Raw genomic sequence first — 133325 nt, 5'->3', positions numbered from 1 at the left:
TCGTCTTATTTTAATTTGAGCACTCATCCTAGTAATGGCATTATTGTTGGTAACGGTCATACTATTCTGATTGTTGGCTATGGTAAATCAAGTTTACCCTCTCCTAATCCTCCCCTTTCCCTAAACAATGTCCTACATGCACCCAAACTAATAAAAAATCTCATATTTGTTTGTAAGTTCACTGCTGATAATTCTGTGTCTGTCGAATTTGATCCATTTGGGTTTTTTTGTGAAGGATTTTCGGACGGGATGCCAATAATGAGGTGTAATAGTCAAGGAGATCTCTACCCTATCACCACCACTATCAAAAATCAAGCTAACTCAACCTTTGCCGCCATCTCTCCTAAGCTTTGGCATGATTGTTTGGGTCATCTAGGGGCTCCTATCCTAGATGCTCTTAGGAAAAATAATTGCATTTATTGTACTAGTTTTTCTAGTTCCAGTATTTGTGAATTGCCATTTGTTTCTTCAATGTCAAGTACAACTATGCCTTTTGACATTATTCATAGTGATCTTTGGTCCTCTCCTATTTTGAGTTCTTTGGGACATAAATATTATGTGTTGCTTTTGGATGATTTTTCGAATTATTTATGAATTTTTCCCCTATCACGAAAATCGGATGTGTTTGATACTTTCATGGCCTTTAAAACACATATTCTCACCCAATTTGAGGCGTAATATTAAGAATGTCCAATGTGATAATGGTAGGGAGTTTGATAATAGTTCTTTTTGGGAATTTTGTAAGAATCATGGCATGTCTTTTCGATTATATTGCCCTCATACCTCTTCTCAAAATGGGAAAGCTCAACGAAAAATACGATCAATCAATAATGTCACTCGCACTTTACTTGCACATGCCTCTCTTCCCCCTTCTTTTTGGCATCGTGCATTACAAATGACAACTTATCTTCTTAACATTCTTCCTAGCAAACTATAGGGGCATAAATCTCCTCTAGAGGTTCTTTACAAAGGGTTCCGTCTTATTCTCACTTTACGGATTTTTGGTTGTTTATGCTATCCTCTTATCCCATCTACTACCATTAATAAGCTACAACTTAGATCCACTCCTTGTGTGTTTTTGGGGTATCCTATAAACCACCGTGGCTATAAGTGTTTTGATTTATCAACTAATAAAATCATCATTTGTCACCATGTTTTATTTGATGAGACCGTTTTTCCTTTTGCTAAGCTTTACGTCCCACATGCTAATGCTTATGATTTTCTTGATGATGGAGTCCACCCATACATTTTACATCACCTCTTGAATCTGCAGGTCCAACAGGATTCACCACCTCCATCTTCCTTGCCCACTACAAGAAAACGGCTGGATTCTGACGGAATTTTTCCGTCGGAAACATCGGAAATTCCGTTGAAAAACGGCCTTCCGAGGAAATTTCGTCGGAATCAGTCTGTTGCAATACCCTTTGTAGGAAATTCGACGTTTTTCGAGGGAAATTTCCGTCGAAAAAAAAAACAAGCACCAACCCAACCACCCTACCCCACCCTGTCCAGCCACCACTTCCCCACCTAGCCAACCCCCTAACCCACCCACACCCACCACGCCTAACCACCTCCAACCCACCCACACCCACACCCACACCACGCCTAACCCCACACCACCCCGCACCACCCAACCACCTCCACCTAACCCAGACCCACCAAACCCAGACCCAGACCTAAACCCACCAAACCAAACCCAGACCCACCTAATAACCCACACCCCACCCAGACCCCCCCATCCAAACCTCCCCCACCACCCTGACCGGACCCCCACCCTACCCCACCCTGTCTAGCCACCACCAACAGCCCAACCCAAATCGAAAAATATCAAAAACCAATTCGTAAAATAACAAATCGAAAAAAACAAAAAAAGTTCATGACACCCAAATCGTACAATAGAGATCCGAAAAAAAAATGAAATCAAACAAAAGAAATATATATACATTTATCTTCTGAAATTAATAGAGATCCGAAAAAAATTAAACAAAAAAAAGACCCTAGATCTACAATGTGTTGCCGTTAGGTTGGTGTCGTTGTTGGTTGTTGTGGTTGTCGTTGCTGCTGGTGTCGTTGTTGTGGTGGTCGAAGAAGACGAAGGGGACGAAGAAGAACAGAGAGGACAAAGAATGATAAGGAAGGAGAAAGAGAAGGAAGGAGAAGAGAGAGAAAGAGAGGGCGGAATGGAGGAGTACAGAGATCAAAAGAGAAGAGAAGAGGAAAGAAGAGAGGAGAGAGAGAGAGAGGAGAGAGAAAGAGAAGAGAGGCGGAGAGGAGAGGAGAGGAGAAAGAAAGAGAAATGATAAGGGGAGGGGGGAACCGGGTTTTTTAGGGTTTGTTTTTTTTTATTATTTAATTATATTCCCACGGAATATTCCGTCGAAACATTAATTTTCCGACAAAATATTCCGTCGGAAATTTCCGACGGATTTTATTTCCATCGGAAATTTAATGTTTCGACGGAATAATCCGTCGGAAATTTCCGACAAATTTTATTTCCGTCGAAACATTAAATTATTCCGTCATAAATTCCGACAGATTTTTATTCCGTAGGAAATTCGTTGTAAATTTTCGACGGAATAAAATCCGTCGGAATTTATGGGATTTCCGACGGAAAAACATGTCCGTCGGAAATGGTCCGTCGGAATTCGACCTATTTCTAGTAGTGGCCTAAATCACCCACGGCCCAGCCTAATCAGGCCTAGCCTACCCAGGTCGCGTCACCTACAGCCCATTAGCCAGATTCTGACCGTGGGCCTTCTCCTCCATCCAGCCCAACTCTCATTACTTCTCCCTCCAATTCAACACCCCATACTCCTCCCTTACCCATTAGCCAACAGGCCCAAACACAATCAGGCCCGATTGCACATCCCCCTCCTATTACTCTCCAACAACCCAGAATAGTGACAAGGAGTCAAAATGGGATTGTTTAGCCCAATCCCAAATACATGCATACTTCAGTGTTGAGGTCCCCTTTACCTCGTAATCGAGTTGAGACACTTCATGACCCTAATTAAAAAATGGCCATGGATGAGCAATTTGATGCTCTGATTAAAAATAAGACGTGGGAGTTGGTGCCCCGTCCGCCTGATGTTAATCTTATTCGGTCTATGTGGATTTTTGCTCATAAAGTTAAATCTAATGGTGTGTTTGAGAGGCATAAAGCCCGTCTTGTAGGTGATGGAAAAACTCAGCAGATGGGCATTGATTGTGGGGAGACTTTTAGTCCGGTTGTGAAACCGGCTACTATCCGCATTGTTCTCAGTCTTTCTCTCTCGAAGGCATGCTCTATTCATCAATTAGATGTCAAAAATTCCTTTTTGCATGGTGAGCTTCAAGAAACAGTGTATATGCATCAACCTTTGGGTTACAGGGATCGAACTCATCTTGATTATGTTTGTCTTCTGCGTAAGTCTTTATATGGGCTTAAGCAGGCTCCCTGCGCTTGGTATAAGTGTTTTGCAAATTTTGTCTTGTCTATTGGCTTCACCAATAGTAGAACGAACAACTCTTTGTTCATTTTCAGGAAAGGTTTTGATATGGCTTACATCTTATTGTATGTTGATGATATTATACTCATAGCTTCTTCAGATGTTCTCCGGCGATCCATTATGAATCTTCTCAGTTCAGAGTTTGCTATGAAAGATCTGGGCTCTCTTAATTATTTTCTTGGTATTGCTGTCACTAGGCATAAGGATGGTATGTTCCTTTCACAACGCAAATATGCAGAAGAAATAATTGAGCGTGCTGGTATGTCTTCATGTAAGCCGTCTCCCACTCTAGTTGACACCAACTCAAAGGTTAGTGCTACCTCTAGTACTACTTTTGATGATCCCACTCTGTATCGGAGTCTTGCAGGGGCTCTGCAGTATTTGACTTTCACACGGCCGGATATATTATATGCCGTCTAACAGGTGTGTCTTCATATGCATGATCCGCGGGTTGATCACATGTTAGCTCTTAAGCTGGTTATTCGGTATGTTAAGGGTACATTAGACCATATCCCTCTTCTTTTTCTACTCTGGTCTCGTACACTGATGCAGATTGGGGTGGATGCCCTGATACTAGGCTTTCGACGTCTGGTTATTGTGTATTTTTGGGTGATAACTTGGTTCTTGGTCGTCTAAGAGACAACCGACCTTTTTTAAATCCAATGCAGAGGCGGAGTATCGAGGTGTCGCTAATGTAGTTTCTGAGCCGTGTTGGCTCTGAAACCTTCTTCTAGAGTTGCATTGTCCGATTACTAAGGCTGCTCTTGTGTATTGTGACAATGTAAGTGCTATTTATTTGTCCAACAACCCAGTTCAACATCAATGTACGAAACACATTGAAATGGATATTCATTTTGTTCGAGAGAAGGTTGCCCGTGGTGAAGTCCGTATTCTTTATGCGCCATCTAGATATCAGATTGTGGACATCTTTACAAAGGATCCCCCGCGAGTTCTCTTTAATGATTTTGGGACAATCTCAGCGTCCGACAACCTCCCGCTTCGACTGTGAGGGTGTGTTAAGATATATGTAAATATTTTGTGTATAATTCTGTTTCCTAGAGTTTAGCCTTTAGGATATTTATTTACCTTGTTTATAGCTAAATTAGGGGCTTTCCCTTATTATTGTACAATGGATATATTGCTAGCAAAGCAATCATATTATTCACAGAATATGATTCTTTCAATCCCAAATTATTACAGTATAATACATGTCCTTTTTCACTTTACCAAATATTTAAGGTCCCACACAGTACCTTAAATTCAATAAAATTATACTCCGTACAAAAATACATCCCATTATAATCTACTCCGTATTAGGACTATCATATCTACTTTTACAATGAAATACGAGTAAAACCAAATTATCTCCTCCCACATTCAATATTCCAATAGAATATAAACTAATAATAAACAAAAATTTGTCACTTAAATTATGTCATGATAAATCTTAAATTAATGCAAGGCAAAGGGATCGGAGTACATAAATGATCCACTATTCAATTGACTTAGCTTCTTGTCATGTGTAGTATACGTACTACACTACTACAATACTACTCCGTATTACTTTTGTCCCGAGAAGATTGATGTTGTTTGAAATTTGTGGTGTTCGAAACGAAACTTTGACTAGCTAATAGTAGTATCCAATTATTACTTTGTAGAATTTTCATAAAACATGAAACTCTACTAATATATTATATGATGATTTGTACTACTACTAAAAATCAATATATAGAGATGGAGTACTTCAATACGAGTATATAAATTGTGACATGCAAAAACTATTGTGGAATGGAGGACATATTTAGTACGTATAGGAGAAGAAAAAGAGGCTAAGCCACCTCAGTATACCTCAAAGTACAATTGCATGTCGAATTACTATTAGCTAGCGTACAGTGGCCTTCACATATATAATTTTCCTAATATCAAAGAATTGAATTTTATAAAATTATTAAAATCATTCATTTATATATAATGTCTAATGGTCTACGGTATTAGATATTGAACTATTTGATTACTGATTTAATATTTTAAATTAACAAATTAAAAGTTAAGATGATACTTATACATTCAAAACGTAATTTTCTAGCTTAATCTTATTACATAAGTTGGTAATTATAATGGTATTCTATACTCCCTTCGTTGTCTAAGCCTTGAAGATCTTCCTATTTGCAATTTTGCACGGCTTCCAACATAAATAAACGTAACCAATAATAATTGCATTCGAATCACAATCTACCATTGTAAGTTGGTGACCTTTAAAGCAAATTTCATTACTATACATATATAATAGGGTTTTTTGCATTGGTTGTTCAATAGCTATGGGAGAAATCTTAATGAGTCAATTAGCAAAATTAATAAGTGTGAATACGCGCATTGTCTACATCATCGGCTGTATTATAGTATAATGAATACACATGAAAGAAATAATAAATCTCAAGATCGAAAAAAAAAAGTGATTTAAGCTCATGTAAAAAAAAAAAAAAAAAAAAAAAAAAAAAAAAAAGAAAAGAAAAAAAAATAACTTCATGAATTAACGGCTTTGAAAATTCTTTGTCACTTACAAAAATTTGTACTTCATTTACTCTGATGTCATGATGTATACATGAATTTCCATGCTAAATGCTCCCTCAAGTGAAATTCTTATTAAAAGCACGTATCTGATGTCATGTGTTTAATTTTGGATTAGAATGTGAACATGGATGTTAAGACGACGCGGCCATATATAATTGAATACTTTGTCTCTTATTTTCCATCATGCAAGTCTAAATGTTGTATTGTGAATTGGAAACAACATTTTTTACAAGATACTCAATATTCGAGATAAATTGATTTTATAATAGAGCATACTATTTTGGTTCCAAATTAATCCGATCTTATAGTTTGTGGGGTTCAAAACAAAACTTTGACCGTAACTTAATTACATATAACTCTGTACTTTATAAATTTTTCATAAAACATGAAATTATACTTACATAAATATGTATTGAAATTGTCTAACTACATGTTAATTTGTATTAAAAATTCAATTTTTTTGACATAATTTTTTTGTGAAACGAGAAAAAGTAATTAATCAATCTAGGATAAAAGAACAAAGGGAATATAAATTTTCGACAAGAGAAAAGAGGCTAAGCCACCTAAGTAGTCCTCAAAACACAACTGCATGTCGAATTGTCCGAGTGACTACGTTGACAAGTCTAACACAATTAGCTAGAGTTGTTGAAGATCCTACGCTTTTGGCTTTTATATTGAACGCTCAAAATTCAAAAATTCAAAGTCAAAGATCAGGAAAAAAAGGGGATTTTCAGGTAAGATTAAAATATACCTGGTCACAAATTAATTGAATAAGTAAAATCTTAAGTGACCTTTTTTGCCCATATTTTATTCATCAATATGAACAAGAAAATACATCATTGTTAAACCAAAAATGGTAAAAATCATACCATACTATATAGTCTATATTATGTAAAATTCATTCACTTTTACTAGTATTTTTTCACACCCTGAAAACAAATCTGTAATAACATTGTGTATAATTATTGTATCAATGAATATAAGTATAATTTTTATCTCAAAAAGATGATAAAATTTTTGTACATTTCATGTTGTATAAGCTATATTAAAGAAAAAAAAAACACAAACAAACCAAAAATAATAAAAGGAGATGGGAAATTGAAGAAGTCAGCTGTACATGATCTGAAATTCTCGAGTTTAAAAATTGATAAAAATGGATCAAAAACAAGAAAAGAATAAACTTTATGATAGTATATATGACTAAAACCTACTAAAAATCAGCAAGATGATGATGACTTGATCTTCTTAGTCTTCAATTATGAACAGAATCAACCATAGAATTGTGCCGTTTAGATGGACCGGAAGGTGGTACACGACGTCCTCTAGGAAGAAAATTGAACACGAGCCCTCGAGTCGTGGTTTCGTGCTTCCTCCTTGGATGCTTCAATTGGAAAGAATTCGTCGTTGTTGTTGTTGTTGCTGTTGTAGGCGGGCGTGCCATCATAATTCTTCCTGCTCGAGCCGTGGCACAAGAGTTAATGATGATGAGAATGAATACCGTTATGAGAAGGTAGAGTTGCTTGTGTTTATAAGTCGCCATAATAATGGAAGCAAATTTTTGACAAATGAAATTCTTAACGAAAGATAGAGTTGGTGGTATATTTATATGAGAAAAAGAGAGATGTGGTTGAGTGTAAAAGATGGAATTTGGTGTGTCAATTATATACAAGTATGCCATGCAAAAAAGAAAAAACTATGAGGACAAAATTGGAAAATGCTACATGACACGGCAACTAATTTCGAGGAATTGTTGTATGAATGTCAACGAAAATAATGGAAAATATTGGTGTAATATATGTATTTATTAATGAAAAATTAAGAAAAGAAAAGGAAAATAAAAGGAAAGATATGAATTGGTAAGTATAGTTTTCTTGTGAAATTGATAATTTAATTGTGTAAAGTGGGTAGGTGCCGGCTTAGATATGGTGTTCCCTATAGGGGAAAAACAAGTAATTGTATTATTGGTCAAATAATATGACTAAGCCAACTTATTTGGATGGAGTTAAATTTAATTTTTTGTGTGTTGTATTGGAATGTTTTTTAGTTCATTAATTACACTTGCTTAAAATATGATTATATAAAGTTAGATATGTGATTATGGTGAGCTTAAGCTATGGCATGAGATCACCTCTTCCCACCACACCCAAAGTGAATTCAACAATATCCTTTTTGGAAAAATATAGCCACTATTTTTATAGTATCATCATACTTTTATAAAGTTTAGTCATCCCTCGGTTTTATTCTAGCTTGCTTACATACATATTAGTGAAATATATATGTTTTAAGGCTATAAAATAATTACTCTTGATCTTAATAATTTTGTTATTATTACTCTTAATTATAATTCTTTGATTACAATATATTATGAATTGGCGAATTGCGCGTGTATCAATTGTGAGTTAGAAGATGACTAAAATGAGTAATCTTACTTGTGTATCTAAAGATGTTTAACATAATTTATACATAGCCCTGAGTCATCCACCTTGTTTGTTCGCACGCATATATAGATTTGTTTTTGTATCTTGCCTAAAAAGTCCCATACTAGTGAAGTGTGCATCCATTTATAAGGAAATCTTCTCCTCCTTATTCTTTTCACGTGGGACTTGAATTGTCTACCCCATCAGAGTCCTATTAACATCGAATCCCCGATTAATAAATATTGATCAATTTAATTATGATCAAATTAAGAGCAAATATAGTCAATCTTTGATTTGGTGTTGGTGATTTAATTTAAAAAGCGTCTTTCTTTATCAAAGATAAAATGATTCATTCTAAACATTATAGTTACTTATATTTCCAAAAGGTGATACAAAGTACAATACCATTTTTGTCCCAAAACAAATGATATACTAATGTTTTTCATTTTTTTTTATTTGCACTTCTTAAAAGAAAATTCATTTCTCCAACTCCTTACAACTTTTGCATGTACTACTATTTGGATTAAACTATTCGCACTGTATTTTGGATTTTTGGACATGTTCACACCGCAGCTACCATAAATTTATCATTCACACTATTTCAAATCCCAATTTTTATTACTAACTAGTTAGTGTGTGATCCAGGCATTATTCTAAGTGTTATTTTGAGTATTTTTTTCATTTTTAATGAAAGAGCTTGAAAGACTTATTGATTTTTTAATGCTCAGGACATTATAATGATACAATGACAACAATAAATTATTTGATTTATTTTTTTGCTAAGATGGTAACAAGTGTGGTCTTTATTCAACAAGATTTAGTGAAACCTCATTGTATGCAGTTTTACTTAACCATGACATGAAATGAAAATGTTGAATGATGATGTATATTTTCTCTCTCATCTTTTTTGTAAATGATTATCAATTTGGTTTTTCCATATACTTTTATTACTTATTCCTCCTCCCATTTCTTATATTTCATGTTATTTTTTAAACGGGAACTATATTTAAAGACGAATGGAGTAATTAATTAAGTAATTCACTCTTTTCATATAAGGATGATCACTTTACCTTTTCTTATAACTTGCATAACTTGAAGAAGTAGTCCAAGATATCTTACCAAATCAATAAAGCTTAGGGCCCCATAAATCAAGCTTTAGACCATTGACAAAACAAACATCTCTTCTATAATCTAGGAGCTAAAGGAACTTTATTATATAATCATTTATATTTATAATTAGAGACGCAGACATTATGGAATTTAGGTTGGTCCACGATATTTTATTATATCAAAGATTAAGGATAATTAATAATTTAATAATACCTTTTTAATTAGCTTTAAACACTCTCATACAGTTACACCTTGTGATTCCATTCGTTCTCTAATTAATTTGCAGAAATTATGAGCTGACTCATCCTACATCCGTTCAATGCTTACGAATTTTTCTTAATTTTGTGGAGATTATGTAGTACAATCTTACGTATGATACTCTTATTTTAAGTTGTATGATTATTAAATATCACTTGTTGAATGTTTCTTGGGATGTTATTAGTAAAAAGTGTACATGGTTCGTATTATATTGGTGTTCAAATAAAATAATTGACCAATGTAAACACATTAAACAACATATAAGCCATAACGTTGACATAAGATATTATTGGTGTAACACCTCATATGAATATGAATAAAATTAGTTTAGTTTTTATTGTGTGGTAATGCACCAATGTGTATAAACGGATTAACCAAAGGACTTGTTCGACAAAATTAGTTGTTTTGACAACTATTCTACTCTTAGTTGATACAATATATATACTTATAGTAGTTGTTACACTATTAGCTATCTTTGCTAGTTATTAATTACTCCTTTCGTCCCATAATATTTGAGACGTTGGGGTGGACATGTAGTTTAAGAAAATTATAAGTGAGTCCATTTAAAATATTTGTTTATTATACAAAGGATTCTTTTTTGTATTTTTATATTATAAGAAAACAAAAGGTAAGGGAGATGGGGGTAGTGAGGAGAGAGAAAATGTAGGATTTAATTGAATTTTGGATATTGTGTCCCAAAGAAAGCATAGATTTTTTTATTTTTTTATTTTTTTTAATACTTTTATTCCATATTTAGTAACGTGCCAAGTATTTTGGAACAGACGAAAATAAAAAATATGTCAAATATTGTGGGACGAAAGGAGTATTAATTACTTCCTCAATCACTCCTTCAAGTAAGCTAGTCTCATACCCTTATTTACTTTGTTCTAAGAATTGTATTGTATGTAGTGATTACTATGCATTATTTTTTAGTATTTGTTAGTATTTTTTAGTATGTGGGGTATCAATAAAGTGTAGAAACGACCAAAAAAGGAATGGGGCAATGTTTAAGTGGGCAATTGGATGGAGTAATAAAGGTTACTATGAGAGACTATTGGAAAGAGTAATAAAGTTTAGTATGTAGTTATGTATTCGACACATAATAAATAATTATTAAATCGAATATTGGTCAGATAAATAATACTTTGTATCTAGACATAATATGTACATCCTAAAACCTAATTTTTGTACAGTAACTACATATGTATCATTATCCTAGCTTTAATTTGTACCTAATCGACTAGTTTTTGCTTGTAACTTCAATATTAAAAAAACTAGATTAGTCTCGTGCGATGTATGGTTAAACAAATAAAATTTCCTAATTTGTTGATTTTTTCATATCAAAATTATAAACAAAAAAAATTCTCAAAAAAATATAAATTAAATTATGGAAAAAGATATATACAACCCTAGCTAAAAGTGGAAAGAATTGACAATAAATAACATTTATTACACCAATTTACTCGTGAATTGTCAATAAATTCCCAATTTAATACTAAAAAAAGGATAATATGACATGTGTCTAATTTTAAGATAGGATGATTTCAACTGCTTGCTATTTTAGTATTGGTTATAGGTACGAAAAACAAAATAGATTACCCTAAAGGTTAATATAGTCAACTCCTCAATATAACTACAACACTATTTACAAAAACTAATATTTCCTTCATCTCTTATCAACATGCCTACTTTTCTTTTTAGGGGTTTCAAAACTACATGTCTATTTTTATTTAAAGAATATACTTTTGACAATATTCCCTCTTTTTGATGAGTTGTCATCAATTTTTTTTTATTTTTTTTGTACTTTTGACATAATTTTTCAACACTTTCACTCTCTATTTCTTCAATAACTACCAACTACCTTTTCTTTCTCTCTATCTCTCTCTAACCCCAAATGCACATTTATACTTCCAATCATGGGTTTTAAGGATCTTTAAGTTCCTTAATTTCCATGAAAAACCGGAAATAGACATGTAGATAAGGGAGGAAAGGAGTATAATAAACAACATATTATTCCGGCCTATGTTTTGACTTGTAGTTGAAGTAACGTCTAATACATTCTTGACCTAATTATATTTGATAATAGAGATGTGCAGCTTAAGAGGCAGTGAAAGTGATAGAAATGCATGATATGATGTAACGATCTTTTGCGTGCTAAGCTCGATTTAAGAAGAAAATCGATCGGCCAGTATGCAATTCTAGTGGAACAATTCAGCTAATGACAAAGATAGATATCTATAATTGGTAATAATTAATCTAAGTGCCAATCGAAAACCATTATGATTTAAATATAATTAAAAGAATATATGTACCATATTTTGATGGAGATTATGTATATGATTATGTGTAACGATTTTTCATTGAAAAGTGGGGGAAAGCAAGATTTTTCTATAATTGTATGGCCCATGTAGATGACACGAGTTTTGAGTTTTGACATTTGTAATTAATTAATTTTTAATTAAGCCTTTGACAAATCTTGTATAGACTAAGCAAGAAGTTAAATACGTAGATTATGTATACAAGTATTATATGCTGATTTGAAGTTAATAATAAGTAAGCTTGGCCAACAAGCTAATTGTCAAACAAGTGGCAAATTTGTGACAAATAAATTATTTGTGGTTATACTATGATTTTAAATGCAAAGAGGTCATATAAGGAGTAGTTTATAACGAAATTCAAGTCATCTCCTTCAATTTTTTATTTTATTTTATTTTTTGACATTGCCTTCAATTGTTTTTAATGAATTGAAGTTTTTGGAACTTTGTGATATTTGACTAGGGACATCTTAATAAAACCATCCCAAATTTTCCAGTCAAATAAATTTTTTTTTTTTTGTTTTTTTAATAAAACCATAGGAGAAACTCCAGCATCACTACCACGCGCTGCATATGGTGCATCCAAATGAGCCGATATAGTTGGTCCATTTTCCTAACACAAATTATTGGGTGTGGGCACCCGCACCGAAGTGTTTGTACGGCTACCTCAATCCTCTCTTCCCTTTTCTTTCACTCTCCTTTTTATTGTACTCCTTCGATTTTTTTTCCCATTCATAATTTTCATTAACACCCACAAAATCAATCAATCATCAACCCTAATTGAATGATTTTCAAAGCATCACCGTTGTGCTCAGGGGCGGACCCACCTTTAGTCATAGTGGGTCCGGTGACACAGTATTTTTTTTAAAAAATAAAATATCAAAGAGACCCCTTATTATAGATAGGTGGTCTCTTTGATGCTGCTAGTGGTAACAACAAACAATATCAAAGAGACCGCTTATTAAGATAGGAGATCTCTTTGATGCTGCTATTGCTACAAAAGACTTGGTGTGTTTTTTTTATATATTAAAGAGACCTGTTATTTATATAAGAGGTCTCTTTGATGCTGCTATTGCATTTCACAATTTTTTTGCGTTACTTTCTTTTTCATTAAAGAGACCAGTTATATTTAATAACTGGTCTTTTAAGTTATCTCACTTTTTTTTTATAATTTTTTAATAATTTTTTTTTCCTTTTTATATCTTATATTTGTACAACCAATTTTAATATTTCCCCATAAAGCTTATCAATTAACTAAAAAATCATAAAGTTAATTCAATATAATAATTTTATTGTACCATTGATTTATAACATGTTATTTGTAGTATTTTCGACTTGTAAAATTGAATTCTTAAGTATTGTATTTGGTTGTGATATGAATTTTTGTGTCCTATTTTTGGATTGAAATCAATTTGGTATATGTATATATACGTATATATGTATGTATATATACATATATATATATTTTATATATATAAGTTTTGGATTGAAATTAATTATGAATAAGACATGGAAAAAAAAAATTGTACTTTCACAAATGATCAATAATTGATGGTGACACACTATCTCGGAAATCCTGGATCCGCCACTGGTTGTGCTTCAACAAGGAGCATTGTTTCCCCGAAGAAGCGGTCGGAATTCGTTGGTTGTGACTGATTGATGGACACTTTGAACCGAAATTGGGACTACGAATTCAGTGGTGGCTCAATTGAGGAGGCTTGGTGGGAGCTGGGGTTGTTTTCGGGGAGTAGGCTGTTGTTTTCGCTGCTGGTGGCGGGGGTGGCTGGGGCTGCTTTGGTGGATTCGGTGGTTGGTGATTTGCGGTGGGTTCTGCTTAAGGTAGAGGTGGTGGTGGGTGGGTTCGGTGAACGGCGGTTGGTGATAGGGGAGAGCATGGGACGGGTACCCGTACCGATAATGTTATCGGTTCGAGTACTCCATAACCCAATAACCGAAACCGATCCGATAAGGAACGGGTACCCATAAATTCGGATAGCCGAACCAAATATCTGAACCGAACCAATAAGCTGTTTGTTTTTTTTAATTTTATTTTATTTTTTTGCATCAATTTACCGATTTCTTTTTGAATTGTATGTGCCATAGAAGATTGCTTGGTTTTGTTTATTGTATCAATTTTACAATTTCTCCAGATTTGTTGTGCTTTGTATATGAAGTGGTAATTTACTTCTATCGAAGTGAAGTTATTGTATGAGCCTGGGAACTCGTTTTGATTGCTTTGATTTTTTTTTTTTCTCACTATGAATTGTAAGCAAATAATGATCGTTTTCTTCCTGAAAAAATTAGATTAATTATTTGAGATTTCAAAATAAACCCAGAAAAATTAGAATTAGGAAATGAAGAAGAGGGATTATATTAAGATTACCTTTGAATTCATGAAGCTCTCTTGATTTAATATCATGAAGGATTGAGTAGGAATTGTAGATCTCCATTGTTTGTTGAGGTTTAGAGAGAAGAGAGAGAAAAGTTGGAGAATTGAGATTTTTGCAGTATTTTAAGTGGTTTTGACTAGAACTGTGTCTGTTTTTTCTGATGGGTTATTTATACTTTGGAATCCTTTTTGGTAGTCAAGTGCTTTGTTTATTCTCTGTTATCAGTGTAGTGCTTTCATATTCAGAATTAACTAATAGGCTTTTTTTTTTTTTTTTTGTATTGTAGCTCATATCATGAGGAGGTACATCATTTTCAAATTCTCTGTTAGCATTTTTAAATTTTCGAGTAATTCGGGTACCCGAAACTGTCTTAACGGGTACTCAATATCCGACCCGTTAATTTCTTATCAGTTTGGTTACCCGTCCCGAATTCTTTAAACGGTTCAGGTACCCAATTATTCGGAACGGTTACGGTTCGGGTTTTCAGATTTTTTTGCTTAGCCCTAGTTGGTGATGCTGAGTTTGGTGGTGCGGTGCTTGGTGGTTGCGGTGGGTTCGCTGAACGGCGGCTGGTGATGTTGTGGTTGGTGGGTGCGGTGGAGGAAGAAATTAGGGGGAACTGAGGAACGAAGGAGGAATGAGGGTGGCATGAGGATTTGTGGATTTGTTGGCTGATATGTATGAGGATTATTTGTTCCCATTCTCATGTGAAAGAGAGAGGAGATAGAAGGATATAAAAAATAGTTAATCATATTAGATAACAAATTATGCATATAAGCCAATAAAAGTAATAAATTAGCCAATTGATGTCTGATATCAGTCAACATTAGGGACATATTAGACATCAATAAAAACATATCAGATAACAAAAGGAATATATCAGCCAACAAAAGGTACATACCATCCAACAAAAAGAATATATCAGCCAACAAAAGGTACTTATCAGCCAACAAAAGGAACATATCAGCCAACAAAAGGATGACATCAACAAATAAAAGCAACAGGTAAGCCAACAAAATAAACATATCAGCCAACAAAATAAAACATATAAGCCAACAATTAAAATATACATATCAGCCAACAAAATAAATATTTCATCCAACTAAAGAACACATATAAGCCAAATGAAGTCTGATATCAGCCAACAAAAGGATCTTATCAAAAATCGAAAAAAATATATTAGCCAACAAAAGGAATATATTAGTCAACACAAAAATTATATCAGCTAACAAATGAAACATATCAGCTAACACATGAAACATATAAGCCAACAAGTAAAACATATTAGCCAAGCCAGCCGCACGAAAATTTGTGTGCGGATACCCGCACGCAATAGCTTCTCTTTTCCTAATATTGCAACATAGGAGTATTGCACGGATTTTAAGATGAGGAGAAAGATAGAGATATATATAATTAGACACCCATGTGACGAGAGAAATATATAAAGAAAGTATGTACAAATAAGAAAAATGTTACAATATATGTGAAATTTTCTAAAATGGTAATTGTTACAATATTTGTAGAACGGAGCGATATATATTTGAAAATAACTTGCTTTCGTTTTGCTTCTTGAACAAAAAATAGAATGCATGATGGTATACTCCCTCTGTGTTTTAATAAGTGTTACACTTTGACTGACACATAGTTTTAGGCAATTTAATTGACTTGAATAAAATAAGAGGTAAGTGGAGTAGTTGGAGCATTAAAAAAATTATAAAAAAAAATAGTGAGTTTAATAGTTTATTGAAAAGTAATGAATGTGAGAGAAGAGAAATAATAAAAATAAAAAATTAAAAAAGTTGTGGTGGGTTTAGGTAAGGTAAGGACCACGAGAGGAGAGAGATATAATATTAAAATGTAGCTTTTGCCAAAAAAAGAAGTGTAACACTTATTTAAAGATGACTGCATTTGATAAGTGTGACACTTATTAAAACACAGAGTGAGTAATAAACTTCAAAGTGGTACTATAATTTATAAAAGCCTAACCACTGTATGCATGTGAACTGTGTACTACAAGTATTTTTTTTTTTTTCATAAAAAATCCTTTAAATATTTACCTTGGTATGGGAACATATTTTCCTTCCCGGGAAATTAAACAGCATAGCATACCTTGTAGTTTTTAGAAAATTAGTTTTATACCCAGGCGATATTCTAGACATCTGGTTGTTTATCAACACACATCATTGATAAATTTTGTGACCCAATTGTTAAATCTTAACACATGCTTGTATCATTGATACAAATCATTGGAGATTGCCTCCAAAATCTTAACTTATAATCATACTACGTATAACACATAGAATTATCATTTTCATGTCCCGTGCAATTGTTAAATCATAACGCAAGCATGACCCCTCTGTGCGCAGGGCCTGCACTCGATCCCTCGCTTGTTCCTGCTTCATTCTTTTTCTACGTCTAGGCTGCATGCGTGCATCTTCTTTTGCGTACGCAGCACCTGTATACCCCATGTCCATAGCTTCATTGTCTTGAACCGTTCTCCACACATTTTTAAACCTAACAATCCCAATCTCAACCCATTTCCACCCTTAATTTCCAAACCCAAAAAACAAACATGGGATTTTCCTTCCATTGGGATTAAAAGTTTTTTTCCCAACCAAACCTCCCAAACACTGAATGCCCTCTGTTTTGGCAAAAAATTGACTTCCAAGGCCTTGATGGGCTGTTCGTGGGCCTCAAATCTGTTCCTCGTGTGGAATTGCAAAATGAACTCCAATCTTAGGAGGTGGACCCCGAGGGAGAGCGTTCGACGCTCAAGTTAGATACCAAACCATGAATATTTGAGAGTGTTTAGACGAGAGAGAGTGTGTGTAGGAGTGTGGTCCTCTTGGGAGTAAGAGTAAGACCTCCTTTTACCTTTGCCTAAAAAGGGTATTTATATATAGTGGTGCATGAATGAGAGCAATAATGGGCCCTAGTTGTGTATTTGACTTTTATGAACCTTTTAAGATATTTGGGCTTTTAAGGGTAAGATTAGCTTAAGCTAAAATGAGTAAAGCCCATTTTTGTCAGAGTTCGGCAATTGGGCTGTGTAAGCAGCCCAACACAGGACCTCAAAATTTTTGGGGCCTCATCAAAATTTTTGGGACCCCAATACCTAGAAATAGATCGAAAAGTGTAAGATGTAATTATTGAATGTGTTTATTACTTTATTATATGTTGTGATTTAATGTAACTTCAAAGGAAAACTACATTGAATTTATTTGGTTGTGTGTTCAAATGCCCGCCCTTTCATTCCTGTTTTTAAGTTAAAGGTTCAAGATGGCCCTGTTTTTTTGTACCCAAACATATTATTTAATTTTAAGCAAATCTCATTAACTATTATGCATTTATACCCTTTATCTCATGATATTTACAATTTTTCAATCACTGTGTTTTAAATTTACCCTTTTACTCGAATTATTCTTGGTGGATTATTATACCCATTCATATTATTAATCTCTTTCTCCATCGATACATCAACATTCTCTCGAATTGACCTTGAGAATAGTAAATATCAGGAACAAATAAAAATAGAGGCACTATTTTTCAATCGTATACTCCAATATAAATAAATTTGCAGCATTGACAAAAGAACGAGTGATTAACAAAAGCAAGTATAAAAAATCTACGAATTATATAATATATATGATCATTCTACAATCATCTGTGATCTGCCAAAATATACTTGTTTATCATTTTATCAACGACAACTTGCTAAACTGAATAATTGCAAAAACGATATTCCTATACATGATTAAAGATCAAATACGCATTTTCACTTGAAAAATAAATATTTAGCTTCATGATTCAGGAAGAGGATATATAACATGAAGAAAGCTAGCTAGAATTCAGCCTGTATACTTCATTCCAAATTGAACTCTCTTGGTTGGGTGACAGATTCCGAGCCTCGGTTCAAACTCTACTCACCTTGAGCAAGTAACGGAACCTGCTCATCCCTTGAGATGTACCCCTGCAATCCAAACATTGTATTTCAATCTCAAATTGAATAAGAGTTCTATTCAAAGGGATAACGATGTATAGATGTTCATGCCATCATTCAATAAGTTTCATTCCATGTTATATATATGTTATACTATCTTATATACCAATTGTTTGGGGTCCAAATAACTTATATTTGGGTCTGATCCATAAATAAAAATAAACAAAGCCCAAAGGCAAGGTCCAACCCTCCTACATGTGCCAGGTCAGTCCAGTAAGCAAAGGTAAATGGTCAGCCCATTTACCCCTCAAAGCCCACTCCATCCAATTGGGACAAGGTATAAAAGCTCTTATTTTGTCAACTTTACATTCATTCACTCATATTCCCTCAAGCAACAAACACTCTTACATAGCAATTCACTCATATTGCCTCAACCAAGCTGACGATGGCAGCGGGGCGAATATACTTTTCCGAAAGGCATTTGACCAGCTGAAGTTGGAGAGCAGACACTTAACTCCAGTTCCCTACCCGGTGACTGGATTCAACGGCTTTTTTTCATATCTAGATGGGAAAATTCTTCTTCCCGTTAGCCTCGGCCAAGACCCAGCAAGGCGGAGCATCATGGCCGAATTCTTGGTCATTGATGCCCCATCAGTATACAACGTCATTATGGGGAGACCCCTCATCCATGACGTTCAAGGAGTTGTCTCAACGTACCATCAAGCAATGATCTACGTTTCAGACGAAGGACGCTCCGAAAGAATATAGGGCAGCCAAAGGGAGGCCCGAGAATGCAATTTCCTCAAACCATCCAAGAGTCGCCGCAATGACAAGGATGACGAGGAAGAAAAAGAGAAGGAAAAGGAGCGGAGTACCAAAAGGCCAAAGGGCCTAAGTGCTTCGACTCAGGGATCCCCATCCAAAAGAACATCTTTGGGGACTGGAAAGGCTAGTTCTTCGGCTGGGCCGAAAAACTCAGAAGAAGATCAGCCGAAGTCAGGGAGGTCTGCTGATATTGACAGTAGACCCGAATCTGAGGAATTTGGCCCCAAATCTATGGAGCTGGATGAGCAAACTGAATCAGTATCGTTGACCGAGGGAGATACCAAAAAATGTGTCAGCATCGGGCAAGGGCTCGATCCGAGCTTCCGGGTCGAGTTAACCCAACTCCTTCGGGACAACCGAGATGTGTTCACATTCTCAGCAGTTGACATGTCGGGAATTGATCCGAACCTCATCTCTCATAAGCTTAATGTCGATCCCACATGTCGGCCGGTTAAGCAAAAGAAGCGGAATTACTCTGCTCAAAAGAACCAAGACATTGCAGCCGAGGTCAAAAAACTCCTAGATTTAGGGTTCATTGAACCTTGTCAGTATCCGGAATGGTTGGCTAATGTGGTGATGGTTCAGAAGGCCAATGGCACCTGGAGAATGTGCGTTGACTTCACGGACCTAAATAGGGCATGTCCGAAGGACTTCTATTGCTTTCTCCCACTCATCCCTGGCCTAAAGCCCTATCCCTTGTCGAGAATCGATCAGCTGGTCTGGCCATGCTCCGCTTAGTTTCATGGACGCATTTTCTGGGTACCATCAGATCTTCATGCACCCCGATGACAGGGCAAAAAGGGCATTCGTTACAAGTGCCCGGGTGTACAACTACAAGATGATGCCCTTCGGCTTGAAAAACGTCGGAGCGACATATTAGAGGTTGGTGGACCAAGTGTTCGCCGAACAAAAGGGCCGTAACATGGAAGTCTATGTTGACGATTCCATCGTCAAGAGCAAAGAGGCAAAAGACCATGTTGCGGACCTAGCCGAAACATTCGCCACTCTGAGAAAACATCAAATGAAGCTGAATCCGAAGAAGTGTGTCTTCGGCGTGCAGTCAGGAAAATTCCTCGGCTTCATGGTCAGCAAAAGAGGGATTGATGCCAATCCCGCCAAAGTTCAAGCAGCTCTTGACCTTCCTGAGCCGAAGACAAAGAGGGATGTTCAGCTTCTTACTGGAAGGATGGCTGCCCTGTCCAGGTTCATCTCAAAAGCCTCGGACAAAGGGTTGCCCTTCTTCAAGGCGCTCAAACTACCAAAATCTAAGGAGCTCATATGGGAAGAAGAGCAGAAGATAGCCTTTCAGCAGCTCCGGGAGCACTTGTCTAATCTCCCAACGCTGGCAAGACCAACCGAAGGGGAAATCCTGTACTTGTACGTGGCAGTTAGCCCCGCCACAGTAAGTGCGGTGCTGCTGAGGGAAGAAGAAAGGGTTCAGCAACCGATCTACTTCGTCAGTCACACTTTGACCGACGCCGAAACGCGTTACCCCTTGCTCGAAAAAGTTGCATATGCAGTGGTGGTAGCAGCTCGGAGGTTAAGACCCTACTTCGACTCTCATCAAATAGCGGTCTTGACAGATCAACCGCTGAAAAAAGTCCTCGGCAAGGTCGAAAAATCAGGTAGACTAGCAAAGTGGGCTTTCGAGCTCACTGAGTTCAGCATCAGCTACCAGCCGAAGACATCTATTAAGGCCCAAGCCTTAGCAGATTTCCTAGCCGAATGTTCCTATCAGGAAAAACTCGACGAGGGAAAGAAGATCTGGACAATTTTCACGGATGGCTCAACCACCGTGAGTGGATCGGGGGCAGGGGTAGTGGTCACATCTCTCGAAGGCAAAAACTTCGAGTATGCACTCAAATTTTCATTCAAGGCCTCCAACAACGAAGCCGAATATGAAGCAGCAATTGCTGGCTTAGAGTTGTGCATAGCCCTTGAAGCCGAACGTGTCTGTTTAAAGACAGGCTCTCAGCTAGTCGCCAATCAGATCCGAGGCGAATATGAGGCTAAGGAACCCTCCATGATCTCCTATCTTGCCAAAATAAAAAAAAAGTCATGGCGAAGCTGAGAACTTTTGAAATTGAGCTAATCCCGAGGGGTCAAAATGCTCAAGCCGATGCACTCTCCAAACTTGCAAGTTCATCTCTCACTGAGCTGAACCGATCCGTCTATGTGGAAGTGCGTCGAGAAAGAAATATAGACCAAAGAGCTGAGATTCTTAGTGTCACAAGCGAGCCGAGCTGGATGGACCCCATCCTTGCTTACAAGCTCCAAGGAGAAATCCCCGAGGACAGAATCCTTACTTTAAAGTTGAAAAGAATCAGTTCAAGGTTCATCGTCTACGACGGGGAACTCATGAAAAAGTCATTTTCTGCCCCACTGCTGAAGTGTGTGGGTCCAACAGATGCAGATTACATCCTTCGTGAAATTCACCTCGGCATTTGCGGGAACCACATAGGGGGTAGGACCCTAGCCCATAAAGCATTAAGGGAGGGGTACTATTGGCCAACCATGATTACTGACGCGAAAGAGTTGGTGAGAAAGTGTGAGAAATGTCAAAAGTTCGCACCAGTCATCCATCGGCCGTCACGAGACCTTCACCCAATCCTAAATCCTCTTCCCTTTGCTCAATGGGGATTGGATATTTTGGGACCTTTTCCTAAAGCTCCTTACCAGAAAAAGTGGCTGGTAGTCGGCATTGACTATTTCAGCAAATGGATTGAGGCCAAAGCAACTTCAAACATAATTAAGAAAACTGTTAGGAAATTTATCTGGCAGAATATCATCACTCGCTTCGGCATCCCGAAAGTATTTGTCTTTGATCATGGAAGGAAGTTTGATAATCTGCCACTGAAGCAATACACTGATCAGTTCGGAATAAAATTGGCATATTCGGCAGTTTGTCATCCTCAAAGCAATGGTCAAGCCGAAGCCGCAAACAAGCAAATACTCAATGCTCTCAAAAAGAGAGTCGAGGATCAAAAGTCCAAGTGGATAGAGGAACTTCCCGGAACTCTATGGTCACTTCGGACAATCGAGAAAGAGGCAACGGGGCATTCACCTTTTGAATTGGTGTATGGATCTGAGGTTGTTTTACCAGTGGAAATTGGTTCCGAAAGTCTTCAAGTCAACCAGTTCTCAGCCGAAGAAAATGAGCATCTCATGAAAGAGTCCCTTGATTTCCTAGACGAAATCCGAGATTCGGCCAGAGATAGAATGTGTAATACCCCGTATTTTTTGAAAGGTATTTTCTAAATTAAAGAGTATTTAGTCTCGTATTCTCGACGTAGTTTCTAACTTAGAGTATTTTAGTTTTGGAGCCAAAATGATATTTGAATTTTGGCGCCTAAATCATTTATTTTAATTAAATGGATAAACTAAACATTTTATAAATAGTATTTTGATTAAAAAAATAATAAACCAAAACTATATTAATTAATAAAATTAGAGGTATTTTCGTATTTAAAAATTTGATTTTTGTAAATAGTATTTTCAGATTTTTCCAATAAAATCCAATTTTACTTAATATCTCGCTAAACCAATTATTTTCATGAAATAAAATTAATTTCCTAAAACTAAATAAATATCATTTTCGAATTTTACAATTAAAAATCTGATTTTTCTCTAAGTAAAAGTATCTTCATAAAATAAAATTAATTCCTAAGCTAATGAAGCATATTTTCGGATTTTATACATTAAAAATCCGATTTTTCTTAATTATTTGATAAATTAATTATTTTTATGAAATAAAATGATTTCCTAAATCAATCAAATAATATTTTAAATTTTATATAATAAAAATCTGATTTTATACTTTATTATAAACCAAATTTTCGGCCACCCTAATAATTTAGCAAGAAAATTGATTTTATTCTTCCAAATATTTATAAACTTATTCAATCTTTAATTTTAGACAAATAAATTATTTTACAAAATCCCTAAACTAACATAATAGGTCCGAAAATGTTGAGTAATATTTTGCTCAATATTTTCAGCCATTCATGATTTTTCTGCAAAGATTTTTAAATTATTTTATTAAAAATAAAATCCTTTAAATTTCCTTACTTCTATTCTTAAACCTAAAATTATTTGATTCTATGTCATACTTGCACTCCAAGCTTAAAACCTACCAAATAGAATTTCATGATCAAATAAATATTATAGCCTTCTATATATTTAAAACCTTAATTTCTATTTCTTAAGAACTTCCATAAATTAAAAACCCTAAAATGCCATAAACCCATCACCTTAACACCTATAAATACCCCTTTCAAACACCCCAAAAATCACACCAAAAACCTCAAGAAAATTCTCTTCTTCTTCCTCCCTTTTCTCACGGTTTTTCTCCCCTTTCCTCCTTCCCATTTTTCCGGCCACCGCCACCACTGGCGGCCACCACCACCGGCGACCACCTGCTGTCGGCGACCACCAACAGCCGCCCCCTGCCGATTACTCTTGCTTCCCCTTGCCTTGGTTCCTCCACCATCCTTCAATCCCTCCTTTCTCTTAATCTTGTTTTATATTATCAATCATTTTCCTAAATATTATTTCTTACACAAATTAATTTTATAAAAACAGAAAAATTCTATAAATTATAAACAGAAATTTTTTTATATAATGATAATTAATTCATGCACATATAGGGTAATTCAATTAAGTTGTTGTGTTTATTTGATAGCCGTATATTAATTAAGGTTATAATTATGTGTAGGGTGTTCGTGATTTAGAGAAGTAGTTGTGAATTGCTCGTGGTTGATCAAGGTACGTTATGTGGTTTGATAATTTCAAACTATATTTTATGTTCCATACGAAATTATAATTCATTTCGTATAAAATTATGAATATTTGCATTTCGTGTGAATTTATATCTTACTACGTTCCATGTGAAATTATGATTTAATTATGTCCGTATGAAATCATACTTTATTAAACTCCGTATGAAATTACATTTTTACAACATCATATTTATTTGATAAAATCATATCTTATCAAGTCCCGTATGAAATTACATTTATTCCGTATGAAATTATGTTTTATGTTCCGTATTAAATTATGAAATTATGTCGTATTGAATTTAATGTTTTGGATTTAAAATTAAAAGAGGCTTTGAATTGTGATTGGAAATTATTGGAAAAGAATTACAAGTTTATTGTGATGCAAGTATGACGGATTTTTAAAAAAGAGTTTTTATGCAAATCAATCGATGTATTATGAATCCCACTTAGGGAATAGATTAGAGAAGACTATGGACTTTGCATGACCTAGTCTTTCCTCAAGTTTGGCATTTGATTATAAAGTAAACCACTTGGGGGGTGTGCACACTTAGTGAGGAATTGGTTTGGAATGAATCGATTGAGTTTTAACTTGTATTAAGAGAATTGGATTGGAATAGTTCTTATTTGAATACGGCATTGGTATTTTTTTATAAATTAAACATAAACGATTTAAATTACGTTTTACTTATCTTACACATGACTTACTTAGCATATTTTGCTAATACGTGCTTTTGTTTTGGCTTTGCCCTGTGGAAATTGATTGATGCATACGGGAGTCCACGGGAATTTCACCTAGTTAGGAAAAGTTTGAGTCATTTTGTGTCACGAATTATGAACGAATTTTACTATGGTTTATTTAATAAAGAATAAAGTTTTCCGCTACAAAAGTATTTTTGTATAAGCCTTGCGTTATTATGTGGCGGTAATACGCCCAAGTCTATCTCTACGGTATTTATACGTATTTTTCTACAATCTACGTAGAGAGAGATTTGGGGGTGTTACAGAATGGCAGCATACAAACAAAGAATCAGCAAGTTCTATAACCGAAGAGTCCAAGCAAGGCTTCTCAAAGTTAGGAACCTTGTTCTTCGGAATGCTGCTACTGTCCAGAAAGGCCGCATCCATGGAAAGCTTTTGGCAAACTGGGAAGGGCCTTATGAGATATACGACGAGCTCCAACCAGGAACTTATTGACTTCGGCAATTAGATGGAACTGAGCTGAAAAACCACCGGAATGCTGATGTACTTAAGAGATATCATGTGTAAAACCCGTTGTGGGAGAACAATCTATGTAAGTACATTTTCTTCAATCAATGAAAGGCCTTTGAGCCACCATTAGTCACAATTTCATTATGTCTTCATTATTTCTATATTCATCGTTTTTGAAAAATTCAAGGTTTGCACCCGGCGCTGTCCGAAGTATTGCATAGTGATGCATTGTACTTCGGCAAGCCGAAGAACCTGCCGAAATGGGGGTGACGAATAGAACCCCGAGGTATTGCACAATGATGCACTGTACCTCGGACGGATTTGTTACTCTCGGCAAAGAGGTCATAGGCTCATCTAAGACATAGCCGAAAATAGGAATTGATAAAAGGCCCGAAGCATTTCATAATGATGCCCTGTGCTTCGGCAAGTCAATTCCGGGTGATGATTACACCTCCGAAGTATTGCATATTGATGCCTTGTACTTAGGATGATCATTTCCCTGGCACTGTGTCCCAGATAGTCGTTCCCTCGGATGAATTAAAACCAGGCAGAACATAAGAAACAAACATAAGTGTTCAAACTGTTATGTGGCAATAAACCTTCGACTGTGCCGAAAGAACGAAAGTAATAAACTCAGAACTCTGAAGACCTCGTCTCCAGAATTCTAGGGGGGGCAAGAGGTACTCTCCCATCAAGCTCCAAGCCAAAGCTCAATACTTGGGGAATTTCAAGCAAAACCCGAGCAAAATGGGCAAGGCAAAAAGGGAATGAGGAAGTAAGGCATCCGAATAAAGAAGACTTTCAGCCAAATATTTTCCATCCGAAGCTTTATACTTAGCCAAATTTTGAAGAAATTCAGAAAAACAACTAAGTTCAAAGCTACTCAAACAGGAAAAATGAGAAGAAAGAACTGAAATTCTACTTCATCATGCAGAAAAGTTAGAACTACAAATATCAAGTTCGGAACGTTAAGCAATTTAAAGTCGGCAACCGCCCACAAAACGGAAAACACAGCAGCCGAAAGTACATAAAAAAAAAGTTTAAAGTTTGTACAGAGGCAGGCTGAAGCAAAAACAAAGGCAAAAGCTAATGCGACGTTCACAAGTTAAGCGCATGTTGATCCGCAGGATTCAGAAGACGGCTTCCCGAGTTCCTATGCTTCAGCTTCAGTATCAGCATCAGCAAGGGGAACTTCTGAGGGCGCAATCCCAGCCGAAGATGAGGCAGGGAGGACAGGCTCCTGTTCAGGCTTCTCAGTCTCTTTTTCTTCCTTCTTAGTCTCTTCCTCCTTCTCGGCTTGAGCCTCAGCCTCGGCTTGACGGACCAGGAAAGCCACTTCAACCGGATTGGCCTTGGTCATGTGAGAATCTTCGGGGTTTGTAGACCAGTCCTCGGCTTGATCCCAGTTGATTTCAGGCTCAAGATGAAAGGCCATCCGCCGAGCAGTCTTCCAGCCATTTTCAAAACCTTCGGCATATTGCTCCTCGGTATAAATCCGAGTTTCCAACAATTTCTACGCGGCTTCAAGCTCTGTTCTGGCCTGAGCGGAACAATCTTTTTTAGCCTTCAGCTCGTCTTTCAGCTTCTGAACCTCAGCTTCGAGCTCAGATTGTTTGTCCTTAGCTGCGCTTTTGATGTGAACAATCTGGCTCTCGTAATCTGAAGCCTGGAGACGCCGAGTCTCAACCTCTCTCTTTACCCTGTCTTCGATGCGGGCTTTGAAGTCAGCAATACTTTCAGCCCCGTATTCCTGGATTAGAGTGTGGCCTTCGTCTAGCCAAGCAAAAACATTCTGCTCCAGGCCTCAGCAAAAGGAGAGGAAATTGTCGTTCATATTCTGCATCTTAAGCTTGAGAGCCGAGGCTTCATATTCGGCGTTCATCTACTTCAGCTCAGTGAGCTGAGCCCGGCATTCAGCCTCTTCAACCTTGTCAGCTTTTGACTTCAGCTCGTCGTTCATTTCCACAGCAAGGAAATGGTTGTGAACGATCTGCAAAAGTTGAAGTAAAAAGTTAGCCGAAATTCTATACTTAGAAATTTTTTTGCAAAATTCAGAAAAAAGCAAAAAATCATAAGTTACAGCAAAAGCAAAGTCCGAAAACTCACTTGCATCAGCAGTTTTTGGTTCTCAAGAAAGGGGTTGGGCACTTTTGCAAACGGCTCAGACACCCCAGAAGCTGCACCAACCATCCAGGCTCTAGCCCTGTCCAACGCTGACAAATTAGCCAGATCGCCGAAGTACTTGTTTACTAAGTCTCTCTTAGACTCAAACAGAGTTCGGGCGTATTCTGGAACAGGGACTAAGGGCGTAGAGCCGAAACCCATTTCAGAGGACTCAAATGTCCTAAAGGAACCAGCAGCCGAGGTGGACGGCACATCGTTTTTGGGTTCTTCGATCTTCTCCTCTACCTCGGCCTCCTTCGGCCCGTCCTCATTAGCAGTAGGCGCTTCGTCTTCAGCATTGGCGATTAGCGCATCGGCCTCTCTCCGAGCCTCTTCAGAGGTGGCTTCGGCCGTATGAACTGGAGAGGGGGGAGTTTGCAGAAGGATTACTCCCTCAACAACAGCTTCGGGAGGTGGAGAAGTGACCTCCTTGGCCTCCTCCTACCTGTCTTCTTCAAGACGAGGCCTCATCTCTGGAATTTGAGGAGCCACGAACTCCCCCGGCCTGACGAGCCTTCTTTTCACCCTTCCACCAGCCATCAATTCTTCAAGAGCAGGCTCTGGGACAGGGAAGGCTTCAGCTAGATCTTTCTCTCTACTTCTTCTTCGTCGGACTGAAGCAGAAGAGACAAAAAGGGGAAGATACGTGTGTGAGGTAAAAAAAACAACAACAAAACACATAAAGTATACACACATGTCTCACAATCGAAGCCTTATACTTAGCAAATTTGCACAAGTCAGGCAAATCACAACAAAAGATTGATAAAATTTCTACAATCGTTCAAGTCCTAACATGCTGAACAAATAGAATGAGACATGCATCCGAAGATTTATACTCGGCAAAAATTCTTACAAGTTAAGAAATTTGGGTATAACATGCATACTTAAGCTGAAGCTACACACTTTGAAAAATTGTAGAATTTCTTATGAAATAAAGTAGCCGAAGATCTATACTTAAAGCAATTTCTTGCAAATTGAAAGAGCAGTAGAAAACTCACCAAAGTATCTAGCAAATACTCGTCGTTATGGGCTTCTTCCTTATTAGCTTCCTCTCTTCCTGGCTCAACAGCTGAGACAGAGGGCTCTGCTTCAGTTTGCGGAGCTTCAGCAGCTTCAGCAGCATCAACTTCTTCAGCCAAGTGAAGGAAGAAGGGGTCAATCTTCTGATGCCAGGCCTTTTGCCTCTAATACTCCAAGGCATTGACAATTTGAAGTTTCCTCGGCTGGAGGGTAAGGGGCCGATCTTTAACCTTGGTGATCTTCGGCGTATTGGTGAGTGGTTCCCTTTCCTCACTAATCCCGAGCACTTCGTAATCAATGCCCGAGTTCGCTTCGTACAACTCTGAAAAGTTAAAGAAAACGAAGATGAGTTCAGCGGAAAAAAGTTAAGTTCACAAGTCGGCAAGCAACAGAAAGAATAAAAGCATAAAAGACTTCGGCCCCAGCCGAATCCCCTTATCGCCTTGGTATCTTCGGCTGAGGCCGACGACAGCGAGCATCTTCTCCTGGAAGATGTAATGGAAATAGGGCAACCAGGTGCTCGGCACGTTGGCCATTCGACCAATAACAGTCATCTTATTTCGGCCAAACAACTCCATTTGGCGATGATCAAGGTAATTGAATTCATCGGAGCCGATGCTTGACATTTCAGGGTCTGGTTTTCTCAGATACCGGGGAGCCCTGAAATAGTTCGGATGAGCTTCATCAGAGGGTGCTCGGACCCAGATCCATTGCCCTCTCCAATTTTTATCCGAAGTGTCATTCGGATAAGACGTGAGAAATCCCTTCTCATCCTCTATCTGCCACCAGCCTGGCCCGTGCCATTTAGCAGATTGAGTGTTCGGCGCAGGCCTGTGAATACACCTGAAACAGTGCATGCTCAGCTTGAATCCACAAAATAAACAGACCCAAAGATAGGTCATGATCTTTCGGAAACTCAAGGGGTCAACTGAGATAAGGATATGTTGTATCCGTTCAGCAATTTGATGACGAAAGAGTGAACAGGAAATTGAAGCCCATTTTGCAATTGGCGAGTGTAGACCCCGATATACCCAGACGGGGGTCGATGAATCCTGTCATCAGCACCAGGTATTCGGCACCAGTACCCATCTTCTTCCATGATGCCGTAGTATATCTCGAGTTGTTCGGCAAAATGATACTGGGCATCATTCTCAATCCACCAAGAATAGGGCGCAACATTCATTATGCCCTCGTTATCCTTGATTGAGGTCCACTCCCGTTCTTTGGGAGTCAACGGCCTGGATGCCGAAGCCACGCTTCGGCCAGAGGTACTGGCCTCAGCTGAATCTCTAAGTGGACAGCTGGACAGAGGCACTACCCTCAAGCCAGCGCCACTCGAAGTAGCGGTCGGCGCGACCCCAGCGTTAGGGTTTTGGCCGCTAAAAGGTGGCATCATCGCCAAAAGGGCGATTCCGCCTCAAAATTAGTTGCGGCACCTCTTCCTCTTCCTCCTCAGCACTCGACTCGAGCCTGACAGGCTCTTTTCCACGGACGCCGGCCATTCTCAGTTGGGCGGAAGTTCGAAAAGTGCGGAAAAAGAGGAAAAGGAAAGATATTTCAAAAAGAAAATAAAATCGAAGCAAATTGCTAGAAAATTACCTTCTTCAGACTCGGAATTCGCCGATCTACAAGCTCGGAGAATCGGATTTTGAGTTTAGGGCTTCGGATTGCAAGAAAACAGTGAAAGAAAACTAAGGCGTTGCACGTGTTTGGGAGATAATTGGATTTTGAGTGGCGAAGTGAAGATTAAGGGAAGTCAAAACACTCTTAAATATGTTCTAGGATTCAGTTTCCGGAATTAAAGAGTAGTAACCACCCACTTAACGCTATTTCAATTCGTGGCTACTCGAATTCTTCCCACTTAATTGCCAAGTCCTTTCCGCTTCCCCATTATTCTAAATTAACTACCATTAAGGTTAATTGAAGTCTCTAATCATTACTAACGGTTACTAAACCATACAACTTCCTCAAACAAATTTCAAAATTATTTTCATATACTTCCCTCCAAATTTCTCGGCAGCCGAAAAACCCGACTCGTTATCCTCAAGAATCGGGTCTGGGGGGAAGTTGTTTGGGGTCCAAATAACTTATATTTGGGCCCGGTCCATAAATAAAAATAAACAAAGCCCAAAGGTAAGGTCCAACCCTCCTACATGTGCCAGGTCAGTCCAGTAAGCAAAGGTAAATGGTCAGCCCATTTACCCCTCAAAGCCCATTCCATCCAATTGGGACAAGGTATAAAAGCTCTAATTTTTTAAACTTTACATTCATTCACTCATATTGCCTCAAGCAACAAACACTCTTGCATAGAAATTCTCTCTCCTTTTGACACTCGTACTGACTTCGGCATCGGAGGGGCCTTCCTCGGCTCAACCCCCGAGGCCAGTTTACGTTTGTTTAGCTGTGCAGGAAATCCTCAATTCGGTCATCACTTGAATTGGGCTTCGTCTCCACTCCTCCGAAGGACCTGCTGAAGGTCCCATTGTTTTTATCAAAACACCAATTTTCTTACAAACATGGCACCCTTAAACCTGAAACACTGGACCTCAAACAAGTCTCATCCCATGTCATACATATCTATTTATATAGCTATATGTAGAAATGTTTGAACTAAAATATATATAAATTACTTATTGGCCTCAAAGCATATATTGAAGTTTAAGTGATGACTATTTCGAACAGAAAAGAAAACTACTTACCAATTCGACAAGTCGCAAAGGATCTCTACACTCCGTATATGTAGCAGGAAACTTGTCCATGACTTTAAACAAGGAGGTCTTATGGACTGAAATTCCAATGAGAGAGCTTATGATGATGATGATAAGGATGGCTACCCACAAGGTCTTAGGGGCTATAACGATGTATACTTCGGTCATAAATGCTAATAAGGTGCAGGTTAGTGCTACCCTAAGTAACACCATGCTTCGATCAATCAATATTAGTGACTTACTAGAATCATAAACCATGGACCACGTGAGACAAATCAACACCAACATTGAAAAAAACAAGGTTAGTGTATTAAATATCAAAAACACCAGAAAAAGTGCTTTCTTGCCCAAAAGTGCTTCTCCAGTGTCTTGATTAAACCCACTCGGGATAGTGAATCCAGCAGTGAACGAAATGGTGGCTAGTAGAGCTGCTACCACAAAAAATGAAGCTCGTACATCTAACAAATTTGTCTTATGTTGAAAGTATGCAGTTTTATCCTTGGATCAAGCCCATTTCTTTTACACATGTGGCCCTGTAATATACTAATATTTCACAATCGATGGGATTTCTCTCTATAACAAAAGTTTAATAAATAACTATATAAACATATATATACATGCCTTTCCATAGCAATTGCCACCATATATAAGAACATGCATTCATGTTCATTTAAGTTCTTACATACGCATTGTACATTATTACGTATTTCCCTTTGTAGCTTAAATAAACCTTATCATCTGATCAAGATCTTGCATTGAAAAAGATAACTACCAATGTGTTGACCCTTAAGAGGTTTTGATGATGATTGAGCAAACTTCTATCTAATAAGGGTTTTCTAGTGTTTTGATGTTTGCTGAATGAGTAAACTCTGGGAGTTGAAGTGAAGTCTGGAACATAGGAACTTAAGAAGACTAAGGATGATAAGTAAGGACAGAGGAAGAGTTCCAAAAAGAAGTTGGCTAAACAAAGCTGGATGGAACTACAAGGTGTTTCCTGATAGGAACATATCAAGAGCTTCCTAACAGAAGCATGACAACAAGTTCCAACAGGGCTTGGTCTGTGAGTTCTGGTGTAATGCTCGAGAAGAATGACAGCAGGTTGTTATGACCTGGACTACGGTTCCAATTGGAACGTGACCTCAAGAATCAAGAACCAATGCAAAGCTCGAGATATCAACCGAAAGATGAACTTCATAACTTAGGTTGTATTAAAGATAAGTTTGTTATTTAGGATTGATGTAAATATTTAATTGGTTGATATGCATGGGACTTATTAGAAATCAAATAAATCTTGACAAGCTAATTAATTCGTAAAAGATAATCTTGAGTTTATGAAAAAGAATCTATTTGATTTATCCTTTAAAATTTGTTTTACTTGGTTTTATCTTTTTCACCTAAAACTCTATCTTTTATAAAAACAAATTTTACTGGAAAAAAGTTTTCTTAAAAATGAAATTAAGTTTACTTGATTTCTGTTTTAAGATGATAAGATTGAAATTCTGATTTAGCTTTATCTTTTCATTTTATCAAAACCCTACTTTGTTTAATGACATCTTCTATAAATAAGGAAGAATGTTTTCTAAGAAAAGTGAGAGTTTTAGCGTGAAAACCACTAAGTGCTTAAGAGTAAGTTTGCCAAAGGTTTAAGCTTTATCATCTTGATTTCGGGTTTTATGTGTAGCTTTCCAATTATATATTAGAGTGAGTAATTGGTTTTGGGTTGTGAGTGTGAATTCTCTAAAATTCGATTGTAGCCATGAGAGCACAGTGAGTGAGTCCTTGTTAATTCACAGAAGTTAAGGATAGAAATCATACCCAATCATTATTTTCCTCGTATACATGTGCCAGTAGATCCATGGCTGTGACATTTTGGTTATCATTAATGTTGTGCATAATTTTATCCATGTTGAGTAACATTTCTGTCAAGAATATGTCTTGTTTTCGTATTGATTTGTGTAGTGATGTTTCGCCTTGGGAATTTTGAACATTGATTAGATCCTTCATACGTTGAATCTTGAAAAACTCTTCATACCCTGTTAAATTTCGGAGTTGTATGTGATGTAAAGGGGAATCCTTATGTTCAATACAAAGATCTCGAAATGCTCCAGGATCATGGTCGATGAAGGCACGAAGAGCTAAGACATGACCATTCTCACATGCTTTGATCCAAGCCAAGGGTTCTCTATAAAACAATGATGGGTCCCTTTTTAGTGCTGCCTTAATAAACCATGCAAGACCAACTTCGAACGCTTTACCCCCAAGGCGATTGTCTATCATTATCTAGTTCGGTGATGAATTCTGGTGCTTCATCAACTAGCCATGCCCCAAATTCTACATCTGTTATCATGTTATACAATATATAAAAGGGGAACATTACACTAATTTTAAGTTGTGCAAAAATTATAACATTATAAAAAGCAGATTATTATAGTTTTACTGCCAACACTGTAATTTCTAAATTCATATGCGTTAAGTTTCAGAAAAACCAGCTTAAATATGTACTTTATTTGGTTCACAGCAAATAAGTTCAAATATCACATCGAATCTGTGTACCACTTTCTTTTATCGGTTGATGTTAATGGGATATCTAATCTGAAACTTAAAGATTGTGGACAAAGTATGAATATCAATCAATAGAATGAAACTGACACATAGATTATACACATATTTTGGAACGAAAAAATCCAGACTCAAAGTAGATCAAATGCTACATACCTGTCAAACTTGGAGCCAAATGCAATATATTCTGGCCATTTGAAGAATCCTTAAGATAGCTGGCCTGGCTTTCATTATAAAACATTTTTCGAACTTTGAATAACTGTATTTTCATCCACTGACAAGATATACATTGCAAAGTTTTCATAATGACGATCTATGGCCAAAGACAAAGGTGTATTTCCACTGTTGTCCTGCACTAACCAGGGATGTTGTTTTTTGTGAGTTGTTCGGTGCTCGAGTTGCCATTTCCTCTTCGTATATATCAATAAGCAATTTTGCAATTTCAATAGCAACTTCTTCACTAGCTTTAGAGGTAAACAAAACCAATAAATGTAAAGGGTTGTAACCATCTTCGCCCGTTGAAGAAACTAAGTCGGCAAAAACCCTTTTTATATCTGGGATAATATCATTGCATTCTAGAACAAATTTTAATGGCCACAATTTACTATCATATGCCCACACATGGAGTGCTGACAAATTACAGATATTTTTTTTTTTTCAACCAGTTGTGGTTCTCTTAGAAGCAATTGTCGACAAATTTCTTCTGCTCCCTCTGTAATCACAAAATTTTTTCCATGAGCTATGTCCGGTTGTATAAGTAGCCAAGTACACTCAAGATATGCAAAAAAAAAAAAAAAAAAAAAAAAAAAAAAAAAAAAAAAAAAAAAAAAACCTCTAGTAATCCCTAATCCTCTTATAAAATGTGTTATAAGAAAATTCTTAAAAATAGTGTGAAAATCATTTTAACCCTAAAAATGTTTATTTATATTTTTGCCTCTATCTTATATTTTATCCCTATCTTATAAAAACTGTAAGAACACTCTTATGTACAGTGTGAAGACCATTTTAACCCTAAAAATGTTAAAATATATTTTTGTCCCCGTTTTATATTTTATGCCTTATAAAAAGTTAAGGAAAAAAAAAATCTTATTATGAACAATCTGAAGACCATTATAACCTTAAAATTGTTTATTTTTATAAAACGTGTAATAAGAAAACTCTTGTGAACAATGTGAAAAATCATTTTAACTCTTAAAATTATATTTTTGCCCTCATTCTATATTTTCTCCCTACCTTATAAAAAGTGTAAGAAATTTTTTATGAACAGCGTTAAGGCCATTTTAACCATAAAAATTTTTATTTATATTTTTTCCCCCATTTTAGAATTTGATACCTTTGACCTTTCCTTTCTTTCTCCTCCACTGGCGGAGCTAGCAATGATAAGGAGGAACAGCTGTCCCCCCACTTTCCCCCACGTTCTATAAAAAAATTGTTTAAAATCCATACATTTTGCAATATAATTTATAACAAATGAGATAGAGCATCGGTCAAAGTCTCCAATCAGAGATTTGTGGTCTCGAGGTCAATCCCTTGCTATGTTATGAATTTTTTTCTTCATCGTTTTAATGTACTACCTGGTAGTTTTCCTTCCTTGTTTTAATGTACTACATGGTACAGTAGCATATAAGATAGAACTAGTTTAAATCCCGTACCATACACGGTTATTGTGAAAGTTATTATTAATCAGTTTGACAATATTTAACAAAACATCTTACACGTATCACTAATTAAAGTTTTATGAAAATTATTTTTTTCACAAAGGAGCAAAATACACCCAAAAGTGTTTCCTACTCAATTGATAATTAAATGAACAATATTTATCAAAATGAGTAAAAAGTAATTTCGGTATACATTGTACCCAAGTAAATATAAGAATCTCTGTCATTTTTCTCAAATTAACTTTTGCATAAATTACATACACCACATTGACTAATGTTTATGATATATACATGAATTTAAATATAGTCATATAGATACTACCGTCTCAATGCATGTGTGGTTTTTAGCACTGTCAAAACGGTTTGACAGTTCGGTTTCGGTTCGGTTTGAAATCGGTTCGGTTTGAAATCGGGTCGGTTTGAAATCGGTTCAAATGTCTTACGGGTCGGTTTCGGTTCGGTTTAAATAATTATCGGTTCGGTTCGGTTTCGGTTTATTCTTGAACGGTTTAAATTCGGTTCGGGTTATAAACGGTTCGGTTAGTAAACGATTCGGTGCAAACGGGTTGCGGTTTGTTAACGGTTCGGTGTAAACGGTTTTTAACCCGGTTTAAATTCGGTTCGGGTTGTAAACGGTCCGGGTTGTAAACGGTCCGGGTAGTAAACGGTTCGGTGCAAACGGGTTGCGGTTTGTTAACGGTTCGGTGTAAACGGTTTTTAACCCGGTTTAAATTTGGTTCGGGTTGTAAACGGTTCGGTGCAGACGGGTTGCGGTTTGTTAACGGTTCGGTGTAAATGGTTTTTAACCCGGTTTAAATTCGGTTCGGTTTGTAAACGGTGCGGGTTGTAAAAATTCCAGGTAGTAAACGGTTCGGTGCAGACGGGTTGCGGTTTGTTAACGGTTCGGTGTAAATGGTTATTATCCCGGTTCAAACAGTTTCAGGTTGGAAACGGTTCGGTTGTTTTTTGGTTTAGTTTTATTTTAGTTCGGTTATAACTGGTCCGGTTCGTTCACGGGTTTGGTTCTTCTACGATTTAACATTATTTAGATCGGTTTTATTTCAGATTTACTAAATTACGGTTCGAGTCTGTTTTTGATTTCAAAAAATTTTGTACTACTTTCTAACTTTTTGCTAGTTAACAAGTTTTATATCAAGCCGAGACTTCATCACTTCATATTGAGGCATCATATTATATGCAAATTCTCATTAATTTTATAAATACATATCATGTTATGATTTAAGTTTAGCTATACTGATCTTACTAGTTTATTATGAAGTAGATTATAAAAGTTTAGTGCATTAATGTATTATTGTTTTACTATCAGATTATTATCTGCTTCTGATTTGATCATTTAGTTAATAGTGTCATAATCATGATTTGATGAGTTGTTGTGACATCGAAATTTGCAATTTGGTATTCGATACTTAATTAGTCAACAAGACTGATAATTAAGACTCGTTTATCATTATATATTTGCATAAAGTTATACATGAAGATATTACAGAGTAGTTTGATTTGTATAATGAAAGAAAACATTAATGAAGAAGAAGGTAATGTTGATTCCTTCAATCGATTATACAGATACATAACATATAACCATCTCATATTCTCATAGTTAGATATTATTAGTATAAAGGGATGAGAAACATAAGATTATTATATTTTTGTATATCCTTTACTGGTTTACCCTTAAGGCTTAAGTCACTAATTAGTAATTAGTAATTACTTAATTAGACTAACAAGTTAATCAGAAAGAGTAACTTTTAACTTGAGTCTAGTAGATCAAATACTGAAATGGTATTAGTATATTACCGAGTATGATAGTCTAGTACGCTGCTAATCTGTTATGCAGCTATGCTAAATTGACAATTGCTCATATAGTCATATTAGTCAATCACTCATGTAGACATAACTCATATCTAATTAAGTAATTTGTATTTATGTACTAATCTACTAGTCAACTATATCATTTATAAGTTTACACGATTACAAGTGTATTGCTTATAGGTACAGCTAAACTGATATAAATATAACCATATAACAAATCCGTAGTACTTCTAACTCTCTAAGATATGACATCATTATTTATTGAACAATTTTCGATTTTTTATTAATCGCAACGCCTAGAAATTACACGCTAACCGATTCACATTTTATAATTTAAAGAACTTAATATTTTAATGTGTGTGTTAAAAAAAAATTATAAAAGCTGATATTATGAAGGTGAATATCGTTTTATCGGGATCCGAGAAATGTAATTAGTTTTTTTTTTAAGTCATGTAATTAATTAATTGTATAAAAGTTTGTTTAATGTTATTAAAATAAAATTAAAAATTTTGATTTTTACAAAGTGGAAAATTAATTTCATTTTTTTGGTTGACAATTTCAACAAAATATGGTGGGAAATTTCCCTCCAAAAACCAAAAGGAAAAACACATTTTAGATTTAGAATTTAGATATTTTGATTCTTTAATAATTAAATAAACATGTGGTTCATATATTATGCAAAAGAGAAAAAAAAAAAAAAAAAGTGAAACGTGAAACTGTGAAAGACTGAAAGGCAATTAGGTTCTTCATTCATCCTCTTCATTCCACAGCATTCACCGTTATTCTTCTTCATCCTCAAATCGAAGCGTTGAATCCTCACTCACTCTCAAGTTCTCAACTCTCAAGCTCTGAACTCTTAGCCTTCAATAGCTCAAAGGTAAATTTTAGTTAATTGTTTTTGTTTTCGTTTCGTTTTTTTCGATTTTTTTTTCGATCTCTCCATTCTCGTTTTTTTTTTTCATTCTCCAGTTCTCCATCTTCAAATCTTCCTCTCCTTCAAGCCGTCACTGCTCAAAGGTAATTTTATGTTAATTTTTTTGTTTTCATTTCGGTTTTATGTTGCTGATTCGTTGTTTGCAGGATTTGCATGTCTTTTTTTTTTGATTTTTACTTCTGATTTGTTCATATAATTTCATATAATTTCTGATTTGTTCATATAATTTCTGATTTTTTGATGTTGTTCATGTAATTTTTAATTTTATTGTTCTTGTTGTTCATTTAATTTCTGATTTTTTAATTTTATTGTTCTTGTTGTTCATTTTTTGTTATATCTATTTGTGAGGTGTTCTGGCCTTACCAGCTTTGGCTATGCTCAGTTCTGATCAGGGTTGTGGTTGTAGTACCATGAGCAACAATTGAGTTGATTTGGTTACCTTATTCATGCTCGTGGTTTCTTTTCGTGTTATTAATTGTGCTTGGTTTTTTTCAGGCTGCTGTGTTGTTGCTGGTCTGCCTTTGTGACTGTTTGCTGTTTGTTGAGCATTTAAAATGTATGGCTTTGTCTATAATGCTCTATTAGTCTTCAAATATACTGAATGCTATCCTTTGTTCTATCAGCTGCATTGTTCTCTCATTAGTGTTTCTGTTTATGTGGGTTAATGCTGAATGCTAGCAGGATTTTTTTATTTAAGTTTGGGTTTTGTTTTGTTGCAAAAGTGCAAGTGCATTCAGATAGGAGTTGTCTAATAGTGTTTAGTATATTTTAGGACTGAATTGTAGATGGACTACCTCAGCTTAGAGCATGTAGTACTAGCTAGGGTATGTCCTGTGCTGCTGCTGTTCTAATGTCTGGCCAGATCTGCTAGATGTACAAGGCTAGATTGTAGGATCTGCTGGGTGTTTTCTGCCCTGTTCAGAGCAGAGTCTTTCTGGCCATGGTTTGTGCTGTCCTAGTTGATGTCTCTGCTGCAGGCTGGGTGCTGGGGTTGGTTGCTGCTGGTTTTCTAGGGTATTGCAGCTGTGGTTTTGCTGTCGTCTTGTGTTAGCTGGGCTGTGTTGTCTGTCTGTTGCTGGGCTAGGTTGCTGGTGTGCTTTGCTTGAAGCAAGCAGGTCCGGAGCTGCTGTGTTAATTTGCCTATTTTTTTTATTTGCCCTTAATTTGCCTTTTTTTCACTTGATTTATACTGTTGTGTTTTTGTTTTTTCAGCAATGGAGCAAGAGTTTATTGGTTTTGATGAGGATTCTACTGTAAAGAATCAAGATTCTACTGTTCAGAATCAAGATTCTACTCAACGTACCACTAGTGGTAGTAAGCGTGGACGAACATCAGATGTTTGGAGGTATTACACCTTTTTTGATAAGATGGTTGGTCTTGCTCCGATAAAATATGCTCGATGCAATGTTTGCGGTAATGAATATAAAACTCCAGGTAATGCTGGTACTTCAACTTGTAAAGCTCATACTAAGACATGCATGAATAAAAATCCACACCATCCTGGAAATCATGAAAGTGGTGTTGAGCTCCTGTTTAATCAAACACGTCATTTACAATTGCTTGCTAGAGCTATAATTTTGCATTCCTAGCCTTTAAGTATTGTGGAGCATCATGGCCTTAGGGAAGTTTTTACGAATTTGAACCCCAACGTGAATCATGTGTGTAGAAACACTATTTTGAAACATTGTATTGATGAGCATGATAAGTTTAAGTCTTTGTTGTTGCAATCTTTTTCGGGAATTGAAGGTAGAGTTAGCTTCACTTGTGACTTGTGGACAACATGTACTAATCGAGGTTATCTTACTTTAACGGCACATTATGTTGATAAAAATTGGTGTCTTAGGTCTAAAATTCTGAATTTTAGATATTGTGGTCCTCCTCATACTGGTGTTGAGGTAGAAAAATTTGTGTTAAAACTTATTGGGGAGTGGAACCTTCAGGGTAAAGCTTTTGCAATGACTGTTGATAATGCTCGATCCATGGATGTTATGGTTAACCTTTTGAAGAAAGATTTAATGTTGACTTCTCCTCTTCCTTGTAATGGTAAATTTTTTCATATTCGATGTTCAGCTCATGTCTTGAACATTATTGTTCAAAGAGGTTTAAAAGAAGTTGATAGTAGTGTTCAAAAATTGCGTGAGGTTTGTAAATATATTGATTCTTCAGATTCTAGACTCACTCAATTTGAGCATGCTCTTCATGAGGTTAATTGTGTGTTTAATGGAAAGTTACGTCTTGATGTTGTGACTCGTTGGAATGCCACATATACGATGATTCGAAAAGCTTTGGAAGCAAAGGAAGCCTTGAAATTGGTTATTGATAGGTTTATAGGTTATGAATTCAAACTTTCGAATGATGAATGGGATACCCTTACTAAAATATGTAATTTCCTAAAGCCATTTCATGAAATCACTGTGTTATTTTCTGGTTCAGAATATCCTACTGCAAATTTGTATTTTGCTAGTGTTTTAAAAATTGAGCACACAATAAGTAAAGCCCATATAGATCCTAAACTTGCACCCATGGCAAAAGTTATGCTTGAAAAGTTTGAGGGCTATTGGGATGAATATAGTTTGATCCTATCAATTGCTATTGTTCTTGATCCTCGTTATAAGCTTGTTCGAGTGATGAAGATGTTAAAAGTGCTTTATGTTGATGAGGCATGTGTTGAAAAGGCGAAGGTGATTAAAGATGCTCTTTTGGAGTTGTATAACTTTTATTCTTCTTTGTCTTCCGGTTTTACATCAAGTACAAATGCTCCACCCTCCATCCCAGCTGTTATCGAAAATTCAAATAGTCACTTGGATGATGATATATTCAAGGTAATCAATTTCTGATTATTGTGGTTAACAAAATTAATAATTTTATGTTTTAATAAAAGCATTTTGTTTGAACTTTTCTAGTATGTTGATAATGATGATGAGGAGGAGGATGACACATCAAATCGGCCATCGATGGAGATTGATTCTTATTTGTGTACTCCTCGACAACCAATTTATGAAGGGCAGAAGTACGATGTTCTTAAGTATTGGGAATCTCAAAGTAGTGTGTACCCCATATTAGCTGTTATGGCTAGGGATGTTTTGGCCATTCCTATTACATCGGTAGCCTCAGAGTCTTCTTTTAGCATGGGTGGTCGTATTTTAAACAAGTATAGGAGTGCGCTTTTGCCTAAGAATGTTGAGGCGTTGGTGACCACACAAAATTGGTTACGTGGTTATGATTGTGATATTGAAGAAGACGTCCTTGAAATTGGTAAAGAAGTGATAGATGAAAGTTTTGCATCTAATTAAGAAGACATGGATGTTGTATTGTAGTGAACTAGTGATGCTTAATATATATTGTGTTGCTTCATTGCTAAAATGTTTTAATCTCATAGAACAAGTATTAATAGTTTTAGTCACATTACATATTGATATGTTGTTCCTTTTTTTATCTCGAGTTATTGGTTATTATTTATGTCCCGCTAAATATTCATCTTGACCTGCAACCGACTCACTTCGTAAATGATCTGCATCGACCCACACTGACCCACCCAATAACCACTCCTAGTAGTAAGTAGTTTGTAAACGGTTCGATTTATAAGGATTCGGTTCATAAACAGTTCGGTTTATAAATGGTTCGGTTTATAAACGGTCCGGTTTGTAAACGGTTCGGTTTGTAAACGGTTCGGTTTGTAAACGGTTCGGTTTATAACGGTTCGGTTTATAACGGTTTTTATGCCAGTTTAAACGGTTTCGGGTTAGAAACGGTTCGGTTTATTTTCGGTTCGGTTTCCTTTCCAGTTCGGTTTAGATTTGGTTCGGTTCTAAAACGGTTTAACATTACTCGGATCGGTTCGGTTTCGGGTTTACTAAAATGCGGTTCGGGTCGGTTTTCGATTTCAAAAAATCGGTTTTTAATCGGTTCGGTTCTCATTCGGATCGGTTTGAATCGGTTCGGTTCGGTTCGGTTTTTGACAGTGCTATATGTTGTAATAAGTAATGGACATGAGATTGGGGTTCTAACCCTAACACATACATGCGCTTAATAATTTTTAATACAGCATGATAAATGTTTTTCTGAAAATTCAGTACATAATAGTTTTGCCACGCGTCTACTTTCGTAATTAAGCTTAGTTTGGAGAATCATCCGACAATTTATTCATTTATCAAGTAATGTAATGGGGTGAAAGAGCTAATTTTGGTACACCTATCTTGAGAGCACAAATTTTTGTACTCGTCCCACTGAAAGTTTTCCCCAAATCAATTTTAGGTGAGTAAATCATTTTCTGTATAGGTCGTAAATTCTTCTAAGGGTTAACCCAACTTTTAGCTGGCTAACAGAGTAACAGTTGTAGGCTTCCTATAACTTAAGTACCTCATATTCACGGTCAGCTACACAAATGGTTGGCAATATTACCTAACTCGTCTGTTTGAAACTATGAAAACATTAGTCTTGTTTTTGGTAACTAAATGAAAGCATTAGTCATACTGAAACAAGTCGCATAAATCAAGTCCAACACATGAATACCAACAAATTTAAACACTTTAGCTATTTTTTTTTTTTTTCCAAAAATCAACATTTTGTTTTTTATTGTATCATACAATCAGCGTTCTTGTCAATGCAAGCATAAACCCTATCTTACTATCTACCCACCCCAAAAACTCACTTTAACACCAAAATATGAGATCGAAACAGTGGTATGATCACATTCACAGCCAAGCAAAATGATAAAAGAAAAGGGAACCAGTTAACCGGAAATGGACTAAGTGAACAAAAAGAACCTGCTTCATAATAGTGTAATCATCTCTGGTGACATTTACATTATTTTAAGAAATTCGGCAAAGCTTGGGTATTTTGGTTCCCAACCGATTTCAGCACGAGTTTTGGAGTTGTTCAATCTTTTACCAAGTGAATCATTTGCACCTGCGACAAGAAATTCCAGATACTAGTTAAACAAGGTTTTCCAGAGTGCATAATGCTAAGAGGCATTTGAAAGCTGCCACCTTAATCGATATGAGTAGTTAAGAACAAAAAGAAAAAGTCAAGTAACAACCAAATCCAATTTTCACAAATCTCAAGATGCAAAGAAGAAATAAGTTCTGAATACGAGATATGATACAATCTTATTAAATTGGTGAGACGAAGATATCTACATGTATAAACCTTAATTGGGGAAGTATGCTCTTTTTGCAATCTACTGTACTTCATTAGATTTAGACAACAAGCATTCAAACTTCTTGTCCTAAGTCCAATACCTGTAAAACCCTCAAACCTCCCACTGAATTTTCCACTCTGAATAACCAGGTCCATAATTTCTTGCCTGCACAGAATAGAAGGGTAAATTCACAAGATTAGGAAAAGTAACTAACTGAATTATTAATCAGTACAGCAGTATGCTAGGAGATCCAATATACGAAAAATACCTTGATAAAGGATGATTGTCACAACCTAGGAAGACCCTCGAACGTAAATTCTTTTTCAAGATTGCTATTGCTAGTGATGCAGCATCCTGACAGGAAATTACCACAAAAAAAGTGTGAAGTGCACAAGGAGTACCAATATGATCAACTGGATATATCACATGATATACTGAAGAAACAAGCTAAACATTCAAAACAAAATACAGCATAATGTTGCACTTGTACCTATAATTGTTTAAAATACATCTCATGCTGCATACAAAATATCAGAATGCCAAACAGCATGGACCTTCAATTGATAGCCAATGACCAATATAACTTAAACTAAGAATCCTATGAAATTCAAATTTAATGTAACCGTGCTCCAAAAAGGTAATCACTGAACTATGATGATAGCATGATAGGAAAAAGTAGTAGTTATCATGAGTTAAAGGTTTTACTTCATAGTGAATAAGGTTGACAAAGTGACCTGGGCGAAGATCACTCTTTCCTTGCTTCAACCAATAAGTGTGAGCACCTCTATCAGCTTTGTATTAAGAGTTGAGGTTATTAACAACTTAAATTTCTATTAAATACTTGGAATTAGAAATGCAAATCAGCAGATCTATAAAAGAAAATTGATAAAGGATATATAGAGTCCTGCCAGTCGAAGAACACAACCGCCATTATCTAGAACAACGTTCTCCGCTTTTAGAAGGACGTCTGTTCTAGGGCTCTTTCCCATTCGTACAGTAGGGGTTTCCTGTAAAACCATCAAGAAAAAGAGACTCTGTTAATGTCAGAAATATGCAAACCTGGTACTTAAATGCAAGAAATTTGAAATGTTCAAAAATCTGACAGCTTAATCAAAATCTGTTGACACATAAAAACTGCAAGAAGTGGACAAATATATTCCAGCCACTAAGGCTAGTTGAGGCCTGGACCAACAATCTCTTATGAATTGGGACTATATTAAATAATTTGAACAACTCTTGTTGCATTTTAGGCAATTAACACAAGTCTGCAGGGCTGTGTTCTTCCATCAATAATCCAAGATGAGGAATTTGCTTCATTCATGAAATATACTGCAATGATGTAAACGGGAAAAGAATAATCCACGGGGACATCTGGGAAAGCATTGCTGAAGAAAATATGATATGAAAAACATGGCTATCTTGATGTATATGAATTTATGAATACATAGTTCTGGATCAATATGCAAATGGTATATAGAGGTATCTTCCTTCAATAAAAGAGATCAGATAAAAAGTCATATATGTAAGCAACAAATGTTGACATAGAAAAATATAAGCCCATATGATGATAATAACAATGTAGTACAAGAGATATAACACCTCATCACAATTTCCATTGTCAGTACAGTCAACTAGTCCAGAGCTTGAAGTGAAAACAAATGATCCTTTACCATTCCAGCTTGATGCTGCTTCCCTGCTTGCAATGCCATGGAAATAATTGGCACGACAATCAAATAAGGTTCAGGTAGTTATAAAATTCATTTACTTCAGCAAATCAACAAGTATATATAAACAAAGAAAGTATTGTCAAGTTGGCCCATGATTACATGAACATAAAATTTGCTAATCAAAACACAGTAACATTAATGCTTAGATCCTACTCATCCTAGGGGATCATTTAAAGAGAGCACATTGAGTCAAATGATTACCTGTGCAGAGTGTGGGTCAAGACTCAAGATGTTCAATACATCAACATACACAAGCTGGAAACTTAATAGGAATGATTTTATTCGGTTAGGTCTGGATTGAAGGTAAAAATGTTCAATACATGTTCAATAGTGACATATGGGACCTGATTATTCACAGGCATTCACTTGATGAGTTGATGCAACTGATTGTGCATCTATTATGTGTGTGCTGGAAGTCCGGCATGACAAATATTTGATTTTAGGATGGTTGTGTTTTACTGCTGCAAGGCCGTAGTAGACAAGTAAATTATGTTAAATATTCGTAACATATGATCTTAAATAATTAGATTTGTCCAATTCTATCTCACCTCAAGTAGATTAAGCTTAGCATTAAAGCCAGATCCAAAAGCTTGAGCTATTGAAAATTTCGGTCGGTTTATCTTCGTTCTTTCTAGTCTTTGCCATTAATATCCTTTGCTGAATGTCCTTGAATTTAGGTTTGATGTAGATTTCATAATAAAATGATCACTTCATCATAGAATAGGATGTGACATTCAAGGCGTATTCACTCACCTAACATCGCCTGCATAATCTGGACTCTTTGATGGAGGAGCACAAAAAATAACATATGGAAACTGACAAGGTAGCATAGCTTCCTTCACTGAAGGAGTTATTCCAATATTTATCAATTCATCATGATTATCTGTGGTCGCAGTCTTCCCATAGATTTGACATCCTGGAAAATTCTAGACAGCAAAAAGACGTATCAGAATTTTCTTCTTCAACAATAGGATATCGAAACAAAAAATACTCTGTTACATAAAAAGCACACTAACTTTGGAGTTTGGATTGTCATTCACCATTCCTATGAACAATTATCTTAAAACAATATCTTGCCAAATTCAAAAACCAAACAATTAACTTCAGTACCAAAAAAGAAGAGTCAAACTCTCACAAGCACATGCAAGGATTTGACATAAAGTAACCAAAATATTGTTATTTAAGGGAAATTAACCTGGACTACCAAAGTTTACCCTCTTAAACAACAATAAGTCTAAGTTTGCAATTTAATGCCAATAATCCAAAGTCTGAAACTAGTGTACAAGAATACACCAATCCATTTACTATTTCTCTAATGTGGGCAAGTATCTCACTCCTCTCCTTTCTCATCTCTTTCTCCTTTCACTGCATTCTAGAAAACCATATCACATGCTACAATTCTGCTAAAATCTCCTGCAGTGGCTATCTGTGATAAGCCTCAGAAATATTAAATCTACTCTTCTCAAAGCAGTAGCTTTTTTCTTGATCTTGAAAAAACCTAGGGTAGCTTAATCTCCATAGCTACCTAACTTTACTATGCCTCAATTTTATCAGGTCCTTTATTTTTGTCTTCGATTGGTATACAATTGTGATTTGTTTTTGTAACAGAAGCAATAGCTTCTCTGGTTTTGGTAGCAGGTTACAGAAATTGGTTACGGGAATGGATTTAAGTGTATTTGACATGATAATTAACATCCTAATATCCATGGAAATGCAGTACCATCCCCAAACTTGTGTTTTCGTACATAAACGCCCAAAACTACCCAATATCACCCCAAACGGTAATGGAAATATGTGGAGACAATTTGAGGCGAAAATTCGTTACCATGGGAATCATTACCAACGTTTACTACCACTTACCAAACGGGCGTTAAGGGTTATGGCCATAAATTCTCAGTAACTATTGTACCTTTACAATTTACAATCCAGCAAGATCAACATCTATTATCCAGGAACCATATGTGATTAAATAAACATAGTTACTAAAACTGTCATCAAATATGCCAGTACTCAGTAGCCCACTACAAGTTTGGGTACGGTACACAATTTGGTACCAAAGTATTGCTAATCAAGCCAAAATGTACCAAATTCACATACAAAGTATTAATTTTTCTTTATCAGTTCTCGAGGAATTAAACTGTTTTACAAACGAAAGAAATAGAGGTAGAAATGCAATAGAAATAGCGATTATACCTGACTCCATTGTTGAGCTACCAAGCGACCAAGAACACCAGGTCCAACAATTAGCAAATCACTCTCACCAACTACCACAGACGATGATGATGTTCCTGATTAACATTAAAGTGTCAATTGATTGAAACTTCTTAAGTGTATAATTGTCGAAATCGGAACAATAATTGAAAGGGGAGAGAAAGTAGCTAACCAACAGAGGCGGAGGAAGAGGTTGCTCGAACAGTGGAAGCCATTGATGACGACGACAATGACAATGACAATTGTAGAAAATTGGAATTAGGGTTTGAATTAGGAAATTGGGGATGAGAATAGTACGAGGTCCAAAAATTTGAAGAAAGAGGAAATTTGGGGGAGTTAGAGTTTGAGTGTCTAAATGTTTTGAGAGATGGAATGCCGCTGATAGCGTGGGTGCTTGCCATTATCATTGGAGAGGATTTGAGTTTTAGTTGAGCTCTTTTGAGTGAGTAAAGGGAAGAGGGATGTGACAGGGGTTGTTTGACAGTTGGTGCGTAGGAATAGAGTTGTCAAAATCTGATCAGACAAAATTCAACTGGTGTGAATATTTCATGTTGCATAAATACTCCGTAGAGAATGAGGGATATTTCAAGTGGTTAAAACTTTCCTTTCGATTTCACCAATGTCACATGTCATCTCATTTAACCTTTCTTTTTTTAATCCCCTCATATTAAAAAAAGAAAAAAAAAAAGGAAAAAAAAAAGACTCACTAGCTTTAATTAAATACATGTATGAATGTTGTTTGGTTCACTTTCCTCCAACTTAATATCTTCTACAATGACATTTAATTTTCACCCCTTCTTCTCCTTTATAAACTACTAGATGAATCCCGTGCGATACACGATTTATTTGTATTTTTTAAAACAAATATATTTTGTATTTATGTGATAAAATTTGTTATTTTATTCGATGTACATGGTATAATATTTAACATTTTTATTTTAAAATATTTTGTGAATTTTCTCTCGTTCGCTATATAATTAGATCAAATTCCTTATCTCAAAAGATAATATTTTATATATAATTAATTTAAGCTTTAAAATTTCATTCGCCAATTTTACTTATATGGCATATAAATAATCCATCATTATTAATTTCGCCAATTTGTATAATTTAAGTTCAATAAATATAATTGTAAACAGATATCTATGTTATTATTAATTTGAAATTATATTTGTTGAACTTAAATTATTTTCACTTAACTGAAAGTATTTTCACCAAACTAATATTTTTATTAAAACTTATTTTTATTGTTTCTCTAATATTTTCTTAAATAAGTTAAATAACAACGCATTTTGTATGCGGCTAGCCACACCATCTGGTCGGACAAAGTAATACCTAGTTTGAAAATTGCCCGAGTAGCCCTTGTAATCGTAACCTCGAACATTAACTAAGTAACCCCTATCTATAGCATTGATTGAGTAACCACTATAACACTAACCAAGTAACCTTTATAGAACTAACGAATTAACTTTTGTAATAGTTGGTGACACAGTTTGGCCAGCTACGTATGAAAGTTTGTGATTAAATATAATATAAATGGATCTTATTTTAAAGAACTTTTTAAAACGAATTTGATGATGGAAATAGAACAGAGTTATAGGATGTTTATTAAAAGTTATGATTAATTTTGTACATATGAAATATTAGAATTCTATCGATAATAAAACTCTATACAACAATTTTATCTTAAAAATCTATCCAAAAATTGCTAACTTAGTGATATGATGTGTCACAATAATACTTTTTTTTTTGCCTACGTGGCACAACACTTGGCGAAAAACTGGAATGCCAAGTGTCGTTGTCTCGTGACCTGGCTGCGAGACCAGCTTTATATATTAGTGATATGATATGATATTAATTTATTTTTCAATAAAAATATATTATAAAATAAAAATTTATATTGTATACCTATAATTGCATGGGCTAGGCTAGTTATGCATTAAAAATACAAGCAGTTTTTAAAAAATATTGAGTGGAAAAAACTTGCATGGATGGTCCACAATAATATTTGTGAACGTGAGATTTATACGCATATAACTAATGTAATTATATAGTTAATTAATTGAATTTTAGGAAGATAATTAATTGAATAGAGTAAAATTTTAGGATGGTAATTAATTGCATAGAGTAAAATTTTGCTAGTCTTTAAGCCCGTTCGATCCACGGGTTATTACTTAGGTTATTTTATAAAACCTCCATTTCATATTATTTGCAACTTTAGAATATTTTATATCTTACAAATAATACCTCAAAGTTGCAAATAATATGAAACAAAGGTGGTATATAGGTATATTTTTCAATAGTTGAAAGTTTTGATATAAAATATGAAGTAATTGTTTCATGACCATTAAGGTGAAACTTAAAAGGAGAAAAAGAGTGAGGGTGGAATTGTGGAAAAAGATGAAGGAATTTAGTTAGGTATATATACATAAATATTGTAGGATATGAAATGACATATTAGTTTAAGTTATTTCAACAAAAAAAAAAAAAAAAAAGAGATGAAAAGACAATTTTTTTTTTTATTTTTTTTTATTTTATATTATACTTCATATGTTTATGTAATGTTAACTATCAACTTTATTTTATTATGGTGGAAATGAAACACTTCATTTTCTTACTTAAATTAAAAAGGGGATACAATATATATATAAAGACTTTAACATTATATAATATATTAATTTTTTTTTATATTAAAAAGAGAAAATATTAAAAAGAAAAAAAATAAAGGAAAGATCAAGGGAGGTGACATGTGGCATATGAGTGATTTGTTATGACATGTGGCATAAGAATGATTTATGGTTTGTGTTTTTAAATACTCCGTATTAGATTTTAGGATGGTAATTAATTGAATAGAGTAAATTTTGTTTTAGGTAGAGTTTATTTGGAGATTAAATTTTTTAGATTGAAGACAATAGGGTAATGGCTAGTCAAAAAAATTAATAATAACAATAATACTAATACTAATAATAATAATAATAATTAAAAAAAATTGAAGGAGACGGAACCATATGAGGATATTGATATAATACAAAAAAGCTAGATGCCGATCGAAAAAAAAAAAAAAAGTAAGTGACACATTTTTAATAAAAACGGCCACTTAGAAGTGACGCACTTAAAAAATGGAGGGAGTGTATATAGAATTTTCACTACAAGAATTAGGTCGATTTTTTACGGACTGGTTCTGACAATTTTGTCGGAAAATATGTATTTTCTGACGGATTTTTCCGTCGGAAAGTACCTTTTCCGATGGATTTTTATTCCGTCGGAAATTACCATTTCCAACGCATTTTTATTCAGTTGGAGAATTTCCGTCGGAATATAATAATAAAAAAAATTAGAAACCCTAAATCCCTTTCTCCTTCTCTCTGATTTTACGCTCTGTCCTTCTCCTTCTCTCTCCTCTTCTTCTTCTCTTTCTCACTTCTTCTTCTTCTTCTTCTTCTTCTTCTTCTTCTTCTTCTTCTTCTTCTTCTTCTTCTTCTTCTCTTTCTCACTTCTCTTTCTCGTCTTTTTCTCCTCTCCTCTTCCTTCTCTCCTCTTCTTTCCGTTCTTTCCTCTTCTCTTTATTCTCTTCTCTTTCTCGGCGGTTTGTGGGGTGGTGTTGATGCGAAATAGTCGCCGGAAATTTTGGTTGGTGGTTGGTTTGGCTTTAAGGATGGTGTTTCGGGGGTTTTTATGTGTCCTGCGGGAGAGTTACGTCACTAAGTCCGGATCCTTGTCGCCTATACATGCACACAAACGGAAGCTCCAGATGCTCGGAGTTTCGCCTCCAACGATCAAGTTAGAACGTGTCGAAGTAAGGTAAAATGCGAAAAGTAAAAGAATCTTCTCGGATCCCGAGATCAGGTGTTCTCTGATTTAAGAGAATAATTAATGCTGTAATAATTGTACATGTCCCCTAAAATGGGGTAAATGTCCTTATATATAGGACATAGGGGAGTGTGCCCTTGCATAGGTCAATCTGACCAACCCAATTTGGGCTGTGCCGTTTTGCGGCGCCTAGGGAAATGAGCCTGACAAGGCTGCTGATACCCATTTCTCTGCCTGCCATGTGTCATGTCCTGGTTGGTCCTTTGTGGACAATTTCTAGGGTGACACGTGTGACATTCTTACTAGTCCACGCGGCTGGGGTAAAAATACCCAAATCTTTTGCCCCTCACAAGGGTGACGTGGCGTGCCACATGGCGCCTATGACAAGTGTCACACATGCAATGGTGTACAGTACTTTTACTGTTCACCTTTTGGAGTAAATCTCGGAATTGCCCCTGGGATTTTATCCCTCTATAAATAGTTTTTTTTACCCCCCCTCATTTTCACACGTTTACAAAAAATCTTTGAGAGAGACTTTGACATCTGAGAGAAAAACTTCTGCCACCTGTTCTTTGTCCGCCTGCATTGCAGCCGTCTCAAGCTCCGAACAGATCAACAGTACCTTCATTTCAAAGGCACCACCTGTTTTTCTTTCTCTTTTCTCTTTATTTACCGCCTGTGCTTGTTTTTTTCTTCGCTTTTGAAAATGGTTTCACAAACACACACGACACGGCTTAGGATAACGATCAGCCAGTCACCTATGACGGTTGAATCTAGAACTAGGAGTGCTGGTTGCCCCTTCTTGTACTCCCCCTTGCGAACATCCCCGAATGCGACCGTCTCTATGTATGTATAGGACACTATGGCCAGAACGAAGAGAACGGCCAGAGAGAAAAATGAGGGCGGCTCTTTTAGGGCGCCGGTTAGTGAGGTCTTTGACCATCCGCCCAGCTCTTCAAGTACACCAGGGACTCAATTCTGAGGGAGTCTGGAGATGAGGGTACACCTGGTGACTCTATTTTGCGAGAGTTAGGGGATGAGCTAAAGAGTGATAGATGCTTTTGGCTCGGTTCACCGGTCGTCCCATTCGGACGCTAGACCAGGCGACTTTGAGGCTGGATCAGGGTCGTCTTCTTCAGATAAGGAGTTTGAGAGCTCCGAAGCGGAATCTTTGCTGCTTGCTTAGGCGAGAGCGGCTCCCTCCATGGAGAGGGGTGAGGGAGAGGCCACCACCTCTCACCGGGAGGAATTTGCCGCCTATTATCATCATATTACGGCCAGCAGATGGAAGTCCATGCTTAAGAAGCTGGCGAATTTCAAGCTACCCATGTCATGGAGTATGGATATGAAGTCCATATTCTTGATTTTGAAGACACATTCATATGGCCGGCTAGGTCAAGCTACGAGGACCAGTGTTTTGGCTGCTATGAGGCGGCCATTCAAGCTGGCTGAAGATTGTGCGTTGGAGATACTAAAGATGGATGTGGAGTTGCTTTGCAATATCAATTCTTATCGTGACTCCTCTTTAGTTTATGAAGCAGTTCATCAAAAGTTAAGCAAATTGTCTTTGGAAATCGTAAGGTCTCCCTATTCTATTAGTTGTATTGGATTTAATGGCAACACTCCGTTACATTGAATGAATCATCTAAATTGCTCAGGTACTCTGTCCTCCATTTTCTTTTATTCTATATCTAATTTATTGCTTATCTGAATATTTTTACTCTTTGCTAAGACCGTGATCAAACTTCCATTTGAGTGAAAGTGTTGTCCCATATTAATAGTGTAAAAGTAAGAGGGACTATTGTGATGTTTAACCCACATTGAAAAAAGAGAAAATTACCCCTTCATAAGGCTAAAGGCTACTCCGCAATTGTCACATGGTTTTTAGGTGAAACCTTCTTGAACTTATATAGACATCCAGGCCAAGACCCCTTTATCATACATAGTATATATTTCCTCCGTTTTTTATTAAATGCATTACTTCTCAACTTTCGGACTTCTGAGCAATTTTTATAGTAAAGAGAAAGAGGAGTCATGTGATATGAAAGAGAGAGATATAATTTGTTGACAATAAAAGAGAGTGATGCACTAAATTAAAACTTCTATATATAGAAAGTGATGCGTCTATAAAAACGGAGTAAGTATATTAAAATGATGAAGTAGTTGAATGCATAACAAAGTACATAACAACACATCATGGTGAGGGAGGGGTGGTTGGGGGTTTTCAGGGGTAGGGGAAGGGTTTTCATGGAGGTTGCAGTGGTGATTAGGAAGGGGTTTTAGGGAAGAGGGGGTGGTGATTTAAAGAGAAGGGGAAGGAGCTACAGCTAGAGTGAGGAGGGGCAGCGGATCGGCGAGACTGGCTGGGTCATGGTGGAGGTTCCTCGGGGGAGGGGGAAGGGCTAGGGGTTTCGGATTTTCTTTTTTTAAAAATTAATTTTTTAAAATTCTCTTTTTACTTTTTTTATATTTTTTAATTTTTGGACCAATCACAATTTGATATGGGTTAAGTAATTTGTTATGACAAGTCATTGACTATTTTTTTACTTGTTTAGGATTGAAGAAAGTAAACAACTACCAAAATTAATAATCCAGAGATTATTATAAAACAATCCAAAAAAATTTGAAAATCCAATGGATGAACTTTGACATCGATAGTAACTTGTACAATCAGAACACTCTCAATCATCAAACTATTCGTTCACCTCTATAATCAAATAACATCAATCAACAAAACTTGCGTTCATATTTCTTCTCAAATTCACCAAAAAGATGCCTTGTAACAAATGTAGTCTTTCCTAGCATATCCAATTATATATATATATATATAATCAACCCTTCCTCCAACTTTTATTTTTATAATCACAAACAATTAAAACAATAATCAACCCAATATCAATTACAATTACAAAAAACTTAGATAACATACCCACATAGATCAAAACCCTAATCACATCCAAAAAATTCGAAAACAAATTTACCAAATCATGTGTTTTTGTATAAAAAAATTATAATTTCCCCAGAAATTTAGATACGAAATACTTCGTATGTTATTGATTTAAATAAATTATAAACCAAAACGAAATAGGAAAATTACCTAAGCCACCATCACCAATATGAACAAGCTTGAATCTTTGGTAATCAACAACAAGAATACAAATCGACTTTAATCTTGATTTACACAATCTGTACCTAACGATCAGCTACTAAAACAGAGAGAAGGAGACCGAAGAGAAGGTGAAGATGATGAAAAATGAGATGATGTTCCATGGAGAAGTTGGATATTAAAGAATATAGAGAAGAAATGGAACAAAGAAATATTATTGAGGCTTGAATGAGAAGAAGAATCAGTCGGATACTTACAGGAGAACAGTGGCGGAGCCAAAAATTTTAAAAGGGACAAATAAATATCGCTTAGTTTGACAAACATGTCGGAACACACTTATACTTAAATAGTTCAAGTATTACAACTCAAAATTTCTTAAATATAGAGTACTTAGTAAAAAAAAAAAAGCCAACATCATGTACCAATTCTTCCTCTAGATATATACTTATGGGATTAGAATTTTTGAACAATTTAAACATTAATAATGTAGCTAATTAGATGCACGGTTTATAATTCCCTATTGTACTACAATTAGCACTGTCAAAAACCGAACCGAACCGGTGAAACCGAACCATTTCAACCGATCCGAATGAGAATCGAACCGATTAAAAACCGAAAACCGACCCGAACCGCATGTTAGTAAAACCGAAACCGAACCGATCCGAGTAAACGTTAAACTGTTTAAGAACCGAACCAAATCTAAACCGAACTGAAAGGAAACCGAACCGAAAATGAACTGAACCGTTTCTAACCCGAAACCGTTTGAACTGGCATAAAAACCGTTTACACCGAACCGTTAACAAACTACAACCCGTTTGCACCGAACCGTTTATAAACCGGACTTATTATAAACCGAACCGCTTATAAACCGAACCGTTTATAACCTGAATCGCTTATAATTCGAACCGTTTACAAACCACTTTCTACTAGGGGTGGTTATTGGGCGGGTCAGTGTAGGTCAATAACGTTATTAAAGAATAAATGTCCAAGATTCTTAAAAAAAAAAATCAAAAAATTATACAATAGATGTCAATATTTGGGATTAGAGCTACTGAAGTACAAAAATTTTGTAATTTTGATTTTATACTCAAGTTTGTTTATCATTCTCATTTTATAGCTTATGGAAAGATTAGTCTCCTTAACTAGAATAATTGATGAGTTGATGTTCGATTAACTATTCTTATATTTTTAATCAATTATTAGGTACGTAGCTCATATATTTTATTCACTTATTAGGTATGTAGCTCCGCTTCACAGAATTCTCATATAGTCATATGGTAATTAATTATAGGAGATTGAAATTTGCAAGAAGGCTTGTATCAGGGACAATATCACAATAGTATATTTTACACATTAATCCATAGGTGCAGAAGTCAAGTTTTTGTTCAAGGACAATTTTACTACAGACCACGGTAGGGGAAAGCAAAATGATGGTCTTATATAGACTTTCGTTTCTTGATCTTGCATCCTTGTCTAAGGTATCACCAGCTCAATTTCTAGATCTCCAAGTCCCTGCAATTTATTTAGTAAGGAGGTTAGTCTGTTGTTTGCACCGCAATCTGAATTTTGTAAGAGTTGATGAATGCAGCAGACCACATGCATTTTAAACCTCTGAGAGCATAAATAAATACATGCATTTTTAAAAAACAATTCACAAAACACACACTTTTCTCAAAAAAAAATAAAATGAAGTAACACAATATAATTTAAACATCACTACAATACAACATCCATACCTTCTTAATTAGATGCAAAACTTTCATCTATCACTTCTTTACCAATTTCAAGGACGTCTTCCTCAATATCACAATCATAACCACGTAACCAATTTTGTGTGGTCACCAACGCCTCAACATTCTTAGGCAAAAGCGCACTCCTATACTTGTTTAAAATACAACCACCCATGCTAAAAGAAGACTCAGAGGCTACCGATGTAATAGGAATGGCCAAAACATCCCTAGCCATAACAGCTAATATGGGGTACACACTAATCTGAGATTCCCAATACTTGAGAACATCATAATTCTGCCCTTCATAAATTGGTTGCCGAGGAGTATTCAAATAAGAATCAATCTCCATCGATGGCCGATTTGATGGGCCATCCTCGTCATCATCATCATCAACATACTAGAAAATTTCAAAAAAAATGCTTTTATTAAATAATAAAAATTAAAACATACAATTATTAATTTTGTAAGCCACAATAAATAGAAATTGATTACCTTGAATATATATCATCATCGAAGTGACTATTTGAAGTATCGATAACACTTGGGTTGGAAGGTGGAACAATTGTACTTGATTTAAAACCGGAAACCATAGAAGAATAAAAGTTATACAACTCCAAAAGAGTATCTTTAATCACCTTCGCCTTTTCAACACATGCCTCATCAACATAAAGCGCTTTTAACATCTTCGTCAATCGAACAAGCTTATAGCGAGGATCAAGTACAATAGCAATTGAAAGGATCAAACTATATTCATCCCAATAGCCCTCAAACTTTTCAAGCATAACTTTGTCCATGGGTGCAAGTTTAGGGTCTATATGGGCTCTACTTATTGTGTGCTCAATTTTCAAAACACTAGCAAAATACAAATTTGCAGTAGGATATTCTGAACCAGAAAATAACACGGTGATTTCATGAAATGGCTTTAGGAAATGTCATATTTTAGCAAGGGTATCCCATTAGTCATCTGAAAGTTTGAATTCATAAATCATAAACCTATCAATAACCAATTTCAAGGCTTACTTTGCTTCTAAAGCTTTTCGGAGCATCGTATAGGTGGCATTCCAACGAGTCACAACATCAAGACGTAACTTTCCATTAAACACACAGTTAACCTCATGAAGAGCATGCTCAAATTGAGTGAGTCTAGAGTCTGAAGAATCAATATATTTACAAACCTCACGCAATTTTTGAACACTACTATCAACTTCTTTTAAACCTCTTTGAACAATAATGTTCAAGACATGAGCAGAACATCGAATATGAAAAAATTTGCCATTACAAGGAAGAGGAGAAGTCAACATTAAATCTTTCTTCAAAAGGTTAACCATAACATCCATGGATCGAGCATTATCAACACTCATTGCAAAAGCTTTACCCTGAAGGTTCCACTCCCCAATAAGTTTTAACAAAAAAATTTCTACCTCAACACCAGTATGAGGAGGACCACAATATCTAACATTCAGTATTTTAGATCTAAGACACCAATTTTTATCAACATAATGTGCAGTTAAGGTGAAATAACCTTGATTAGTGCATGTTGTCCACAAGTCACAAGTGAAGCTAACTCTACCTTCAATTCCAGAAAAAGATTGCAACAATAAAGACTTAAACTTATCATGCTCAGCAATGCAATATTTCAAAATAGTGTTTCTACACACATGCTGCACGTTGGGATTCAGGTTCGTAAAAACTTCCCTAAGGCCATGATGCTCTACAATACTTAAAAGATAGGAATGCAAAATTATAGCTCTAGCAAGCAATTGTAAATGACGAGTCTGATTAAACAGGGACTAAAGACCACTTTCATGATTTCCAGGATGGTGTGGATTTTTACTCATGCATGTCTTAGTATGAGCTTTACAAGTTGAAGTACCTGCCTTGCCTGGTGTTTTATATTCATTACCACAAACATTGCATCGAGCATATTTTACCGGAGCAAGACCAACCATCTTATCAAAAAAGGTGTAATGCCTCCAAACATCTGATGTTCGTCCACGCTTACTACCACTAGTGGTATGTTCAGTAGAATCTTGATTCTGAACAGTAGAATCCTCATCAAAACCACTAAACTCTTGCTCCATTGCTGAAAAAAACAGAAACATAACAGTATAAATCAAGTCACAATATGATACTATATGATAAGGTAGAGCTAACCCTAAATACATCCAATCGAACTTACTTAGTTTGCACCCTAAATACAAATATCCTTTACCAATTAGGCAATTAAGTAGTTTATTATCTTCTTAAATGTTCAAACTATCCTTTACCAATGTGTACAAGCTAAAAAATTATTAAAAAATACTTAGTAACGCATAATCGACAAGAATTACCATAATAGCATAAAGAGCCACAAAAGAATACTTCCTTTGAGCTGCGACAACAATGAAGTTCTAAGTAACTACAGTACAAATACAAATACAACAGCTTGGACACCACCAAAAAGTAGCACTTCCAATAAAAAGTTCATATAGAAAATTTCCCTTGGATCATAAACAAGTGCAGCTCAAGGACTATGAAGCTGGTTTCCCCTCATGGAAAGGTTGAGTACGCCAAAAAAAAAGAAGCAACACAGAATGCTGTGTGCAGAACTGAACCCAAAATATCTCAGTTGTCACCATGACATACACAAATACACTCAAACCTTAACCACCATCACCATTCCTACAGATTTCTAGTATTCATTCTTTATTTCCTTTGATTATCACCCCCCCCCAAAACAGAATTTACTAAAAACCAGAACTACTTAACCAAAACAGAAACTATAAATCAGAACATAAAATCAAAAAATTGACAGAAATTATATAGACCCTAAATACAAATCACAACATAAAATCAAAAAATTAACACAAATTATATGAACAACAATAAGAATCAGAACTAAAAATCAAAAAATTAAGACATGCAAATCCCGTCAAACAACAAAAAACCGAAATGAAAACAAAAAAAAAAAAACAGAAAATTACCTTTAAGCTGTGACAGCTTGAAGGAGAGGAAGATTTGAAGATGGAGAACTGGAGATCGAAAAAAAAAACGAGAATGGAGAACTTGAAATCGAAAAAAAAAAACGAAACAAAAACAAAAATAATTAACTAAAATTTACCTCAAATTGAGCTTGAAGAGTTGAGAACTAAAGAGTGAGTGAGGATTCGGCGCTTGATTTGAGGATGATGAAGAAGAACCGATTTGAGGATGATGAAGAAGAACCGATTTGAGGATGATGAAGAAGAACAGAAGAATGAAGAAGAAGAAGAACCAAAAACGGCTGAAAGGGTGAATGAAGAGGAGATGACCTAATTAGCTAAAACTCACGTTTCACCTTTTTTCTGTTTTTTTTTTTCCATAATATATGAACCATGTTATTTTTCTTAATTATTTACCAATTAAAATATCTAAATTTAAAATTTGTTTTTCCTTTTGGTTTTTGGAGGGAAATTTCCCACCATTTATATTTTGAAGAAATTGTCAACCAAAAGAAATGAAATCAATTTTCCACTTTATAAAAATAAAAAAAATTTATTTTATTTTAATAACATTAAACAAATTTTTATACAATTAATTAATTACATGGCTTAAAAAAAAAACTAATTTCATTTCTCGCCCATAAAACGTTATATACCTTCATAATATCAGCTTTTATATTTTTATTAACACACACATTAAAATATTAAGTTTCTCAAATTATAAAATGTGAATCGGTTAGCGTGTAAATGTCTAGCGTTGCGATTAATAAAAAATCAAAGACCGTTTAATAATATAATGACGTCATATCTTAGATAGTTAGAAGTACTACAAATTTGTTATATGGTTATAATTATATCAGTTTAGCTGTACTTATAAGCAATACACTTGTAATCGTGTAAACTTATAACTGATAGAATTCACTAGTAGATTAGTACATAAATACAAATGACTTAATTAGATATGAGTTATGACTACATGAGTAATTGACTAATATGACTATATCAGCAACTGTCAATTTAGCATAGCTGCATAACAGATTAGCAATGTACTAGACTATCAAACTCGGTAATATACTAATGGCATTTCAGTATTTGATCTATTAGACTCAAGTTTAAAGTTATTCTTTCTTATTAACTTGTTAGTCTAATTAAGTAATTAGTAATTACTAATCTGTGACTTAAGCCTTAGGGGTAAACCAGTAAAGGATATACAAATCTAATAATCTTATGATTTTCATCCCTTTATACTAATAATATTTAACTATGAGAATATGATATGGTTAAATGTTATGTATATGTATAATCGATTGAAAGAATCAATATTAACTTCTTATTCATTAATGTTTTATTTCATTATACAAATCAAACTACTTTGTAATTAATATGTTCATATATAACTTTATGCAAATATATGATGATAAACGAGTCTTAATTATCAGTTTTGTTGACTAATTAAGTATCGAATACCAAATTGCAATTTTCGATGTCACAACAACTCATCAAATCATGATTATAACACCATTAATTAAATGATCAAATAAGAAGCAGATTATAATCTGATAGTAAAACAATATTACATTAATGCAATAAACTTTTATATTCTAATTCGTAATAAACTAGTAAGATCAGTATGGCTAAACTGGAAAACATAACATGATATGTATTTATAAAATTAATGAGAATTTGCATATAATATGATGCCTCAATATGAAGTGATGAAGTCTCGGCTTGATATAAAACTTGTTAACCAGCAAAAAGTTAGAAAGTAGTATAAAATTTCAAACCAAAATTCGTTTAATTGCCCGAATCCAAACGACTCGATAAAAAACCGATTTTTTAAAATAAGAAACAGACCCGAACCGTAATTTAGTAAACCTGAAATAAAATCGATCCAAATAATGTTAAATCATAGAAGAACCAAACCCGTTAACGAACCGAACAATTTATAAACCTGAACCAAAAAAGAACCGAACCGTTTCTAACCCGAAACTGTTTGAACCGGGATAAAAACCGTTTACACCGAACCGTTAACAAACCACAACCCGTCTGCACCGAACCGTTTACAAACCGAACCGAATTTAAACCGGGATAAAAACTGTTTACACCGAACCGTTAACAAACCGCAACCCGTCTGCACCGAACCGTTTACAACCCGAACCGAATTCAAACCGTTCAAGAATAAACCGAAACCGAATCGAACCGATAATTATTTAAACCGAACTGAAACCGACCCGTAAGACATTTGACCCGATTTCAAACCGAACCGAAACCGAACTGTCAAACCGTTTTGACAGTGCTAACAACATACCAACAAGCCATTTTGTATTTTGTTGTTAATGATGGGTAGGTAATATATCTATCAACTACTAATTGTTAATTAAGTTAGGTATAGTATTGTATAATGTACATTTAGTTTGTAGCTAGTAATGTAGGATGATGATAAGTAATATTAAGAATATGATCAATTATATTAGGAAATAGTTGAATTTACCTTTATAAGGGATATTGGTAAATTTCCAATTTCTCTTTTAGAGGCGTTTTTTTGGCATTTTAGGACTTTTTTTTAGCCACGACCTAGATCTCCAAAAAACAAACCGTTTTAAAAAAAAATTGCCCCAATCAGACGCTCAGAACCCGAGTTATGGGCCCCCGAAGTTCGGACGCAATATCTCTCTATCCGGGAATTAGGCGGCCGATCCGATTGGATTTCTGATTTGTGCCCTTCAATATAAGGTGTTTAAAAAAAAAAATCGCCCCGATCGGACCCCCGAGGCCGTACTTATGACCTCTCGAGTTTCCCGTACCCTCGAAATTCGCCTAAATCATCTCAAACCCGACGGAATTGGACGACGTGGACCGCGTATTCTCGTAGATCTTGATTTTCCGTGTGAAAACGAGTACTCACACTAATTGAGGGCATTCGTATTTTTTATTCTATGATCATTTACAACTTTTGTTTTCCTATAAAGTTGCATACCGCACGCCTGTGGGTCAGCGTTTTACATACTTACAATTTTTTTTTTCCAAATTTTATTTAGTACATTTTTTTTTTTTGGAAATTTTAATTTCAGAGTTTATGTTTTTTTAAAAAAATAAATTAAGGGGATAAAATGCTGTCCGAGACAACGTTTTATCCAGAAGCTTAGTTTGGTAAATAGTTTTGCCACATATCTACTTTTGTAATTAAGCTTAGTTTGGAATCATCCTAAATTGTCAATGGAGTAGAAATCTGCATAAATAACCGTAAATTAATTTAAAGATTAAAACTAATTTTTAGAGATAAAATTGATTTTGACTAAAATAGGCTAACCAAATTTGAAAAATAAAACAAGGGCTTAAACATAAAATTGTCTGTACATGCAATTAAATCTAATAAACCAATCATTAAAAAGTTTGGCATTATATACGGCAGGCTTTATCAAGTATCTGCTCATGCAATAAAGGCCTTTTGTGCAGCAGAAGCCTCCACGATGATCCATGGTCCCCTACTATCTTGGAGCACCTAGTCCTTTTTAATCTTCGCCAAGAGGGCTTACACTAAGGGTATTTTACACATGCAATACTAGTCTCTCTTTTCAACTTGTCACATGTTGTATGTTTGATGAACAATTCTAAAGCATAATCTTAGTTATTCTACAAAACCTTCAAACAGAACATATGAAGTATCCGACATCATGGCACGTACATGACACATGCGCATCGAGTCATTGCGTGTCATACCAAGTCATACTTGCATTGGGCACAATTTATCGGGTGTACAATAGATGCTTTGGGCGTAGACTTGAGCTTAACGTGAAATAAAATTGAAATAATTGACAGCAAGATAGGAGCAAGTACTCATCAACAACAGAACATTCGTGTGATATGTCTTGTTTGACTTAAAACACTCTGTAGCAAGAGAATATATGTTAGTTTCATCACTTATGAGAGTTATGACATGATAGAGATTAGAAGAAAAAGCATACTTCTAAATTTTCCCTTTTTGTTTTTGAAATGGATCTATTTTTTCCTTAAGCATCTAATCTTCCTAAATTACAAGAAATAATTCAATAACATAACTATCATTAGTGACTCGAGTAGTAAAACCCACCATAACCCTTCAATTCTACAGCTTAACAGGCCCAAAGAGGATATATAATCCGCATTTAGGATGTTAGATGCAGTTGTTGAAGGGATCCAAGCTGCATGTTGTCGTAGAACGTTACCATTATCACCACTCAACTCGTATTTCATATTAGTGTTTACCAAGATGTCCTCTGACTTGCAAGGTTTCACACCAATCGGACTATGCCTGGTTGACATTAGCCCACTCGCGTAACAAAGATTTGGGTTATTCCAAGCCCCAAACCTCCTCCCTAGTCTTTGATAAAAGACCTCAGAAAATTTCAGCTCCCCTGTCAGATTATTCCCATTAACATAAACTGCACTTACACCAGACATTTTTGCAATTTCTGATGGTAGAAAACCTGTAAGATGGTTGTTACCAAGGCCCACATATCTAAGCTTCTTCAACTTTATCATAGACTTTGGAAACTCACCTGACAAACCCAGATTTGAAAGGTCCAAAATCATTAAATTTTGCAACTTTTGCCAATCAATCTTACTAATTTCACCTCCTATTTGATTATCAGATAACACCAATTCTTGTAATGACTCCAATTCTTCAATTGATTTTGTCAATCCACCAGTAATATTGTTGCCTCTAAGATCCAACAGAGTCAAATTCTTCATATTGCCAACATTACTAGGAATATTACCCATGAACATATTGTTGCTTAAATCGAGCTTTAAGAGTGAATTGAGGTACCCAATTGAGGTAGGAAGGTACCCAGATAATGAATTCCTGCTCATATCAAGGATCAAGAGCTCCTTCAGACTGCCAATAGTCTCAGGAATTCGGCCCGTAAAGTTGTTCCCAGAAAGGACTAGTCTCTTCAAATGCACCAAGTTGCCTATATCTGTTGGCAATGTTCCAGTAATTCCATTTTCGATCAACACCAAGGATTGCAGCTGTTGGAGATTACTAAAAACAGTAGGCAGTGATCCAATAAGGCTAGGATTCGAGCGAAATTCCAAGGTTTCTAGTCTTGTAGCTAACTTCTCCCAGTTGTTACCAGGTAAAGTGACTAAATTATGAGGAGAAATGAAGCAATTGTAAAAAGATAGAGATTTGAGATACTTAAGCTCAAAGATTTGTGGTCTAAAATCAGGGTTTTTGGTACATGTAAGAGAATTGTCATGAAGAGGTCCAATACTCAGATCAGTAACATACCAAAATTCATTGATGAGATCACATGAAACACCCTGCAGAATAGAATATCAGAATAATATTACCAAAAAAATGCACATGTTTGAAATTATTTCAACATTACCATATTTGTATAGCAAGTTCAATAATGTAAAATTGTAAATGTAACCACCACAAGAAATTGACATGTTTCACAAGAATAGAATAAAAATTAGAAATCACCTTTAACTGTATAATGAACCAAACTTTGGAAATTTGCATGAACAAAGTAATGGATTTTTTCGAGTTTCAAACTTAGTAAAGTTGGAAACTTTTGAAAAATAGCAAATTTTCTACTGTATTTTCAAATATATGAAATAATCATTGCACAATCAATTCAAACTTTTTTATGATGATGAGTTTTTGTACCTTAGAAACAAAATTGGCATAAGAGACTTAACAAGAAATAGAAAGTAGGGACTCAAATTATATGAACAAAATTGGAAAATGAAAAAAGCATAATCAAGGATGCAACTACATGTTACAAAACATTGCACATGAGGCATCCATAAACCTTATAATTGGGGTGGTTATTTATTGCCCCTTGTGCATGTCACTATTCTTATGCATGTCACTATTCTTGTGTTACTCAATATCCTAAGTTCCTAACCACTTATTAAAACTCTATTTCTAAGAAAAAATCAAATTATGAAATGGTCTAAGTTTGATTTATTGAGTAGGTAGAAGGTACTAATCCGAACTTGATTCGAAGAAGTTATTAGATAAAACCCGGTAAAATTAATGCTAACTAGGGGATACCCCATGGGTTCCATCGGTATTGAACTTGTCACGTTGTTAGTGAAAAAACACTGTTAACTCGATAATTAATTTTGGATAAAGTTGTACGAGTACTCCATATTAACATTTGCAAACTGCAAGACACTTTGGGCCTATGAGATAATAAAAAAGTTTGATATATTACAATTTTTTAAATTTTTTACAGGAGGAACAAAGTATTTCTCTTTAGTGTTCAATAAGATTTAATGACATTTCAACTTTAAATGTGAAAAATCAAGTTTGACCAAAAAATTTACATGGTATTTTGGTAAGCCCAAACAATTACTCAAAATAGTGAACAAACAACAGTGTTTTACTATTCTAACTCCATTAATGTACAAAAACCAACAAAAACTTATCACAATACACATAAAATCAAGAGAGAAAAAATAGCAAAATATGACAACATTGAAGTACAATAATATACATACATACTGTATATTTAGTAGGTAAAAGTAAACTATATTCTTCCAAAAAAAAAATTAATAATGTAAAGTGTAAACATAATAATAATGCCATAAAATTTACACAAAAATATGAGAAAAATAATACCTGAATTGGAGTCCAACCACAAGGATCGGGATAAAGATCTGAACCATTCCACCAATTACCCAAAAAACCTTGAATTGCATTGTAAAGTGCTTCTTTCTCTGTTTTCTCCATTATTGCTACTTCATCTGCTGTTTCTTCTCCATTGCACCACTCACTTTCCATGGAAAATATGAGGAGGGAGAAAATCACAAACCATAATTTTCTCAGAATTCTCTTCATGATTGTTTTTTTTTACTAAAAACCAAGAAAATTATGGGTTGAATATTAAAAAAGAAATAAAGTTCCTCTGTTTTTTTACTTATTTGAGACCTATTTTAGTGCAAAATTAGAAAACCCCACAATGGGAATTGAATAAAGATAACATCTTTATGAAATAAAATTGGAGAATAACTCACTAGAGGAAGAAAAATGCATATGATATGATTATTATAGAATAAAATGAGGGAAGAAAAAAAAAATCAGAAATTCAGAAAACAGAGGAAGTAAAAACAGAGGATGTTTCACAAAAAGATGTACTCAAATAGAAAAGGCACTGAAGTGTAAGGAAGAAAAAGGCTAAAAAGCAAAGAGAAGAAATAATGCACAGTTTTCAAAGGATGAAAATGATATTATAGCAAATAAATGATAATTACTTTGTAATAAAAAGGGGATAATTAATAGGGTAAAAGAGGGGGTTGGGGCTATGAAAATGAAAGAAATGTGGTTTTAGAGAAATGGAAAATAAACTTTAAAAGTGTACTATAGTGTTGTTGTTTTCTTAGGGGCAGACTTGTGATCTTGTTTCAGAATGCCTATCTATCTCTTCATTTATGTGTTGTTACTACTCTCCCAAGAAAATTAATTGGTGGGAGGAGAGAGAAGGTGAACTAATTGTCTAATTTGTACTAGAATAGTTAGTATGAGTAATTATTTTGTTGACTAGGGTTTAGTGGTTGTTATCTTGCAAAGTTAAGACTTAAAAGTAAATAATTTAAGGTATATAGCTGAAAGTAAGTGTACTTTAAAATTATAATTCTTATTAGATAAACAGTAACACTGATCGACACGTGATTTTGTAATACAAGAGTAAGAGAGGAACTTAGCTTCTACAAGTATTTTTATACCGGTATAAGTTCTAACCAACTTTTACCTTATCTTCTATGATGTAGTAAAAGTATTCAGGATGATATTTCATTGGATTTCTAAATTTGATGTTAGTTGATTGTTTTAGTAGAATGAGCTTTATACTTTGTTTTAATTTGTAGAATGGGATTTACAAGACAATGTATAATCATATTTTTCTACCCAGTAATGTTCGACTTAGTGATAAGCGTTTGATCTCATGACTTAAAAATATTTACTTTTCATATAATCAAATTCCACTACTGACTCTTTTAAGAGTCAGAGTTCCTTAGATTGTCAACTTGGTTAAATCTTTCTCCTTTTACAACATTAAAAGTAAATAAAGTTAAGTTCCTACCATTTTAGTAATAAGTATTATACAGTTGTATACAATTGTACACTAAAGAGTAATTACTAATTAGATTTACATTAATGCAAATTTAATTGTTTTAGGGGAGTAGGGAGGTTGTGAGGGGACCAATCGGACACTTGGTTTGTTTGCCATGCAAAAACAAGGATATAGATGCAAATGTAGTTATTAGATCTAACACAGGACAAAGGAGGGGTTTAAACAATGATAAAGATGGGTATTTTCTTTCATTTTGGGCCGTTTGAGCTCTTTAACAATATCAAGGCAGCAGTGAAAACTTTTGGAAACCAGAATCTGAGCATAAATTGTAAGTATATGGTCCAACCAAACTAGTTTTTTCATGTTAGGTTTTTAGAGTGTCAACTATATTTCCTACTTCAATCTTTTGATACTTTTATATAACCGTAAAATTTAATTTTGGACCAAAGATATAATGTGGAATGTGGACCAAAGGTATGTTTTTTAAGGAAGATTGACAAGTATAATTCTAAATTTAAAATATAAATAAAAAATACTACCTAATTTTAATTTTAATACGCAGTATATTTGTCAGTTAAAAAAATCTTATAGAAGATGATCTATGTTGTTACTTTCCTATCACCTAAAAGACTAAACTCCAATTTAAAAAATCCTTTTTTATAGATGTCAATTAGTTTAATTGGTAAAGTCTTTGGGGTGCTATTCAAAACTTGGGATCAAATTCCTTCTACATTACTACCGTTAGTTGCATCTTTACAAAAATAAATAAATAAATAAATCTGATAGGTTTGGTGGTGGAAGGGATGGTTGGTAGCACTGGTAGAGTTGTTGCCTAAGCATTGGTGGTTTTGCAACACTACAATTATAATACAAAGACAATATACAGCTATGATGATAATAATGTGAGGAGTAATCGTTGCAGTTTTCTTTAGGGCAACGGTAAATATAAACACATTTTTAGAATGAACAAGGGGAATATGAATTGTTACATACTATTGGTTGTGACGGGTGTGATATCTATATGAAACATGTCAAGTAAAAAGAAATACTACGAGCTTGTTCTCTTCAACTTATTTAAGATATTTCAAATAAAAAATAATAGACTAGATCAAAAATATTCAAATCAAGCCAGAAAAATTCAGATCAGATAAGATAAACTTGTTAAACAATAACAAGAACAATCAGACAGATCAGATCAGATCATATTAGACAAATTCATACTAGACTACACCAAATCATAAAATATTCAGACCACATCATCTTATTTCAGGTGAAGAGAACAAGTCTGTACTTATATATTATTATGTTTTTACTCATCTAATTAATTCTCTTGTAGGTTAGTCTTACTTTGTACCAATAAAATAGTTAACTACTCCGTAATACATTAACTCCATCAAAGTTGAGAAACAAAAAGTAAAGTAAAGAAAACCAAAGAAAAAGTAAATAAAAGTTGGTGTAGTAAATGTACAATATCGAAGGCTACAAAAGAAAGATAGGCGCAGCAGATCGAGGTACTAACTAGGACCACGTACGGTGTTGGCATCGGCGTATGGCGGACGGCCACTGTCACAGGCTCAGCCCACACTATTGTCTACTGCTTGCTTAGCAGGCCTATGCCCGTTGACACGTCTTTTTCTTGTCATTTACTTTCCTAAGTTTACATTAACAACTACTCCTCATTCAAGTTCCTTCTTCTTTTGCTTACTTCTTTTTTTACTTGCCAATTTTGATTGTTTTATGTTGTACTAGATTTTACCTCTTTCTTTACTTTTTAGGGTTGGATTTTGTATTACCATATTATTGGCTAATTAGCTCAAGCTTATTGTTTATAGTTATAAGCTTAGTTTTGATAGGTGGATTTGAAGATTAGTCATTTCTTAACTTATGGTTATGTGGTTAAGGATTTTGATTTGCATCCTCTCTTGTTGTTAACATGGTTGCATCAAATAAATGTTTGTCTAGTTTGTCAATCATGCAATATAGATCTTTGAACAATCATTAAATAGTCATAAAAGTGACTGGTTAAAAGTTTCTCTTTCTGCTGTGTGTTGATTGACTTTATTCGTTTATTATTATAATGATACTGGATTTCAATTTCTCTGCTCAGAACAATCAATTTTCAAGAGAGATAAGCGAGTTTACACTTAGCAATCATTCTGTAAGAGCAAGTAATTAGCTTTAGCGAATTAAGGTTATTATGCGTATTTTCCAATATCTTTTGTCATATGTTGCTGAATGTGAGTTATTCGTCGTGTGTTGATTGTTATTATATGTCCTATACTATAATGAATATTGTGATCCTACTAGTTAATCTATGTATCTAAGAAACATTAATGACATCTAGCTAGGTCCGTTGTGACCAAATCATTATATAGATTCAACTATAAGGTGCCCATTTCATATTTATGTGGTTAAGGCTCCTATCAATATCTTTTATTGTTTGCAATTGCAACATATAATCCCTACTCTACTCTTAAACGGTGACTTATGTAGCTGGGTGGTTTACTTGTAAGGGGCATTCATTCGGTAGAGTCTTTTATCTTACTCCCTAATCCCGCCCTCCAAAAAAAATACAAAAAATACTGCAATTTGTCTAGTCTGTAACATGCAATTTGTTTCCCTTTTTGGCTAATGTTATTTTTTTTTTGTACATCATTCGATTTACTGGTGTTTGCTGCTCGCCATAAATCATCGATCTTGAATCTTTAGTCGGCATAAACAAAATTTAGCAGTAAGTTTGTGGGTGATAAGCAAGTTCGTAGATGTAGTACATACATAAGGTACATTAATACAAATTTCCTTTACTGTTGTGATTCATTGATCAATCAATGTTTTAAAGTTCCTATATACTACGTATTACGTAATAAATTGTAGATGAACTCTGTATAGTAACAGAATTCTAGTCTTAGGATGTATCATGACATCAGTTCGAATGACTTGAAATCAGCAAAAATGATGAAACCCTTTTGAATCCTGCCAACACAGGCGTCGAACGGCCCAAGACTTGTGATCCTTTACCTTGTTTTGACTGCTTCCATCACGACTAGAGGATTAAGAGAACCTAGTTACACTTTTACCAGGCAAAAGACAATATGTAAGCAAGAATTGAATGGCCTATTTCATAATATGAAGTAAGAACCACAAAGGTGGAGGATAACTAAATATCCATGTTTTATCACAAATTTATGGGACAAAAAGATTGTCAGACAATACCTACTGATAATTATGGTACAATCCAACTTAAACTAAGCTGCATGGATTTTGTAATTACAACTAACAGCTACGGACGACTTGTGAATCATGATGTAAGGAATTTCCATAGCTTCTTTCCTACTGAGGCTTGACCTGGATGATCATCTTCATCGTCATCGTCGTCATCATCATTATCATCATCCATGTCACCATCACTGCCATACTCATCTTCGTCATCTTCGTTCTCATTGACCATGCTTCTGCTATCTTCTTCTACATTTTCTGATGTTCCATTGGCATCATTCAACAATGTATCTTCAGCTGTCTTTTCTTCTATATTCTCAGCCGGTTTTGCAACATTGATCGCTGCATTGCACTGCATTGAAAAATATATATATGAGCATATAAGACTGGCTACACATGTTAGTCAAATTGAGCAACAAGAATAATATCCTCACCGTATAAGATGAAAACTCAACACTTCTAGTGGTTGAAACTTGCACAAAATGCAATCTTCTGTCACTCTCAGCAGCAACATCCAATGAATGAACAGGTGTTTCATCAAGGTTTTGCTCTGCTGGGTCGTTGTCTTTATGGCTAACCACATCATCATTATCAGGTTTACCACTTGAGGCTGGACTGTTTGATGTTACACAAATATTGGAATCAAAATGCAATCTAAAAAGTGAAGCTACTAATCACTACAAGAACGGTGCTACAGTACCACTGGCTACTTCCAGTTTGCATATGTATAATTTTATCATGAAACCTACAGGAACATGTCAAACTGCAGCCGATGACAGGCTTTCAAATGTTTATATACCTAGAATTAAAAAAAACCTATTCAGGCTTTCAAATGTTAACTTCAGATAAGAGTTAATAAGTACTACCCAAGTTCAATTTAAAACGAAAACAAGGTCTAAGAGTTCATATAATTACCAAGCTAAGTTTGGTCTAGTGGGAAGATTGCACCTTCAACATTGAGGTTGGGATTCAATCCCCACTAGAGGTACTCTGAGGGTTGGGATCCCTTACCCTTCCCCCTCACTTTCAAAGTGTCTAACCTACAAATACTTTACCAAAATAATTGTGTAGGTTAAGGTCTCTGGTTAGGGTCCTTTTATAAGTGAGAATCAAGTAAAAAGAATGCACCCTACGAGAAAAAATATGAGAAACTTCCGTCAAATATAAAAATAGAGGGGGGGGACTCGCCTATCAATAAAATTAACGGCAAATCTTCATAGATGTGCATATTGACAGCAACTTTTGCACCGTGCAATTGCTTGAATTTGAATTAAAAAAAACTACCATCTTTTCACAAGTTCTTTACATTTTCTTTTTGTTTTAGCACTATTCACAAACTCCACTTTGACCATTGCAAGTAGTAATGTACATATGTAAAGAAAAATATAGCCATGTAAGGTCTTGTTGGATTCGTCTGAACATGTATCATCAAAATATCAAATCTTTATAATTTATTAATTTTTACAAATTCAGAATTAGAGATATACATGCTCAAAGTTTCACACTGGAACAAGGTAACAAAAAAATGATGAGAACATTATTAAACAAAGGTTGCAATTTAAAACTGCATACTATATCAAAGTACCACATTTGAGGTTGCAGAATCCAGATAAAGGCTGGTAAATTGTTTAGTTTCATGAGATTAATTCAATCAATCAATCTTTCATGAGATTTGTTATTTTACCAAAAAGAAAACGTCTATAAACAAGCCTTTTAAAAGGCAACAGTTTGTTTGGTACGGCTAAAATAGGGGTATATACTCTATATAACTGTTGAAAGAAATATCCAAATTTCTGTTTTATTTATTCATAAAATAGATAACACGAAACCAAAAAAGTAATAGTTGAGCCACCCCCTCATTGATTCATTGCCAATTTAAAGGTCATCAATTCACTCAGCTCACCTAAAGTATACATATGTTTCTCAATATTAAATATAAAACTCTCTTCCCATATGTCTACACAGCTCTTGGGAATTTACTTTTAAATGAGAAGATTCTTCAGCACAAATCAAATAGAAAAGATAGCAATGATATATAGTCAAAAAGTCTTAAACCAGTCACTTGTTCATCTATTTGGGGAAAAAAAAAAGAAAAGATAGGAAAAAGGTGAGCTTTGCTGCAATAGAGATATTTTTACGCTAGAATCTATGCCATCCTTTTTTAAGGGCTTTCTTGAAATTACACTCATGAAAGATTGACATTAATCCCTGGATAGAAGGAATATTAAACAGCAAAGACAGATATTGGAACAAGAAGGTTGCACTATTTTATATCATCACAGGTTTAAACAAGTATCAAGTTGTCAGTTGCTTGCAAAGGAAACAAAAAGTGATAAAGGCTTACACTGCATGACGCCTAAGATTGTATCTCCTTTGGCCAGGAGTGGGTAAAGCAGAGTCAACCGTTTGTCGCCTCTTCCGCCGACCACCAGTTGTCACACTATCAGTATTTCCCTCACTATGTTCAACATCCTGCTCACTTTCAGTCACTTTAGAAGCCTGAGAGCGACTGCGCTTATGGGCACTGGTAGAATGTGTCATGTCAGCATGTAGAATCTTTCCCTCGTTCACATTTGCAGCCACAGAATCATTCTGCTTCACATCCATCTTTCCTACTGAGCTATCCTTTAATATAGCCTTCGCATCTTCAACCACTTCTTTAACAGAATGTGTCCTTCGTACTCCAGGACCACGCTTCCTCCCAGGTTTTTTGCGCTGTCCATTCTTTAAACCAGATTTCTCAGGTTTCGAAATGTCTTGCACTTCACTGCCATTATCAAACTCGTCAACTGTCTGAGAATTTTCAACGTTATCATCTCTAACATCAGATTGGGACATATTCATGGCATCGTATACTTTTGCAACTGCTGGACCCAATTCTTCAATAGGAGAAGTTCCAGCCCTCACATTTACTTCATCAGTAGAAATTTGTTCCCTCACATGCTCATTTGCTTGCATATGTGTAGCAGATTGTGAGGTTTCTTCAATAACATGATTATCAGAATGTTGAATTCCCTTTTTAGGAGATAAATTGTAAAATATTGAAGCACACTTCTGGAGCACACTCATCTGCCCACCTATAAGGGGAGGAGACCCTGCTTTATTTAAATCTCTAATAGAAGCATGCTCATCCTTAGCATCTTTCTGATCCTCACAAGAAGGCCTAGGGAAATGAGAAGACCCCTCCACAGTTGGTAGCTGCATATTACCACTAAGAAATGCTTGAGCAGAATCTCCACAGCTTTTGCAGCATTTGATCTTCTCAATTATAGAACCAAAGAGCACCCTCTCACTGACCAACTGTTCTCTCTGTTTCTTCAGCTTTTTACTAAGATCATCAAGAGCCTTAATATCCTTAGATATCTCAACACGAGTTTCTTCAAACTGTTTTTTGTTCAATTCCAGTTCCTCCTTTTCCTTCTCCACGTGACGCCACTCAATTTCCATTTCTCTCTTATTTTTCTCAGCATCTTCCTTTAAAAGCTTCAGATTACTCATATTTCTCACCCTCGTTTCTTCCAAAGCTCTCTCCTTTTCTTCCATAACCTTCTCCCACTTTTCCCTTCTTTTCTGCATGTCATTATAAAGATCCTGTTTCTGCTGCTCAAAATCTTGATACATGAGAGCCTCCTGATTTTTAGCATCTTCAGCTAACATTGACTTCTCTTGTTTCATCGTAGCTTCAAATGATTCAATCTGTAATTTAATGCTCTCTGACTCCAAACGCAGACGTTCCTTATTCTCAGCTCTTTCCCTTTTCAATCTCTCTTCTTCTGAGTTTCGAAACTTTTCAAAATTTGCTTTCTTTTCAGCTAGCGTTTCAAGCTCATTATCCACAATAGATCGTTTCTCATCCAAAGCCTCCCAATCTCTCTCGAACTTCTCCCTTTCAAGCTTCAAATCCGCAGCTTCCTTCTCTATGAGCTCACTCTGACGCCTCACGTTGTCTATCTCCTGCTTTAAACTTGACCGCAAGCGAAGATACTCTAACCTTTCTCTCTCTGCATCTTCCAAAATTTTTCGTTCTTCCTCAATATGCAGTTCCTGTTCCCTTGTGTTGATTCTCAACATTTCAATGTCCTTTCTTAAAATTTCCAAATTTTCTTTCTCAGCAATAACTTGTTTCTTCTCTGCCTCCAGACTTTTGGCTTCAGCTTTTAGACATTTTTCTTGTCCCTTCAAATCTTTATTCTTTACTTCGATGTCTTTTTCTTTATCTTTCAACCTCTCAGCCTTCTTCTCCAAAGCTAGTTCTCTCTTACCAAGCTTCAGCTCAAGGTGATTGATTTCACTTTCCTTTTGATCCAATGTCTCCTTTCTGTTCTTTATTTCCTCTTCAAGAGCTGATTCTTTTTGTATTATCTCTAGCTCAAATTCATGCATTTTGTTATTTAGCATAACCTTATGCTCATTAATAAGCTTCTCTAATTCAACCTGTGACACAAAAAAGACGATGACAAAATTTCAAGGATCTGGCCCATAAACTAGCATAATTATTGAACAGGCCTCAAAATTAAAATATTATAAGTTTCAGATGTATCCATTCTATCAACAGAAGAAAGCATCACAAATGAGTTGGACAAAGTATCTTATCGCAACAACCCCATATTCCCCAATACAAATGTTCCAATAATTTGCATATTACATGTGTGGAACAGTATTCCATTTTATGTACGGATAAACCCAAAAATCTGGAGAACAACCCTTCTGAACAAATCACGTAAGTTTCTGTGCAAAACTAAATTACAAGTCTTTATATAGTACATAGTTAAGTAACCTCTGTGAAAGGCACAAAATTGCAATCTCATAAAACCACAACACTCCAGAAAAATGCCCCTACAATTGCAGGGACACAATTATACTCCAAAGAGGTGGCGATGACAAAATGGGCAAGATTGCGATTTCTATGGAAAACAATAACTTCTGAATTTGTTTGTGAAGCAGAAAATAGAATTAAGCAATTTAAGTGTAATTTTGTAGTTAGAAGCATCTGGGAGAAATAAAAGGTGTTATTTTCATAGATATCAGATATGAAATCTGTGGCAGAGAAGAATGTACAAGGATAACTGTTTAGATGAAAGAAAGAATGGGAATGCTTCAAAAGAAGCTCCTGCCCTCAAAACTTCAAAAGTAAGCAGTCTTACCCCAAGCAATATAAGAGAGGCCATTAAAAAAAATGACGATTTATCAGACATGCAAAGTTTCCTACTTCAAATATATAAAGAAATTTAATGAACGAGTATTTCTCTTGGGGACTTCATTGGAAATGGATATTATAAAGCAGCCATGATGATGATACAAAATCCACCATTGGAAGTTACAACTTACATTTTCTCTTGCATTTAGCCTTTGTTCCTCTTCTTGCAGCTGTTTTTCCCTTGCTTCCAATTTGCATTTTAAAGCTTCAGCTTTCTGCAATAATGCAGAAGATGAAAATGAAAATTTGAGGATGTCAGGTGAATACATATATGAATAATGATGATGAAATCCACCTTCTTCTTCATATCCAACTCTGCTGATTGATTCTTTACATCATTTTCTACTTTTTTCAAAGTTTCATTGGCCAAGTCAATCTTTTTTTGCAACTCCTCAAAGTTTGACTCCTTAACTTTGCTAGAGATATCAATTTCATGCAATTTTTCTTCCCTCTCATTAAGGATTCTCCGACTCTCACACAGCCTTTGTTCCCCTTCTTGCAGTTTCTTCTCCCACTCAAGCATATCTTCCTTCTGCTTCCGAAAGTGTAACTCATGGTATTCTCGCCTGAAAAGTTTTGTAAAAAAAAATATCAACATGGACTGGAAGACACAAACCCATCTGGGTGAACTAAAAAATTCAATTCAAAGCATACACCATCCATTTATTAAACTGCATACTCTTGAGTTAAGGATAATTGCTCTCTCTGAAGAATGTTTTCACGAACTTCCAAGTCTTGAAGCTTTCTGTTTAGCTCAGAATTCTTTCTATCTGACTCAGCAAGTTTAGCATCCACTGAGCGAGATCTTTTCTCAACATCCAAATTCAGTATTTGAAGTTCCTCCATTCGAGCATTTAAATCAGCCACATTAGTCTCAGATGTAGCTTTGCCTTTTGCATGTTCTTCATTCATATCACGCAAAGCTCTCTTAAGCTGGATTAGAAATCAGACAATTGCAGGCCACCAATGTTAGATGCACCATGCAAGACAATTATAATGAAGTGAAAAGAGGGTGCAATTAGATATAAGCTTATACAATGCACACTATGAAAATTAACATTATTGATTTCACTTGGTCACATTGGTTCTCCATTTGAACTAATAGCTGTCTAGCTACAAACAGAATCCATCAGAAAGAACCATATAAGTAACTAGTATACATGGTCAAGCTTGAGCACAATAACAGCCAAGCTCTAGCACATCAAACAGCTATTTCAAATCAAAAGTACTCAAAGCCATTACTCAGTCACAGACTCACTGGTTACCTACAATATAAAATTCAATACATTTAGGCAGCCACCAAAACTCAGCATTTGTAGCAAGGATATTATCAACAGCTTAGCATGCATTAGGTAAAAATATCTTTAAGCACATTTTATTTATTAAGCTAGTTTAAAGTTGTAATAATTTTGACATCACATCCTTCTAAACCAATAAAAGAGTTGGGGGTACATATTGCAAAGAAACATTCAAAAAGTTGTCCAGAACAGAGATTATCAACTTTTATAGCTTCATTAAAAGATATGAATGAAAACCATGCAAATAGTATATCATAACAAAGTACAATCAATTTCTCATGGGAAATCAATATGAAAATCTATTTAAATTATCAAGCTATCGAGCAAAGAAACCATTCGAAAAGGCTACTCGATAATAAATGAAGAGCAACATATCTTTGGGCAATGTACAACTTAAACCAAGAAAATTAAAACGTCTAATACTAACTTACAAAAAAGAAAGAGGTAGAGATAAATAAAGGTAGAACATACATCAACCAAAGACCGTCTTTCAACTTGTAAAGCCTTCTTTAAATTTTCCTCTCGCTTCTCAGCTTCAGAAACAGCAATCAGATGAGCACCCCGCTCACGCTTAAGAATCTCTACAGCTTCAGAAACTTCTTGCCCTAATTCTTCGGTTTTGGAAATTAAATCTTTTTTCTCCAAGAGCAAAAGCCCCATGTTGTATTGGTAGTCAAAAAGCTATTCACAAAAAGTAAAACAAATTAAAAGAGACATTCACACCAAGAATAACACACCTTCACTAACAAGTAGCAAAACAGTGACATAATATTTGACCATCATATGCCAAACGTTACATCAAAAGTATAATGCATTGCTGTCCTAGGTTCTTTCTTAAGAATAAGGTGATTGGGCTTTTTTTTCTTTTTCTTTTTTTTTTTTTTTTTTTTGAGGTGATAATGATTTATTGCAATTTATTTTCTTCATCACCTAAATAATCAAATATCAGAAGGTCAAATGCAACATTTTTCTGTTTAAATTTTACTTTTTAGTGTTGATTATTTATGATTTTAAGTTATTTTTCCTAATTATCTGTTGTTGAGAAAAAATAGAAAATATATAATTACTAAATTTCAAATCAAAATTTTAATTTCTTCTCAAACAACATAGAGGATTTAAAATAATGGACTTAGGATTCTTGTTTTTTTCCAAACAAGTTATATGGTATTGAATGTCACAATTAGAAATCAGGTACGGAGTATTTAACATGAAGAATTTGATATCAAATCCTTGTATCCAAATACTACCTTAAAACTTCGCATAACAATAAATGTCATGTCATTGGATTTACCTCAATGTAGGTTTCCTATATCAACATCTCATAGTTTTCACTAATATGTAGTTAAAGATATTAAAGGCAATGTTGTGAAAGTGAAATAGCTCTTGAAAAAAGTACTTGTAGTTAGGGGTGGGACATTTCAAACCGAACCGTGAAACCGTCCGTTATCGAACCGAACCATCACGGATCGAACTGTTTATAAACCGCTAGTTTTAAACCGAAAACCGAACTGAACCGTATAATGTCAAACCGAAACCGAACCAAACCGATTAATGTTAACCCGTTACGAACCGTAAACCGATAACAAACCAAACCGTTTATAAACCGTACCCGTTTGAACCGATTAATGTTAACCCGCTAACTGTTTAAACCGAACCGATTATAAACCGAAACCGTTTGAATAGTAGGAAAAAACCGTTTAAATCGAACCATTTACAACCCGCTAACCGTTTACACCAAACCGTTGTAACCTGTTAAGCCGTTTAAACCGAACTATTTTCAAACCGCAACCCGTTTAAACCGATCCGATTACAAACTGTTTAAAACAAACCGTTTACAACCCGTTCCATTCAAATTGGACTATTTACAACCTTTAACAATTTGTTAGAATTCCACGAATACATTTGATGTTTAATGTAGTTTAACAGTACAATTTTTTATACGTATAATTATTAATTTAAATTTATAAATTTTTTTGCTATTATAAAATTAAAATTATATTCTTGCATAACTAAATTAGGAGTTATAAATTGAATAAAAAAATTATAAAAAATCTGGCCACCCACCCAATCCAACACCCTCCACCTACCCACCACCGTAACCCACCCTAACACCACCCCAGCCGTCACCCCAGACTCACCCTATCACCACCACATCCCACCACCGTCACCCCAGACCCACCCTAACACTACCCCCACCCACCACCGTTACCGTAACCCACCTCCACCCCACCACCGTTACCGTAACCCACCCCCACCCCACCACCATCAACCCAGACACACCCTAACACCACCCCCACCCACCATAATTATCATAACCCATCCCACCCCACCCCACCCCACCACCCACCGTAAATACAAAAAAACCCAAACCCAAACCCCCACCCACCCCATCCACCACCGTCACCGTAAATAATAAAACCCAGACCCATACCCCACCCCACCTACCACCATCACCGTAACGCACCCCACCCACCCCACCCACCACTGTCACTGTACAAAAAAAAAAAAAAAAAAAAAAACCAGGCCCAACCCCAACCACACCCACCACCGTCACCGTAACACACCCCACCCTACCCCATACGAAAAAAATCAGAAAAAAAAAACCCAAACCCACTGTAACCCCATCCCACCCATCCCCACGAAACCCAACATCCTCGAAACCCCCCCCCCCCCAACTCACTCTAACTACTCACCCACCATAAAACTCCCTCCCTCCCTTGAAAAATCCTCCCTCCCCTCCCACCCGAACCCACTCTAACCGCCGCCGAACCCACCCTAACTTGGCCCCCTCCGTCGCCCGCAACCTGAAAAAAAAAAACAGAAAAAAAAGGAAGAACGAAAATACCTTATATATTATAATATTAATCCCGAATTTGGCCTCGAATTTGGTTTTAAAAGGCCAAATTCGATCATGAAACAACTAGATCTAGAGTTTCGTGGTCGAATTTGACCATAAAAACCGTCGTGCGTGGTGCCGGTGGACGGTGACGGAAAACGAGATGGAAGAAGGAGAACATAGATGGAAGAAGGGAAAAGAAGAAAGGAAGATGGAAGAGGAGATGAGAGAGAAAACGGGAGAGCAGTGAGCATATTAGCAGCCATGGCTCAAAAAATTGATAATATTACAGAAGAGGAGAGAGAAAACGAGAGAGAAATCAAAGAGTACTAAAGAGACAATGGTAAGAGTGATTTGATTAGTGGAAAAGAAAACACACGGATTATAAATTGGAATGTGTGCGATGATAGGCCGTTAGATGACATGCAAATCAATGGCTGATATTTAATTTAAGACGGTGACACGGATCGTGGAATGATGGATTAGGATAGTATGTTTTTTTTTTATTCATAGCTACGTACTAATAAAAACACTACTGTACTCTTAAAAAATGATTAACTTTATGTAACTTATCAATTGTAAGAAACAGAAATGTTTGGAAATTCAAATTGATTCAATACGACATATTTAATGTATATTAGTTATTATATGTAATAAATAATAATGTATGGTACGATTGGTATCATACTATCATTGGTATGAATAGATAATCAATAAATGTATCTGATTATTAAAACTTAAAACAGTTGATGATCGATCTAATTGAATACTTCTACTTCTCCATCCGTTTTCTTTAACTTGCAAGTTGCAACATATATATGTTGCAGCCTTGTAGGCACGTAATCTTAAAAGGTGATCAGAGAGGGTAAGAGAACAAAGTAATTCAGCAATATAACTTTAACACCAAAATTATGGAATAGTTACAAACAATTGTCAATTATTACTTTATTAGACTAATGGGAAATTGAATAATTGTGATTTTAATTAAATATCCAAATATAGTTTTGTAACATTAAATTATTAGTTTATTACAATATCAATTATCGATTTATCGTATTCAAAGTATCAACTCATCAAATCATGGTCATGACGCGATCTTTAAAACAAGAAGTTGATAACCTGATAATAATCAATAATGAAACAATAATACATTAATACCTTATAAATTTGTAATAGACTAATATTTAATAAACAACAACAAGACTATAACCAAACTTGAAACATAACACATTAACATGATATAGAATATGAGAATTTCTGTAATTCTATATAATCTGATATCTGAATCGATTTATCCTATTCAAAGTAGCAACTCATAAAAATATGGTCATGACACGATATCTAAAACAATCCAACAAGAAGCTGATAACCTGATAATATTTGATAATGAAACAATAATACATTATAAATTTATAATAGACTAATATGATAATATCTAATAAACAACAACAAGAGTATAACCAAACTTGAAACATAACATATTAACATGATATAAAATAATTGAATAAATGAAGATTTGTGTAATTGTATATAATCCGATGTCTGAAAATAAAGTGACAAAATACCAACTTGATATAAAACGAAACCAGCTAATCGGTCAAAAACTCTTTAAACCCAATTTCTACTCGATCCATTTTTTTTTTCACCAACCTATACTGACCTGCTAATGAAATGGAAATACTAGTCCCAACTTGATATAAAACAAAACGCGCTAACTGGTCAAAACCACTTTTTAGAACTCAATTTCAACCCGAATCAAACCGACTTTATCTAGTTCGCTAAAGAAATGAACCTTTTCAACCCGATCCAATTTAACCGATTACCAAACTAACCCGAATGATTTTAGCACCAAACCGAGTATAAACCGAACCGATATGAATCGAACTAGCATTAACTAGGGTAAACCCGCCCCTGAACCGACCCGTTTCAAAATAATTCGTTCATGACCCGAACCGATATGAACCTGAACCGACGTTGACCCGGTAAAACCGCCCCTGAACCGACCTGTTTCAAACCGATCCGATTATGAACCGAATCGTTTAAAAACCGAACCAGCATTGACCCGAGTAAACCCGCCCCTGAACTGACCCGTGTCTAACCGATCTGATTATGACCCGAACTGTTTATAAACCGAATCGTTTATGACCTGAACCGAATTTAAACCGTACAAAAATAAACCGAAACCGAACCGACCTGTGACTAATCAGAACCGAACTGAACCGACCCGCCGTTTAAATGAAACCGTTTCAACCCGAACCGTTTCAAACTGAAACCGTTTCAAACCGAACTGCCAAACCGAAGTCCCACCCCTACTTGTAGTTTCAAACATAGCCACCATTGTCCCCTTCTAAGATGAATTCCAAACTCGATTAATTTGTTGGATAGTGAATACACAATACACATCAAGAAAACCAAAAGCAATACTAAATCACTTTCAAAATGATACGAAGTACACCACATTTGTCTGTCATGATTATGCACTGAGTTACAATGCAAAAATGTAATCACTTTCTTCATTTTGATAGATATTCACTTACGGTGTGTTTGGATAGTAAAAGGGGAAGGAAAAGAAGAGGAGGGAGGGGAAAGGATGAGAAGGGAAGGGGAGGGAAGAATGATGAGTTTTCCTTCCAAATCTCTCCATTGTTGGAGAGATCAATTTCTTAAATCTAATCCCTTCATTTCTCCCCCTTCCAATTCCCTTCCTTTCCTCATCTGTTATTCAAATGAAAGATAATTCATCCCTCCATTTCCCTTCCCTTCATTTTCTTCCATTTCCTTCAATCCAAAAAATGTGTTAATCTTAACACTTATACATCCTGCCTTTGCCTCCAAGCATTGGCAACAACAAGGTTTACGTTTCGTATCGAATATTTGTACGAGTAGTTTATTATAGTTTTCCATTCATTCAAACACAGTGAATGCTTCATCAAGAAGCACAAGTTCAAAACTACAAGCATAATAACCAAATACCCAACACTAACAATGTTAATTAGAAGGTCATAATGGAATTAAAGCACCAAAAATCAACAAGTTTCAACAAAACCCAAAAACAACAAAACCCCAGAAATTCAAAACCAATAATCAAGCTCCAAAACACTTAAATACCCAACAAAAATCAACATTCATCAAATTAAAAAATCAACAAAATCAGAAAATTAACGCCAACAAACTAAATTAAAAACATAAATAAACCTCTTTTTCAAGGCGAGAAATCTTGTCAAGCATAGCTTGACGATCCTTCCTCTCCAAAGCAGACTCATCCAACAAACCCACTTCCTTAAACCTCCTCCAATCCTCCATATGACATCCATCAAACTCGACACTTTCCGGCGCCGCAAGCGAATTCGTCGGCGGAGGCGCATCCAAGAACGACGTCGTTTTGCCAGTAAAAGAAGGGGTTTGAAGGTGCCTTGGCTCTGTTCTTGGTGTCGATGTTGACGGCGTCCATGGCGCCTTACGTTGAGGAGTGAACATTTGGGAAAATTGTTTTAGGGTTTTATTTTATTTTGGGATTCAAATAAAACCCAAATTTAATTTCTGGGAATTGCAGAAATTTGTTGAAGTGATTTGCATTTGAATAAGAGAGAGAAAGTTTGCCGGCGATGAAGAGTGGGTTTTAACGGCTAGCCAGTGGTAGTTGTGCAGTGATGGAGTGTTGAGAGAGATGAGTGACAGAGTGTTCAGAAAGATTTTAAATCAGAGAAAGGAGGGTTTTTTTTGTTTAATCTTTTGCTCGTGAAAATGAAGCTGTCTTTATTTTTTTTAGGCAGGTAAAGTATTAATCGAATTTGATTCCAGGTCCTATCCAATGACTCCAATCATATGACAACGTTTAATACTTTAGTCAACTAAACTAGTTATTTTTATTAAATTGAATTAATTAGAACATATTATTCCGTATTTTTTTATGAATAAAGAGAGATCAAAATCTAAGAATATATGAAGATGTTACTTTTATACTTGTATATAACTAGATGTGTACTAGATGTATTAAATAATAAATAATTCAATTTAATTTGCATGCATTAAAGAGAGATCGAGATCGAAAAACTAGCATGCATTAAATAATTGTGCCATCTCATTGTATATAATACTCGTATTAGGCTATGTTCTCTTCACATTATTTAAATAATAAAGTACTCAGTAAAAATAATTTTTAATCAATAAACTTAATATCTCTAAAGATCAAATATAATTGAGAATCAAAAAAATAATTTAAGTCAAACAAAATTTAATTTCAATTCAACAAAAATAAAGTATTATAAAAAAAATTTCTAAATAAAAAAAGGTACTACATAAAGAACATATTAGTTGCCAACGTGCCACAATAAAACATTGCAAGGTAAAACTCAATGGAATAAAAACCTTTTTAGAGAGAATGAGTGTCATTAATTTTTTAAATAAGCATTGGTGAATTGTTTAATTAAATACCTTGTTATGAAAAACTTGGAGAAATAAAAACTTGATCATGAATTTGCTTTCCCCTTTTCATTTTAGTTGACAGAATCCTATAAGAGGAAATACAAGTTTATCCCCGTGATAAACAAATATGTTTATCACGGGGACAAAAGTGAAATGTTTGCCTTGAATCCGCTACTTGAGGAAGTAATTTTACTCTGTGATAAATGAAATCTGTTTATCACGGAGATTTAATGGGGCAGCCTCATTCTTTAATTGTGCTCGTTGGTGCATAATTTAATACGAAGTAATTGATACTTTATTGTTTAACAACAACAAAAAAAAAAAAAAAAAAAAAAAAAAAAAAAATATACTTTAAAATCACAAATAAGCAAAAACAATGCAAATAAATAAATAATACAAGTATTAGTAAAATACACATTAAGACCAATCTAACTAAATCCAAAATGGCTACGGTTTTTTTTCTCAAGTATAATGTATAATCAAAAATACTTCTTATAGAGCATATGCATAGTGTCAAAATCAAAATATTTCAAATAGAAACAAAGGAAAATATACGAAGCATTAAAACTTATATCTTGCAGGAACAAGTTTATCTGTTATTGATTTAAAAATCAGTCTTTAAATTACACAGCATACAATCATATCCATCACAACGGTTCAATACTGTCTGGTCCTCCTGAACAGATGAGAGAAAAAAAAAGTGAGAAGGCTCAACTCTTCAGTCCTCATAGCCATCTTCAAGCATTATGCAGCAATCATCTCACAGATAACCATACGATTCAACTAATGGGATCAAAGTCATCTTCAAATATGTGTACTCATGTCTGTCAAAAAGCTGGTTTCGAAGAGAAACAGCACTCCACCAAATTGTCTATATGCTTATACTTACATAAACATGGTTCAGAATACAGCAGCTCATTTCCTAGATTTAAATATGGCATCTTTGTAGTATTTGAGTTCAAGTATGCTCTCTCTGATATCATCCAAAGCCCTGTGTTTCTGCTCCTTTGAAGGTGCCTTTCTGTGAGCTGGACAAGCAAAGACACCGTAAGAACAAATTGTATTACAAAACCTTTTTTTTTTAAAAAAAAAAAGAGAGACCAAATTGTTAAAGATTAACCTGAGTTGTTGTCCACAACATAATTTTAAATACCCTAGATCCTCTATATTGAGGGTCAAATCATGATTTGACACAATAAAAACATAAGGCTGCTCAGTAGTTAAGGCCAACAGTGAATCTACTGCCAGTGGCACCGCTTATCAATGATGGGGCTGTGACACTACAACTAGCCCCCGCACCTCTTTACCTCTTCTGTTTTTGTTATGTCTGTATGGTTCGGGTAGAGGCACTGCTTATCAATGATGGGGATGTGAAACTACAGTTAGCCCCCACGCCTATTTCCCTCCTCTGATTTTATTGTGTCAACTGATTTGATTTGGGTAGATTAAGCTACATCTCTCCCTCTCCAGCAAATCACAAGTTAAGTCATCAGGCTTTGAATGCCTAAATGATTATCCTTATTGTATTCTGCAATACAGAGTTAATTAGTAAAGTGGCCTAGAATCTAGAGCTACATACAATGATGTTTAGAAGGATTTGTTAAGTGGATCAAGGTAATTACAAAATTACCTCCCTCTTTTATAAACACTATCCTGTCGAAATTGGAGAGCTTTAGAGGAAAATTGAAGCTTCACCTACACCCTCCCTTCCTCCTCTTTCCCTCCCCTTCATTTCCCTTCTATCTTGCTATCCAAAGTAAAAGCTTCTTTCTTGTAAACAGATCAGAATTTGTTTTGTGGAGGTAGAAAAAGAAATTTTAGAGACAATTTAATACTCTAGCCTATCATATATCCCAGAAGGTATGCATTGTGTACTCAAACTACATATACAACCCGTACAAATGGTATATTAGGAAACTGAGGCTACTTCTCTTTTTAAAATGGTTACAATTTTGGGTTTATAAATTTATCTTTTCCCTTCAAAGGAAAATGACTGCCAGGCAATTTGATACCAGCACCCAGATAAAACGAAATTACAAGAACATGTTAGTAGGGGATCCCAAACCACCATGTACAAAGATTGGTTTACTGCAAAAGATGAGCAATTTAATTAAAAATGCAAAGGAATATTTACCTTTAGGATACCACCGAACGCATAAGGCCTTCACGCTGCTAACGTCTACAAGGACATGAGAGAACATACTTGCCAAGTCTGGCATATATTTCTGCAAAGAGAATCAGGTTAGTATGGAAGATGTTCGTAATAAAAAGAGCCAAGGAGTTTGAAAGAAAAATGTGTGCTACAAATGTTATTTAGAAGTAATATATAGACTCTAATGGATGCAAAAACAGTAAAATGCTCATCTAAAATCCTGCAGACCAGTAACCAAAGTTTAAATTACCCCCATCAACCCAAGATACAGGGTAAAAAAAAAAAAAAAAAAAATACACACACACAGACACATACACATACATCTCCAAACCTACATGAACTGAAAACTTTGAGCATAGAAAGAAGTATGATTTCTGATGATTCTCCTCAGAATACCAGAAACACAATGATATAAATATGGGAAACAGATAACAATCATCTCCAATGAATGCAGTATGCTAGGTCTAATATATAGTCACTACTCACTATCAAAATTCTTATACTACGTAAAAATTTCCTGGCTTTTTTTAAAAGATATTACGCAAGGGTTGACCTGGTATCCTGTTGACTTTTATATCATTATTATCCTGGTTCAAGAGCCACTAAATTTGCTACATTCACTCAACATCAAGGTTGGTAGTGACTCTCAGTCATATTGATAGATTCAACTCAATACTAGGCTCAAATTATTCTCCCCTTAATGTAATTTCGTTCCTTGTCGGATGGGAAATTTGTGTCAAATCCATAAAAAAATTAACCTTGTGTTGTGTAACTAACTAAATTTTGATCAGACAATCAGTGGATACATAAGGACATACTCTATAATTCCCATCTAAATGTAAAAATTACCATTGCATATTGACAATAATAATGGGAAATTAAGGAATATAAAAAAAAACATGCTTAATCATCAATGCTAATATATAGTTGATGATAAAAGGGATGGTGAAAATGACATGATTTATACCAATTCCTTATATAAACAGAGCAAGGTACAAGTGTTTACAGTAAAACCATATCAGAATACCTTGAGAAATATAAAATCTGTGTAAACTGAGTTTCCTGCAAGAAGGGGTGTATATGTACCAACATGTTTCTTGACAAATTCTATAACCTGCACAAGTTGTTAAACATCCAGCTATAAGCTTCAATAAGGAAATACATAATACATATTGTGAACAATCAGATGTAGTTCAAACTTGCACTGTTTACTTTGTACAACTCACAAAAATGTTTTTAACACATTCAATTTTTTTATTCTTAGGTATATTTCTGGTCATGAGATGATCTCATGAAATCTGTAAGCCTTCATGCAATCTAACGTGCAATGTCAGTTAAGTGATTACAAGACTGATACCAAGAGCATGAAAAAGCTACTCGCATGAAATATACTTGTCGAAAAAAGCCCATATTTCAATACTACTTTCCTAGGTAGAAGTATAAATGAAATAGCCATTCCTATTCTTTACACCCAAACTTTCAACGATTACTTCGTATCTTGGTTTAAAGTAATAGACAAAGTCCTTGCAAAATAAAATTCTCGTTTAATTTCTAACACCCAAAGAAGAAGACCAGTTTTTTCATTTTAAATTATTGTGAATTTTTATGTATACTCAGATAAACTCTGCTACTCCGGATTACATACCTCAAATAGTCACAGGACTTTGATACACAAATTCCATAACAAAATTGAAGAACTTTGTTTTGCATAGTCAAAAGAAAAAAAAAAAAAAAACCACTCACGTGAAATCCACTCCTCTCCCCCCCCCCCCTCTTTTTATAAAAAGACCAAACCACATGTTGATGGCTATGCATTCATTGCATTGTTCCAACCCTACATATGGGTGGGGGAATTTCAGGAGAAGGGAGGCAATGGAGTTGGGAGAGTTTATCCAAAAAGCTCTATGTAAAGGGACAGTTTACATTACCAAAAGAAAAAAAGTTATATCCAATAAACCGTCAGTCAAGTCACAATGCTTCCCAGTTCCGAAAGTGACTGTAATCATAATGTACTTGACACAGTCTAAAATATCCAAAGAAATAGCAGGAAAGAAGACAGAATGAAACATGTTTTAGACAATCAAATTTTAATCAAACCTGTTGCTCGGCTTCATGTTCAGTGACTGTACTCTCAAGAACCTTCTTTGTCAACCCTGAATTCAATTTTGTTTCAGTCAATAAGCCCAGCAAATCCAAGCGAGAATTTGAACCAATACAACTAACTATATTTGGAATGGAAAATACGATACCAAAAATAGACAAACAAAATGAGATATAATTGACACATAACGAATTGCAATAACATTTCATGCATTACAAGATGACGTATAGGATACAGCAAAAGGATGAAGCCTATCGTACCACTAGCTGCATGGTGATCTTGACACCATTCATTCATTTTGTCCAAACATTCCTGTGATTGATGGATAACAAATTCCGGTCCCTGCATAAGTGCATATAGAATCAAGAACAATGAGAAGAGTACATCTATATTCAACATATTGTGCTGCATACTAAACATTTCCATTAAACATTAAGCCCATTTAAATACCATAGAATCATACATATTCTTCTACATGTGAAACTTTACATCTGTCTATACCAAAAAGTAGCGATTCCTTGGAAGTTCTAATTAAAAGCTTACAGATATTATTAAGGGCAATCCAGTAATATGAGCAGATTAAAGTTCAAATGAATAAGTTTTGACAGCAGCCCATTATCTTGAATACTTCGTAATAGATATGTAGTCTTTCATTTAGGGGCGGATGGAATCTAATTTAGTAAGCACGTATCAAAAAATGCATTAAGCACATAACTGCAGTCCAGAATACAGGATAAGATATTATTAGCAACATTCAAAGAACAATAAAGGCAGGTGGCATGTGGCAACATCAGTTGAACTTTTAAGTAAATCACATATTCTAGAAATTTGGTCTAAACAGCTAATTGAGGCCAGTATGATAAACATGGGCTCTTCTAAGATTCCCTCCACTCCTACTAAATATAAAAAATATTAAAAAAAGACAAACTAGACATTAGCAATATATAAGCCCAGGATTAACGCAAAAGCCCCTGACAGGCTAAAGCATCGACAAACTGAAGCCAAAAGAAAGACTTAATGAAGAAAAAGAATAAAGAAAAAAAAAAACACAACGATCGATGCATATAGCATGGTATATAAGAGTACAATGTATAAGATGTTAGATTTTTAAAGGCAATACTAAATCAGTCAAAAATCATAGTCAATCTTGTTCATTGTAGCCAAGTACAAAAGTACAAAACTATAAGAACCAAGGGTCCAAGATGCATACAGAAAATACTCCACACAAAAAATTCAAATATTTTGCAACCTATGATACTACCTCCGATCTTTTTATTTTTATTTTCTTATCTTCCTACTTAATATACGATAAAAAAGAGAGAGTAAGTGGAAAGTGGGTCTCTTTTGTGACTTTTTATGTACGAAAGAGAAATTCAAGTAAAGACAATGGTATTATCATATAGTATAATGTTGACCATGTGGTGGAATAAGGAGGGATAAAAATGAAAATTTTCTTCTCCATAAAAGGAATAAAGCAAACATAGGAAGATAAAAAACGAACATATCTAAACGGAAAGTAGGAAGCTTTAAAAAAATAAAAATAAAAAAAAAATAAAAAAAAAAAGACAAGAGGGAGTATACAATAATGTTACAGTTTCACCACATAAAGGCTCCATGGTACAGCTAGAACTAGAAGCCTAGAACCCATAAAAGGTGCACTTCACAATAAAATACTATAGAAAAAGTAGAGTATGTATCATCAACACAGAGCCATATTCTGACGCAACAAAGAAACAGCCCTACAAACCACAGACAGACAACAGCAACAGAGTTGTTGATTCAATATAACGTCTTTCACCATACAAGGGATCGAACTACAACAGAGGCTGAGATGTTTTAAACTCCCAGTCACAAATTTATCCCAATTCAGAAGCAGAGAAGGAAAGAAGAAGAGGGACAACTATAATGCATACAACAATACCTCAACTCAAAAAAAAAAAATACTTGTAATAAAAATTAAAAAACCGCACGGTTAAGCAGGAACCAAGTACACAAATATACCAAACCACCACCCCCACCCCCCACCCCCTCCCAAAAAAAAGCGAGGGAGAGAGAGAGAGAGAGAGATAGATACCCAGCGAGTGGAGAAAAGCAATTCTGGTTATGCAAAAGATGCTATTTAACACAAAAAATATGAGAGAAAAGACAACCCTAAAAAAGTCTTACCTCCACAGATTTAGACAAGTTGCCATCTGTTATGATACAAGCTATCTCTAATATTCTATCAACTTCAACATTTAAACCTGCATAGAAGCAAAGACAATAAAGTCGTGACCTCTTGTTATTGGGGAGTGCTACTAAATTGAAATTCAACTGATGCTTAATTTTTAGGTGAGTGGTGTCTATAAAATTGAGTCATGTTTTTCAAGCTTTCCATATGCACCACCTTATCCTGATTACCATATTTCTCCAACATTACGAGGAGGCCCCCAGGCCACTCTAAGATGACAAACTTCACTTACACTTGACAATGCAAAGGTAGATGATTCTCCGCCTTACAACTCCAAAAAAAATAAACATAGACATTGAGGATATGGAGACTTATTAAATTGAAGTCTATAAATTTTCATTAGTACTGATCCCTGTAGAGTACATTGTCCAAAGCAATGTATAAAAGAGATCAAAGCGCACCAAGACGTTTTGGAGTTCCATGCGCCTTGTTGAAGTGAGGCACATCCACCCATATAATATACAATAAAAAAAAATTGTGAAAAAATTGTTGTGTGCCTCAAGGGGGTGCACCTCAATGCGCCTAGGCACTCCTTTGTGCGCTTCATCAATATCACTTGGCCTGCACCACAAAAGGTGCATGACCCCTAATGCAGCACGGTTTTTCAAATACTAGCTCAGAGAAAGACCTTTGCTTTCTTTAGGACCTTGGAGTTGCTATTGCAAATAGTAAATGTAAAAGGAGATACTGATGAAGCGCACAAAGGAGTGCCTAGGCACTTTCTCTCCATCCCATTCTCCTCTTATTGCAAGTGTTTAAATAATGTTTCTAGTCTCTTCCCCATAAGTTATGATAGTTTCAATAATGTTTCTAGTCTCTACTCCCTCAAACAATAATATACAGGTGTTAAGAAATAATTGATAGTTCAGTATTATGTAAAAGCACTTTTCTTTTCACAGGTCACTACTTCCTTTCTTAAAGTAATTTTCATAATCCCTTAAAAAAATAGTCTTTCTATCCGTCAAGGATAAGCTTGCATAAATCTATTTACCCAAGTCTGGGATATCATGACATCCATATCATGTGCTGATTCTTAATTCTATTTAATATATCAATTAGTAATATCCCATTGGTCATCATTCTAGTACTGAGTTTGCTAATAAATATGAGAGAGAGAGACTAGCCTATATGAGATACTGAAAGTTATATACAAAGAGAGAAAACTCATTTCCTACAAAAGATTTCCACAATGTCTACAAGGACACAACAATTTCTCACCTTCCAAATTACCACTGTAAAAACTAAAGGTATGTGCTAATAGAAAACTTCTTCTGTGTCTGGACTAGGGACTGAATAGTCTTGTACTTGTCTACATTGTCTAGATAATACTGGATAGCAACTATTTCAGTATTGCTTTACAATAAAATAAGCTTTTTATTTCCTTTTTTTTAAGACAGCAACGTTTAAATAGTATCAATATTATCATCTCATTTTGCATAGATCGAATGGATCATGGTAAAGGAGACAGAATATGGAAACAAAGAAACAGCACCTAGAAGGCTAGAAGTTTTGAAGTTGGCAAAAGCTCCTGTCCAGAAAACAGGCTACAACTTACTGTGACATTAAACTTGAGCCTACATATATTTTGAAATAATGATTTTGCAACCCAGCATTATTCTTTTAGCTCTAAGAACTTTTTTTAATTATACTTATGCAAACACCTATGAAGTTTTTTTTTTTTTTTTTGAAAGAATATGGCTGCATGCAGTCTGACAGAAATGAATAGGGGAGAGGAATCAAAGTTGAGACATATAATGTGTCCTAAATCAATGCGTTCTTTGTGCAGCTTCCATATGGAAAGCAACTTGGATGTACAAAGGCAGAGAGAAAAGAGAGAAACCAAGAAAACTGCAAAGAAAAAATGGAAAGAAAGAAAAAGAGTTGTACTGTCCTCAACTATCATAATTAGATGTGTCATGGAAGCTTACCAGTCATTTCTAAATCAATCCAGACAAGGGGTAATCTATAATCTGCTACTGTTACACCTAAGTCATGTTCTTTGCTATTTCCATTGTCCACCACCAGCTTGTCATCTGAGCTTTTGCTTTTACTTTTACTTTTTTTACCACTCTCCCCTGCAGCATAATACATTTCATCAGCAACAAAATTGCATATTATTCAATAGGTATAGCATATCACTTTTGTGGTTCTTACAACAGAAACACTATGGCCTTGTTATTTCAGACAATCTCACTCGCATATAAGACAATTTCAAACAAAATAACTTTTTTCCAGGAAAGTAAGAAAAAAAAAAAGTTCAGGGAAAATTATAAGAATCTCAGATGAGTTAAAGATAAATCCATAAAAAAAAAATACGTTAAATCAAAAAGAGTTTACCCTTTGCTTATTTTGCAACAATATTAATGACGTGATAGAAGCGAGACAGCAATTGGCATTAATCTAAGCGATCTTATTAAAGAAGATAAATCACCCTAATAGATATCCAGCCTCTATAAGTCTATAGAGAAGAAGAACAATATTGAAATTAATTCCTTAGCTCTACTATTTAGAAATTATACGGAGTACAAGACAGACAAGAAGGAAAGATAAGTGTAGAAATTTGAGAAAGATCAAGCAAAAGGAGAGTGAAAGATCAAGATATGACACAGAAGAGGACAAGGAAGAGATAACACATACACGGAAAAGGAGAGAAAGAAACAATTTAGAATGAATCAGCGAGAAAGAAAAGGTCATAGAAAGACAAGCTACAAAGATGGCTTCATGTCTAGGGAACTTTAAGTAGATCTCAAGTTTCAGCCATAAAGCCAATCAAGTACAAGATGAGTACACAGGATGATCCCTCGAATAAGCCATAGCTCATTTATATATATAGTATCTGGGGGTCCATGAAGCAGCAGCTTAGTACTTCAGGAGCTATACAGGTTCACTTTATTAGAGCCATGCATATAACTTCAAGAAAATCTAAGGGGGAAGGGAGGAATAATTTTCTTTCAGCACCTATGATAAGACTTCATAAATTGGGAAACTTTACACTCTACATCAATGAAAGGCCATCATCACCACCACCAATCCTTTACAGGAATCGAATGCTAGTTATAACCCTCATATAACCTTGTGTTCAAGATGCAGGATAATTGGTTAGCCAAGACAAAGTTAATCAACCTAGGATACATTATCTAATACATTATTGTAGATAGACCCTTTAAGCTCATTCACCAAGTATCATGATCTCAGAAGTCTCAAACAGAAATGGAAGTTGATACCGTAAATGTTCTAGTAAAAACAACAAATCCCACTACCAACTAACTCTAATGGTAATTGACAAGATTCATAACCTTGAAGCACAAATTCAGTAAAATTAATTACATGGAAACAAATGGGGGTAAGCACAAACCAATCCATACCTAATTGGTCCGGGTTTAGACCGATTTTAGCAAATTGTATCACACAAGCCATAATCTTTGCTTATCATGGTTTACCGTTCTATACTTGTACAAAGTATATCATAAAACAAATCACAAACAAATAAATATTAAACCCTTTGTTTTACAATTAAACCCAATGAACTAACAAAAAAAAAAAGTGCTTTCAAAAACAATAAAAGATACCTGCTTCAGAAACGCTAGCCGAAAGCAATTTAGAAGGATCCTCGCCATCATCAAGCGCTAAAACTGAGAAAGCATTTGCGACAAGGTCCATTTTTTAATGCTTTTTCAAGTGAACTGTTCTTCAATTGTACAAGAATTAAGTTAGGTTTACAATCAAATATTGCATGAAACTAATAGTCCAACAAAATAAATCGTATATGAGTAATAATTTTATACACAATTAGTATTTATAATTGTATAAATTGTGAAAAAAAAAAAAAAAAAAAAAAAAAAAAAAAAAAAAAAAGGTGTGCGGAATTGTAAGAAGCTAAATAAGTGAGAAATTCTTGGAAATGGAGAAGTGGGTTCACCTGCTACTATTTCCTCCGCAAAGAGCGAGTAATGCCGGAGGTCGTTGATAGCGTGGTGGTTCCGGCGGAGAGGGTCGGTGGTGGTGGTGGTGGTTTGAAGGAAGAATAGTACTCTTGTTCAGCGCAAATTTCTTTTTAGTATGTCCTTTTTTAAAAAAAAAAAACCTTTTTCTCCCTCTTCATTCAAAATAAATGAGTTAATTACTTAATTTGACTTTTGCACTAATCACATGCATCATTTTGTTCAAAGTATTGTAGTGTTTTATGCCGTTACGAAGTATTGAGTACGGAGTACACTAAAACTATTTTCACTTACAGCTTACGCGATGTATTATCTTATCTTATCCATTTTTTTTAAAAAAAAGGAGTATTTGAACTTACTTGAAATTAATTATTATTTTTTTTAAAACAAAATAATTTCATTAATAAATATGCATGTACAAAAGAAATCTAAATCAACAAATACATAAAATATAATCAAATAAAGGCTATCTTCATTTAAGCTTCAATTGTTGATTAAATATTTCACTGTGGTACATCCCTCGCACACATCACCGAAATATACAAACTTTTCGAAGAGACAATCTAACAATTTGTTGTAGTCGTAAGAGTGAATATTATATGATTCACTTGAACACATTTGAGAATTTCGACAACCGTTGCAATCCCGAACAAATTTTTACCAACGAACTAGAGCAAAAGATGATTACTTTATTAATGAGCCCTAAGACACATACACTCCACTATACACTCCGTCGTAGAGAGACGGATAGACGGGCGAACATCTACACTACTTATATAGATTTATTGAAACCTAAAATGCAAAGCTATAGAAAACTAGATAAATGGTCAGAATTAGTCTAATGTTTGAATAAATTAGACTAAATCCGATCTAAATGACCAAAAAATTATAAAATCATAGAAGAGAGGAGAGAGGAGAGAAGAGGGGTTGGTCAAACGTTCAACATCAATCATTGATAAATTTTTTTTTTTTGAAAAAAATAAATTCATTAATAAAAAGTCATACGCATGTACAAAAGAAATCTAAATCAACAAATACATAAAATATAATCAAATAAAGGCTTCTTTCATTATAGCTACAATCATTGATTAGATCTTGGACTGTGGAACATCTCTCGTACACATCACTGAAATATGCAGCCTTTTCGGAAAGACAATCTAACGATTTGTTGTAGCCGTACGGATGAATATTATATGATTCACTTGAACTTAATTTAGCATTGGACAATCGTTGCAATCGCGAATAAAATTTTACCAACATCCTGGAAAAAAAAATGATTACTTTATTGATAAGTCCTAATACACATATAAACCGTAACGAAAAACAAACAACTAAAACTATCAAAAACTAACGACTCCACCATACACTCCGTTGTAGAGAGACGGTTAGACGGGCGAACATCTACACTACTTGTATGGATTTTTTAAAACCTAAATTGCAAAGCTATAGAGAAACTTGTGAAAAGGTGAAATACTCTAATTTCCGAATAAAATAGACTAAATCCGATCTAAATGACCAAAAAAATTATAAAATCTTAGAAGAGAGGAGAGAAGAGGGGATAGTCAAACAATCAACATCAATGAAGTTAATTATATGAAAGACTTCAAATATACACATCAATTGATCTGGAGCAAAAGATGATTACTTTAACGTTCAAATATTGGGATAAACTACTTGTGAGCTAATCGAGTAGACACCTATAATACTTGAGAACTTTTATCTTTTTTCTGATCTGATCAGGACTTAGTTATCTGGTCCTGATTTGATCTGAACATATCAATTTCGATTTGATCTAAAATAAGGTGAATAAAAATATGGGGGTTATCTTATGGCCTTTCCTCTCTCCATGTCCAAAAGGCAATGCCTGCTATTCTAGTATGTGTTGATTTATAGAGGTTTTTATGGATATGTTTAATTGAGTGATTTTCATAAAAATTGTTAAAAGAAACTAAAATTCCATAATTTCGCTACCTTTTATCAAAATTCCCTGCATACCTTCCACGTCACCTAAATATACAGCTTATTTGTTTATTTTAACTAAACAGTACGAAACCGCTATTTGAGGGTTTGTTTGGCATCATTTTTTGTTTTTAGTTTTCTAATTTTTAAAAACAAAAAACCAAAAACAACAAGAAAAAGGTGTTTCTATTTTTCTATTGTCCATTTTCAAAATTATCATGATTTTAACAAGTTTGACCCGTTTTTGATTCATTATATGACATATATTATATGGTTTTACAAAACAAAAACCAAAAAAATAGAAAACCATAGCGATATCAAATGAACCCTGAAATCCTGAATTAGCATATTATACTTCCATCTATCGTATGCCAACTAAATAAAGACAATCTTCTCTTCCTCCAAAAAAAATGAATAGACAAAATCACCGCTAATGAATTAGCGGTTTAGTATAAGGTAAAAAAAATAAAAATAAAATAAAATAAAATAAAAAACATATTTAGATAGCTTAACATGGAAGGTATGTAGGGAAGTTTTGTAAAACATGGATCATAATTGATTTGTTTTACTATGTAGCATTTTTCTAGAAATCACTCTTTTACTAAAAAATAATAACAAACAAATAATACCGTAGTAGCCAAGTTGGTGACTATATTTTTTCCGGAAAAAAAATAGGCGACTTCGAGTCAACCATTAAACTATTAAAGACATGTAAACATGTAATGCATCCTTCTTTTGCAGAGCGAAATTTCTAAATAAATGCAACATACATAAGAAATACAAATACAAAGCTTAGATAATTACTCTGAAGAAGCAAAAATTGAATTATATATTCCGTATATAATCAGCTAATATCATTGGTTTTTCTACCAGAAACCTATTAACTAAAGCTTAATTTCATATGGTTTCAAGTTTTCTTTGTTTATTGGATCGTCAGATGTGCACTGTTCGCTGAAGAAATTAGAGAAGAAGACTGCAACACGCTCATTTATGCGTAATCCTGATGAAGGTTAGTAGGCAAGCTGTAAGCTGTTACAAATATTGAGGTGTTTCTTCTGAATATTTAATTATGCGTGATTGCGTATTTGTGTTAGATGTAAATTAGATTTCAGTAGATATATAGCCAATGTAGGGGCATGAAGCATGATGTTAGGCAATGATTATTTGTGTGATTTTTTAATGCTAAATATATTCAATTACATAATGAAAAATCCCTTAAAAAAAAATTACATAATGAAAAAAAATTATGAAATTACATGTTAATAATATACAAATTATTATAAATCTGATCTGATACAATTTTTTAATAGATTAGTGTACATATAAGGTCTAAGTTGAGTCAAATCATCACATCAGAAAAAAATAAATTTAAATTAGAAAAATGATTAAGTATAGATCAAATAAGCAAAAAAATTAAGTGAAGTTATTTGATTAAATGTGAATGAGTTGTTTGATTTGATTAAACTTTAACCTTATATGATGTTAATGTATATTGAAATAAAAAAATATATCAATTGGGTCTTATTTGATTTAAATTGATGTGTTATTTTTAATACTACCTTCATTTTTGAAAGTTTACTATTCATAGGATCAAAATAAAATAAATTTGCCCACATTCTATGACTTATACAATATAAATAAATTAGCACATGAGATCTTATTAGATTCCACCTATTATAAATTTTCCAAATATCAACTTTTTTATAATTTTCACTTATACATAGCCAAAGATATTCATGGTAAAAAATGTTCATTGAAGACCGTGTAAATGCAAAGTGAGTCGAATCTTACAAGAAGGTGAACTAAACGTTCATAACTAATGTTGTCTAATTTCTATCTAAACTTATTTTTTCTAAAAACTTGAAAGAAGATGAACTAAACATGGCCTAATTTGCTACCTTCTATTCTTATTCTTCCCCTTCAAATAATGGCAAATTCCTTTTTTTTATTGTTTGGTCTTCTTGAAGAACATGGGAGAGAACACTTGGGGTTTGGTGGGTAGTTTATGGAGGAATGAGTAGAACATCCATGAAGGTTTTGAGAAAGATGAAAATTTTGGGTTGAAAATGGAGGGGATAAAGAAATTTAAAAAGAGCAATAAATAAAAAGTCAACGCCGGGAAATAGTCAAACTCTCAAAATCCGGCAACAGGTACCTAACAGGTATATTTGAGAAAGTTTTAATTTCTACTGTGATATTTGTGAAAGGAACTGAGATATGATTTTTGTTTTAACATGCTCCGAACTTTCTATGCATATGAAGTGTATGATCTAACTTGTGGCGGATAGTGGGAGAAATAATACAGTGTAAAGATGCATTGTATACATATATGCAGAGAAAATGGGTTGATGTGAATCTCATATGATTCAATTATTTTATATCATCTAAGGTTGAGATATGATTCATCGTAAGGTTTATGAGAATTGTCATTTATTTATGTCATCTAAAATGTATGTATGCAGAGAAAGACAGGTAGAAGGAAGGACCAAATATGGCAGCATGTGGTAGAAAAAGATGGTGGATTCATATGTAGCTACTGCCAAATATTTTATACTGGAGGAGCTTCAAGGATTAAAGCACATTTATCTGGAAAATCTGGAAGTGGTATTAGTCCTTGTCCAAATGTGCACTCTTCAGCAGCTGAACAAGTCGTCGCTGAAAACTGTTTCAATGTTACATCTAACACCAGTGAACGTCCAGAAGGGCAGCGCATCCATGGTAATTCAGCTCTTCCTCCTGTTCCAACGTCATTGTGTGTTGGAAGTGATGTTGAAAAGGATAGCTTGCTTGCTAAATTTTTAATTTTGAACAACATTTCCTTAGAGACTGTTGATAAACCATACTTCAGGAACTTTCTATGCGCAATTGCAAGTTCTGGACCTAACTATGTACCTCCAACTTACCCAAGTCTGGTTGCATATTCTCTTCCAATTCTTGAAAAGGAAGTTGAGCATTATATACAAGATGTCCGCGAGTCATGGAGCATCACTGGCTGTACAGTCAAGATTCATCTAAAGGAAAAGAAGATAAGCAATTTTTTTGAACAACCTGACATTATGGGCTATACAGTATACTCTCCAAAAGGAGTGATTTTTTTTAATGCGTATGATCCATTATCTCATAGCTCTACCAGTCAGTCAAGTCTTCCGCAATTGCTCTATGTAACCGAAAAGGCTATGAAAAAAGAAGCATTACAAATTTTATGTGATGTAGAGCAAGAAAAGGACTCGCATGATAATCTGCTCTTATATGCTGGTACTGTATTACATTCTGAAAAAACGTTCTTCAAATCTTGTGCCCATATTTGTGCTCCTACTGAGATTTTGAGGCTCTTGCGCTTAATTTGTAATAAAAGTACCTTTAATAACCATCAATATTTTTAATGTCTTTTTATTTATAACAAAGTGTAATGGTGGTTACCACTTACCTGCTTTGCTAACATTAGTTTGCAACTTTGCATTGTTCTTGTGGATTAAACATGTGGCGGCCCAATAAATAACGGAGAGCAGAAGTTTAAAACTTTAAATGACAGAAAATAACGGAAATGGAAATGCGATGCAGTGAGGCCGGACTTCAAAATCTTTAACAATTTTATTGAATTTATGCAATAAAGAATAAATTTATGTACTTGAAGGGTATGATGAAATACTTATATATTAAGTAGATCATTGCAGTTCATCACATAGCAAACACATTTGCAAACGTTGGAAATTTCTGTTACAATCGAGGTTTATCGTTGTGACATGTTGATTTTTACATTGGCCTTAGTATTTACACTTTCAATTTGTGTAGCGGTAGTGCCCTGTTGATACATCTTTAAAGTCACATCATAGACATTTTAAAAGTATGTCAGCTTCATAAAATTGTTTTTTTAATAAGCTTGTTTTCCAACCGTAGGAATTGCTACCAGTTCTAGTCACTCTTTGCCTTATCCTTTTGTTGTACCTCTGTATAAATAAGTGAATTCATGTGTGAAGTTCATTCTCGTCACCAGTTGATCAATTTTTTTTCTCTTATAATCGGTCACTTTAATTTTCCATAATACCTTAGTGCAAGTCGGTTTTATTAATTTACAATTTTTTATTGGATCTTTCCAAGCAGAGGCATAATGCTTAAATGCTTAGTGTCACACGTCTTGCTAAATTTACCTTTGTTGGGACTTCTATTGCCCTTTAGACCTTTTTGGTTTCGGTAGGGGGTTTTAGGTCGTGCCTCGTGTTGGGCCCACGTGTTTTGGGGTTAGTTAGGTCTGTCTCTTGGCCCGGTCCACGAATTACGTGTCGTGTTAGCTCGGGCCAAAATTTTCAAAAGGTTGGCCCGTTCACGGTTCAAGCCCACGTGCCACTATGCCGGGCTTGTGTGCTTAAGCAAAATTTCATTGATTTTAGCGTGGTTTGTCGTGTCGGGTTAGGCCGTGTCGTACCTTATCGTGCTTCTCCCATATGAAGGTGGCCCACAGCCTAGCATGCATAGTAACGTGTTGTACCGCGCTTATTTCATGTTGGGTCATGTCGGATCTTAGGCCGGCTCGACCTAGTGCCATCTTTAATGGTATCGTCTTGAATTTGTCCATTGCTCAATGAAAATGGGTGAGGTAGCTTAGGGTTACCTTCTTGAATTTTTAGAGGTGGGATCATTTCTCAAAACATTAATCTATGTCTTGATCCAACTCATGCCCATATCAACTATCAAGTATCAAGAGTAAGAATTTCATTAAAGTTACATATGTACAACACAACTTTTTTCAGACATCGGACTTAAACTATTTTATTTCTAATTTATGAACATTAAGATGAGTTCTTATATAAAGGAAAAGGCTAAGGGGCGCCATAGGACGTTAGGTAAGTTAACTAAAAGTGGAAATACTTGCGTAAAATAAATATTATTTACACCAATTGATGCATTATTTTGGCATGCATTCCACCTTAATACATTACTAATGTCCTGGGCGCGCGTCAACAAGATCCTATTATAAATAAGACAACATCTGTGAATTAAATAAATTCTATTCATATTAATTTAATTACTTCCTTTATTTTATTATTTAATGTTTGTCCTTATTTGCTTTTTGTACAATTTTCAATGCAATATTATAGCTAAATCAAGTTATATATGTATTACATATGTGTTGAAGAATAGAAAAGACATTAAAGTATAAGGGTCTATTTGCATCATTATCATTCAAATTTTCAAATTGGATAAACAAAAGAAAATGGGGGGAGTAATTAAACAAGAACGAACACTTATGCAGAGTAATTAAATATAATATATAGGACTCTTGGATAGAAATTTAATGTAGGGAGAACTCCCTAACTTAGTTTTAAATTTCTTATTAGAGCCAAGAAAACAACAAATGCTATGGATAATCCGGCCAACTCACGAGCTTAAAAACTAGTGTTGTAATTCTCCGTTGTTGAAAATACTATTTAATCAGTTACAGTAAACTCTTGTTTCTAAGAAAATTTGGAAATAATGAGCAGTTGTAAGAAAAATATGGATAAAGTAAGCTGATATAAGAAATAGATGGATGTATTAAAATATGTAGTTTGTGATAACTCTGATAATTTTAGGGTAGAATGAGTGAAAAAATTGTAGGGTAACCATCGAGGGTTAAACTTTTTGAAACGCCCTTACATTGAAACTGAGCTGGTCTTTCTTGAAGAATGAGGTAATATTAATTATTTAGCATTTAATAAAGAGAAAAAGGAGAAAATTTTACAACCTAGATGGGTACTTGGTATACTTCTGGTGCATCATGATGACAGTGTAACATGTTCAATAAAGCAAATGCTTCTACTATCGTGCGATGCATAAAGCTGTGAAGGTAATCGCGGAGAGCCCAAAAAACGACCATCAAGAAGCTAAGGAACCAGATGATTAGTGCCAGCCATCCAAGAGATATATCTAGCATATATAAAAGTATGCTATTTGCTAGAGCTCCCAATAGACAAGTAATATAATTTGATACTGGAAGGTATTTATAGTATCTAGGTTCATGACTAACTATCAATGCTAAAACATAAAAAATTAGAACAATTATGAAAGAGTCCACTATTATTGGGTATTTCTCAAAGATATTGATGACTTCTCCTTGATATTTCACTTGTAGAAGCATGCCTAGCCCCTGTATGAGAAGTGCAAATGCTCCAGCAGTCCATGTGAGTCGGATTGGACTATTATTATCCTCACTACAAAAACAAAAAGGAAAAAAATATCCAAGTTAGATTGGAGTCATAATATGGATCGAATCTCGTGTTTATCGCTATGATTTTCAGCTTTTTCTTTAGGATTTTTTTTTGAAAAACTACCTTATATACATCAAATTTTGTGAAAAACTACCTTATAAAAAAATTGTTGTAAGAAACTACCTTATAAAAAAATAAATGTTGTAAGTTCACTAGTAAAGAAATGCTCATTTGCGTCGCTCATTTATGGTGTATTTGCGTCGCTTCTATGAGCGACGCAACAGCTCGCAACGCAAATGACTTAAAGTCATTCTTCGTCGCTCCTATGAACGTTTTTCTACTAGTGGTTGCTACCATGTGCTTGATTTAACAATGAAAGAGAAGGGGAGTTAGGGGTTATAAGGGGGCTATGGAGAAATTGGGTGGGAAAAGGAGAAAAAATAATTGAAAATAGGTCATTAAACGTCCCTTATTCAATGCAATAATCCGGCAAAAGGTAGCTTCTTACAACATTAAGTGTTTTATAAGGTAGTTTCTTACAACATCTAGTGTTTATAATTAAGGAAGTTTCTTACAACATTTTTTTTAATAAGGTAGTTTTTCACAAAAATTGAAATGTTTAAGGTAGTTCTGCACAAAAAGTCCTTTTTTTTTTAATTAAAAAACTAGTATAGATCCCGTACATGCACGGATAGTAGTAAGATTTTTATTTAACTTATTAATTCAAAGATTATCATAATTAAACTTCAATGAAATTAATTGACACATAACTATGTCTCGCCTTTTCAATTTATAGTACTAACATTAATTTTATAAGAAATTATTATGTATAATAACTTTAAAAAAAAAAATTGATTTTAGTTTATACATTTTCCTTATTAGTTGATTAGTAGAAATTTTATAAATTATTGATTTATTGAATAATGTTTTTCCAACTTTAGATTTGTAACATTTGTTGTAATATAAAAAGGAAATTTATTGTTGATAATAGTTAATGAAATATCGTGTACATACTTATCCTTGAAAAAGATAATTTAAGTTATGGTAAGATTTAGTAACAATGGTAATGAAAAGAAAATTTTGGAAAGTAAAATTAGGCGGAAAATTATTTTACCACAAAATGACATGTGTCATTGGAGATTCGCCTTTAGTATAGGTTTATTGATGATTTTCGACATTGTAAGTTTGTAATAGCTGAACTAGGTTTGTTAACAAGGGTGGACCTAGGATTTTTGGATGGGGAAGGCCAGAAGCCCGGAACATACAATTGGCAAACGATGGGGGCAAATACAAAGAAATAAATAATTAAAAAAAAAAATTAACCTAATGTCGTGAGTAACTTAACTAAAATATTTATAAGAAAGGTTATAGTTTAAACTGTCAAAGATTAAATTACTATGATTAGGAAAAGGAAAAATGGAAAAGAATAATCCCACATTTGGTAATTCTGCTCAAAACAATCCTACCTTTAAAAATCTGGAAACAATCCCACTTTTAACCGTAGTGTCTAGGGTTTTGAGGGTGGGGGAGGGACAAACTAACGACGGTTTTACGGGGAAGGCAAGGGGAATCTAGAGGAAGTTTTTTCGGGGAGGGGAGAGTTTTGAGGGGGGTGGGGGAGGTGGTGAAGCGCGTCGAGTGGTGGGGGAGGAGCGGCGAATGGTGGGGTGGCTGGAAAATGTGGGAAGTGAAGGAGATAGATTGTTGTGTGGTGGTGGTGTGGTGGTAGGATGGCTGATTTGTTTCTCTTTGTTTTTTAAAACAACAATATAGTAAATTTGAGAGATTTTCATTTCGTTCTCTTTCTTTCCTTTTGTTCATTACATTCCGTTTACCCCGTACGACCCCTAAATATATTTTCAATTAAAAAAAATAAAAACCACCACCTCCCTCCCCTGCCAACACCGGCGCACCCCCCAATGCCGGCACCCAGCTTTCTCCCCCGTCGACGAACCCATCCCACTCCTCTTTCCCTTCCCCACCCCGATTTTTAATTTACTAAAATTGGGAAATTGCAATGGGAATTTCCTTACAAAAAATTGCATTGGAAACCATGCAAAAGAAAATAGGACAAACAAAAGAAAAAGAGGGCGTACTCCAAATCAATTTTTTATAATTTGTATTTATTGGTAATTAAAGGTATTATTGGTCAAAATTTCACATAAACATATATGATCGGTCAAAATAAGGCACTTAAAAAAAACAAAGATAGTACTTCGTATTATTCAATTTTTTTTAAGCGGGTACTCCCTTCGTGTTTTAATAAGTATTGTTACACTTTGAGTAAATACCCATGCCGAGACATGATTTTAACAATAAATTAATCTAATTATATGTTAGTAAAATTATAGAAAAATTAATATAATGGAATCAATAATAACATAATACTAAAACAGACACCAGGAATGACACATGTCATTTCTTGGTGCTGTTTTTTCCCTCCAAAACTCTCCCCTCCTTTTTTAACAAAAATCTTTTATTATTGGAATATTTGTATAATACAACTATAATAATATATTATTCCTAATCTTATATATTATCTTTATAATAATTGTATTCCTTTTTATTTCATGTTCAATTTATTTAAAATAGTTAAACATGATTTTGAGACTTTTTAATTAAGGGAGAATAAGTTATAATTTAAAAGATTGAAATATGGTGGAGGGTATAAAACAACGGAGCCAACAATACAATATTAACATTATATAGTTGTACAGTAGTGGGGTACAATGGATTTTCTTTTTTTTTCATGGTGTTGATTTAAAACCGAAATAATAATAATTGAGTTAGTTTTCTGTTAAGTATTTTTGTAATAATTTTACTAACAAAATTTTTTTTTCTTCCAAAAATATATTAACTATTATAAAAACAAGTCATAATTACCTCGATCATTTTGGACATATGTCAAGCTATTATTTAAAAATTTCTCGCCAATACAATATATGATGTCAGATTTAAGGCTATCACTTAGCTTATTTTTTGGATGTACATTGTATAGTATATATTTTGTTTAACTAAATTAATTCATTAATAAAAAGACATACAACATCTACATTGTATAGTTTTATTAGGAATAACATGCATCGTTAATATAATATAATGTATACTATGTTTAAATATTTTCAATAGAACTAATAAAAAATAATATATATTTTTCTCAATTGCAGTTTTAATAATTTTTGCCTTATTATTTCATCTTTCTTATATGCATTGTATTTGATTATTGCACATGAATTGTCTCATTTTTATATTATATCACAAATTAATTATGGAAAAATAGGACTATTACTACCGTGCATCGTCCGGGCACTAATCTAATTATACATTATAACGAATCCAACAATGTATATATATACTAGGTTATAACATTTTTTTTTTATATATTAGTAAATTAATCAAGTCAAAATCATTATGTAAATAGTAAAAATAATTAAAGTATAACACTTATTAAAACATGGAGAAAAAACTTTCTCGGTGTTAAGTGTTACTAAGAGCACTAGCAATGGTGAGAAATTTTTTTGCTCATGAGCATTTTTTGTGAGGAAAAAAAATGATCAATGGTTACAATGGTGAGAATTTGTTAAAATGGAAAAAAAAGCCCATGAGCATTTTTAAAAAAGCTCAAAACTTGAGCATTTTTTGTGATGAACAGTAACTCAAGTGGGGCCCACACCTGGCAGACCCACTAAAAAAATTCCGCCCACCCCACCATCAAAACGACGCGTTTTGATGAAGCTGCCTCAAAGGCGCACCTCAAAACGCGTCGTTTTGAGTTTTCGGATTTTTTTTAAAAAAAGTTAGTGCGTCTGACGCGTGCAGGGTGTTGGCGAATGACGAGGCGATGCGTGGCAGCTACAGCGGAGTAGCCAATCAGAAAATACTAGCCGTTTACAACGGTTATTTATTTATAATCTATTTTCAGAAAAATATATTTTGTAAAAAAAAAAAAAATTACCAACAGTCATAAAATTAAATTCTCTATAAATAGACATGCATTTTGATATATTTTGATATAATTTCGTAAACACTTTAAATCCTCCACATTTTAATTTTCTTAAAAGTATTTTTAATTTGTAGAAGAATATTGTTGTTGCAATTCAGCCATATTCAGGTAAATAATTTTTTTTAATTTTTAAAATCAGTTATATAATATAATTAGTATATATGTGATTTTTTATAAAAAAAAATATAATTGTAGGCCATGTAATTATATTGCAATATGTAATTAAACAAAGTTGTGTATATTTTGTCCATAAATTTCTAAATTTGTAGTTATTAAAGTGTTGCAATTATTGGTTAATTAGTATATTTTCTCTTTTTATTTTTTATTCCACTCAATTTAATTTCATGAGAAGCTTGTGTAGCACATAAAAACGGAGGAAGACGATATTTCTGTTGTTCCTTTGTTTCCTTTTGGCAATTTTCTACGTATTTATAGTTTTTAGTATAGGATGAAAAGGTACACACCATTTGCTGACCCAGCAGTGACTTGTCATGAATTTGTCAAAGTATTAAACGAATTAAACGAACTGATTAGTCCTTTATCAGCTTTATTCGTTTTATTATGGCTTTCTTATTATTTCAACTTTCAAGGGGCTCCTACACTAATAAATAAATGCATCCACTTCCCCTAACCCGATTAATGCGGACATATTATGAAAACAACTGTACTTTTTTTTGTTTTTTTCCCACAACTAATAATGGAGAAAACAACTCTATTAAACTATACTCTTAAGATCTCTCAAAAAAACCAAAATCAACTATACTTTTAAGACTCTATTATTGTGTTGTTAGTTTTATTCTGGTTCTCTTACTATTCCAAGTCCTGGGCTCCTACTCCGTATCAAATCAATAGTGCATCCTCACATATAATTATAAAAATTAATACGAGTAATGCAATACTAAAAAGTACTCCTCATGTTATCCTACAAATTATTAAAATTAATAACGAGTAATGCAATACTAGAAACCCGTTTTTTGAATACCAAAAACCAATCAAATCAAAATTTTTCCAACTTAAAACTTAACTCCATTATAACTTGACCCGTTCCTACACATTATCTGATTAACCCTACTCGATAATGATCCGACTCGATTGTAACCCTATATGATTTGAACAGAAACACGCTTTAAATTGGGTGAACCTGTCTTCAAACCGACCCAGTTCAATCCAAATCGATTATCACTTAAATCGAAAATGACCCGACCCGATTTCACCCGATTGGTTTTGAACCGAAACTCGTTTTCAAACCGACCCAATTCAACGCAAACTGATTATGAACTGAACCAACTACAACCCGACCCGATTAAGACCTAAATTGTTTTGAACTGAAACCCACTTTAAAAGGCTAAACCCATTTTCAAATCGACCCGGTTCAACCCAAACTTAAAATGACCCGAATCGATTACAGCCTGACCTGAAAAGAAACCGCAATAAAAAAATGAATTAACTCATTAATTTTTTAAACTGACCCCTAATATTTCAACCTGTTACAAACCGACCCGTTATAACCCAAAATCGAACCGTTTACCCGAACTGGCACTCCTGATGAAAATACAAGTCTCCATGTTCAGCGAGTTGCAAATCTTGCGTGCAATGTGACATATTCTTAGGACTTGTTTGGTTGACATAAAAAAACATGGGAAATGAGACTTCCTAAGAATTGCAAGTTTACTGTGTTGTTTGGTTGACAAAAGTTTGGTGAAATGGGGGAAGTAAAACTTCATTCATAAGAATTTTGAGTTTCCACAAATATCTAATCCCTCTAGGTAAGTTGAAATTTCCATGGGAAGTTAATTCTCTCATTGGTAGCCAAAAATTTTCAGAAAATTACATGAATCTAATTGTAGGAATTTAATTCCCATAAATTTGCAATTCATGAAAAATTCTAATTCCCATGTGAACCAAACGACACCTTAATTCTACTGTAGAGCGTTGTATTTTTTTTTTATATTTTTTTTTAAGCTAACTCCATAAAAAATCTAAGGTAGTCATTAAAGGTTTTGACCACCTTATATATAAGTTTTAATACTCCATTTGTTATAATAGTAATTGCAATACTAGACATTGTAAGCAATTTTAGGAAAATTATAGGTAGAGACTATATAGGGGTTTTTTATTTAATAATATGGAGTATAAAATATACTTTATCCATTTTTATTTACTTGCAATATAGCTTTGTGACATGTATTTTGTAGTTGAGATTAATTATACCATGAAAACAGATAGATCAATATAATATTTACACAGGGTACTTAACCCTTTCCTATTTCCGGTTTTAAAATTATTTTGACAAAATTATTCGTTTACTTTCACCAACCACCCCATAAAACAACGTGCCTAAAGGTTGTGTTGCAAGTAAATAAAAACTGAGGAAGTAATCGTAAACGAGAAATAAAGCAATGTAAGTGGGGTTGGTTGGAAAGAAAATCTAATACGGAGTACTTCGTATCTAATATATCATATCATATCATATCATATCACAAGTATATCTAATATATATCATATCATATCACTAGTATATCTAATACTTGTATATATTATATCTTATCGCTAACAGATAGAGCCGGATCTTGCACCCAGGCTACGAGACATCGACACTTGACATTCAAGTTTTTCGCCAAGTGTCGCGTCGCGTAAGTGACAAATAGGTATTATTGTGACACATATGATGCTAAGTAAATGAATTTTGGATAGTTTTTTTAAGATAAAAATATTGTATAGAGTTTTATCATCGATATACTTCTAATATTTCATATATACAAAATTAATCCTAACTTTTAATATATATCCTATAACTCGGTTCTACTTCCATCATAAAATTCGTTTTAAAATAATACCCATTTTATAATATATTTAATTTATTTCTAAAATAATAGAGAATCGGTAAAAATAAGTTTTATTCAGTAAAAATATATTCAGCTCAGTAAAATAATTTAAGTTTAATAAAAATAATTTCAAGCTAATAAGAACAAAGATATCTATTTACAAATTTATTTTTATATGTTTAAATATTTTGCATATCAAAAGAGATTATATGACCGTATTTAACATTTAAGCCAAAAAGTTTATCCTTAAATTTTATCAACAATACAAGCATCGCTCGGGCACAAAACTAGTATTTATATAAAGGGAAGTTTTACCGAGTTTTTAGAGAGTCATGTAAGATTAAAATTTCTTAACACCCCATGTAAGATTATAAATTTTAGTTATAGCCAATTAAATAAGATATTTGTATTTAATAATTAAATAATTCATATGCCACATAAGCAAAATTAGCGAATGATAATTTAAAGTTTAAATTAATTAAATATAAAATATTATCCTTTGAGATTAGAGTTTTATCTAAATATATGACGAATAAATGTAAATAAACACAAATTGTGTATTGCACGGACTTCATCTAGTAAAGCTAAATCCCGCAGCTATGCCTTAAAACGACGACAATTGACATTCCAACTTTTCACTAAGTGTCGCGCCATAAAGGTGACAAATATGCATAAACATGTCATGTAAGTGATATCAGATAGACAAATTTTCTAAGATAAAAATTATTATTTTAGAGTTTTATTTTTGATAAACTTTTAGGCAACATTGTTGAGATAAATGTTGTTCTTCATCAACAAGTCAAATACCCTATCTTATTCGAGAATATTAAGGAGCTGCCCCCTACTGTTACTAATTATACTTTGACAACCTGGCTAACACAACAACACAAATTAGTAAAAAGGTAATTTTTGAAGAAGTTAAACAAGAAAAAAAAATCAACATAGACAAAGGATGCATATGTTTCCCATTAATTGAAAAAAAAAAGTCAAGGCTACAATTGTATTACAAGAGGAGAAAAATACCTTCATGTCCATACAATTGACATGATCGAACGTTTTTCAAAACATGTTAAGTAAACCCTAAACTATCGCTTGGCTACTAAGCCAAAGGAAAACTAAAAAAGTATAAAGAAAGCGTAAATAAAATGAAATGCTTTTGTTAGTTGATTTATTGATCCTTTCCTCTGTAGTGATTCTTGACTTATTTAAGGCAAAACTCCTTGTAAATCTGGTCTTGGTCTTTCTTCAACCGCTAAACTGTTTCCAACTCTTGGCGCTAAACCTTTCTTTTCAAGCTCCAATTTAATAAGACCACGCACCTTTCTGAATATAGACATTTTAATTAGGCATTATGTTACATTTGTTGGCTTCTTATGACATCTGTAAGCACAACGCCATGCATCTTAGTGTTAATGAATCAGACCACCTTTAATTAAGTCAAGTTTCGGTCAAACTTCCCATAAAAAAGGTTAAAGTCAACAAAGTTTAAATTTGGGTGTAGCAAATGCCCTCTAATTTGTATGGTTGATGGCATTTTTAAACTGTACAAATTATATACTTTTGGCTATTTTGCAAAGAAATTGAATTAAATAAACGTTAAGGTTGACGCAAAAGTAATTCACATAGCATTCAATTTTATTCCTTCATAAAGTAAAGTTGTACATCAGTTAATTTAGTTTCAAAAGAACACTTGAAGAAGTTATCTTTATTCAAGTGTTCGATACAAAAGATTAGGCCTAAATGTATACATAGATATACTTATTGAGTAACCAGCCATTCGCCGAAAGCACTAGAGGTCTTCATCGCTTGGTATATTGGCGATGGCATCCTTTAGTTAGGATTTTCTAAGTAGCCTTCGAATTCATTGTCGCTGGGCTTAGCAAATGTCTAGTCAACTCAATTGTTGAAGTCTATTTCATAGTCTCGGCCCAGACTCCCAGCACTAGCACGCACACTTGTACTAAAGTGTGTGGATCCCCTATCTGGTCCACGGGTGGCTTTGATTATGTGATAGTCACTGACATAGTTGACTAGCCTCTTTGTCAGTCACCAGATAGTCCTGACTTCTCTAGCCCAACCCTTACACACTAGCGCAGCGTTGATCAAGTACTTTTTCACTACCCACATCAAAGGCATTTGGAACTCATCAGGAATGTCTCCTTCTGCAATTATTTTAGAAGTACTTTCTGAGAATTAAAAAGGCTTTTGGGACGAATGAATTTTACTTTTTAGAGAAAGAAAGAAAAGAACTTCTGTGAATTAAGTTGGTGAGGAAGTGAAAGTAGTATAACTATAGATATTTATAGATATACTTGATCACAAGCGGTTATTATTTGGGAAGTTGGACGATTTTTCTTATTGAGACCACGTCTTTCCCCATGTTTAACACCATTTGATACATGCCCGCTCACTCCCATAATATTTGATAGGGATGTATTTATCCGCTTCTTGAATTTTCCTCCAAAATTTTGGTTAATTTCCCAAGTTAAATGATAATCATCAAGCATTAATATTATCAGACTAGAAGTGTCTTTACAATTAAATGCCACAAATATTACCATCGTTTAACTTGGTTCATCGAGATAAAAATTCAATTATTACCTATATATTAAATTTGGTTAGTCCAATAATATATTTTAGTAGGCAATTTTGAATTAAAAGTAATAATTACAAGTCCGATTTTATCATTGATATATAGAAAAATTTACAAGACTTGATTGACAATATTGTTTAAAGACCATATTTTGAGACTAAATTAGACTTTTTACATAGTTAAGACATGATATTAAAACATGTTTGTGACACTTAGTTTAAACTAAGAACATGTCAAAGCATCATGCTTGAGTACTTAACCAAAAAAAAAAAAAAAAAAAAAAAACAATAGGGCTAACTTGAGAACCCATGATCTTAGTTATCTTCCTTGTCTCTAAACCTGGGCACGGGCCGGGTTGGCCCGCGTGCCGCCCGACACGGCCCGAAGTCAAGCACGGCACGGCACGAAGTTCGACTTCCGTGCCACGGGCCGTGCCACGGACACGGTGGAGAATTCCCAGGCACGGCCCGGCACGAGCACGGGCATGGCCCGCCGTGCTGGCCCGCAGGCACGGCCCCCGGGCCAACGACTATAAAACGGCTATAAACGGCTAGTTTTTTGCCAAAAATTCTGTAAATACTCACCTCCATTTCATTCCCAAATCACAAAATCACAATCTCTTCTTCTTATCTCTTATATTCTCTAAATCTCTAATAATCCTTATTTTCTTAAATTCTCTAATTATTCTCTTAAATTCTCTAATTATTTTCCTAATATCGGAAAAAATTAAAAAGTTCGTAATCGTAATTAGTGGAGCGTTGAAGCACGGTTGTAAGATCTAAACTAATCTTAAATTTATTATTGTTTTATTGTTATTATTAGAATAATCTTGTTTAATTATTATTGTTGTTAATTGTTATTGTTGTTGTTATAATTGTTGTTATTAATTATTATTATTGTTACAATTGTTGTTATTATTTATTTTTGTTGTTATTGTTATTGTTATAGTTGTTGTTATTAATTATTATTATTGATATTTTTATTGTTAAAATTGTTGTTATTAATTATTATTATTATAGTTAACCACTTTTTATTAAAAAATTAATTGTTAATTATGGCATCGAACAACCCATCATCTAGGTCTAGGGGGAAAGGCTGACTTATCCGTAGTAGTAGTTCTAGGGAACCACCAAATACAACGAGCCCCCAAATTACGAGTCAAACCAATGACCCCATTTACTTCCCCCCGGGCTATGAGCCATATAATACGTCGGGATTTCCAGCACCACCACTAAACCAATTTCCACTACCACCATACCAATTTCCACCTAATTATATCGGTAATCAACAAAACTATTGTTCTAGCCAAGGTAGCCAAGAAAGTACCCGAATTCCCTCCGGTTCTACCCCTTCTACTGCCACTCCCACTAGTCCCCCTACTAACCATCACACACATCATGAATGGTTAACCGAAACTGAGATGCTACTTTTGAAAAACCGAAGGAGTGAGGTATGGCGTTATTTTGTCCTAAGTAAAGATGGTGAACAATGGGCAAAATGTAAAACATGTAATAGTGTATTCACGGCAGTTACCAAAAACGGGACGGGACACTTATCTAGACACATGAAAGCTTGTGCAAAACCAGCTAGTGATCCAACCCAGCCCAAAATTTCCCAATTCCATCCATACGGCTTTACATACAACTATGAGAGGGATAGGGATGAACTAGGAAAAATGATAGTACACGCCGAACAACCTTTTCTTTTCTCGGAAAGTGACGCATTCAACACCTACATTAACAAAGCACTACAACCCCAACATAAAAGAATCTCTAGGAAAACCGTTCGTTCCGCCGCAATGAAAAATTTCCTAGAGTACAAAGTCCGGTTACAAGCCGAATTGAGTAACCTTAACTGTAGAGTATCTTTAACAGCCGATTCTTGGGATAGTGGTTATAAATATCACTATTTATGTGTGACTTGCCATTGGGTAGATGATCAATGGATGTTACAAAAAAGAATAATACATTTCAAAATGCTGGAATACCCACACACCGGCATTAACATTGCTCACCATTTAATGCAAGCAATAGACGAATACAACCTTCGAGATAAAATGATGTCTATGACTTTTGATAATGCAACCTCTATGACATACACAGCTAATCTTATCAAACAAAACTTAACCGATGTACTATTAGACGGTGAAGCTCTTCATACTAGATGTGTTTGCCATGTACTTAACTTATGTGTACAGGATGGAGTTCGGGCAATTGGCCCATACTACAGCAAAATCAGAGATGCTATTATGTCTATTAATAGCTCTAACATGAGATACCAAGAATGGAAGAGTTTTCTAAAACAACAAAAGATAAGGGTAATAAAAATTAGAACCGATTGCCCAACTAGGTGGAATTCCACCTATGACATGTTAACAAAGGCAATTGAGTACAAGGGCCCGTTAACATTATTTTACAACCAAAAATTTCCACAAAATGCTTTGTATGATGATGATTGGAATAACTGTGAAAGATATATGCAATTTTTACAGTTATTATATAACATGACGTATTGTTTTTCTACTGTTTACAATCCTTGTGCTCAAAACTTTCTTTCTAATGCATGCTTACTCGCCCAACTTTTCGCTGATCATCGCGATCAAAGTGATTATGATCAGTATCTTCCAGCAATGGAAAAAAAGTGGCGTAAATATTATAGTGAGATTCCTTTGATTTATATTTTTGCTTCCATATTAGATCCTAGGCAAAAGTATGAAAACACATTTATGTTAGTTGACATTTACTTTCAATGCATGTTTCTTGACGATGATGTAGAAAACTATAAGACTAATGTGAAGGATCAGTTTTTTGCTTTATATAGAGTCTATGAAGCCAAATATGGCACCGTTCCTCGCTCAGGGCCTTCCCAACCATCCAAAAACGTAAGTAAGAAGGCCAAACATTTATTTTCACAAGCTACTAACTTGATTTCAAGGTTTTCAGGTGATTCATCAATCAGGAGAACGCAAAGCGACGTCTCGGAGTTGCAGATGTACCTGAGTTACGACTTCACCAAAGGCATGGACGACGATGAGATAAACAGCCTCGACCTCCTTGCATGGTGGAAACAACAAAGCTCGAAGCATCCAACTTTGGCGGCAATGGCACGAGACATTCTTGCTATCCAAGTTTCCTCCGTCGCCTCCGAACGAGCTTTCAGCGCATCCGGAAGGGTTTTAGACGATAGAAGAACAAGTCTAAAACCCGAAACACTAGAAATGTGCGTGTGTTTCAAAGATTGGTTGGATGCGGAAAATCGCTCACAAGACCGTTCTTACGACCACAACGACAACGAAGAAGGAACCTCCGCTTCCGGTTCGGGTTCGGCTAGTTCCCAATCTATGCAACTAGCCGATGCCCTTGAAGGCGAAGGCGAAGACGAAGACGAAGACGAAGACGAAGACGAAGACGAAGACGAGCAAGAAGAAGGAGAAGAAGAATAGACAATTATTGTATATTGTACGATTTTAAAAATATCAATTTTATCATTTTCCAATTTTTGTTTAATACCATCATTGTATGATTTTTATCATTGTTATCATTGTACAATTTTCTCAACTCAAGTAATAATAATATAAAGTACGCATTATTCACATCCAAAGTCCAATTTGCCTTTTTTCCCCGTTTTGTTACAATTTGTAAATTCATATTAAAAAAAAATAAAATTATACCAATTACTAATAAATCATAAACATTAAATTTTAAAGTAATAGTATAAAGTAAATATATAAATATAAATATTGAATATACAAATTATAAAACATAAATATTCAACTTATAATTATAAAATTCATAACTTAATAACTTATAACTTATAAGTTATAAACTTATAAGTTACCTTATAAAACTTATAATTATAATTTTATAACTTATATACATTATAAACTTATTAATTAATAATGTTGTCATTAAAAAAAAAAAAAAAAAAATAAAAAAAAAAAAAAAAATAATGAAAACTGCACCAGCCCGCGCAGGCCAGCCCGCAGCCTGGCACGTGGCCGGCACGGCACGAGCCCGCCAGGCACGAGGGCCGTGCCGTGCCGTGGGCTGGCCTGTGAAAATGGCCGGCACGGCACGGCACGAAATCCTGGGCCCGCCGGCACGACCGGCACGGCACGAACCAGCCCGCGGCCCGGCACGGCACGGTGCCCAGGATTACTTGTCTCTGGGCCTAGTAGGTTCATAGTTATCTGAATCTGCTTCTTTAGGATCATCTCCTTCTTTTAGACATATCTGCCTTCCCAACGAACTACTAGAAAACAGCCGATTCTCGACTGAATTAATCCGTCGAAAATACCCTGTAATCCGTCGGAAAACTCGTTTCCATTTCCGATGGAATTTTCGACGTCGGAAGAGATTTCTTCGGCCCGAAAAGTCTGTCGGAAATTCCTGCAAAAAAAAAACGCCGCTCCACCACCACTATCGCCGCTAGCCGCCACCATTACTAAGAAAAAAACCTCAATTCATTCCCCATAACCACCACCACTGTCCTAGACCCAAGATTAGACCACCACAGTCCTAGACCCAAGACCAGACCACCACCCATAACCCTAACCCTAACTGACCCATTCACCCTAACCGACCCACCCACCTAACCACAGTCGTTGAACCACGACCCACCCCTAATCCTAACCCTTACCACCAGACCCACCCACACCTAACCCTAACTAACCAGCTAACCCCCTCCCCTCTCCCATCAACCTTAGATCAACCCCAAACCACCCATAAACAGCCGATTTTCAACCACACACCACCACCGCAATTCATAATCACATAAAAAAAAAATCAAAAGCCAAATTAAAAGAAAGGAAAAGACAACTTACCTTAAATTACCCCGAAATTGGCACCGAATTTGGATTTTTAGGCCAAAACTCCACATCTAGAATTTTTATGGTCGAATTTGACATGAAAAACCTTTAATTTTTTTAAAAAAATAAAAAAGCTAATCGAATTACTAAGGTGTTGTTGCGGTGGTGCGAATTTTGTTGCAGTAAAATTTTGTTGGGGTGGTGCGAATTTACAGAGAAAAAGGTGAAGAGGAGAGGAAAGGAGAGAAGACCGTGGGAAGGAAAGAAAGAAGAAAGAGAAAGAAAGAGAGGCGTAAGAAAGGAGGAAGGAGAAAGAAAGAGAGAGGAGAGGAGAGAAGAGAATAGCATGAGATCTGAAAAAAGAGGGGAGAGAAAGAGAAAGAAGAGGAGAGTGGAAGCGGTGCCTTAAGAAACTAGGGTTTAGGTTTGTGTTTATTTTTTTTAATTATTTTAAAAGTTTCCGTCGGAAAGTACTTATTTTTCTACAGATTTCAACTCCGTCGGAAATTATTTAATTTCCGACGGAATTAATCCATCGGAAATTTCTGTCGGAACTTACACAACTAGAAAACAGCTAATTTACGAGGGACATATTCCGTCGGAAAACATTAAAAATCCGTCGAAAAGTCCAGTTTTCGACGGAATTCCGTCGGAACTCGCTGTCGGAGACCCCTTTGTAGGAAATTTGGGTTATACCGAGGGAATTTCCAACGGATTTTTGTTTCTCGGAACCTAAGTTTGACCAGAATTGGAAGTCCGTCGCAAGCTTCCGACGGAATGAAAACCCTCGGAATTTTCCCCAGTTCCAATGGAAATTTCCGTCAGAAGGCCTAACGTTTCCGAGGGAAATTTCCGTCGGAAAAGGGGAAAGTTACGAGGGATCTTTTCCGTCGGAAGGTCCCCTTTTCCGAGGGAAAACAATTCCGTCAGAAGGTTACCTATTCCGAGGGATTTTATGTCCGTCGATGGCTCAATTTTTCCGAGGGATTATAATTCCGTCGGAACTTTTCTTTTTTGGTATGAGATAAATTTCTATATTTGGCTATATATTTTCCTCCGGGACAAACCTGTAATTCCTGCTTCGTATATTATATTACTCATTGAATAATTTGTGCAACTATATATATATATATATATATATATATATATATATATATATATATATATATATATATATATATATATATATATATATATATATATATATATACTAATTCCAATATTTACAATAAACACTAAGTTAATATTTTGATTACAACTAACAAACAATAAGTTCATCAATGCTATACAACAGCGCGAGAGCCCTGGCCAGCTCCACCAAAACCCGGGTCGTCGTCCCTGGGATCTCGAAATGGAGGTCGCACGTTGAAACATGGGTCATTGGCGTAACGACCCATCATCCTTTCTTCCAGCCTCTTCTCCATTTCTTCCATTTGGGCTTGTAGTTGGGCTTGAACTTGAGCTTGAACTTGGGCTTGAACTCGGGCTTCCATGTCGGCTTCCATTTGTTCCCGAATAGCCTGGACCCTGGATTCCATCTGATTTTGCATCTGAGAAACAAAGGAGGGCGTGTACTGCAAGGAAGAGGTGGAAAGTCGGCGACCTATCTGGCTGCCATAGTACATGTCAGCACTTTCGCCTAGTCCCTTCACACGTCCTTTTTTGTTCCGACCACCCACTGTCTCCCAGTACAGCTCATTCGGACTCTTCTGAGTCCTTTGAGTGCTAACCACCTCAACCCTCTTTTGGTAGGCCTCCTACAAGATAAACATATAAAAGGGAACAAACGAGGTAGTAAGTTATACAAATAAGCTAAACCAAATTGAGCCAACTATGAAGTATATGACCTTTATTTCTCTAAACATGCATATTTTAGGTATTTTAAGGGATTCATGACTTGAAATCACAAAAAAATACAAGTCCCTAAGGTTTGGGACGCATTTTGAGCCAAATGGAGCCAAATATGGCCTGTATGACCTATTCTTTGCCCATTTTCTATGTTTTTGACCAAATGAACTATTTATTTCTCTAAACATCTCTATTACAGGTATTCTAAGGGGTACATGCCTTGAAATGCCAAAAAAATACAACTCCCTAAAGTTTGGGACGCATTTTGGAGCCAAATTGAGCCAACTATGGCCTATATGACCTATTCCTTGCCCATTTTCTATGTTTTTGACCAAATGAACTATTTATTTCTCTAAACATGCATATTTTAGGTATTATAAGGGGTACAGGCCGTGAAATCACAAAAAACTACAAGTCCCTAAGGTTTGGGACGCATTTTGAGCCAAATGGAGCCAACTATGAAGTATATGACCTATTCTTAGCCCATTTACTACGTTTTCGACCAAATGACCTATTTATTTCTCTAAACATGCATATTTTAGGCATTCTAAGGGGTTCATGACTTGAAATCACAAAAAAATACAAGTCCCTACGTTTTGGGACGCATTTGGAGCCAAATTGAACCAACTATGAAGTATATGACCTATTCTTAGCCCATTTACTACGTTTTTGACCAAATGACCTATTTCTTTCTCTAAACATGCATATTTTAGGCATTCTAAGAGTCTTATGTCTTGAAATCACAAAAAACTACAAGTCCCTAAGGTTTGGGACGCATTTTGAGCCAAATGGAGCCAACTATGAAGTATATGACCTATTCTTAGCCCATTTACTACGTTTTCGACTAAATGACCTATTTCTTTCTCTAAACATGCATATTTTAGGCATTCTAAGAGGTTCATGACTTGAAATCACAAAAAAATACAAGTCCCTACGTTTTGGGACGCATTTGGAGCCAAATTGAACCTAATGAACTATTTCTTTATCTACACCTATTCATGAATAATGAACCAAGGAAAAAAGTTTAGGGAATATGTTACCGCAATCTGCTGAGTTGTGGGATTTACTGGCACTGTGCCTTTCCCATGCAACTCCTTGAAGTGTGTCTTCAGAAACAGCTCAGGAGCTGTTGGTAGCTGGCCCTTATTCTTCGCCGCCTTTGATATAAAAAAAAAGGAACAATCGTTAACCATGTCAAACCCTTGTTACATTGAAATACACAAATATGTCTTGTAATATAAGAAATTTTTAAATAAACTTACCATCCTTTTTGCATGTTGGGTAGCTGCCAACGAACCCTGAAAGTGGGTCCCTCGGACGGGATTTTCCATAGATCCTCCCCTTATGTTCTTCTTGTTCTGCGCCGAACTCTCCTTGTAAGTTGGGTCGCTATCCACAATGTCCATCATCTCCTTGTGGATCTCCGCACTCAACCAACTTGGCCTGGCGCCTTTCATCTTGTGCGTGATGGTGTGGAACATGTCACGCAGGCGTGTGGCTACCCTCCTCCGGAATGTGATCTTCACTAGCTCGTCCATCTGAGGTGCCCATCTGTATTGTGCCTGCAAATGATAAAATACAAAAGTTATACACAAAACTAAATCAACACAATAGCTAAAACATGTATTAACCAAGACCCAAAAATATCATACGCTGAACAAGTTCCACCAGTGTTCCTTCGTAGCTGGAGGCACTTCGGAGAAGTTCCTCCAAGGGGCTCGGTAGTATCCAGTAATCGTACCGGATACCGCACTCCGAACCTTAGGATCATCAAACCTATCACAAACGGGAAAAAAACAATGTTAAACAAGTTCGAAATATGTAATATAAAACAAATGTATCTGATCTTCTATATCATGATATTTACTTACCACAACGTAGTAGGGTCCAAAAACGGGAGCTGTGACTCATCCCGTGGCTCGTCCTCTGACTCATCCCGATGCCCATCATCTACAGGAGTGGATGGGGACGTCTGATCATCAGCCAAATCGGCTGCCTCCGCATTGAACATCTCCTCATCCTGGTCGTCGGTGAACAGGACGCGGGCGGTCTCTTTCTCTTTCCCCTTTGCTTTCTTCGACGACTGCCCACTTTTTCCACCCGCCATGACTACCTGAATCAGATGTTAGTAAAATGACAAGATATTATAAATAAGGAGTGCAGTGCAACGTAATATGGCTTTTATACAAACACTAAAAAGTTTTACATAAGCCTCATTAATATTTTGATTTTACAATAAGAATCATACGGTTAAAGGAGATAAACATTTTCTCCTATTCAGTACTCTCATCACTACTTTCACTACTAGAGTCATCACTTCTATCATCTAAAACTACATCGATGTCATCATCATCGTCACTATCACTAGAGCCGATACTAGATTCATCGTCTTCATCGCTTGAGATCACAAAGCCATCGTCATCGTCATCATCATCATCATCCATAGCGTAGTCAAGAATGTCACTCGGCGGGCAAAGCGTTGCATGTAATGTTGGGGATGGTGATTGCAAAAACTCTAAGTCCACCGGAGCATCAACCACTGACCTTGCATGTGTTTTAAACACAGACCACCATTGAACTCGGTCCCGTTTCAGGCTAGGGTATGATGTGTAGTACACTTGAGTCACTTGGTAAGATAAAACAAATGGATCATATTTGGGGTATTTCTTAGTATGATTTACTTCGATAAGCTTGTATTGTTCGTGTATGTTCATTCCCCTACCACAATCCATCCAATTGCACTTAAACAAAATAGTCTTGTACTGTCTCTTGGGTCCCGTGTAGACAAGTTCAATTATGTCGTCTAAGATGCCGAAGTACTCTCCGCCATCCTCACTTGATACAGGCACCCCATAATTCATGGTGGATTTGTGCTTGCCATGGGCATGTGTATGGAAATTAAATCCACCTACAAAAATCTGGCCCCAAGTACAAACTCGCCTGAAGGGACGCATGCACAACGCTCGCAGGACATCCGAATTTGGCTTCTCTTCGACCACCTATAAAGTGGTTGAATATAAGCATCAAGGTTCCTGAATTCAATGAATTGAAATGTAACATGTAAAATTCATTATTATTTCACTGTTACACCGCGTATATCACCTTGTGATGAAACCAATCAGAAAATTCGGTTTCGAAATTCTCCATGACATCTTCTCTACGCAGGAAAGGTCGAGTACTAAGAATGTAGTCCTCAAACTTCCTACGAGGCCAAACACACAATGTAAATCTACAAAATCATTAGGGTAAATGATCGTAAATACGAATACACTGAATACCTGGGCCTAATATACCTTTCGTATTCGCCAAGAATGCCGGTGTTTCGTAACACGAACAAATGTGCACACTCGAGTTCTTTGTCATCTAAGAACCGAGTTCTACCCTCATTTGACACACGACCACTGTCCTCTTTGAACAACTCTGGTATTTCAGCGTCGTCCGATGTGGACTCAACATCGACATTCACATTTCGACCAAGATCTCGAGTTTTAGTGTCAACTGTCGACTGAAAGTAATTGGAGCAGAATTTTGCTATCTCTTCAGTGAGATAAGCATTGCATATGGACCCTTCAACCCATCCTTGTACGTTTATTCTCACTAGTGAATGTAACCCAGGTTTTCAATTCTATGGAAAATCCGCCAGCATTTCCCTACAGTTCTCCAAGTACACGATGTAGGCGATTATACTCACCTACATATGTACCCAGAGAACACGGTAGAGAAGTGCATGAAAAGGCAGGATTTTCCCTAGAATCAAAAACAAGGCTTACATTCACCACCTAAGTGAGAATAAGCGTACAAGGACAGTCCCAACCGGGGACTATTCAAGACATACTCCTAATGTGTATGCCTTGAACGGGTATCTAGGCATATGATTATGCAAATGATTCATTTATTATAATATATATAAAGTGAAGAACACATGCATTAAACTAAACAGAGACATATCATAATTAAAGTAAACTAAGCAAATAAATAAGCAGGCTTATTAAAGATTGTATTAAACATTATATCAAACATAAAAATTAAACTACATACACTAACATACACTTTATTAACCAAAACTAAACCAAATTTAAATAAACTAAACTAAATATAAACAAACATACATATATTATTATATTCAACTAAACTAAAGAAAAACTAACATGTTATAATACAATAATTTAAAACTAAACTTAAATAAACAAAACTAAACTAAATTTAAAACTAAACTTAAATAAACTAACATACTTTATTATATTAAACTTAACTAAACTAAAATAACATGTTATAATACAACAATTATAAACTAAACTTAAATAAAATAGACTAAACTAACATTTCATAACACACACACATTCCATTCAAACATTTAAACATATAAATACACCAAACTAATAACAATAATAAACTACAAATTTTAATACAATAATAAACGCTTTTATATGCTCTCTAACCTGTAGATCTGCCCTTGTTAATGCCAAAGAACCGATTAAATCTACAAATCCTACAAATAATTCAAATTAAAAACTTAGTAACTAAGTTTATGCTTGCAATTTAAAATGAATAAATGACAAAAATTAAAAAAAATGCCCAAAAAATGGGAATACTACCTGCTGTAGGCGGCAACAGGGCGTTGTTTGTGGTTGTTGACCGGCGGTCGGCTTCTGTTCAAGGCTAGTGTTCACATCCGAGGTTAGTAAAACTCGTTAAAAAAAACTGAAAAAAACCCCAAAAACAGTGAATTTTTTTAAAAAAAACCACAAAAAAACACCACTTACCACTATTCAACGCCGCCGGCTTTGACTCTTGGTGGTTGTGACCCAAATTGGCGGTGGGAGTGGTTATTTCCGGTGAACCTAGGTGAAATGGTGGTGGTGGTTAGGGTTTTTAGGAAAAAAGACCAAAAAAAAAATTACAAAAAAACCTAAAAAAAAAAAACTTACCGGCGGCGACCTAGCGGTGGGGCGGTGGTGGCGGCGACCGTGTTCTTCCTCCCTCTTCCTCTTTCTCCTTCTCCCTTTCTCTCTCTTCTTCTTTCTCTTCCTGTGTCGCCTTCTCTCTCTTCCTCTCGTGTTTTTTTTTCCTTCTGTGTTCTGTAAAGCCAATCGTTTTTTTTATTTTTTCCGCAGTTTCCGACGGAAATTAATCCCTCGGAAATCACAGGTTCCGAGGGAAAAATCCGTCAGAACCTGTGATTTCCGAGGGAATAATTTCCGTCGGAAGCCACTTCGAGGGAATATTCTGTCATAACCTACATATTCCGAGGGAATAAAATTCCGTCGGAAAGGTTCCGAAGGAATATTCCATCGGTGAAGACAATTTCCGACGGATTGTTCTTACAAAGTCAATTTCCCTCGGAAATTTTGAATTTTCCGAGGGAATTAAATTCCGTCGGAAGCATTCCCTCGGAAATAAGCCTATTTCTAGTAGTGTTAAATCCGTCAGAAAATAGGTACTTTAAGATGGATTTTAATTCCGTCAGAAATATTCAACAGAATATAAATCCATCGGAAGTTTTAGTTTTTTCGACGGAATTACGTGTCCGTCGGAACATGTCCGTCGGAAATCAGCTGTTTTCTTGTAGTGCTCTTTGGGGATCGGTAATTTTCTAGCCTTCTTTGGTCACCTTCTTCTAGCAACGACATCAGCTCCCTTATGGCGATGATGATTTCGTCCCCTCCTTATTGGCTCTGCATCTTCATCTTCTTATGGATCATGATCTAAAGCACTATATCCTCCTCCACACATGACGCCGTTGATACTTTAATTTGCTTATGGAGTTCGCAACTTCCTTCTTTCCTCACACCACTTTTCATAATTTTAGCGCTCCATCTCCTCATAACGTTGCTTGTCTTTCCCTTATTTCTCAAAAGGCAACTTAGAAGGCTTTCGTTGACTTTCCTCCGATTAATCCTTCTTAGCTTCCTCGGATGAGGCTTAGCAACATTTGTGGTTAGGTCTGCCATTGAGATGTTAAAAGTTTTTTTTTTTTTTTTTTTTAGAAAAAGAAGGTTTTGATCAGAAGAGGGTTTCTTAAGAAGATAGAGGTCTTTGCGTGTTTTTTGGGAAAAATAACTTTTACTTAGGCTTATATTAATAGGCTTGACATAAATAAATGTCTTTTTGGCTTCTATAAATTTGGCCGGCGAAGTCATTAATTACAACTCTAGTTTGATGTTCTAACTCTTAGCTTTATCAATTGTGTTACTTGATAATCCATCGAAGGGTATATATTGTACGTAATTTTATCTTAGTATCGCTTGAAATTAAACTAGGATTTGAAAAATTGGAAAACCCTTAACATGTCTTTTTAGGTATGAGAATTGATTTCAATGTCTCCAATCGATACAAATTACTTAATTCCCTTGTTTAAATCGTTTTGTGTCTGAACAAAACATCAAACAAAAATTTTAACTACCCCATTCCAACGGTTGGGAACAAACAGGAATTTTAACTACCCTATTCCAAGGGTTCTTTTGTCTGAATAATTGCTTCACTATTCAATCTCTGATTTTCTTTTCTTTCTCTCTTCAAAATTTTCCAAGTTCTAATTATAGGAGCCATGCTAGTGTCCCCACAAAAACAAGTGTTAAAGATGTTCAGAAATAATGATTGTCTAATTGAAGCTCATGAATTATGTGAATTAATTGAAAAATATCCTCAAAACTTCAGATCTGACTTCCTTTGTATATATCCTCTTCCAACTGAAAACCTAATATTCCAAATGGTACAACCTCAATTGGGTCAGTATATTCTGATCCTTTGATCTTTCAAGCACTAAATTAGAAGAAGAATTCAGAAAGGAAGTTCATGTGAAGTTAACCAAGTGTATTCTAGGCAAAGGTTCTCCTCGGCTTTCTGCCTTTATGAACTAAACTCAAGTGTAAATAAGATTTTAAGTCAGAATTCAATTAAGGGTTCATGACCTAAACTCAAGTGTAAATAGGATTTTATGTCAGAATTCAATTAAGGGTTGGGTTCAAGACTTGGCAGCCAGGAATTGGTTCAAATGAAACAAACTAACATGTCATTAATTACTCCATCTTTAAAATAAATCCCCATTTAGATAGGCACATTTGTTAAGATAGAACTTTGACCAAAATTATCTCTAATTATTATGAAGCATAAATTATTTAAAATTAATAATCAAATACTATACATTTAGATGATTCTACCAATACCCACATGGCTATATACATAGTCCTATGTATTAATGAAGGTTCAAAATGCTGCATGTGAAAAGTTAAATTAAACATCTATCTATACTAATATATAAAAGGCGTTTCTAAAAATGTTGATGTGCCACATAGTCCCTTTTTTATTACGCCACATCATCACTCAAACAATCATAACCATTACGTCACGTTATCCAAGAAACCAACATTATTTGGTATAAAAGCAAAAGGATAAGGAGATTCGAACCCTCAACCTTTTGTAACAAAAATGACCGTTTACCATCTAAGCCAATTATCAATTATGTTATTGATATGTAAAATTTTTTATATAAATGCAAACCACAAGTTTCAATTAAAAATAAAAATACTCAAAGAATAACTCAATTTTGGTTTGAAAACGACAATTTCAGTTATGAAAAACCTTTAATAAAATTTATCAATTACAAGTCTACAACAGTAGCAACCTACGACCCAATGACCATGTAGAGGGTCCATTATTAACCTTAACACCATTTCTAAACCAATTAGGATTTATTATAAGCTTCTAGAATCCTTTAGAAGCCTCTCCTCAATCCTAAATCGCTTAGGATTATTATTAGCTTCTAGAATCCTCTAGAAGGTTCTAATTTATCTTGTTTTTTGAAAAGATAAAGATTTAAGAATGTTATATCAAATAAAACACTTGTTTTTCAATGATTTAATTCTGATAAAATTATAATACGCACGGAAATTCGATTAACCCAATTTGATTGGAAGTCGAATTCCGTAAGGATTCTATCTTCTAAAAGCATCGCTGAGCGATAGAAATATCACGTCGCGATAAGCCTATTGCGCCGCGATAGAAACATATTTTACTCCGAGTCGGATTCTGACTTTTTTCTGATCTTCGACCCTCGTTTTTCCCTATAAATAGAGGTCATTTTACCCCGTTTTCCTTCACCAACAATCATCATCTAATTCCCTCTCTAACTTAAAAGCTTTTCTCTCTCATTCTTTCTTTCTAGCCTTAGCCTAGCCTAAACACATCCCAACACCTTCTTGGTATCATACACCATACCTCTTTCATGTGTCTCGAATACTCCAAGCCAATCTCGAAGTTGCCTTCGACCTCGACGTGAAAGGTTGATAGTTCTGAGGGTTTGGTCCCTAATCTATGTTTCAATTATTATCTGATTTATTTGTTTTGATTTAATCTTTTTTGAAGTTACTAATGTGTGTATTGTTTTTATAGAAAGAGATACGAGACATCAAAGTAAGTAATTCGATTACTTATTTATTCCTTTGATATAGAAATCATGCTTAGAATATTATTCCTAGTATCATGTTTTAGGATGTTGATTTTGGTTCCTAGTATCATGTTTAGGCTAATGCTTTGATTATGATTTTTATTAGTGACATGCTAGGGGTTTTTTATTAGGAAAAATTCATGGGAATAATCCCACCTTTGGGCCGTTCGTTTTTAATAATCCCACCTTTCGATTATTTTTTAATAATCCGACCTTTACCCTCAATTCTTTTTTAATGGTCCCAACCGGTCATGTAACCTGTTATAACAGGTTACATGACACGTGGCAGCCTGTGATTGGTCAAAAAAAAATTTAAAAAATTTTAAAAAAATAAATAATAAAACAAACCCAGCCCCTGTTCATGGCAACCCCCTCTTCTGCCAGCCCTTGCCGCCACCGTTGGGAGGCTGCTGCGCCGGCAACCTTCCTCTTCCGCCATCTCACTTCCGGCCCCCTCCCCCACCAAGTTTTCCATCCCCCTTCTCTTCCCCTCGCCTCGATCCCACCACCACAACCGTACCAATCCCCTCTCATTCTTCTCCTCCGACCCCATTTTCTCTCTCTTCTTCTCCCCTAACTTCTCCTCCACCGTAACGCCGACCACCTCTAAGACAGCATTCGTCCGATTTCGACCCTCCTCCCTTTCCCCCGTCCCATTTCCGGCTCCCTCCCCTTCCAACGCATCAATTTCGGCCATCACCATCACATTCACCTCACCATCACCGTTCGTACCATCAACACCATTGTTATGGTGGTGGTTCGAGATGGCTAGTTTCAAGGTGGGTGAATTCGCGAAGGGGGTTAGGGTTCGTGGTGGTTGCATTCGGGGTGGGGGGTTTAGGGTGGTGGTTATGGTGGGGATGGGGCTGGGTTGCGAATGGAGATTTGGGGTGGTGGTAATGGCGGGGACTTGTGGAGGAGGTGGCTGGAAGACTGCCTTTTTTTTTTTTGTTTTTTAATTTAAAATTTTAGACAAATTGTATAGTGACACGTGTATTGTAAACAAAAAAAAAATTTGACCGGTTTAACCGGTTTCTGATCAAATGGGACCATTAAAAAAGAATTGGGGGTAAAGGTCGGATTATTAAAAAATAATCGAAAGGTGGGATTATTAAAAACGAACGGCCCAAAGGTGGGATTATTCCCATGAATTTTTCCTTGTTATTAATCCGTTTAGTATCATGCCTAGGATCTTGCTATTAATCATGTTTTGATGGTGTTATTATGATGATGATTGTTGTGTCAATTAATAACTTTTACATTGCTTGATTATTCATGATTTATTGCTTGCTTGATCACGCCCTCTTTTGCAGGTTTAAAGGAATTTGTACTTGAAATTACGCCTAATAAGATAGTTAATAATTTGAATTTAGGCCTAATATGATTTTAAGTCAAGTGATCGCCAATATTAGATTTATTTGTGCATTAATAATCAACAAACATAGGTTAAACAGGTTTAGGGCTAACTTGTTGTATGTATGTTGATCGGAAAGCGCACATGAATATCATAAGAATTAAGTAGAGGACGATTTAGGGCGGGTTCAATCTATTTTAGGTTGGATTCGTACCATCATCCCCGAATATCTAGTCATGGTTCCGAACCACTATGGAGTTAGCGATCTCCGTGATCGTGAATGAGGTGTAACCTTCACACTCGTGAACGGTTTTCAAGTTCCTAAAACTTGTTGGCGACTCTTTTATCTCTAGCTTCCTTCCTTTTGGACGCCACCATGCCTAAAAGCATGATCACAGTGGGACTCAAAATTGATGTTTGAAATATTCCCTACAACTATCAACCTTTCCCGTCGAGGTCAAAGGCAACGTCGAGGAGGGCAAGGAGTATTCGAATCTCGCAAAGGAAGAATTGTGACTGATTGGGGAAAGTATTAAGGATGTGTTTAGGTTAGACTAAGAACATGAAAAATCAAGAGAGAGAGAGAGAATATTAGAAAGGGTATTGATGATGATTGTTGGTGCTTGAAAACGGGGTGATACGACCTCTATTTATAAAGGAAAAAAGAGAGTCGAAGTGATCAGAAAAGATCAGAATCCGAATTGGACTAAAACAAGTCTCATTGCGGCGCGATATGTTTATCGCGACACGACAGGTCCATCGCGGCGCGATGGTTCTGTCGTTCTGCGATGGTTTTGGAAAGATAAGAATTCGTACGGAGTTTGATTCCCAATCGGATTGGGTTAACCAAATATCCATACGTATTCTATTTTGACCGGGATTAGGATCATCAAAAAAGAGATGTTTTATTCGGTATCAAATTCTTAAATATTTATCTTTCAAAAACAGGATAAATAAGAACCTTCTAGAGGATTCTAGAAGCTCATGATAAATCTTAACGGATTTAGGATTGAAAACAAACTTTTAGAGGATTCTAGAAGCTTGTAATAAATCCTAATTGTCTTAGGAATGAGATTAAGGTATTTGGACCCTCCTCATGATCATTGGGCCGTAGGTAAGACTTGGTTCGGACTTGGTTTAGTATTTTGGTCATAAATTCTTCGTTATAAGTCGGATCTGGGCTTAATATATCGTTGAAAAACTCTTTTCAAGCCCCATCTAACTAAACAATAATTGGACCAGAATTATGGACCAAAATAGACTGGTTTGGGCGTTTTTATAAATTAGACACGAAATGAATGATTTTGGGGACACGAAATGAATGTTTTTGGGTTAAAACATTTTAGGAAGGTTAGGAATATGGGCAAGGTTAAGGAAACTTCACGAGACTCTTCAACTCTTCACTGAACACGTAAATTAGAACGTGAAAGGTACTCATCACTGGGTTTGGTTTTTGGGGAGACACAATCAGGTGTCTATAGCCGAGGAAAGGTATCCCACGTAATTTTGGTATTTGTACTTATCTATCCATACTTTTCTATGTTAAAAACATTCCTAAAAATTTCGATGTGCAACATGTACCCTATTCTCGCTCTAGCATTACACCATATCATCATTCAATTATTTTTTTGATTTGAACACTATCTTACTCCCTTCGTACTTAATTAATTGCTCCACTTTCTTTTTGTGGCCGTATTAAATAATTGCTCCATTTCCTCTTTAAAGACTATTAACAATATTTTACTATTTTCCTATACCCTAGTGGTCCCCTCATATCATGAAAGTGCAACTGGTACACAAGAAGGGGGGCTTGAATTGAGTACGTAAACAATAGTGAACTTATTAGACAATTTCTTGAACTAAAGGGGTACCGGTAGATGCTGGTTTTTGCACAACAAAAATAGAAATAATGAGAACACACAGATTTACCAAAGTTCATCTCAACCCAAAGCCTACGTCCTCTCTACCCTAATTACCCTTATTAATCAACTCAGAAAAACAAATCAATTACAATGATTGTTCATCTAACTCAAGCTAAACAATCCCCACACCTAACTATAGGTATCATTCGCACTTGAAATCACAAGCACTCGCACTTGAACTCACAAATGCTACACGATAACCAACCTCTTAGTGATTCAATACAACACACAGATTTCCTTGATATGCTTTATTACAATGTAGAAGTAAAAGACAATACAAATTGTTCTAAAGTGTGTGTACAAATAATTGTTATAACTGCTGAACTGTTTCTCAGGAATGTTTTGAGCTTTTCAATTAATCTCTCAATGCGTGAAAAGCGTCAGCTCAAAACATAGAAATGTGTTTATCATTTTTACTACTTAGGGGATCGAATAAATCACTCTGTAACCTAGAAGGTCATATCTTAGGTTGATGACCTTTTCCTTAAAGCTAAACTCGCATGAAGGAAAACATCTTCGTCTATATTATTATGTACGTTTCCTAAAATTGATCCAACATATGCGCAATGATTTATCCCCTAAACAGAAATAAACACGATTTCACTTAATTGGAGCACTTAACTAAACCATCCATACAACTTATAAAAGGAAGATCAACTAATTAAAAATACAAGTTATTATTTTTTTTTCATCTAACAGCACTAAATAATCTATACTAATATATTAAAAAAAATTCTCTACGAGATTTGAACGTACAACCTTTAATTTTAAAATTAAATGTCTTAGCACCAAACAATGTGATATTTTTTTGTTATGTTTTGAATACAACATATTATATTAATAATCAACATCATGTAATGATTCAGGGCATTGCTTGGCACCAAATACTAATTGATCCGAGTTATTATATTGTATTATTACTCCCTCCGTCCCTTAATTTTTGCCCCATTGCAAAAATATGGGTCAAAATTTTAAAATTTTGACCATGAATTCTCGTTAATCTATAAGTGATAATATATTCATGTAGATTTTGTTAGAATCATCTCATTGTATAGTTTATTAATATCAAATTTTTATAATTTTTACGCGTATAGAAATGGAGATATATACGTTTAAAGATGCGTCTTGGGGACCGTAAAAAGTCAAATGGGGCAAAAAATAAGGGACAGAGGGAGTAGTATTTATCAATAACTAATACTAAAGTAATCACCGCTGACATCACTACTGCCATGTGTCAGCTTCTTATTAAAAAAATTCCATTCAAAATTATATATGACATCATCCTTTTTATTTTTTTTCTCCATTTCAAGTTTAACGCTAATGCTTAAAAAGTAGATTAATTTTCCTAAAAGCTTTTATGACTAAATTTACTAACTACAAAATTTCCTATGGAGGTAAAAAAAATAATAATATAATTGGTGGTTGGTCTCTTTTGTTTTCCTTCATTCCTCCTAAATACTACATTTTTTTCCCGCTATATTTTATCAGTGATGATATGAGTTTGAATATTCTACTCTTTATAATTTCCTCAAATCTATTTACTATTACTAAAACAAAACGTACGGATGTCATCAATTTTTAAAGTGTCTTATGTGTCAAGTTCTCATTAAAAATTTCCCTTCAAACTTCAATATGATGTCATCAAATTTTTTTTTCCCTTTCATTTTACTTGCTAGAAATTAGGACAAAGGAGGTATGAAACTAAAAATCAAAAACTTGAATTTTGTATCAATGTTGTTGTATACTCCGTACTAATTTTGGATATTCCTAATACAGTGCAACAATATTTAATAGATATAGATACTGTGTCTTTAACTTCCACTCTAAACGTATAAGCTCAATAGATAATGCAACATTAAATATATTTTGTCTAACCATCATTTTAATATATTTTCAATAACATAGTAAATATTATGATGTAGCATAAAAAAATAACCATTAAAAAAGGATTATGTACATATTTTTTTATATTTATAAAAAACATCTTTATACAAAAAAAATTAAAAAAAAAATTAAAAAGTTATCAACAACAAAAGATATACAAAAAAATATTAATTAAATTACTTATCACCACTGTATAACGCGCGGGTACTAATCTAGTTTTTTATGATTAAACAAAAACCACTAAAGTGATATAATGCTAACATTTCATATATTTTATTTTTATTATGAAGTTAATTAGAATATTTAACATTTTAACTCAATCTAATATATCATATCATATATAACTAATATATAAAGTTAAACCTTTAGCCAGGCCACGAGACAGCGACACTTGGCGTTTCGACTTTTCGCCAATTGTCACAGCACGTAGACAACAATAAAATATTATTATGACACGTAGGATTTATTTGGATAGATTTTTTTAGTAGGATAAAAACTTGATAGATTTTGTAGGATAAAAAAGTTAGTTTACAAGGGGAGTTTTTTCCCGAGTTTTTAGAGCGCCAAGTAGGATTTTAATTTTTAAAAAAATATTAGAGCGCCACTTAGAATTAATATTATTAAAACGCTACAATTGGATTATGCCAGGTAAGATTAGTTTTTTTTAAAGCGCTACGTAGGATTATAATAAAAAAGCGCCACGTAGGATTAATAATTTTATAACGCTACAATAAGATTATACCACGTAAGATTAATTTTAGAGCGTCGCATAGGAAAATGTTATATTTTAGCCAATGAAAAAAAGAATTGCAATTTATTTTAAATCAAAATTTTTATATTAATTATAAAATAAAATCAGCGCGTTTTTTATGTGGCGGATCATATCGTGTGGCCAGCTGAGATACACTCAAACACTGACCGAGTAATCCATGACCGTTCGAGTAACCCCTGATCGATTGAGTAGCCCATGATCTTCCAAGTAACTTCTGACCAAGTAATCCCGACCATACGGTGTGACCAGCCACATATGAAATTTTGTGAAATAAAATATTATCCTTTTATATTACAAATTTTATCTAAATATGAGAAACAAAGTTAATAATTTATTTTATAATAAAAAATTCAAGTAGTAAGCAAGCGAATATCACAAAGTTTATTAGATAAATTTATATTTAGTGAA

General features: G+C 34.8%; 4 protein-coding genes and 1 long non-coding RNA gene across 11 annotated transcripts; all 5 read right to left on the bottom strand.

Annotated features, from left to right (window-relative positions):
- Nucleotides 1-42682: 42682 nt before the first annotated feature.
- On the bottom strand, nt 42683-54571 carry LOC110685971. 4 transcript variants are annotated; one of them, XM_021862526.1, is made up of 10 exons: nt 54159-54571; nt 47424-47764; nt 47234-47328; nt 45794-45966; nt 44913-45009; nt 44210-44320; nt 44019-44108; nt 43582-43667; nt 43414-43478; nt 42683-43081 (listed from the first exon to the last, which is right to left on the bottom strand). In XM_021862526.1, the coding sequence occupies exons 2-10, from the start codon at nt 47656-47658 to the stop codon at nt 42975-42977; spliced, it is 1059 nt and encodes a 352-aa protein (XP_021718218.1). In that variant the 5' UTR covers nt 47659-47764; nt 54159-54571; the 3' UTR covers nt 42683-42974. The 4 variants fall into 4 exon arrangements, with proteins under 4 accessions (XP_021718218.1, XP_021718220.1, XP_021718219.1 ...); XM_021862528.1 differs by having other exon boundaries at nt 44913-45006; nt 54159-54560; XM_021862527.1 differs by lacking the exon at nt 54159-54571 and having other exon boundaries at nt 47424-48112.
- An 897-nt stretch (nt 54572-55468) lies between these two features.
- LOC110685970 lies at nt 55469-59255 on the bottom strand. Of its 2 annotated transcripts, XR_002504127.1 has the most exons (5): nt 58998-59255; nt 58861-58908; nt 56390-57980; nt 55904-56294; nt 55469-55679 (listed from the first exon to the last, which is right to left on the bottom strand). It is a non-coding gene; the product is annotated as an uncharacterized LOC110685970 (long non-coding RNA). The 2 variants fall into 2 exon arrangements; XR_002504128.1 differs by lacking the exon at nt 58861-58908.
- Nucleotides 59256-62187: 2932 nt separating this feature from the next.
- LOC110685969 (piriformospora indica-insensitive protein 2-like) lies at nt 62188-66332 on the bottom strand. 2 transcript variants are annotated; one of them, XM_021862525.1, is made up of 3 exons: nt 65474-66332; nt 62948-64161; nt 62188-62745 (listed from the first exon to the last, which is right to left on the bottom strand). In XM_021862525.1, coding segments are annotated over exons 1-3 (1434 nt in total). In that variant the 5' UTR covers nt 65693-66332; the 3' UTR covers nt 62188-62744. The 2 variants fall into 2 exon arrangements, with proteins under 2 accessions (XP_021718217.1, XP_021718215.1); XM_021862523.1 differs by having other exon boundaries at nt 62188-64161; nt 65474-66331.
- A 3684-nt stretch (nt 66333-70016) lies between these two features.
- Nucleotides 70017-83345, bottom strand: LOC110685968 (protein CROWDED NUCLEI 2-like). The gene is made up of 8 exons (XM_021862522.1): nt 82666-83345; nt 77106-77315; nt 76016-76269; nt 75632-75902; nt 75468-75551; nt 72484-74573; nt 70574-70754; nt 70017-70491 (listed from the first exon to the last, which is right to left on the bottom strand). The coding sequence occupies exons 1-8, from the start codon at nt 82945-82947 to the stop codon at nt 70222-70224; spliced, it is 3642 nt and encodes a 1213-aa protein (XP_021718214.1). The 5' UTR covers nt 82948-83345; the 3' UTR covers nt 70017-70221.
- A 1026-nt stretch (nt 83346-84371) lies between these two features.
- Nucleotides 84372-94474, bottom strand: LOC110685966 (oligoribonuclease-like). Of its 2 annotated transcripts, none has more exons than XM_021862521.1 (9): nt 94298-94474; nt 93948-94066; nt 92307-92453; nt 90315-90391; nt 88409-88490; nt 88145-88200; nt 87075-87161; nt 86030-86120; nt 84372-84923 (listed from the first exon to the last, which is right to left on the bottom strand). In XM_021862521.1, exons 2-9 carry the CDS (start codon nt 94036-94038, stop codon nt 84811-84813), a joined length of 744 nt encoding a protein of 247 aa, XP_021718213.1. In that variant the 5' UTR covers nt 94039-94066; nt 94298-94474; the 3' UTR covers nt 84372-84810. The 2 variants fall into 2 exon arrangements, with proteins under 2 accessions (XP_021718213.1, XP_021718212.1); XM_021862520.1 differs by having other exon boundaries at nt 93948-94061; nt 94298-94473.
- Nucleotides 94475-133325: the final 38851 nt, after the last annotated feature.

Source organism: Chenopodium quinoa, unplaced genomic scaffold, assembly GCF_001683475.1.
Source record: "Chenopodium quinoa cultivar QQ74 unplaced genomic scaffold, ASM168347v1, whole genome shotgun sequence".
NCBI classification, from domain to species: Eukaryota; Viridiplantae; Streptophyta; class Magnoliopsida; order Caryophyllales; family Amaranthaceae; genus Chenopodium; species Chenopodium quinoa.
The sequence above is the reverse complement of the archived record's forward strand: the minus strand, read 5'-3'. Positions and strand labels throughout refer to the sequence as shown.

Excerpts from the sequence above, each read along its gene's own strand:
- LOC110685971 (XM_021862526.1), bottom strand. The coding sequence starts at position 47,658 with ATGATAATGGCAAGCACCCACGCTATCAGCGGCATTCCATCTCTCAAA. Across the intron at positions 44,109-44,209 it reads TTCGACTGGCAGGACTCTAT|AAAGCTGATAGAGGTGCTCA; the intron begins ATATCCTTTATC and ends AACTCTTAATAC. Across the intron at positions 43,479-43,581 it reads GACAATCATCCTTTATCAAG|GCAAGAAATTATGGACCTGG; the intron begins GTATTTTTCGTA and ends TATTCTGTGCAG.
- LOC110685966 (XM_021862521.1), bottom strand. The coding sequence starts at position 94,038 with ATGGACCTTGTCGCAAATGCTTTCTCAGTTTTAGCGCTTGATGATGGC. Across the intron at positions 86,121-87,074 it reads CAGATTTTATATTTCTCAAG|AAATATATGCCAGACTTGGC; the intron begins GTATTCTGATAT and ends TTCTCTTTGCAG. Across the intron at positions 84,924-86,029 it reads CGTTCGGTGGTATCCTAAAG|CTCACAGAAAGGCACCTTCA; the intron begins GTAAATATTCCT and ends TTGCTTGTCCAG.
- LOC110685968 (XM_021862522.1), bottom strand. The coding sequence starts at position 82,947 with ATGTTCACTCCTCAACGTAAGGCGCCATGGACGCCGTCAACATCGACA. Across the intron at positions 75,552-75,631 it reads AGTTGGATATGAAGAAGAAG|AAAGCTGAAGCTTTAAAATG; the intron begins GTGGATTTCATC and ends GCATTATTGCAG. Across the intron at positions 70,492-70,573 it reads TTGAGTTTTCATCTTATACG|TGCAATGCAGCGATCAATGT; the intron begins GTGAGGATATTA and ends TTTTCAATGCAG.
- LOC110685969 (XM_021862523.1), bottom strand. The coding sequence starts at position 65,692 with ATGAAGAGAATTCTGAGAAAATTATGGTTTGTGATTTTCTCCCTCCTC. Across the intron at positions 64,162-65,473 it reads GTGGTTGGACTCCAATTCAG|GGTGTTTCATGTGATCTCAT; the intron begins GTATTATTTTTC and ends TCTATTCTGCAG.